Source organism: Epinephelus lanceolatus, chromosome 11 (genome assembly GCF_041903045.1).
Source record: "Epinephelus lanceolatus isolate andai-2023 chromosome 11, ASM4190304v1, whole genome shotgun sequence".
Classification (NCBI taxonomy): domain Eukaryota; kingdom Metazoa; phylum Chordata; class Actinopteri; order Perciformes; family Serranidae; genus Epinephelus; species Epinephelus lanceolatus.
In genome coordinates this window covers 8,759,354-8,865,552 of record NC_135744.1, presented here as the reverse complement: position 1 = coordinate 8,865,552, position 106,199 = coordinate 8,759,354, and the positions used below count along the sequence as shown (strand labels likewise).

Genomic DNA, 106,199 nt, shown 5'->3' with positions numbered 1-106,199 from the left:
CCACAGGGGTCTGCATGGACCCTCGTGAACTAGGGTTGATGACGAGATTTACATCACATGGACCAAAGCTTATCTCCAGGGACACACATGTGGAAACTGTGAATTGGCCTTATGTCCACATAAGTACCTTAAACATACGCCGAAAGTTACATTCAAATTGACCACTAGAGGGCGCCACAACTACAAAAAATGGGTGTGGCGTAACACAAATCAGGCCACAAATCAGAAATTGTTTGTCTAATCATTGCAAAACTCTCAGGATATGTTACATAACAATGTTTAAACACATGTGTAAAATATTTTTGAAATCGCCCAATAGGGGATGCCACCGGTTCCAAACAGTGCATTGGTCTGGCGCAACATTGGATCATAAATCAATGACAGTTTATCCAAACATCATCCTCGGTGGATATTTTTAATTAAGCTGTTGAAGCATGTCCCTGAAATGTTTTTGCAGTTGCTCAATAGGGGATGACAGTGTTGCCAAAGAAGAGCGTGGCCCAGCACAGATTTGTTTGTAAATGAATGAGCGTTTGTCTGATGGTCATAAAACCTGTTAGCTTTCTTTAATGCAGGTTTCAGAAACTGTCAAACTTTGCAGCTTTTAACCTCTAACGGTCCATGTTGGCTTGAACCCTGAAGTCGCCGGTTGCGGCTGTATTTTGTTTTTGCAGTTAGTGTAACAGTATAGTTGTGTGGACAACAGATACAATCAAAGTAAATAACTGTAAATAATAATGTTACAAAGTCTGAAGACACGGTCTCACCATCACTGGAGACATGACAGTCTGTAATGCTGACAGATGTTTAGAGCTGCACTGGGATGAGATGCAGATATTTAAAGTTATAAATGTTTGACGTACTCCTTCCTGATTATAAATCTTTTAACATGAGGAAAACTGGTGAAGAGTGGATGTGGTGTTTGGTTGCTGCCTGTCAGGAGACACATTGGATAAATACTAAAAGGTCTCAGTCAGAGGGGAGGGTTTGTCTTGTGTGATTAACATTGTTCAAGAACCATGCAAGTTTTTTCCTGCAGTGTTTACAAAATTTAAATAATGTGTTCTTTAGATTTTTGCAGGCCATTTTCACATTCAAGCTGAACAGTTTTAGATTTTTTGATGTTTTTTTGATTTCACACTGTATTTTTTTTGCAACACTGAATTTTTTGACGCTAACACTTTTTCAGATCTTCAAAACTGTATTTTGTTTCTAGTTTGATGGATTGATCAAGACTTTTTTTGCTTTGGATAAATAATGATATAAGACATCAATGAGGTTTGTTAAATATGGAGGAGAGCGGAATATAATTTGACCTGTAGCCGAACAGTTTACAGAATAACAGCCGCTCCTGGTATGTGTATCTGCAGCAGCATCAGTGTAGGCTACGTCTCCTGTCTGTTCATATTCAGTCGTATTCTCTAACATTCTCAAGGGTCCGAAGTCTTAATTAACTCCGCCCGCTGATAGAAACCAATACATGCAGGGAGCGGTAAGAAAAAAAAACATAAAAAATCTAAAACAGCAGCATGGTTTGCAAAATGGTTAGCCATGATGAAAAGTACACATGATTAGGCCTCATTCATAAATCATGAGAGGCAGTATGGTATAATTTTGCATACAAATGTAAAATGCTCCTGTTGCAGCTTTAAATATTACTGATGTGTGAAAAATGGATGTATATGACTGAAAAACAAATGATGCTCTACAGCAGGATTAGTTGTGTTTACGCTGTATTTGCAAGGCACCAACACTGCCATGGTTTCTAGATGGTTCCCTATTCTTCACATTGACTAAGAGTCACATGTTCAGTCTGTGCTTCAGTGACAAGGAGTGTTCATATTTTGCCGGTGATGTTTACATTATAGTGACATGTTAGTGGAGTTTTACCTCACCGAGTCTGATAAGGTGCACTTACAGCTTTCTGCCAGTGGCTTATTTTTGTATCCTATTGTACGCTAAGTTATTCACTGCCTTTTTCTACAGACTGCAACTCTTTCACATGGGCCTTTGTTTTAACACATTCCAAAACCAAGTATTCACTGTTTCAAATATAATAAATGAGTGATTGATTCTGTATGTTTCACTTAAAACTGATTTTTTCTTTCTACCAAAATGGATGTATTATATATTTAAATATAACTGTACTGCTCTCGTATACTTTCACTTGGCCTTTTTTTAAAAACTTAAATTAATTTTTTAGATATTTTTCAGCCAAAGCTGTGTGGATGAAATTTTGTACTTCATCCACCTTTACAAGCAGCCAACTTTGTGCTGTCTGTGCAGGTCTAGCCAGACCGCATCACCAGCTTCAGTACAGATTCTAGTGTGACCAGCGAAGAACACCATCTTGTTATATCCCCCCCTGCACTGCTGATTTACTGTCACTCTAAGCGCAAGAGGGATTTTTTTTAAAATCTAGGTGTACAAATGCAGCATATAATGCAGCATGATGCTCCTGGGGGGTTTACCACTGTATAGTTTACTGCACCGCAAGCTAGTTTAGCTGCAACAAAGAACCAGTATGTGTGAAAGTGTCAGGACTCTGGCACCGCCAAGTATGTAGGAACCTCACAAAAAGATCAACGTGACTGGGATCCAACCAGTGACTTTTCTGTCAGTCAAACCACTGTAACACCCTGCTTTGCTCTAATATGTCAAAGTGGGCAGCCTGTAGCGTCGTCACAAAAAGCTTCACACCATGCACATGTGGCTCATAAATGCTACCCAAATCCTGCAATCAATACTAACAAAGTGAAGGTTTTTAACTTTAAGATTTTTGTCAAGACTGACTAAGAGTTAAAGCTAAAAAAAAAAAGTCCAGAAATAGGCTCTGCCAGAAGAGGGGATTCCTGCAGGGCAAAAGATGCAAGGCAACACAATGAATGTTATATTCTACATATAAACTTTGTACCGAGGGGAATATATTCTGATGTAACCCCTTTGTAAACACCAAAAATTCGATTAGTGACTGTAGTTTACATGTTTGCTAGGTAACTATCAGATTATAGTTACATTTATTTTGTAATTTAATTACATGTAACTCATTTCTCCCTGACACTGGTTCTATTGCAGTGCATACAGTGACATCCAAAAGATGTTTCTTTAATTTTGGCCACCCTAAAGTTAACATCAGAGCTTTAACACTGGAAAATTTGTACACCTAGCTGAAAAAATGTAAGATGGACAGATTTTGGCTGAGGAATATTTCTTACTTACCTTTCAAAATGGTAAAATATGATTAATGTTCCTGGTAAGATTGGTTTATTATGTGTAGTGTATTTGTATAATTACTGGTTAATTATGTACACGGTGTAATGACAACAAGAAAGTAAAATAGATTGTTGGGTTTATTCCAGCACTCAATTTGTTAAAAGTATTGTTTTCTGTGTGTGTGTGTGTGTGTGTGTGTGTGTGTGTGTGTGTGTGTGTGTGTGTGTGTGTGAGTGAGTGAGTGAGTGAGTGAGTGAGTGAGTGAGTGAGTGAGAGAGAGAGAGAGAGAGAGAATGAGGATGGGTGCACACTGGAGACACTCTGTGTCCATGTTTCTTTGGATGTGTGATGTGTGAGCTGACATGTGCCCTGTAGTCTTCCTTTATATTCTGGACATATCTACTGTTTCTTATTGTATTTCAGGAGAAATCCTCAGTGCTTTTCACAGTCACTTACTGTAGACCTTTAATTTTGTGGTTCCTTCTTCCTGATTGTTACTCTAAGTCTAAAGCCACCAGTTTCTCACCTTTGCTCACAAAGCAAAATGAATCAATATGTGTGTACAGGTTTATGAGAGTTTGTGTGTGTGTGCGTGCTGCTGTCAGGGAAGTGTCAGGATGTTTAATGTCATTGTTTTCCACTTGTACGTGGTCGAAGCTTTCTCTGATAAACTGATCAAGTACCAGTCCCTGGTTACAAACATCACTGAGCTAAGATATAAATGTGTTTGTCAGCCTTGGACACGTTCACAAACTGACTGTTGGTGGGTTATGATTGGCTGGCTTACAACGAAGAGCTGGACAGCTGGGGAAGCTCTAATCCATCTCAGCTGTAACGGGTACAGTAGCTGTGTGGTGCAGGCAGCGTTTTCTTTCCTCTTGAGTGTCAGAGAATGTAGAAGACCTCTGTTTATATTGCACATTGTTCAACTGTCTCCATGCTAAAAACACGTCCACCTCCACATGAAAGTCTTTCTCATTCAGTGATCTCCATTATTATATTCAGTGTTCATATGTAATGTATCCATATTGTATTGGTGCATATAAATAAAGGATACCTACAGTTGATGTTTGATATAATATTTTAACAGTGTGGGGATTTTATTTTACATTCTGTTAAAAAAAAGAAGAAAAAAAACAATTCACTATAATCTGTTTGTGTTGCAGGTAATGATAAATATAATTATAGTGATAAAGGTCCACCACAGACACGACCACAAGGAATAAAGAGCAAACAAGCCTCATCTGTAACTGCATGTCCTCTTCAGGGTCATTGGGTGGCTGCAGCCTATCTCAGCTGACACTGTGTGAGAGGCGGGGTTCACTATGGATAGGTCGCCAGATCATCACAAGGCTGACACAGACAAACATTTATGCCAACAATCACACCTACAGTGTCTTTGGACGGTGAGAGGAAGCTGAAGACCCAGGAGAAAACCCACACTGACACGAAGAGAACACGCAAACTCCACAAAGAAGAGCCCAAGCCACCAAGCAGGCTCAAACCTGGAACCCTCTTGCTGTGAGGCAACAGTGCTCCCCACTGCACCATCATGCCACCCTCAAAAAATAATAAATCAGTGATTAAATGATGAATGCCGTGTTGACAATCTGTTTTAAAAAGATGAGTTTTGAGTTACTTGTTGAAGACAGAAATATTGGTGCAGTCATGTAAGTGGTTGGGGAGAAAGTTCAACAGGAAGGAGATAGGTATGGAAAGAGCCCTGCCACCCAAGGTCCAGTGCTGGATCAGGAGCCGGGAAGCAAAAACTGTGGCTGTGGTTTTTGTTTCTGGACATGTTGCTGCACTATGTAGAGGAATTAGAAAATGTAGGAGATGTTGGAAGGAAAATTGTTGTGAGGAGGAGTACAAAGAAGACGCAGAACTAGCACAGTTCCTGAAACCATGATGTGAGATCAGCACAGAGTCCAAAGAGAATAAAGGAAGTGAAAGTAAGAACGATCAGAGCAGAAAAAAACATATTTAACTTATACAGGTAGATTATCTTCTTTTCACACATATCTAATCTAAGTAGCTATTGAACAATGTTTTTGTTAGGGTAGGTCATCACAAGTGAGAAGCCTAATTTATCAGACTATTTTTTTGTTTTTATAATATTTTTGGGGGCATTTTAGGCTTTAATTGACAGGACAGCTAAGCGTGAAGGGGGGAGAGAGAGGGACTGTCTCGCAAACTGTCAGAGTCTGTTTGTTACTGTCCCGTTAAGTGGAAGTCTGATTGTGAAATATCATGAGATGTCACGAGATGTCACTTTTAACTACCTTGCATTGACACCTGTCCGCTTGCCGAGTACTGGACCAATAACAAATACTGTTGTTCACATCAGTCTCTTTGACCAGTTTACATGGGGAAATAGGGTCCACGTTGACAAATAAAAAAAAAGTTATCCTTTAATTATGCAATACTGTGTAATAACTGGTGCAATAATTCCTGTGCCACAGTGCTCTGGGCAACAACTGTGCAATATTCTTCAGTATACTAATTTATTCTCACCAACACCTCTTGAATGTATATTTTAACATGTAATGCACATACTGTACATGTTTCTTACTTTTATTCTATTGAAATATGTATTGTATCCAATATTGTGGCAAATATACATATTTTTATATTTCTTAAACTTAACATACCGGTTTATCTAAGTGTCTGAGAATCTGAGTGTCAATAGAAAATGAGGAGGGAAATACTGATCTGTTTTGATTTTCCTAATGATACAGTCAGCTTATAATGCATCCTATTGTTTAGGTATAGAATATTAATCTCAGGAAGTTTTCAACATGCTGTTTTTTGGAGGTACCCTGGGAATTGAGGATATTTTGAGTCGTGATGTCAATTACAGTACAAAATATATATGCTGTGTGTTTTAAAGCATCATTTTATTCATTGATATGAGTTAACTATTCATGCAAATAATTAAACTCATGTTTTTGTTGAAAAAAGGTCTGATAAGTCCATTTACTGTCATTGCCACTTTTTGATATATGAGTGCATTTAGAATTTAATCTTCAATTGCATTATATTTTTTGTTTTTGGAGTATAATTTTGTTCTGGTCCTGAAGAGATGCTGCTGGAAGCTGGCCGGAAATTCTTGGACATTGTGGACATATCTGGAGAAGATCTAGATATAACAGTGAGGGAAGGATTTGTAACAACTCAGACAGTTGGGTCTGGGTGATAGTGTGGACAGTGTTGTTAATGGAATCACTGAATGTTACAGTAGCTCCATAACACTGAGGGGACACTTGAAGTTTGCGCTGTGAAACTGTTACCTTCCAGTAGGTGGCGGTAATGTAACTATATGGATGACAACCGCCATTAAACGCCAGAGAAGACGAAGAAGAAGAGTCGCGAACACTACGCTTTTATTTTGAAGGATCTTGACCTAATTGTGACCGGTGAGACCGGAGGTACAGAAATAACCGGCGGAGAGTAGAGGCATGTTAGCGAAGCATATCCTCCCAGCTACTCTGACACAGTGACCAAGTCTTGTCAAGGTTTGTCACTCCATATCGATTTACTTTACCTCTTACGAAGTTTTAAACATACTTATTCATGACAACGTTACTTGCCTGTGTTCTGTCGTAACTTGTGAGGTTTGACCTCCTGTTAGCTATCCTCTGCAACAGGTTGATGGCTAACTAGCGTTAACGTTAGATAAGTTAGCTAAACTAATCAGCTGTATTAGGTGATATTAGCATCAGCTGCGTTTCTACGTGTAAACAGAGCTGTTGCGCGAATTAGAAATGTCGCATTGGGCGGTAACTTACATTCCCAGTGATTAAGAAACGCTGTTAGTGACGTTCTCATGAACTTTTGGCTAAAATAACGTAACGCCAGTAACTTTGTAAAGCCACAGTGATAACGTGTGTTTCTTGAGTAAGAAAAGTTAAAGAGAACATGAACTGTCATATTTGAATGTTTTTTTAAGTGACGTCATTGTGACGCTGCTGTGTATAATGGTATAAAGATGTCTGCTGTGGTTGCATCGCAGTTAGCTGGTGGAATATAAGAATGTTTCCCAGTCATGTTTAGCAAAGTTCCTATGAAACTACTTTAAATTCACCACTGTCATCATCTAATGTACAGTGAAGAAATGTTTTAATATCATTCCGTAACACACATGTATAGGGGAGACTGGGGTTGGTTGGCACCTAGTTATTCACTGGTCCTTTGGAGGTCACAGAAACATAGATCAAAATGTTTGTTTTCTTCCCCTGCACTGTTGAAACATCTGACAGTAACTTTTTTTGGTGAGGGTGAGATTTCAGTTTTGTAGTAGCAACAGTTTAAAAAAGTGGTTTGTGGACTAAAAATATTACAGAACTGTGACTGTGAGATTTTGAAAATGATCTTAAAGTCTGTGATGAGTGATGGCTAACACTGCTTGGCATCACAAAGTGGGTCAAATCTGAGCAGGATTGTAAAAGAAGATTAAAAGATTAAAGATTAAAAATTAGAATTAATTAAAATAAAATTAGTTGTTATTATTTTGAATGGTCAATGGCAAAAGTAATTATAGATTTCTATTAAGAAATTGCTTGAAATTGTTTTTTTGAAATGGGCAGATATTTAATTAAATGTTCATGTTTTTTTCAGTAACTGCAGCATTTTAACACAGCACCAACCGACCCCACAACGTGCACCTACCAACCCCCCAACATGACTTTAATCACAAATCACCTAATTATAGAAAACATTTGTGACCATAAAACAAATGTATCTTTAGCTGAGACCTTAAACTTGTATTTGCTGCTGGTTATAATATTCTAAGATAAATTATGACAGAGAAATCCTGCACAGTGAAAAGTGTGCCAACTCACCTGGTCTCCCCTACTGCACAAAGAGCTGTTTGTGGGTTTATAGCCAGATTCTAATTATGTAACATTATAGCCCGTCCTTTTCTTCTGTGGTCTCTTTAACAACCTGGATGTGCGTTTAACAGTTGATTGAGCTGTGTTTACAACCAGCCTAATCTTCCTATCTGTCCAATCCAATTTATTTCAGTACAGCAGACAACACACTTAAATTAACATCCGCAGAGTTACTTATGCAAGTGCATTGGGAATCTTTAGTGTCTCAATGTCCCTTAGTCAGTTACTAAAAGCATTTGTTAAAACAACATAAAACCCAAACAAGCAATATGCTTTATAATGCGTGTGAAAGACACTCAAGATTTCCTGCAAAGTAAATGAGAAATTTTATTTTTGGACAGGTGTTTTCACATGATGATGGCGTTCACTTTGTACCCAAGCGAGATGTCCCAGGTCCCTGGACGGGATCCAGTGCTCATAGAGAGCATCAACAAAAACATGCGTGTCCCAGAACGCCTGAGCGTTACCCCGGGGCAGCAGTGGCAGGAGGAGGGTGGAGAGGAGGCCATGAGGAGGCCACAGGAGCCTCCACCTGCTTACACCATGCACGTCCCTGATAGGCTGACATATACAGGTAGGTTCTGACTTCTCTCAGTATTTTAAAACTGGTGTGCAGAGCAAGGTTTCCTGTCCCCTTGTCCTGGACAAATAGGAGAAATTCCAGTCAAATACTATCTGTGTTTATTGAGCTTGAACAATGATAAGCAGACTTTATAAATAATTACGTCATTAATAGTAGTTTTTATTCAAAAGTAGGTTACTTTTGCTTATATATAAAATTCCAAATAAAAGTCCTGTCAATAGACTCACATACATTAAACACTATATTAGAAATTTAACAAATAAATATTACACTAGCCTATGTTCCTTGGGGCAACAGCAACACATAAACACAAAGAATTTCCTTCAGCTTTACATCATGTCCTTACATCAGACGCTCTCTGTCAACACTGAATCTGTTCTATATGCACTTCTGTAACATCAGGTAAACAAAGCATGTGCCTATCAGCTGTGTACTCAAGATCAGACTTAGTGCAGTTACATTTATGGTGCAAAGGAAATGCATCAACTATTCTGCAACCAAAACAGGAAGAGGATAGTGCTTTTGCTTTCCTCTGGAGCTATTGTTAGCTACCCCCTGTTACCGAAGAGTATCAATGTAAGTTCATTGCAGTTATCTCCAAGTAGCAGAAATAGTGGGCAGTGGAACAACCAAAAAAGCAACACTTTGCTACCTTAAAAGGTGACGATAAATGTTTTCTTTCTTTTTTAAACATTTGTTTTAATGTGTCCCCTACAGAAGCCCCTGATATGAGCCCCAGACCTCTGTTCACTCAGTCCAAACCAACCATCTGTGGCCCTCTGGGTGCTGAACCGTGCTGGGAGAGTCCTTCAGGAGAGGTCTTCTTCAGAGACGTGCTGCAGGTAGCTAGTTTTCACTCAGTCACATTTGAATATGAGTTCCTCTGTAATGATTCCAGGTAAAGTGGTTTCTGCTATGAGTGAGGAAAATGCAAAAAGAAATTGTAGGTCTTTATTCCAACAAAATGAATTGCTCTAGTAAAATGTAAATGGCTGCATTTACAGTATATAGTGCTTTCATCCTAAGCACTTTACAATTTGCCTTCCATTCACACAATCACACGCACTCTCCAATGGCAGCGAGCTATCATGCAAAGTGCTTGCTAACTCTTTGATAAGTGGACGACCTGCTCTTCCTTCTGAGCTACGGCTACCCTAAGACATTGTGCATGGTGTTTGAAAATAAAATGGCTTATTCATTCACAGATTCAAGAGAAAAAATATTGAAAACAGAAACAACAAAACAGTTGTCTTTAATTAATTTTCCCTGTACTCTGAGCTTAATGTCTCCATATAATGTGGGTCCCTCTTCTGAGAAACCTTTTGGAAAAGGACTGTTCTTACATGCACAGAATGCTGCTTGTCTCTCTGCCATTCTCCCGCCCACACTTGCTGTGAAACTAGAGGCCACATCTTATTTTCTGCTTTATATTATTAATTATAAAGAGCAGGTGTTACTTCTTTTAAATGCTACAGATATATCACAGCTGTTAAGACATTTCCCTGTCTGATGCCCCTTCCTGTATGACAGAGTCCCATACGGAGATCTTACAGTGACCAAAGCTTTGGCAGAACGCCGCCTGGCACACCGACCCAGCTCAAACAGGCACTGGCACTGCCCAGACACCCGTCCAGCTCGTAAGTACTCTAAGCTTACTTATACACTTTGTGTCAGTGGTAGACCATAGTACCAGAGATTTTTTAGTGTAGATAACATTGTTAGTGTTATAACTATACAGGAACAGAACCCTATAAATAGTCAGATTCATGGACTACATAACTGTTAGCTGTGAGTTTAAATTAAGTGAGGCTCCTGGAGTGATACAGTAACCAGAAGACCGAATCAGAATCAAAAAGCCTATTGGCTTTTAACCATTTGTATCATGTCAGTGAACCTCAGCTTTATTGCAGTTTATATGGGACAGACAGGGAAGATGAGAGAGATAGCGAGGCTGTATTTCTGGAGGACAAAGATCCAGGTCCAGACATTTAGAGCTGCTTGTTGGAAAACAGTCAAACAGAGAGGTTACAGATGCAGCGGATTTCAGAAAGTTAACAGTGTTCTCATCGGCGGGACAAACAAGGACTGTAGTAGTAGGATTAATAGATTCATTGAGACTGAAACTGACCCACTGGAAGGATAATGGTAACAGATAAAAGCAAATGAGGAATAAACAGCTCACTGAAAGTTGAGACAAAAAGATGAGTTTTTGGATTTAAAGGCCTCAACAGTGTCAGACTATCTAATAACAGCAGGGCGGTTATTTTGGGGGAAAGGGGAACGAAAGGAAAGGGCCCTGCAGCCACCTGACTACTTTTTAAATCTGGCAACGGACAGTGCTCTGATAAGGAAGAGCATGGGATAGAATATTAGGTTTTAGAAGATCAGATCAATTTCGTAAACCGTCAGAAGAACCTTTAGAGTCTGATCTGAAATGGATAAGGCGCCAATGATAGGAAGCTAAAGTTGGTGTAACATGGTTGAATTTTCTAGATTCTAGCTGCAGTATTCTGAACCAGTCAAAGATTTAAAGTACCAGCATCCAGCATGTGGCATAAAGGTCTCTGCATCAGCCAAGGATGGGAAAAATCTAATTTTAGCTATGTTTGGCAACAACTGAGTAAGGTCAGGTTCTATTTTCAGTTTTAGTGTGAATTCTGTAATAACAATAATAATAATAATAATAATAATAATAACAGTAAGTCACACTTGTGAAGCACTTTTAGGAGTCCTCAAAAACGCTTTAGAGTAAGACTAAAAAACACAGTACTTTCCATTGTGCAACTCAGTAGTATCTATCAATAGACTGTCTCTGCCTTGTCAAAGCACACGCCTTTCAAACTCCACGTCCCCAGTTTATAACACAGGCTTTTTCTTAAAAATGTGAACTGTCAATCTAAATTTGAGATGATGTTAATGACATTCAGGGAATATATTCTCAGACTTGACAAAAACTTCTCCAAAGCCACCAAAGACCTGTTTTCACAGGTTGAGTTGTACCCATTATGACAGAAACTGATATTCATGTGAAAACTAGGTAACACTTTACTTGAAGGTATCTACATAAGGGTGACATGACACTGTCATAACTATGACATGACACGGCCATGAACCTGTCATGAACATTATGTACATATCATAACGTTTATGACTGCTGTCATTAAGTGTCATTCGGTTTTTGTAATGACAAGTTAACATTGGGTGGGTTGTCATGATTATGATAACTTGACATTAATCAAAGTGACATTATCAGAAGTTGTCTTTGTCATGACAAGTTGACATTAAATTTGTTTGGGATGTCCTTATAATGACAACTTGACATCAACATAAAGATATCTTCTGGTAATGTCATCCTGGTTAATGTCAAGTTGTCATAATCAAGACAACCCAAACAATGTCAACTTGTCATGACAGAAAACGAATGACACTCAATGACAGCAGTCATAAACGTTTATGACATGTAAATAATGTTTATGACAAGTTCATGAATGTTGGCGTTGAAAGTTTGGTCAGACTCTTGGGCTTCTTTAGGGCTGCAACCTGTCATTCTTTTCAGTATCAAGACACATTGAGCAACAGAGTGAATTTTGTTGAATGGAAAAAAGCTTACAACATGTTTAACTTAGATAACAAAAAGATGTTTGGCATTGTTATGGACTAAACGCCAGTATCCCCAGATATCAAATGTTCAGATGATATCTGTTGATATCTGTTGTAGAGGTCAATTCTAAAACTGAAAGGCATCACATAAAGGGGAGAGGTTTGATGTGTGTTCACCTTCAGGTATTTGACTGTGTCTTGGTGATCTGCAGTTTGTTTTAAATGTCAGAACTCATTTTGAAATCTTAAGCAGCTACAGTGGCTGATGAGCAGCAGTTCTTTGTGCTGTATACCATCAGCTTATACCTCCCACATAGTAATTTTTGCCCCTTCTCTCCATGTCCCAAACTGTCAACCCTCCTATTCTGTTCTTCTCTCCACCTTTCCTTTTACTTCTCTCTTCCTCTTTTCTATACTGCTCCCCCACCCGTCTGATCCCTGCTATCCCTCCCTTCATTGCTCACTTATTCTCTTCCTTGTCTCTTGTTGTCAACATCATCCACTGCTCATATTGGCATGCTTTCCCTCCTCCCCACCTCACTTAACTTCTCCGCACTGGCTTTAGTCGAGGTTCAGGCCATCAACTCCAGCAATGCTCCACTCCTTCTCCTTCCACGCAGACCACTGACCATCAGGCCCAGGCTCTCCCTGACACCCCCCCCAGCCTCCTGTCTCCACACTCCATGCTGCAGACAGCCAAGCAGCTGGGCCTGAAGGCCTCACAGCGCCTACTGCAGACAGTCAGCCAGAAGTACAGGTCTGACTCATATGTCAATGAGCCCCTCACTTTTGCTGTCGAGTGTTTGCACTTTGAGTCCAAAAAGACCAAACTTTTTATTAAACGGCGTAATCTAACATCAAAATATGTAACAGGAGGCTAGCAGCTAACTGTGCTAACTCCATTAAAAGCATTAATAACGGCAACAGTATTGACAGAGCTAACACTGTTAACCTGATGGGAAACTGGAGGGTGGGTTAGTGCCACCGCTATCCCGTCAGCGGTTACTGCTCTATCTAATTGCTAGCCAGTTGGATACACACAGGGCGTCACATACACGAACATGCATGTATGGCTGGACCTCAACCACCACATAATGCTGTGAAAGTCACATAAGAACCTTTAAAATAATTAAACAGCATAAACACGACTCTTTGTCGTGTCAGTGAGAGGTGCAAAAAGGCACACGTGAATTATATATTAAAATAATTTAGCCTAACCCAAAAACTCACAGTCATGATGTCCCAGATTTATGGATCTGTGGGACATATTGTCCAACTGTTCCAGGTCATTTAACAGGCTGGGATGGCACAGATAAAAGTTTATAGTTTCAACGTTTGTCCTATTCAGAAGGAAACAAAATGTAGACTGATCACAAACTGAAATTAACTTGACGACATGAGTGAAACATTTAACACCAATTCTTGAGAAATGGGACAAATCATGTCCTACCAAACAAATACCTTAAAATTATAACTTATTAACATGCTAATTTCGTTTCTGGGATGACACATTAGTTTGAAAGGATTTATATATGTGCAATGAATATGATTTGTAAAATATTTGATCAGCTTTCATTTTTTAACTTCGAAACTCACCCTGTGCCAGAAAACGGCTTCGCCCCAGACAAGAATTCACAAATTAAAACTATTAAAAAATGTGTTAAAAGCCTTCAAAATCTGAAACTAACAGTACATACTGATAACATCAGTTTAAACATGTACTGCTATAATCATCTTTGTTTTAAAGTACATCTTTTTGTGAAAATGTTGGCCCTAAATGTGTCCCAGATTCTTGTCAACTCCATCAGATTTTTACAAAAACATAATTTAATCAGGCATAAAAGTGGTTAGCCACATCCTAAGGACCCATGTCTCACTTCCTGGTTTCCAAAAAGGTGTAAATACTGTTAAAGCACTGCTGAGCTCTCTATTTTTTTGATTAATTCATTCAATAATATTGCAATCAGTTATGTTTCATCCATACAGTAACAGTTCAACTCTGTAGCCCTCCTAAATCCAAACTAAAGAAGAATTATGGTTTAAATATAAGTATTTAGAATAGCATTAAGAGAACTCTTTGCAACTTTGAAAAATAAAATGGCTACTCCCTACGACTGCTGTGAAATTAATAAATATTTAACTTTCTATCAACTCCATAAGACATCAGCTCTGTCATATCTTACATCTGACACCCATTACGTTTCATAATCAAGAAAACCTAAATCACTGGTTGGCCTGTTACAAGGTTTATTAGTCAAGACTTTGATCTTTTAAAATATGTTTTCCCAGCCTAATTGAAGAGTAAAAACCAAAAACAGTAAGGTTTTGTCCCGATTCTCAAGAATGACTGTTGAGTAGCTCCACACTCCAAGGACACAAATGTTTTTTCCCAAGAGAAACAATTTTAAAAAGCCATTATTTAATGTTTGCGCTCTCTTTTGTCATTAAGTGAGTTCTCCCCTCCCTCCTGCTTCCATCTTTGTTTGGCTTTAACTTTTTAAGTTGTACATGTGTTCTCTTTCGTGGCTTCTTACTAGCTTCCTGTCACTTCTTCAACTCTCAGTTTCATGTTCTTACTCATACATTTCCTTGGCTAACATCTCTGAAACACTTTCTCCCTTTGAATTTTGGCAAAGATCCACAGTCACAGCTTTCACCCCTACGGTGGATTTAGAGTTCTTGCATGGGGAGATGTTTGGCTGCTGATGAATAACTTACTCAAAAATCTGTAATATTTTCTGCTGCTGTCTCTGTTAACTAACCAGCAAGTGCAAATGGAAAAAAACAACATGCACCTGCTTTGCTGTAACATGCGTTTCATGTGGCTCAGTGGTAGGGCTGAACAATGAATCAAATTCAAATGCAATTTTGAAACTGCAACAGCTGCTGTTAATTAAAATAAACAAAATCTAACCAACCAGAGGGTCAGAAACACCCAAATGCCAAGTGTGAAAATGGTCAAGGGCTTGGTTGAAGTGCAGTCTACTTGTTTACACATTACTTGTTGTAAGCAGTAGGTGATATGAGGGGGAACACCATCCCCCTGTTAGCAAAATAACCAAAATGCGTCCTCGTTAACCTGCCATCCCTCTTGAGTTTTGCTAAGTGATAATGCAGTTGGTTATGCAGGGTACGGAAGCATAGGCTATTAACTACGGGATGATTCCTTGTTGCTAAATTAGTGCTACGAGGCTGCATCTGTTAAAATAGAAATGCTCTGTCAAAATACAATAATTTATCGATGACAGGTCTGGGTTTGGATAGGATGCCGCAGCCAGGGGATTGAGAGCTATGGCAGGTGAACAAATGGGTTGCATTTTTGTCATTTCGCTGTCAACTCTCAAACTGCCTCCTGTATATCGGGCAGAAACTGCTATAGAGTGATGTTTTGCTTTTGTATGGTGAAAAATAGAGAAGGAACCTTTTAAAAAAATCTTAAACTGAATCGTAGTTGCAATATTTGTCTAAAAAAAATTGCATTTAGATTATTTTGCCATAACATTCAGCCCTATGCAGTGGTGACAACAGATGTTTGTAAGGGATAAACTCTGCGACCCTGTCTGCTATACTAACCAATATCTGCTTCACGGACTGATGCGTCTGTACTCACTGCTGGTAGCTTTTACCTCCCGCTCTCATCGTGCGCCTCATGCTTTGCTCTCAGCTAATATCGCCCCTCACTAGCTGCTAAATCTGTGCACGGTCCCAACTGGTTACATGTCATGTTGTTGGAGACCCACAGCAGACTGCAGTTTCTCTGTCTATCTTATCGAACTAAAGATTTCCCAGCCAAGAGAAGCTGCCACCAGCGAGAGTCGTGACCAAGGTCCCTGCATCAGCACTTGTGGAGCACAGCAGCAAAAGGTGACTGAAAGGAAAACTGTGTGATTATGTGTCAAAACTAACCTCACGTTTGTGCCGTAATATACTTAGCGTTTAGCGTTGGGTACAGTATGTGGGATCGTACTGTTGTGGAGCCACATGACTGAGTCACTTTGTGAAGAAACTTCTTGTCTGGTGACAACTAGTTGAAACTTTCAGCAGTACATCCACTTGTAATATCTGGATTAAAATTAATTAAGTCAAGTGAAGTAACACCTTGATAGCCAGCAAAGATAAATGATTTATTTAAGGTGACATGCAAAAAGCACTTTTTAATGGTTTTTCAACATAACTATGTCTCCCCGGGGTGTATAAAGACACTGCTCCTCCTGCCCCACCCATCAGAAAACATGTATAATAGATTTCCTCGCAATCACAGACATGGCAACAAGACACAAGCAAAGCATGCTGTTTGTTCTGTTGTTGCTGCAAGAACAAACAGAAAAGCTTTCATGTACTCCCATTGTCTGAGGATGTGAAGACTCAGTGGATTCACTTTATTTTTGACTGAAATGTCCCCACAAACTCAACGAGGGTCAGTGCACAGCAAGAAAAACTGAAGCTCAATGATGGATCGATACCAGCTGTTTGTGACTCAACTTCAAACTTGGAAGCTGTAAGTTTTTCCATTTTTATATTGTTGTACAATTTATTCTGCAGGCCAGCCTGTTGAAGTTAGCATTAGCATTTTGTGCTGCTAGCTTTGATTGTAGGCCCACAGATTGGATCCATGTTGCAGTAACAGGTAGTAATACAGAGAGAGACTGTGGGAACATTAAACCTCATTTGAAGCCAGTTAAATAGCAACAGTATGGATGGATGTAGGTAACTATTTTTCATGTTACCTTTTGTGGAACATTTTGTGGGACTTTCTAGTCTTAGTAGCTACTATTGTAGCTTTTTAGGTCCAGGGTAATATATAAAAGAATACTGTTAGCAGCTCCAGGTCTCTCCTGTCACAGTCGTGTATTCTCCATGTGTTTCAAACAACTCTGAGTCTCACTTGCCCAGGGAGCTTATATTGAATTTACAAGGATTTGATCACAACACAAATTTCACTCGAAGTCAAATGTTCTGTGTAATTACACTGAACAAAAATATAAACGCAACACTTTTGTTTTTGCTCCCATTTTTCATGAGCTGAACTCAAAGATCTAAAACATTTTCTATATATACAAAAGACCATTTCCCTCAAATATTGTTCACAAATCTGTCTAAATCTGTGTTAGTAAGTATTTCTCCTTTGCCGAGATAATCCATCCCACCTCACAGGTGTGGCATATCAAGATGCTGATTAGACAGCATGAATATTGCACAGGTGTGCCTTAGGCTGGCCACAATAAAAGGCCACTCTGAAATGTTCAGTTTTATCACACAGCACAATGCCACAGATGTCGCAAGTTTTGAGGGAGCGTGCAATTGGCATGCTGACTGCAGGAATGTCCACCAGAGCTGTTGCCTGTGAATTGAATATTCATTTCTCTACTATAAGCTGTCTCCAAAGGCGTTTCAGACAGTTTGGCAGTACATCCAATCGGCCTCACAACCACAGATCACGTGTAACCACATCAGCCCAGGACCTCCACATCCAGCATGTTCACCTCCAAGATCGTCTGAGACCAGCGACCCGGACAGCTGCTGCAACAATTGGTTTGCATAACCAAAGAATTTCTGCACAAACTGTCTGAAACCGTCTCAGGGAAGCTCATCTGCATGCTCGTCGTCCTCATCGGGGTCTCGATCTGACTGCAGTTTGTCGTCGTAACCGACTTGAGTGGGCAAATGCTCACATTCGATGGCGTCTGGCACGTTGGAGAGGTGTTCTCTTCACGGATGAATCCCGGTTTTCACTGTTCAGGGCAGATGACAGACAGCGTGTGTGGCGTCGTGTGGGTGAGCGGTTTGCTGATGTCAACGTTGTGGATCGAGTGGCCCATGGTGGCGATGGGGTTATGGTATGGGCAGGCGTATGTTATGGACAACGAACACAGGTGCATTTTATTGATGGCATTTTGAATGCACAGAGATACCGTGACGAGATCCTGAGGCCCACTGTTGTGCCATTCATCCACGACCATCACCTCATGTTGCAGCATGATAATGCACGGCCCCATGTTGCAAGGATCTGTACACAATTCCTGGAAGCTGAAAACATCCCAGTTCTTGCATGGCCAGCATACTCACCGGACATGTCACCCATTGAGCATGTTTGGGATGCTCTGGATCGGCGTATACGACAGTGTGTTCCAGTTCCTGCCAATATCCAGCAACTTCGCACAGCCATTGAAGAGGAGTGGACCAACATTCCACAGGCCACAATCAACAACCTGATCAACTCTATGCGAAGGAGATGTGTTGCACTGCGTGAGGCAAATGGTGGTCACACCAGATACTGACTGGTTTTCTGACTCCCCCAGACCCCCCCAATAAAGCAAAACTGCACATTTCAGAGTGGCTTTTTATTGTGGCCAGCCTAAGGCACACCTGTGCAATATTCATGCTGTCTAATCAGCATCTTGATATGCCACACCTGTGAGGTGGGATGGATTATCTCAGCAAAGGAGAAATGCTCACTAACACAGATTTAGACAGATTTGTGAACAATATTTGAGGGAAATGGTCTTTTGTGTGTATAGAAAATGTTTTAGATCTTTGAGTTCAGCTCATGAAAAATGGGAGCAAAAACAAAAGTGTTGCATTTATATTTTTGTTCAGTGTAGTTTCTCTCTCCATAAAACTGATTTATTATATCTTGCATTGTAGCTATTGCCACAACTACAGACTGTAACTTTTCCTGTTCCTGTAATCACCTTAAAATTGGTACTTTAATCACCACACACCACACATGCCTTTTGTTTATTCAAAGCCAAATGTATCTGCAGTTGGACTTTGTTGGCCCTGACAAAATGTTACAGTGTAAAGTAACACTGAATCTGACGTGTTTTACAGATCATCTGTTTGACCTGGTGCACTGTCCTGGAGCATGTATTTGATGAGGTGTTCATTCAGGTGGGCAAGTGTCATGGTTTAATCAAGAAGACGACACAGCGGGCAGCAGCATCAGTAAAGTCTCAGTATCCACAGGAAGAAGTGTCAGGATGAACACTGTGATCTCTGTGAGCTCCATTACCTGATAAAATGTCAGTATTAAGAAAACATTTAATCCTGTGGAGGAAATGATCCTGACAGTTTACCTCAAAGTTTAGGTTGCTACTTTCTACTACTGTGCATTATGTATACTTAATTTATAGTTCCATGTCATTGACGGAATAAAGTGCTTTATTCTCAAGGAGGGTTTTGTCTTTTTTGAATCTGAAATTGAATTGAAATGTGAGGATCTACTGTTAGAGAAATCAATCATATTCTTTCACAAAGGCTTGACTTTATTACATTGTTGAAATGAAAAACTTTTTCATGCAAGCAGAAGTGTCAAAGAGGCTAGCCCATTTAACATCCTGACTATCAAAATGTAAAAGACTTTTGCTAGTCATCCTTTTTACTACAGGTAGTAAATACTGACTGTCAGCAACACAAGACATTTCTGTGTTTCAGAAATCAGGTGTAATCAGGATAATGCATGTGGACAGCTGCTACAGAAATCACTGTACTGTTAGTTTGATCACTTTTATATGTTTATCAGGTGTATTTGCTATTTGAAATAATTACTTGACTACTGTTTCACATCTTGTATTGTTTTATATCGTATTTTCTCAGACTCGTGGACAGAAATAGTGACTTTACCTCACAGCACAGGGGAGTTGCTGGTTGACACTGAAACATACCAAAAAAAAAGACTGTTAGGATTGGAATTGATAAGAAACACTATTTGGAAGCTACAGGATGATATAAAAACCTCAAAACACAATGGACCCCCCCCCCCCCCCCCCCCCGTGAAGTTTCACTCCCTCACATTTTGTGTCAGTGGGCATGCTTAGCTTTTAGTGTAAGTGTGGTTTGTGTGTCTCTGTATATGGTATTTAATAATGGTACTGAAGTTATATCAAAACTTTGGTTATTATGGCGGAGCTTGTATGGTCGTTGTAATGGTCTCTCTTACTCATCTCTGTCTTTCTTTCATCCTGTCTGTGTCCAGGGCCATGGAGAACTGGAGCCCAGAGGAAGAGGGAGGAGCTGCAGTTGAGTTCATTATCCTCAGGAGACAGGTACACCATGAAAGGCCTGGTTGCCTCCCTCCTCTTTTTTATCCTGTCTGCCCATCCTTCTGACTGTCTTTCTGTCCTTCTGCCCATCCGTCTCTCTGACTGTGAAGGTGATGAAGATGAGTCGCCGGCTGGCGGCACTTGAGAGGCACAACGCTGACAGGAGGAATACTGAAGTTGTCCTGTTCTCGCTGCTTTTCTCCGCCTGCCTGCTCAACGTCTGGCTGTGGATCCGCAGATAACACTCAACTCACTGTCCTACACACCTGTACACTGGTTTGGCTGATCTTGTGAGGACTTAATTAATAGACTGATTGTCTTTTAATAGAATTTTAGCAGCTGTTCAAGGAATGTTTTAGCAAAGTCAGATCAGGCTTTTGTGTTAAACTGGTTGACTGTCGCCATCACCATGATATTTGGCCCAAATGGCCTCACTTAGTAAACATAACCTCACTGTAGATGACAAAATTGGGTTCTCACAAGAACAGCCATACAGGTGTACACACACATATTTACATGTAACACTTTGTAAATGTGGCCTATGCCTGCCTATCTTAAAGGGTCACGGGGGGGTGGAGCAATAGGTGGGTTACACTCGGGACAGGTCGACAGTCAATCACGGGGCTGACACATAGGAACAGTCAGTTCACACACACAGAAAACCTTCTGGCTGTGAGGCGACGGGCTATCCAGTGCACCACTGTGCTGCCCTAATATTGAGATCTTTTAAAATACAGTGTTGTGTGAAGGTAATGCTCCCACAACACAGACACTAACCTCATGTCTGTGTATCACTCCCACTTGATGACAGTCATGTATTCAGACACATTGTAGTGACTGTCAGAGCTAATGACACATTGAAATACACTCCTCACACAGATACACAATTTGAAAGGTAAATGTAATCTTGACTACAGTCTGTTGTTTTTGTTACTGTTGTATAAACAGTGTGATGTAGGAGTGATAACACAGTTTACAGTGTTGATGTTACTGTTGTCCTCAGTAACAGTCCACACTGATTTAATTGTCCAAATCCAAAAGTACATGAAAATCAGTGACTATTTCAGTACCTGGAGATAATGTTTGGAGACTGGTGTGTTTTTCTGTCTGCAGTGCACGTTTGATTGGTTGAGGTGACGTCTTGTGTGAAGCTTTTGGCCCAAACACTCAAGATACAGTTTTTATGCAGTTAGACATAATGTTTTCAGGTTGTTTGTCCGTCCCATTCTCATGAACAAGATATCTCAGGAACGCCTCCAGGGATATTGTTCATATGTAGCACAAGCGTTCACTTGGACTCAACGATAAACTGATTAGAAATTGGCAAGGAAACTAAAAGAGGGAAGAGTCATTAGGTCACTCTGTAGGACATGAATACAATGGCACATCAGTGTCAATCTCTTTTTCCCCAGACAGCAGGTAGTATTGTGCATGTTTTTGATTATCAAAGACTAAGCAACCTTAAAGCTGTCAATGATATTTAATAATACTCAGTAGGGCAAACATTGGTCAGCTCTCTCCATAATGTTTCCTGCTTTTGTCAACAGGTGGTGTTATTTGCCAACAGTTTGTACGAACCTTTATCACATACCTGTAACATTACTTTTTTTTGTCAGTGAACAAAGTTAGCATGTGCACTTTGTGTAGCTAAATGCAAAATTTGAATGTTGTCACCATGACATAATGACCCTTCCTTCTTTTAAAATGTCTGTGTAATTTGGTGGTCAAAGGTCACTGTGACTTCATTGAACACGTTTTTGGCCATAACTTAAGAATTCATTCACTAATTATGACAAAACTTCACACAAATGTCTAACAGGATAAAATGATGAAGTGATAACATTTTATATCCAAAAGGTCAAAGGTCAACTTCACTGTGACATCATAATGTTCTGCAAAAACACTTTTCTGTCCAATAGTCAGCGCCATACCTCAGGACGAGAGGGGGACATTTGGTCAGATACTGAATTTGTGACTCAAATGTTGGGTGTCCACCTTGAAACTGTTCTGATTGTATAGATTTGGGAAATACCAAATGTATTTTATGAGTCTGGACAGACATGGTTGAAACTGCAACTTGACGGGTTGGTGAAGGCATGCTACCGTGAGGTGGTAATTTTTGTTCACTTGCTCTTCAGTTTACAATTATTCATCATGTACATCACTTGCTAAGTTTGTGTAGTTATTTTTCTCAAAGCGGTGCCATTATTGCTGTTTATTTAATAAAAGTAGATTTTATATTTAAATTGAATTCAGTGATTGTGGTGTGGGTTTTTTTTATGGTTGCATTAACTTGATGCAGAAACAGTTCAGATTTCAGTGCAGACAGGACATAATGTTTTAAATGGGTAGTTCTCTTGTGCCAGAGGATTGTTTGTCCTGTTGTGACAGTGTTCTCACTGGATGAAGAAAGGAGAGGTCTCTAAAATAAAGCAGTGAAGGTTGAAAGGACAGCCTGATAGTTAATGGTGGAACACAGGAAGTCAGAGGTGTGATCCACTTTGGCTGTCATGTTGCCTGTTTGCTGCTTGAGCCTGAGTGCTTGACACTGAGTACCAGTGAGCCCCTGCTCCAGTTGCCTGAAGCGCTGCCATAGAGGCACACAATGACTGATAAAGGCACAAAATATTCTGTGTGTGCTAATACTCATACTACCATACTATATAGTGTTAGTGTGTCCCAATACATAGCATGTCAAATGCAGCCAAAAACGTCAGGATGTCCTACTACATCTGGTCCGATTGTACAGTATGCAAGCGAGCTTGCTTTTCAGGCTGTTCTGACCCACAATCCTTTGCTGCAAAAGCTACGCCACATTGACTGTCAGAAGTCCTAATGATGGATGACAACACTTTAAGGTGACTGATGACCATTCGATTAGTAAAAATATGAATATTAATTGTTTAATTGAATAAATGAATTCTAAATATAACCAACAACAAAATGGCATAAGTAATTAGTAATAAAAAACAATGACAGAGAAATGTATAGCCTATGTAACTTTACTAGCAGTATCCTCCTGGGACCCAGAAGAAAAAAAGTTTTGATAACAAGATTTGTTTTATGTAATTTAAGTATTAGACTTGAAAGAAACATTTTGCATCAAAAAAAAAAAATCAAAAATATTATTTATTTATTTTTTATCACATGTCCTCTGTAGAGGACATTGGGACTTAGTCGGGTCTTAAATTTCCAGAGTTAGTCAATGAGTTTCAACTGAGTTACAATGGGGGTATTTTATGCCTTATCTCTAAATATATGAGCTACAAAGGACTTTTACTCCCCTGGAATTATTATGTGGCTGTCTTCAATGCTTAACACTATGATGGATAGCTGTAGCAAGGTAGAGTGTATTCTTAATAGCTATACCAGTGGGCCTGACATTGCAGTCAGGGTGCAGGATTAGTACCCTGTACCACTGGGTTTAAGGGCCTGGTGGTCCAACTGCACTCACCCCTCACTATCTATGATCTATGATAAGAAGTGATGGGGAGCCCCATAGTTTGACCCATTGTGTGTGTGGTGGCCTAGGAAGGGTAAAGAACAGTGGAGTGAAGCTTTATAGATACTATTGTATGTGTGAATCCACTCTCAGCAAGAATTGTCATTGTTTAAAGGAAATAAAGCATGACATTTCTCGAAATCCTCCTTTTAGGTAGTATCCTACCATAGATGCATGGGAATGTACGTTCACCTAAGGTGTTCTTATTTTCCAATAAACCTCCAAATTCTTGCATACACATTACTTCAGAGTCTCACTCCAAGCCAAATTTCTGCTTTCACACTGACTAACCTTTAAAATGTATTAGAAATTATGAGAAAAAAAAACGTCATTCCCTTTAATGGCCTTCTGCCTGCTGAATCATGTAAATTGGTTAAAAAACAGGGGGTACTAAGTCCCAATGTCCTCTACAGAGGACATTGAATAAAAGGTGTATTTTGAAAAGGTTAAAATTACTCTGGATTTCTGAAATCTCTCTAAATTAAAGTTAAGACCCCTATATTCAGGAAACTAATTAAATATTAACAAAATAATCATAACTTTTGCCAGAAAATGATCAATTACCACTCTGGCAGCAAAAAAACGAGAAAAATGTAATGGCAGCCATTTTGAAAAGGGTGTATCTTTGCCCTGTTAACCCCACCCACATAATGTCTACATCATTAGAAAGCCCTGGATGTCCTCTTCAGAACACAGTTTGACCCAAATGGATAGCATAAAGAATATTTGAGTTACACTAGTTAGACTAATGTCCTCCACAGAGGACAAAAATGAATTGTCTTGAATTGAATTGTTGGAATCTAAAAGGTATGCAGTTATTACTAATTGCAAAATAGCATCAGAGTTCTGCGTTGATCTCTGTCTCTAAAAAGCTCAGTTACACTGTATTTTGTTTTATTTCCATGGTAACAGATATATGAGTAAGAGGGTCAAAGTTTAAGGCATAATGTTATGAGGAAGTAGCTTGTCCCGATTGTGTTCATTCTGCATCCAACAGCAGTTTTTAAGGGCAGCTGCAGTATCTACTAAAAGTAAAAAGAAAAAGTATGAGATTCAGTTTTTTTCGTCCTTATTCCACAAAAGACAATATTCCTAATATGCTGTTTACACAGCTAATGAAACTCAACATTCCACTAACATCCCTGTTTACATACAGCCGTGCATACGCCAATGAATTTGTTTATCACATCAAAATATGGCAAAGTGGAAAAACTGGAGCTTGTGCCAGCACTGAAAGTTTCCCGTCAGTGGCAGACTTGTTGGACTATGCAAACAAAGCCTCCTTGGTGAAACTGCAGTGCTGTGATATTTGCATATATTCAAAAACCTGTTTCCATGTTGAAACCATGTTTCAAAGTAGGTGTGTTTCCTCTTTTGATCAGAAATGTTGGCTTTTCTTTTGGGCATACATCTTTACTTCACAGCCTTGTTGGCAGGTTGGGTTGAGTACAACGTATCCATGACAATGCAGAGGCTGTGTGTCGCAAACTGTGAAAGTGTTGCATACATATCCAAAGAATGCTCCTATAACTGGACTATTACCGTCATATCTGATCTGATTGTTCAGAAAATAATACATTTGGAATATCTTAACAGACTATGCATGACTAGTATAAAATTCAGAATAATGTCATATTCTGAATATTAGTAGAATATTAGCGTGCATGTAAACCAACCCATTGTATACTCAGCACAAATTTCTTTCCTTTCTCCCAATAGTGTATCCCCTACAGTGTGTGTAATGTGGGGACTAATGTACACTGAGCAGTAGGTGGGTTCATGTAGATGTAACTAAACACCAGGAACAACCTTTAAGTCTCAGCATTAATTTATTTAACAAAAGAATTACATGAATACTAACTTAACTCATTTGACTGGTTATTTGGGAGTTTGTCAGAAAAGATATACAGAAAGAAAACTAAATGACTTCATACCGTAATATAAGAAACTGTATGAGATGAATGTTGTAAGAACAGATGATTAATCAGAGAATTGCTTTTACATGAACTGTGATTGTACAGCAATGACAACATGAAACAGCATATACATGAACAGACTGGAAACACATTGCTTTAAACAAGAATCACTACAATAGACACTGTCATTTTTACAGCTAGTAAACATTGCAAACTGCATCAATTTTATATTTTCAGGTCAGTCCTCTCGAACAGTTTGAATTGAACTTCCTTTGCCAGGCATTTGTCACATTACGGGAAAACGGTTTATATATCCACGAAGTGCAGTAATGACAGGTCATGGTTAGCTTTACATGCTAACAGACAACAATGCTTTTAATGACTGAAGTACCAGTACGGAAACATGTGATGACAAGTGCCTGGTAAAGACAAATAAGACACACTGTGGCAGGTACAGAGGTGCTTGTTCACATGATTTGTCTTTTTTTGAAGCACTGACTGCATAGGAGTGGAGAAACAGCTTCAAAGTTGTATTTCTGTACACAGAGAGCAGTTACTCCAGTTTGTGTGTGCATGGTGGACTGAAGGCTGAGGGGGGCTTTGGTGCAGGCCAGAGGCAGGACCGAGGTCTGTGGGGAGTCTCAGGTGGGATGATGTAGACATGAATCTGTCAGCTACAAAAAGTACCTGTCTAAAACTTTGAGGTGGTTTCAAAAAACTAATCTGACAAGAGACATCATCACTACTGCACAGTAAATGGACCTCCTGATTGAATGTCATGTAGCAGCTCATTTAAGTACCAGTACTAACACATTTCCTTACCTACAAGAATGTTTGCTATGCCTTGTAGAAAATCACTGTAGTAGAGGTGAAACTATTAAATGATTCATGTAGGAATAGATCTTAAATTCCCAACTTTATGCAAGACTGTGTTGGATAAAATGACACAGAACTCAACTAATTCCAACTGCTCATCCTTTTGCTATTTGGCATTTCATCTTCCGCAACCAACTAAAAAAACATCTTTCTATCTTGAAATGTTCTGGTCTGATTAGTAAAGGCTACTCCTCGAAATATCAGTCACATGAGAACCTTCTGTGAAATGTGTGTTTGATGGCTGGAAATGCCAGCAGCTGAAATGTTGATTACTTTTTGCAGCTAAATTTGAGTATTTTTATTTACTTAAAATGGAATATGAATATGTTACTGGGCTCATGAGATCCATTCAAATGCAACTTAAAAACCAGTGACTAGCGTCAGTCTATCATCAGAAATCTGCAGCGATCCCACCTGAGGCCGTAGGCTGAAGATGAACATGCTTTTAACTACACATTCACGTGCACATTACAGCTGCCTCATGAATCCTCCGTCCAATCGGAGCACTGGTTGTGCAAGTCCTCAGAAAGTAACACAAAGTGTAAGATGCAATACCCACAGTGTGAGAAACTCGCCATTGTCACGATGTGCTTAATTTAGGGGCCTTACACACCATCTATGCTGTCGCTTTTTCTGCTGTGATGTCAGAATTATAAATAAAGTAACCTCCTAAAGTGTCGTTAGGCGCTAACTGCTGATTCCACTGCTTTTCGACAACTGCCAATCACAGCATAACAGGAAGGGACTTGCCAAGAAAAGCAGTGGGATCTATGATAACGTGTCAGTGGCCGTTGACATTGTCGCCAATTTATTGTTTACATCATACAAATATGAAAGTTCTCTACTGTCTGAGTTCTCTGGTGGCATCCTCCAGGAACATGTGTAGTACACAAGCAAGTATGTGATCAACTGCGTTCATGACACAGCTGGGTTTTATCCGCAAACGTGGTTAAAAAGCAAGTATATCTCTAGCCTTACAGTTCCCACAGGGTCCATTGTCTTTGAGATTTCAGCTCAGCCCACCAAAACACGCAACAACAGGCAGATAGATAATTTACAGTACCAGCATTAAGGACACTTAATAATGTGCTGGTGATGGAAAAAATGAGTGAACATATTTATTAACACTGGCATTGTGCTTTTTCACATAACCATGAATGACATGTTTACATTGACCAGGAACTCTCTCCTTAGGGATCCACCAATACTAACATGGGATTTGACAGGAAAACGAAAAGTGTACCAAAATATGTCGGCAGCTATAATCAGGTTTCAGTCAGAATACAGAGTGCTGCCTGTTCTGTATCAGAAAGCAAAGCAACTGGATTTTCAAATAATTTCACACACATAAGGGTCGTACATTTCTGTAGTGGAGAAAAATAACACCATTCATTTGGAAGTTGAGAAGTGGTCAAAGTCCTTATTCCTCTATAAAATGTCAGGTACATGTAGTTACAAAATATCAGTGCATTCCTTATTTAGTTCCTCTGATGAAACACAGTCCTTTAGTGACGTAAAACTAAAGACTCTCTGCAATAACGTTGGTTAGCTGACCGGTCTTTGGTCCAACATTTTTGGTTTGCAGTGGACATCTTCAATCTAACTCTATTAATAACCTTGCTGGAAATGTAATATTTAAACACATAAGTCAAAAAAATATTTGATTTTTGCAAAAAACTCAGGTTATTCTGGACATGTGGCTTGATTTAAAAGTAAAGTTTTTTTTGTCTTGCTGCAACAGGTTGAACCAGCAACACCTGTCTCCACCATAAACACTCTCATGCACACTCCATTGAAACAATCAAATTTCTGAAAAGGCATGACATGCCAATATCTTGAAATGATTGGAGAGATTAAAAATATGGGCAATAACCTTACCCCACTTGAAGATTATTACAGCTCATTTTAAGCCTGAATATGTGGTGTCTTTTTAAGACTGAGCTTTTCTCAAATTCACACACTGATATTGTTCACAGGGATGAGTAGCAATCTATTCTGTCACCTTTGGTCAAAAGCAAGAGATGTCGATCTGAGAGGCTACCTCTGTATTCTAATGGGAGACATTCACAGTCAATACCAACACTTCACTATGCATAGAAATGCAAAATTGTGCTAGCCTTATTAACTCACCAAAATGATACTTAACAGGTCAGCGGAAGAGCAGACTTAGTCGATTGTTGCATAAATTTCACATCCAAACGGACAACTTCCAATTAAACCTAAAGTCACCTAAATGAGGCCTGCAATATTTTCTATGGCTTGTTTTGATCTAATATCGAGTCAGATGGATAGTAGGTATGGTGACACAAATGTCTGCAATTTTAAATATGTGTGTATGTCAATCTAATGACATGATGTGCATCATACGAAAAGATAAAGCCCCTCCATCTTCAAGCACAGGAGATGAAATGCTGAATGAGTGACTTTAAGACCTCTGCTATCAGAGAGTGACCCCAACCAGTGGGGTCGTCCAGGCAGCTAACATAAACTGTCAGACTCTCGCTCCCTTCTTGTCTCTGAGGCCCAACACCAGATTGATACAGCATGTCGCCACCATGTCTCTAAAACTCAAAAGAATGCCTTTCAAAACACGAATATGGCCCAATGGTAGTCTAGCGCAACCTGCACAGGTGTACTAGTCCAGGGAGGTTTCAGACAGAGCTTGTGAACTGTGTGTTCTCACCGAGCCATGTAGCACTTTGACTTCAGGTGGCCAAGGCTTCAAGAAGAAAGTTTGATCATCTGATCATCTTTCTGAAATTGTTGAACCCTTTTCTGCGACCTAAATTGAACATATTTTAATTTTTTTCATCCGTTCATATCTGTCTGAAGTTGTCATTTAAAGCAGATGTTGCTGTTATATTTACTGCCAATTAGGCTTGGGTGTTTAGAAATCCCTCCGGGATGATTTTCAATACTGTCAAAAATAGAGATGCTCCTCTCTCTATGAAACTCATACAGAGATGCTGTATTACTGATGTAATGTATGTAGTGCACATCATGCGCCACCAGAGGTCAGTCTCTAGGGATAACTCAGGTCCCCAGGAAGAATGCTGGGCTTTGTAGCCAATTTTCAGTGCAATTGCACTGAACTCATGAAGTCCTGCAGCACAAAAAGACTTTTTCCCAGACTTACATGGCTAAATAGATGCCTGTAAATCAGTGGATACATTTTTTAAGCATCACAATCCTCACAAAATGACTCGTTTCACTATCAGAATTTGATCTGTTTGGTCTGATAATGTTTGGAAAGTTTAGAACAGCCACGCGATTAAATCATTTTATCCCCATTGAAGGGAATGACAACATATTTTTTACATCTATCTGGAATGGGATGGGGGAGACGAAAAAGGGAAAGCTCATTGGATTTTGCAGTTTTACTCTGCCTGAAGTCAAAATGCCACAAACAGTGCAAACACTAGACGTTCAAAATCCCAGTACTAGTCACCATGTGATGATTGCGCCAGTACAAAACAGGGCTACTCAGAGGCCTGTCGCTTTGCACCACAACAAGTCTGCTCTCAAAAAGGCAACATCCCAACTCAATAACTCAACAGCTCTGGAAATGTAACACAGCTCAATGGCTCAGCTCTCCTCTCACACAGGCCATTACAGTACATACATACACTATGTCAATAGTTAAGATTGTTTTATAGTTTACATACTTTCTGATTACCCAAGTGCCATGTCTAACTACAGTTTAGAAAAAAACATTTCACATAAATACAATACCTAATGTCAGATATCTTAAAGTAATATAAGAAACACACTTAAAAAGTAAGTAGTGCAATAAATGCAACAAAAAGGTAGCCAATACATTTGGTCCAACCAGCCTCCACCAACACTGCGGGAGAGATAACATGTCTGTATCACGAGTCAAAGTAACAAGCTGCTCCTCTCACAGCTGAACTCTTGTAGCAAGGCCAGTTCTGGTCCTCATTAATGCTTGCATGTTGGAAAGGAAAAATGCACATGCTAAGCTCTGCAAATGTTCCCAAATGTGCTGAAATGCTGTTGGTACTGCAGTTTGATGCCGCCACTAAACCCCCCCCAGGTCAAAAAATAGTGCATTTAAACAAAAAGCCTGAGTCACTGACCACAGTGAGTCATAACACAGTGACAAAAAAAACAAAAAAGAAATCCTTCACCTTAAAGTCAAAAATACATGTGTGTATGTATGGATGTGTATGTTCTCTCTGCTGAATTTTAATTCAAGGGAGATTTTGGCTTTCAGGTTTGCTCACTTTTCTATCATTAATGTCAACTGAAGGACTGAATTAAAAAGAAACAAGTTCTGTCTCACACCTCAATCAATAAACTTCCCTTCAGCTTCAAGCATCAGTCCCCAAAGCTTGCAACTTCCAAAGTTGCATCAGTAAAATACATTTGAGGCAATGAACTTTTCTATTTTTAAGTTCCAGTCACCACTTCATATTAACACATGCATCTAGGAGAACTGCAAAAGCTGAGATGAGACAAGAAGGGGCGGGGCTCTTCTGCTTTTTGCTTCTGATGTCTGGTTTTTCCTATGATGAAGGATGAATGAATGAAGGACATTTGGGAAAAGTCCAGTCAGGCTGGGAGTGTTTGAATAAATGCACATGTAAACATGAGAGCATGAAAATGTCTAATTGGTGTGGGTCAGTCAAACACAGATCAGAGAGAGAAGGTGATTTAATCACTCTCGTGCTCCAAAAAGAAATGTTTTTATATATTTCACTCCCCACACCAAGAGATCTACATCAAACATTTTCTCGAAATGAATATTGGGGGTTGTATCATGATGGCTCTCCCTATATATAAATATGTATATCTTTCTGGACCCTCACGCATATAATTGTACAAAACAAACAGACAAACAAGAATTAATGTATATAAATACAACAGGTGTGTCTTCTTTCCCTTATTGGGATTTGATCTAACTTTTTAAGAGGGATGTTTAATTTCTGTACATTGCCTCTCACTTATTACAATCTATTTTTGAATGCGATGTAGATAAATGGGTTGATGAATTTGATATAATTGTATAAATGTTTGATATATATTGATGTATGGCTTTTTATTACTGTTTTTCTCTGTGTGGGCAATTTGGATGCCATCAGAGAGGTTGTCACCCAGGTGTGCAGTATGTATAAATATGGGTCTGGTTTCTACTTTTCAAACATTCTGACCTGACGAAGATCCAAATAGGATCAAAATGTTGTGTATTACATTTTTGCTGCATAGAGTAAGTTTGCAGGCATTGCTTGTTCTTCGTTTATGCTGTTTCTGACAGCCTTGCACCAGCGTGATGTGCGTATAATTACTCTCCCTCAGCTCAGTGACACACAGACAGCAGCTGCAGGTTTGGAGGACGAGCTGGAGTGATTAACACGTCTGTTGCTCTGTTTATCTGATGGAGCTGCCCCCCCCTCTGATCATTTGTTTAGATGATATTTTTTTCCAGAGGTCACAGGGTCAGATGAGGATCTCCACCATGTCGTTGTCCACTTCCTGTTGGGTGGGCGGGGCTGGGGGAGGGGGCTGTTGCTGTGGGTGGGACTGGACGGGGAGCCTTCGCTCCAGGGTGCTGCTGTGAAACACTGGCACATCTGCACAGAGACAAACAAAGAACATCAGAAAATGCCCAAATTTGAAGAAAAAATGATGAGTCAGCATTTCTGATGAGCCACCCTGTCTGTTTTGTAAATTTAGTTTAACCTGTGACTGTTATACAGCACAGTGAAGAGGATCCTTGGCGATGTGTCAGGCCTGGACCACATGACCTAAAATTTCTATCACATTAAAATGTTTTTTTCTTTTTAAACATTGTTACCTTAATGTTGAAACATGTTGTGTGTGCTTCATTCTGATATATTTGCCCAGATTTATTACAGCATTACCAATTAAACATTCTGGACCTCTGGCGTCGGTGTGTGTAAAATTTGAAAGAAATGCTCGTAAACTGGCCAAGATGTCATAAAAGATTGTTTTTTATCACATCCAACACTGATTGTCACCCATGTGCCAGTGTTTGGCCCAATAATGACAAAAAGTCATTCTGTATTTCTAATATTTTTGAGTCAATTCCTGGAAATGATAAAAAACGTTAATGGCTTAACTGGATCCCAAGACGCACTGAGGACACATTGGGTGCATTCACACCCGACTTAAAGCTGTCCACTGTTGATCACTTGAGACATATGTTAATAGTCAGTGGAAACAAGGCCTGACAGACGATGTGTACTGACCTGCTATGCGGTCGGGGATGTAGACTGGGCTGGGGCTGGACAGGCGAGCGGGCAGCGTCATGCTCTGCAGGGCTGGAGTGCTGGGCTTGCTGGTGTCCTGACTCTGGCCCTTCTCGGTCTGTGTGCAGCTGTCCCTGCTGCCTGTCTTTGAGTGGCCTGCAGTCATCGGGGTGGAAGGAAGCACTGGTGATGGGGATGATGAGATCGACTCTGTCCTGAGAGACTCTGTGCGAAACTCGGAACCCAGCAGAACCCCTGAGGGAACATGAGAAGAGAGCAATGAACACAGCAGCACCGTAGTTACAAGTGACTGTACATCCCCAGTTCTCACAGAACTGTTCGGCTGCTGCTCTTATATGAGGTAATAGTCTGTGAGGACTGCTGGTTCTTACCCAGGCTGCCTTTCCAGCTGGTGTCCTTGCGTTCTTCGGTGATGGGCGAGCTGCTGAGGCCCAGGCTGTGAGAGAGCAGTCCTGAACCACTGGAGCCTGTGTTGGAGATTGACATCAGGGACTTGGAGGGCCTCATGGCAGACGGTGCGTCAGACTTGACGGGCTCTTTCCTGGAGCGCTGGTGAAGCACTTTGATCATAGCATCTTTCTCTATGATTTGGGCATGAAGATTCTTTATCCTGAATTAGGCAAAAAAACATTAGACAGAGCCAGCATGGAGAACAGAGAACAGTTACTGCTGGACAAGGAGACCATGAGAGCTACGTGACTGCTTTTATATCATATATTCATTTGGTTTGGACTACAGGAAAGAAATGACACATTGTCACCTTTTAGTTCTGGTCTCCTTCATGTTCATGCTGGCCTTTTACAAATATGAGTCAACATGAAGTCATATGGACTGACAGGTTACTCATTTCTCAAATGTTTTTTTGTGATCCTGCCTCATCAGAACTTCACAGGCATAGGAGGAGAGATCAAAGTAAAGAGATCAATTGGATTGTGTTAACTGGCTAACTTGTGTCAAGACGGTCTTCCAGGTTCGCTTTTTTAATGAGGAATACAGACTACCACTGTCTATTGTTGAGAGAGAAAGTTATTTCCTCACATGCAGGTACAGAACATATATGCTGTTTGGTTGGCTGTTGGCTGTAGTCTTTGCTGTGCGTTCATGTGCAACTTTCTGGCCGAAACACAGGCAACATCAGGGGACGCAGCAGGGCTGTTTGTCACCTCTAGTTCTCTGAAGTCAGTTTGGTGTGTCTGGGCCTTTATGTGTTTATCTATCTTCTTTGGTGTCAAAAAGGGCTCACGAAGACATAATGGATAATGAGCATTATACATTCAGACTGCAAATCTCAGCAGGCAGGTAGAACCAGCGTGACAAAGAGGCATCTAGTGCTGTAATATTACTGTGTGATCACTAAAATTAGAATCCAGTTTACTGTAAAGGAGGCTTTTACATATGAGGAATTTGTACTTTTTATGTAAAGTGCCAACTTACACAACATACCTCTTTAAACCTTTCAAGGTAAAATGAATATTTACAGGGCTGTTATTTAGACTCCATGCATTTATATTTACAAGCCCTGGTCTCAGGAAGGCTGCATGTACAGTACAGGCCAAAAGTTTGGACACACCTTCTCATTCAATGCGTTTTCTTTATTTTCATGACTATTTACATTGTAGATTCTCACTGAAGGCATCAAAACTATGAATGAACACATGTGGAGTTATGTACTTAACAAAAAAAGGTGAAATAACTGAAAACATGTTTTATATTTAGTTTCTTCAAAATAGCCACCCTTTGCTCTGATTACTGCTTTGCACACTCTTGGCATTCTCTCCATGAGCTTCAAGAGGTAGTCACCTGAAATGGTTTCCACTTCACAGGTGTGCCTTATCAGGGTTAATTAGTGGAATTTCTTGCTTTATCAATGGGGTTGGGACCATCAGTTGTGTTGTGCAGAAGTCAGGTTAATACACAGCCGACAGCCCTATTGGACAACTGTTCAAATTCATATTATGGCAAGAACCAATCAGCTAACTAAAGAAAAACGAGTGGCCATCATTACTTTAAGAAATGAAGGTCAGTCAGTCCGGAAAATTGCAAAAACTTTAAATGTGTCCCCAAGTGGAGTCGCAAAAACCATCAAGCGCTACAACCAAACTGGCACACATGAGGACCGACCCAGGAAAGGAAGACCAAGAGTCACCTCTGCTTCTGAGGATAAGTTCATCCGAGTCACCAGCCTCAGAAATCGCAAGTTAACAGCAGCTCAGATCAGAGACCAGATGAATGCCACACAGAGTTCTAGCAGCAGACCCATCTCTAGAACAACTGTTAAGAGGAGACTGCGCGAATCAGGCCTTCATGGTCAAATAGCTGCTAGGAAACCACTGCTAAGGAGAGGCAACAAGCAGAAGAGATTGTTTGGGCCAAGAAACACAAGGAATGGACATTAGACCAGTGGAAATCTGTGCTTTGGTCTGATGAGTCCAAATTTGAGATCTTTGGTTCCAACCGCCGTGTCTTTGTGAGACGCAGAAAAGGTGAACGGATGGATTCCACATGCCTGGTTCCCACAGTGAAGCATGGAGGAGGAGGTGTGATGGTGTGGGGGTGTTTTGCTGGTGACACTGTTGGGGATTTATTCAAAATTGAAGGCACACTGAACCAGCATGGCTACCACAGCATCCTGCAGCGACATGCCATCCCATCCGGTTTGCGTTTAGTTGGACGATCATTTATTTTTCAACAGGACAATGACCCCAAACACACCTCCAGGCTGTGTAAGGGCTATTTGACCAAGAAGGAGAGTGATGGAGTGCTGCGGCAGATGACCTGGCCTCCACAGTCACCGGACCTGAACCCAATCGAGATGGTTTGGGGTGAGCTGGACCGCAGAGTGAAGGCAAAGGGGCCAACAAGTGCTAAACACCTCTGGGAACTCCTTCAAGACTGTTGGAAAACCATTTCAGGTGACTACCTCTTGAAGCTCATGGAGAGAATGCCAAGAGTGTGCAAAGCAGTAATCAGAGCAAAGGGTGGCTATTTTGAAGAAACTAGAATATAAAACATGTTTTCAGTTATTTCACCTTTTTTTGTTAAGTACATAACTCCACATGTGTTCATTCATAGTTTTGATGCCTTCAGTGAGAATCTACAATGTAAATAGTCATGAAAATAAAGAAAACCCATTGAATGAGAAGGTGTGTCCAAACTTTTGGCCTGTACTGTATGTGGGGAGTGCCTTACCTGCTTTCCATGTCCAGACAGCGCCGATTGGCCATGAGGATCTCCTCTTCTTCCTTCTGGATTCGAGCCTCTACCGACGTGTCATAGCTGCTGCTGGGAGAATGGCTTATTACTACTGCAGATGTGTCCCTGCAAAACAAGACAGAACCTGGAGTTCAAAAGTGGTTCACCCACAGCACTTAACACGAACTTGCTGACCTGTTCTAAACACTTGTCTCACTGTGGGATACTATATCCGTACACCAGGGCATTTACAGTGCATGCAAAATATAATTAAAAAATACAATAATGACAAAATAAATATGATAAAATATAAAAGCCTTTCAATGCAGGAACACACAAGTTATTGCTGCTGAATGCTGAAACTACTAAAACACAAACTGGAAAGACCATTTAAAGACAGCAGTACCACCACAGCAGAGTTGATGAACAAATGCAATGAGCTGCAGTTCATTTAATGACCACTAGGTGGTAGACACTTCATTGTAAGTTTGTAGGAAACATCAGACCCCTGTGGCTGCAGTTTGCTGGGCTTGAACTCAGTTTAGGCTTCATTTCATTGCTCAAACCTGAATTTGAATTTTTAATCGATTAAGGTTCCCTCAGAAACTAAATGTCTTCGACTTTGTGAATCTTCAGCAACCATAACAACAAAAATCAGAATAAGTTGCTGATGTTCTAGTTATTAATAAACATATGACAGACATGAGAGTCAACGGCACAGAGTATGAAATCAATAACTGTAATGCACGAGTACCTCTGAGTGGCGACAGAGGCAGCAGCGTCCAGGGCAAACTGCCTCATCACGCTCTCCTCCAAGTACTTCTGCTCCCATTTGGTCATATCGGCCTCCAGAGCCAGAATCCGCTCCTCCTTCTCCCTCAGGTGCTCCATCAGTGCTGTGGCGTTGTACTCTGATGGGACTGCCCCACTGTTCTGAGTTCCTCCCTGACGCTGGGAGGGATGAAGGAGACAAGAAGAAGGGGGGAAAGAATGAGGGGGCCAGAACACAGAAGAGGGACTCTGTCATTTGTGGATTTAAAATTAATACGGCACTAGCTTCCAAATGTAGTCATTTTGTGTTAGGGCAGCATTAGATTTAAGCAGTTACTAGTGGATTACCAAAACAGACTGAGGGGAATTCTGTATACAGTTCATAAATACATAAATTCACTGCCAAATAAATCAATAAATAGTATTAGCATGGGCAGGGGCATCAGCCACAGTGATGGTCTCTTTATCTGTTGATAGTCTATATGATGGTCAGTCAGCACAGGCCTGACTGAAGTGTTACCTGCTGCATACGTAGCGACTCCAGCTCTCTCTCCAGTCTGGTACGGAGTCGATGCTCGAGTTGTTCTCTCTTCTCACAGGCAGCTTGGAGCTGAGCCAGGGCCTGCTGCATCCTCTCCACCTTCTCCACGTACACCTGCTTCTTCTTCAACTGCACAGAGAGAAAGAGAGATGGCAAGATTTACACCATCATAACTCTGCTATGCTAATTCACCTTCACACAGGACCAAATAGCCAACTCCACATATCAAACACATCAGGGACATGGTCTTATATCTCAGGAATTAGAAAATGATGCATTCACCCCTGTTGTCAGTGAAGTTATTATAAGGTTCAAGTTATTTCAAGACTGGGAAATCTCAAAAACGTCCTAAGTCATAGTGGTTCAGCAGGAACAGCTATCACATAACCAGTATACTTGTTCCTTTGATGACCAAATCTGGACAAAAGCATGTTTCCGTGCAGCAAATATCCACAGACAGTCTATTCAAGGAGCTCCAAAAAACATCACATTCTTTTTATTAATAATCCTTTAAGGCCCAGACACACCAAACAAACATCAGAGAACTAGTGGTGACAAAGGCCGACTGTTGGGTCACCTCAAATCACCTGTGTCTTGGCCAAAAAGTTGCACTTGAACAAACCACAAGGACTACGGGCAATGGCCAACACATACGTCCTGTGCCTGCATGACAGGAAATGACTCTCCATAGCACCAGGTGGTGGGAGTCCAAAGAACAAAGGATTTACAGTGGGCTGGCGAACAATTACACCAACAATTATGAATCATTTCTGCTAAAGAGCTCAATGGCTTAAAAAATAGCCTTTCCTAAAATAATCTCCCCTTCTTGACTTGAGTCATTTGTTTACTTTCCTCACTTCCATTTCTCCTCTCATGTGCTGAGCTGAACTGTCAGTCAGAGTGACTTCTCTCAGTGACAGGTTACTCTGGCTCTGCTGCTGATTTAGTAGGCTGAATCAGCTGACTAGAGCTGACTAGTACCAACAGTGTGGGACACAACGCAAAAAATGAAGCGACAGATGCTCACCGTTAGCTTGACATTGACTGACTGTCAACTGCCTGCTTGGTCTGTAAGGGCCATCAGAGGTTTGGTTTAAGAGATATTACTGATGTAACAGAAATCTACTACAATATTGAGTTTTCCTTTATTAAAAAAATCTTTTCAGCTGAAACATAAAATGAACATATACTTAAAGGCTCAGTATGATCTGGAGAAAGATTATGATGATGATGATTGATTGGTTGTTGAGTCTCATTCCCATGTCATCAAATACCGATGCTTTGGGTTGGTAGTCGGATCGAACTGCCAACCCAAAGCATGAGTATTTGACGACCTGAGAATGAGACTCTACAATCAACTATCTCTTTTACACATCTGTCACACTTGCAGACATGAGCGGATATTTGCTTATTACAGATAGATTGCACTGCTGTACATGTTGACACATATCAAAAAAGAAATACGAACACATTTATGCATTCATATGACTGACTTTTTTTATTTATCTTTTAGTTTTATTTGGTTTTATTAGATACTAATGAGTAACTCAATTTACTGTGAAGTTAACTGTCTTTTATATTTACTGGTACTGTCATTTTTTATGTGAGAGCCATGTTAAACTGTAAAATAATCTGCCTCATTACATGCTATCTGTAAGATTATACATATATATAAACTCTAATAAGCAAATGTTGGTAATCATTAATCTATATATAGTTACCTGGTACACTTTTTTGAATGACTGTGGTGGAAAGATCTGCCCTGATGACACGTTTTTGAAGATCCATCAGCACAGTATCATTAAACTGTTGAGTGTCCAAACAAACACAAACCTGCTGGACAGATTACAGATGACACTCCTCTCGTGCTCACAGCACTTAATCCAGGTTTTGTGTCCCTAAAGTCTCTCCTATCACTCTGAACTGCAGCCTTACCTCAGCAGACTGATTTAGAGTGACTGAGCGACTATCTGCAAAAGCAGGAAAAGAAAGAAAAAGGGTGGAGAGAATATAGGAGAGGAGGACAGAGCTGAGAGGAGCTGAGAGAAGGCAGGCGAAGGGCCCAGACTCTGAAGGCTCTTTCAGTTTTTTTTTCAGGAGAAAAGCTTGCAGCTCTTTTGTTCTGACAACAAGCAGGCGTTGTGTGTCAGAGGCCAGCTTTGGCTCGGGCTCTGGCCTGTTTCCTGTCCTGTGCGGGACCTCCGTTATACCACTCACTTTTACTTTGACCTCCAAATAAAGTGGTTTAGATAACTGTGATTAATTGCTGGTTTGTTTATAACCTGTTTGTAACCTCATGTGTCATGGAGTGACAAATATATTTGGAGATTTTTAGTTTTTATCAAGGTGTGGCAGTTGTGTAAAACTGTATGTTTAAGATGTTTAAAGTATGTTTTTTTTCTCTCTTCTGTGCATCACAGGACTGAATGTTTTATGTCTCCAGCCAAAGTGTTCACAGCGTGTGTCAACTGCACCAGTATCACAGATTTCTAGTGCATTTGATGAATAAGCCAGACGTCAATACGTGAAAGTCATGAGAAGACAAATTTACCAAACACTCTACGTTAGATGTTGAGATTGAGAGCAGTCAGTTTATTTCATTCTGCAGCTGTTCCCATCCACAGCCACCAGGGGACACGACAGCATGCAGCACATCCGCTAAGTCAAACAGACACTGGTGTCAGATAGCAGGCCGACACCAGGCCAGAACACTGAGAGATTTTCCTCTAAAGTAAAACATCGGTAACCAGGAGACACAAGCTACTCGCCAAGAATCAAAACAAACAATAAAGTGACCTGATTTTCAGCTTTTCTTCACACAGAGCAGGCGAGTGTGCTTCAGTCTTTAAAACCAAAGAATTAGATGACAAAGCAGCCTTACAGAGCACCAAGTATCCACAGGTATAAACAAGCTAGATTTAAGGCTTTTAAAGATATTTTTAATACCATTTAAATGAAATTTAAGAGCGACCTTAGTATGAATGAAATAAATTCTTTTCAAGTAAACACATTGATGTCAGTTAAACATGAACAAAAAGGTAAAATGACACTAACTGCTATTAGCACAAAGAAAATAAACTAATGAGCAGGCTGGCTAACGATGCAGACATACTGCATGATCTAAATGCATAGAGGGGTGAAAATAAGGGCTTTGTGCACATATAGGTGTTGTGTCAAAGTCTGTCAAAAATACTTCAGTAAATGTGTATTTAAGATATTTTAAGACATTTTAAGCACCCACAGCCAACCTGGAGCAGTTGGTGTTAACATGCACATGCTACTTTTGCTCTCAGCTTGGAATTACTGTTTACCTGGATCTCACGTGTGGTCACGCACCTGTTTACGTTCCACAGTCTGCAGCCAACCAAAGGTTTCATTAACTTTCGGCTATTTCATTTTACCAAGGAGCTCACCAGGTCCAAGCAAGTCTGATGGGAGTTTTATTGCAGGTCACTACTGAGTTTTAATCATCTCACTACAGAAATCTTTCTGTCAGGAGTTAAGGTGCCAACTATGAACCACAATGTCCTCAGTTAGAGTTCAAACGATTCATTTTCTTAGAGGGGCTCTATGCTAAATTCAGAGTGTATGAGTTGTCTGCACACGGTTCTTAACATGGAAGTGGCTGAACCAGCTGCTAGCAGCTAATGGTGCTAACTCCATAACCAGCACCAAACAACAACAACAACAGTGCTGACAGAGCTAATGGTGTTAACCTGGGGGAAACCAGCCACTCCAAGTTGCAGTGGCCAGGTTGTGTGGCGAGTGTGTTGTAAGCTCTCACCGCTGTCTGTCTCTCCTCTGAGAAAGGCAGTAAAACACCATGCACCACAGACGACAGAAAAATGCAAGAGACTCTCACTCTGAACTGAAATGAAAGGAGTGCCCATAACTTCAGTAAATAACATAAATAAACAGCCTCACACTGCATTTTACTGCCGTTAATGGTGTGTGGTGTTTCACTGCGGACGGGGCTTAACCCATTCCTCTTACACACAAGAGAACTGTGCAGAGTGGAGAAGAGATGGAGAGTTGGAGAGTGACCAAAGGCTGCACTAGTTGCGTTACTGTGCATGAAAGCTTTGCGAGTCAAATCATAAAACAAAGGAATGGATCAGGCTCTATATAGCCCAATATAGCTGATCGTGAAGCAATAATAAAAGCCTTGATATGCTCTGATAGCAATATCTTAGATCATATCAGGACAACAAACCACAGAGAAGCTTAGATTACAACATACACAGAGGTAGTGTGACTTTATTCTCTGCTTTGGACGCCATTTGTCCACTACATCTTTACATGGCACATAGTGATTTGCTGCTGTGTTAATGCTCTAGAACCTTTAATTTTATCTCAATAAAATAGTTATTATTGTTATTGTTATTATGGATTTATAGTCGATACAAGGAGTCCCGCCATAGATACCTGCAGCAGAAGTTCTGATCTATATTTTACTCCCTTCAATCTCTACCAGCATCAGAAACTACTAGCAGAAAACAACCAATCCAGTGTTTGCCATCTCCATCGCCATATTAGCCCTGACAAGTATTTATACTTATATTTTTCAGGAAGTGTGTCAGCTACAGTGTAGCCTGAAGTGCAGCTACATGTGTATGCTCCATAGTTACGCCATAACACAATTCTATCAATCAACTTTTACGGTCCTTGTGACAGCCTTCCTCTAACAGCTTCACAGCTGAGACTCTTTCTGCCATCTATGAAAGAAGAATCTGTCGTCTTTATTCTAAAACTTCAGATACAGTCAGTAACATATGACTGGCCTGAGATGTCGATGCTGCTGTTCACTGTTAAGATTCTGTGTCTTGTTTAATTAAAATATCATGGCGGGAATCGCTTTGTGAAATGTTTCATGTACTGACTCATCACATTCAGGGAAGCTGTTTGCTGCTTGGTTGTCCCACCTCAGCTCCACCTGGGCTTCTATATTTAAATCAGGATTTCTGGTTCTAATAATGCCAATAAGCAACAAACCCAAATCCAACAAACAGGATCAAAACCAGTATGACTGATAGGTGAAGCTCTTACCTCCTCCTCCAGCTTAACCACTTTAGCCTGGGCGTTGTTGAGTGCCTGGTCTCTGATCTCGATGTGTCTCCTCTGGTCCTCTGTGGTGGAGCGCAGCGCGTTCAGCTCCATCTCCAGCTTCTCCTTTTCACGAAGTGTCTCTTTGTCTTTAACACATTCACAAACACAATGTCTTAACTGCATGCACACAATAGATCACTCAGATTACATTTCAATCCCTGTACAGTTTAAAATGTTTCAGAAATCGATTTGAGAACTTTCTGATGTTTTGTGTTTTTTCAGAAATATTCAGTAAGATGGATGATAAAGTTGTCCAGACTGACACCGTGCCTAAGGAATGCTGGGGGTGGCATGTTAAATGTCCCAGGCTGTGTGTGAGTGTGTGTGTGTGTGGTACTCACTCTGTGTAAGCAGCTGGGAGATGGTTTTGCGGTTGTCTTCTGATCCCTCACACTCTTTAGCAGCAAGCTGCTTATTGGCCGTCTCCATGCGCTCTTTAAAACAACATCACACAACACACAAATGCTCAGAGTGGACAAACACACAAAAATAAAGATTGTTCTCTCAAAGCACATCTGTGTGAGTTTCCAGTAACGTTTCTTCATTACTTGCCATGATAATATTAAAATTACTTGCATATAAAAGGTATAGAAAATTTCAGCGTACTGTGATTTTGTTGTAAGCTTTAATCTCATTCGGTAGTTTTACATGTAGATAATGTGTCCGTTTGTAACCATAAAACTATTTTACATTAACAAACCTCCACTGCATGTGAGGGATTTTATTTTGAAGGTGCAGTCGTGATGTTGTTTGGAGCTGGAAGGTGTTCAAGATTCAAGATGTTTATTGTCACTCCAGTTATACAAGTACAATCGTGTTAAATACTTTTGCTGGGAGGCTCCACTCAAGAAAAATGTTAAATAGTAAATATAAAAGACTTTAAAACAAACACACACACGCACGCACGCACGCACGCACGCACGCACGCACGCACGCACGCACGCACACACACACACACACACACACACTTATTTATTTATTTATTTATTTATTTATTTATTTTTGTTCTCTGACTCCTTTCTGCCCATCTCACTCACACATGGATGGTTGCTCAGTAAATCACAAAAAAGTGTGTAGTGTGTAGGATTTAGGAGCATCTATTCACAGAAATGAAATCTAACTAGGTTTAACTAGGTTTTAATTAGTGTATAATCACGTAAAACTAAGAATCTTATGTTTTTGTTACCCGAAAAAGAGTCACTTATGTCTACATTCAAAGCGGGTCCTCTTCCAAGGAGTCCACCCTGTTGATCTACAGTAGCCCGGAACGCACAAACCAAACATTGACTCTAGATACGGCCATTCACCTTTTCGCATCAGCCACAGTAGTTCTCCTACACACTTGGGACACTAGAGAAGTTTTAGTTGGTTGCAATCTTCAACCCCACCACTAGGTGTCACTATAATCTGCACACCAGACCTTTAAACAATAGTTTTGAAGTCATTACTCAGAGCTGAGATGCAGGACAAGTTCAGCTATGAGCAAGAGTGCTTAGTTTGAAGTTATCTGATTTACTGAATACTTGTTCTCATTAACTGAGTAAAAATACAAAAAAAAACAACAAAAAGTTTGACCTTTGTGTGTTAAGGTCACAAATTATTATCTGACTTTTGTTTTCGTAAAGGAGCTATATGTAAGAAATCTAAAGCAAATAGTCATAAAATCCTCCGAATATGTCACAGAGACTAAGGAATAATTTTTTTTATGGTCCGCAAATCATGTTTATGTTTTGAATTTGTGTTTTGGCCTGTTGCGCCACCCACCGCCGTCTACCAGTCACACAGTCAGTAGAGTCTCAGCATCAGTTACAGTTACGACTGAGCTACAGTAGCACAGCAAGCAGCATTAGCAGTGTCCCAGTACATAGCATTAGCAGCCGGCTCCTCATGAGCTGTATCCCGGCAGCAGCGTTAGCAGCAGAGAAGCCGGACTTGCTCGAATGGCGACACAGCCCTGCCACGGCAGCCGCCCGTGGGCAAACAAATCAGTCTCCAGCGTGCCGCTGTCCAGCAACCTCGAATCTGTAGGGGAGGGGGGGCAGATACGACTTGCGGCAGTATTTTGAATTTGAGTGCAGTAACCGTTTTGGCCACATTCTTACATACAGCGCCTTTAATGAAATGATGATTAAAATAAAAGCTGGAGCCCTGATTAAAATAAAAATGAAACTTGTTTAAGATGCTCTTGATGTTCTGGTTTTGCTTTTTATTTTGCATATTCTATCAAATCCATGACTTATGTGAGATCATTGATCCCAAACATTGGTCGGTTCATTGTGGAGGATGTGACAGCTGCAGCAAAAGTACACATGAAAGCAGCTCTACTCTATACATCTACTCATCTATACATCTTCAGAGTTCTTTGCTTTTTTTCAAAATCTCCAAAATACAACTACAGTGAATATTTGTTGACCATTGACCCCCCAAAGCAAACCCCTAATGTTGCAGTTACAATTTACATCCAATTTACAAACATGGATGCTTCACACACATCTTCTCTCTGGCAGCACAGAAGATCTATACAATCAACACAGTTTCAAGATGAACACCAAAGATTAGTGTCACCGATTCAGTATCTGACCAAATGTCTCCACTTCCTGTCCTGAGATATGACTTTAAGTAATGGCCAGAAAATTGTTTTTGCAGAACATTATGATGTCACAGTGAAGGTGACCCTTGACCTTTGGATATAAATTGTCATAATTTCACCATTATATCTTATTAGACATTTATGTAAAATTTTGTCATAATTTGCATGAGAATTCCCGAATCATGGCCAAAAACATGTTTTGTGAGGTCACACTGATTTTTGACCTTCGACCAACAAATTCTAATCAGTCCATCTCTGACTCAGTGTGGATGTTTGTGCCAAATTTGAAGAAATTCTTCTCAGGTGTTCTCGAGATATCACACTCAAAAGAGTGGGACATATGTCAGTGTCTATGGATAGAGAGACGGACAGACAGCCTCAAAACATAATGCCTTTAAGCTTGAGTATCACCGGTGCAGAGGCATAAAAACGACAGGTTCTGAGCTTTATCTTGATGCATAATTTGTGGGGGAAGCTGCCACACTGGGCTTTTGTCTCGCTACTCCATCACTACACATGACGCCTCCTAATGTTCTCTCAGCCCACTGCGCGCTGACTCAGCGGGGCCATGAGAATATAGCCATCACTTTTCAATAATGTGCAGTAAATGAAACGGCTAGTTAGTGAAATCAGAGTCCTATGTTGCAAACAGAGTGGGTACTTTTATCTTGTGGCCATCACAATGATATGAATCAGTTTAAAAAAACATAATGCAACCTGGGACCCATTAGACTAAGCGAACAGCTTACCTGGCTTGGAACAATAAACTCTGGACTGTCTGATTGAGGTGTGAATACACTATGATGCACTAGTACTGTTTTGTTTTGCTTCATGTATGCTCGTTTGTCTATGTGTAGGTTTTTGTTTTTGTTTTCTCTCAACGTGATCTCTTTATTTTGGCTGTTGTTAGTCTCCAGTATCCTTTTATCTATTAATTTATTTATTTTTCTGCACATAACTGCAACTTGAGATGACAACGTATGTTACTGTCTTGTGTATTCATGGATAATCTCAATAAATAAAGTTTTTAAAAAAAAAAACATAATGCACAAACATGTCATTTTTTCCTAAATAATAATGAGCAACTATGGGTAGAATAAAATAATACATTGCATTTTTGTGCTTTCTTATATAAGGTATTTGGATTCTGGTGCAGCTTTTTTTCTCCTGTAAGTGTCACACAGATTAGTTTGCTGTGTAGATACAGCTACTTGAACTCATTCTGTCATCAGTCTGTCCCACAAATACAGCACAAGCAGCACATGTAGCCTACAACTGCAGGACATAGCTAAAAAGATACTGAGAAAGAAAGGAATGGGATAGTGAGTGTTATGAATGTTTCACAAGAAAATAAACCTTTCACTTTTGATAAAATAGCCTAAATCAACTATTTTTAATAAAATATGCATGTGCATTTAAACTCAGTGAAACTATGGTATTTTTCTATCATCATCTGTTATAACAATGGCATGCCAACAAACCTCCCAATAAGCTTTTTAGTGGTGACTGCAGTGGATTTTTTTTCTTATATTGGCACACTGAACCCATCACCCCTCTCCCCAATACATTTTTTCAATTTCTGCTAAAAACAAAGCATACCGGAGGCTGGTTCCACTGCAATCTGCAGTCAGTTGCAGACGGACTGTAATACCTAAAGTAATTACATAGTTATTGCACCTCCATGCTCTCTCACCTCGGAGGTCCCTGTTGAAGTCATGCAGCCGGCGCACCTCCAGCTCCAGTTTGTTCCTCATGGTTTTCTCTAGGGCCTCCCTCTTGGAGGAGGACTTGGCGAGGTTTTCATAAGCCTCTGACACCAGCTGGATCTCTGTTTCCAACTGCCCACAGACACACAGGGAATAAAGTCAAACACAGTGGAGACAGGGACAGCAAAGTAGATGCATTAAATTTTTATCCAAATGTTGTATAAAAAAAATTTCACTGCTGGATATCCATATTCACACCTAACTACTGACTTCGGTCAAAACTGGTTTCATCTTAACACTATTTACAGCCTCAGCTTCAAAAAGGTCAGCTCTTTCCTGGTCACCCTGCCAAGTCACTATGTTTGGGCTTAAAAGACTAAGAATTAAAAGTCAAACAGAAAACAACTAAAGCACAAAAAAAAGATCACAAGCAACAAAATTTGTTGTCCAAACAAAATTGTTAAGTGAATTATTGTTAATTCAATTCAACTTAACTTAAACTGTTACCCCACCTTTCTTTTGCACACTGCTTTGCACTGCAAAATATGTCATCAACATCTCCATGATGAGCAACCCACGTGCAAAAACACCAACAGAGTCAAAGTGAATTTACATGATAGTTGTAGTGCTGAAATATCGGACACAGATGGCATGTCTCTCATGCAGCTCTTTTTTCCACTCTACTTCGTAAAATCAAAAATGTGTCAACAGCGTTATTTCAAAATTTGTCATAGTTTGTAAGAACATGTGTTATTGGCCTTTAGGTAGCGTACATGTATTAGCTTCACATTTAGCAGTTGCTTTTGTTCTGCTGAAGTCTCAAATTAGCCTCAGCTGAACTTTAGAATGCAATGACAGCAATTAAATCCCCTTGCTGTGTACATATGGGCGATGAGCATTCTTTTCAGATAGTCCTGATCAAATTTTAACCTATCCTTTAATGCTGTTCTGTAGAAAAGCTGTAACTAACATTTTTTTTTTTTATTTTCAGTTAATCTGTTAGTTGTTTGGTCTATTAAATGTCAGAAAATAATGAAAAATGTCTATGAGTGTTTTCAAAAGTCTGGGATGAGATCCGCAAAAGTCTTATAAAAAGGTTTATCCACAACCCAAAGATATTCAGTTTACTGTCACAGTCACAGAAGAGTAACACAATCATTTAAGAAGCTGCAATAAGAGAATTTAGATTTTTTTCCTGTTAAAAAATGTATTCGAACGGATTCATCAATTATCAGATTAGTTGTTGACTGACTTAATGGTTGACAACTAAGCCATTAATTGTTGGAGCTATGCTTCTCTTCTGCAGTGAATGTTACCTTGTGCAACTTTGTGACCTTCTCGCGGCAGGCCTCCATTTCTTGCCTCAGCATCCTATTCTCCTCCGTCAGCATATCCACCATCTGGTGGGCGCGTGCCATCATAGCAAAGGACTCCCCCTGTACGTGGGAGTAGGAGTGCGGGTGGGGCAAATGTCCTGCCTGGACTGGCAGCTGGGGCTGGGGAGGTCCCTGGAACTGCTGTTGCTGCTGCTGCTGTTGCTGTTGTTGTTGTTGTTGTTGTTGTTGTTGCTGCTGTTGCTGTTGTTGCTGTTGTTGCTGTTGATACTGATGGTGCTGCTGCTGCATCCTTGGGGTGGAGCCATAGGGGTCATGAGGGAAACCATAACCTCTTTGTGGTGTTGGGTGCATGGGCCCCAATGGGAAGGGCTCACCTGCTTGGTGGGAGCCAGGACCCTGTGGACTACGGGGCCCTGTGCCAGGGTAGGGCTCTCCCTGGCTCTGGGGGTGCTGGTGAGGGAAGGAGGGATGGGAGGAGTGGGAAGCACTGAGCACGCTGCTTAGGGTGGAAGACTGGGTGCGGGACAAGGAGCCCACGGAGGTGACGGAGGAGGTGGGACTGTGCTGATGAAGGGGCCTCTGGAAGTGAGCTGAACCCTCCTTACTGGACCTGAGGAGAGATCAACGGCGTGATTACACAATTCTCAACCTCAGCAGGTGTCTCATGTCGATGTACAGAATCCTGAATATGTTCCAAGTGTTACAGGCTGACCATTTGGTTTTTATTCATTTAACTCTAAGAGGGAACAGCTGGCTAAAATGAACCACGGATGCTTTTTCTCTGTTTACTGATAGAGAGACAAGTGTTTGGTGTGTCTTTGGCCATAAAATGCCCCATATTGACAATCCTTAATAATCTAGGCACTCTGCAGAGTGCAGATTGCTGACTCCTGTGAGGGAGTGGATGTGGCACAGCAGAGGACAGAGTGATATAGCTATTGAGAGAGGACAGACACATTGTGGGGAAGAGTGGCATGACTTAGAAGCAAGTGTTTGAGCCAAATCTAAACTAAAAGCCGAGCAAGTTTAAATCCATTTTGATTTACATCTGTTTTAAGTCATAGCAAGCTTTTAGCGGAGTGAAGAATTCCTGAGCTGCATCACACTCTACAACAACGAAGACTACTAAGAAGAATTAACCCCTCTCTGCTCTCCCCACTTAAAGAACACAGAACTGCCCTCTATTTTGGACATTAACTTTTCTCTCAGCCTGGACTCTCCCCTGTTCAGCAACTACTCCTGTCTCATCAAATTGAGACCCAACTCCCCATATGCACATACGCTCTCACACATGGACCCTTCAGTTTCAGCACCTTTCTTTAGGACATTTGGACCACTGACACTTGTATAGGAGACTCTGATATAACTAAGAACTATGTCAGAATAATTAATGGGAAATTGTAACTCTTTGTTCAGATTAAATGTTTTTCTTTTGAAATGTGAATGGACTTAAGTGTACACAGACATGGTTTTGAGATTTTGTTAAGATTAGATTGATTTCTTTTGTCTGAATTTTTGTTTAAAATTGTTTTGAAGAGAATGAAATACGATCTGCTTTAAACTACATTTCACCTCCTTATCATCACTCTAATGAGGTTATCCCTTAAATGTTCTTAACACCCTTTATTTACTTTGAAGTGTGTTAGGCCTTAAGTGCACCCGAGTTATTAATGCCATACTTAACTGTGTGTCTGGTGCCCAAATTTATTAATGATTGTACCTTCAGGCTTTACATTAATAAGTAAATGGATAAAAGCAAGGCTAAAGATCATTGCAGCAGGCAATCAAGCAGCTTAATTTAGACCTTGGCATAGTGCAATGACTGCTAGAGAAGCAAACAAAGACCTGGTATGAAATTATAACTTGATCTCTTCAGTTGCCATGTGTACAAGTACCTCTGAGACCACCTATGCCTACTATCAAATAAATGTAAACCTGATGTTCATATTTGGCCTGGCTGTGAAAGTTGTAACAACATAACTTGTACATAACTAAATAGAAGCAAGCATGACATGGATTTTTCAAAGCCTATCTGTGAATTACATATTCAACTGGGTTGCTACTGATGACTCTTTTCATCATCAATTAATAATTTCGTCAATAAAATGTCCTTTATACACAGTCTACTTTCATGATGTCTATGATAAGGATGACAGCATCAGTGCCCACTTGGATGCTCCTTTGGTAATAAAATGACATCTGCAGTGCCCTACCAGTGGAAAAACGTGATAATGTGCCCTCTAGTGGAAAACGTGATGATGTGCCCCCTAGGATGGCCTTCCAGTGGAAAAATGTGATAATGTGCCCCCTAGTGGAGAAAACGTGATAATGTGCCCTCTAGTGGAAAACATGATGATGTGCACCCTAGGGTGCCCTTCCAGTTGAGAAACCGTGATAACGTGCCCTCTAGGGTGCCCCTCCAGTTGAGAAACCGTGATAGCGTGCCCTCTAAGACGTTCCCTTCAAGTAGAGAAAACGTGATAATGTACCCTCCAGTGGAGAAAATGTAATAATGTGACCTACAGTGGAGAAAACATTACAATGTGCCCTCTAGTGGAGAAAATGTCATTATGTGTCCTTTAGGGGGTCCTTACAGTGGGGAAAACGTGATAATGTGAACTATAGTGGAGTAAACAGAAAAAAGAAGTTCACCTCCTGGGGCTGCCGAGGTGCCCTTGAGCAAGGCACCAAACCCCCCAACCGCTCGGGGCGCCTCACCAAGGGCAGCCCCCACACTCTGACATCTCTCCACTTTGTGCATGTATAGGTCCTGTTTGTGCATGCATGTGTTGAATTTCTCCTCAGGGGATTAATAAAGTAAATAAACGTAAACTTAAAAACTTAAACTTAAACATTATAATGTGCCCTCTAGTGGACAAAACTTGATCATGCGCCCTCTCAAGTACACCTTAAAGTGGAAAAATGTGATAATGTGTCCTCTAAGATGCCCTTACAGTAAAGAAAATGTGACAGTGTGCTTTCTAGAGGAGAAAACAGGATAAGGTACCCTATAAGGTGCCACTTTGAGTGGAGAAAACATGATGCAGTGCCATGTAGGCTACCCTAGATGCTAGAAAACTTTGGGTGTGCTAGTGTCTCACCTAGTCTCTATATACAGACTCTACATTCAGTGAATGTAGAGTCTGTAGGCAAACCCCGGAGATCTTGCCTCCGGAAGAAGAGCTGAAGAGCCCTGGTTTCCGGTGCTAGGCTGTTTGTAGTCCGCATGATATTGACCAATAAGGTCTGAGCCAGCTGCAGTTGTTGCCAGGTTAAACGTTCCGTGCGGTGAACTAACGAGGCGGAACATAATTGGTGTCACTGAAAAATCTGAATCCATCGCAATGGTTCAGCATATTTACTTATATATAAAGGGAAGTCAGAAACGGAAATTCGCCTCCTCAAACCGGAATGCCAAAAGATCGGGGGTCTGCCCCCAGAGGCTGTATCGCCATCTGCCGGAAGTCAGACGCCAAATACAGCCGATGGGTTCCGAGAATGGTGTCTCACCGTATACAGTTTGTGCCCTTTCTAATTTTTTTCACCCCTGCCAACGTCTGCCATTGTCAATGTTTTTGACAGTGTCATAGAGGCGGTTATTCACTTGTTTTAGTATTGAGGTCCTGCTTAGTGGTAGTGTTGTACTGGACTGCATTACATTGAGAGGTGTTTCTCATATTCTGCCTGACTCATACATGAGTGGTGGCAAATGGGAAGGAAAAAAATTAGGAATACCACTAAGTAGAATGAAGTCCGGTACAACACCACTATGATTAGACATGAAGGAATGTATGATTTGGTTACTGTCATAGTTTGGTATTTTGAGAGGCCTCGTAGTCCTTGTAAGAAGGCTCTTAGTGTCTGGGGGTTAAGATAACATGAGGACCTTGATGGTGTTCCCAAGCCCAATGGTAAACAGTCTGGACACACACTGTTTTTCCTCTTCCCTGGTGGTGTGATTATCCGTGATTCTGTATGAGGTGGGACATACTGTATAAAGCTGAGCAAATGTTTTTGGTATATCTGTGTCTATCCATATGAGCTGTACCAAGATATCAGAAATATCTGATTTGTGTTATAGTAAACTTATATGTTCAAGTAAGGACAACTGAGGTCAATCAAGTTTGTTCTATTTCATCTAAGTGAAGACTGACCTGAAGTACAAGTTCTCCATCAACCACAGAAGCAGCTGATCAGGAATGTCCACAGATGGTCTTGGAATATGAACCATATGACCTCCTGCCCATGCCTTAAATCCATCTAATATACACACCTAAACTGCTGCAGCAACAGATGCACAACTAAATATTACAGCTGGGTATCAAACCTCAGTACTTTGCATTCCATATTAAAATGTACACAGGGGGACATGTCCACTGCACTTTTTCATAAGGAAGTATTCAATGGACCCCTCCACTCTTTACAGTGCAAAAACTAACATTATATTAAAAAAGGGAGAAACTTAATGCACCAGTCCCCCACCCACAATTTAATCACTTTTGCATATTTTGCTGTTACGACCATCCATTATATGAAAGGGACAAAAAAAAATTATTAAATAATAAAACAAAAAAAAAAAGTATTTTATTCTATCTCAATGCCCCCCACCACCTTTGAAATTTCTGCCACTGTACAGAAAGCAGTGATACACTGATTTTTACACTGTAAAATGTCGAGCTCACTACATATCTTGATCACTATACTTTCATAGCCACAATTATAGCATCCTCATCAAAATGCTTCAGGGGAAAAAAAGCTAATATCACTTTTTTTTTTTTTTTTTTTTTTTTTTTACAATCTGAGATATCACTAAAGTATTGTTCCAAACAATGGCTGTCTCTCAGGAGAGACACAAGAGAGACGTCCACCAGTGAGTGTTTAAAACAGTGAAAGAGATTTCATGCTACTGTGGTTAATTTCTGACAATGTGTTAAATGAATGCAATTTAACATAAATGACCTTTATATCAGTCTGATTCATCTTGCGTGCTTATTGAGCGGAACCTGTTTTTGAGTAAGGTGGGAAAACACCAGCTGTCAACTGGCTTTTTTGCGGAGCAAACATTCCTGCCTTTAGCCCTCAAAGGAACGTCATCAAAGCCAAGTATATCATGTCCTGACTTGTCCTGCGCTGATGATTTAAATTCTACAGTATTCATGGCTGTTTGAATCTGGTTCCTCTGAGGTAAACAGACTCGTGTGAAACAGGCCCGACGGGATTCCTCCTCACCAGTTGGAAAAACGCTATTGGGAAACCATGAAAAGTTCTCACATATCATCTTTTTAAATGTGTGTTTTTATTCTTTTCAACTTGCTTATCAAGAAAATTAAAAGCATTCTGTTTCTCACATTTTGTCCTCGTCATTGTTAGAGCTGCATGATAATGAGGAAAATATGTGATATGAGATAACGCTGTTGAATATTGCGATATCATTGTTAGTTGCCATAAAGAAACAGATATTAAAGTGTACTCAGTTCTTGACTCAGACTTGCACAGTACATGTGCGTGTATATTTACATTTACTTTACTTGGGTCTTGAGGAGCTGCAGTGTTTATTGATGGACAAAATGAAACCTACACTATTCAATTAATACCAATCGACAACTTCTCTGTTAATTTCTACTTTGTTCTGATCGCCAACACCTATCTGCTCTGAGCTCCCCCAACGTCTCTCTCATGCTCTGTCACACACTCGCTACACACTGAGCTATTCCCCAAAGGACTTTTATAACACCAGTTATTATTCTCAACCCAGTCGGATGTTTTTCTCAGGGGCGCAATGAATAAGCAGAGGGACATCTCAGAGAGTAGAGCAGTCATACCAACGTCGCTCGCTCAGTTTCTCAGGTACTGGCCAGATTGGGCAGATAACTGATTGAGTTTACCGACTCAACGTAACTTTTCACCGGCCCCAGGCCATCGGGCAATCCTTATTGTTGGGCCCTGCCTAAAGGTGGGGGCTCTCTGATTGGCCAAAGAGTAAAAAGTATGGCATGTATCAGACAAAATAGCACTTACAGACAGAATGCCACGTAGTTCCAGTATTTAAAGTGCATATCACAGTCTTTCGCAATGTGTTTAACATGCAAGATAACATTACAGGAATGATTAAAAAACAATACATTGCGCATCCCCATGGAAACAAACCCTGTGGCAGCTTTTACATCTCACTGAACATGGAACTTCACATGAACCTGTATGTGTGTGTGTGGATCCATATCAATCTGACACTGTTTGGGAATCATTTGAGTTCATAAGTTGGAGAAGTCAAAATAGAGCTGTGTGATAATCACGGGAAGGCAATAATGAATGTGTGTCTTTGTGGATAATCTCAAGCTCAGCGCTTTTCTCATTTTTCCACATAATTTGTGTGGTCATTTACTTGCTGTAGTTGCTGTGGAAACCTCTCAGATGACTTGGTATGGAGACACAAACTAAATAACAAAAGATTGAATATTTATGCCACTAAAAAGGCTTTTTAACATTTAAAATTTCTGTAAAAAATGTGTTTAAAAATTGCTAATTTATTAATGATCTCCCCTGAGATCGTTCCGCTTATGAAGGCCAGAGGTCCAAATGGCTCTCCTGCAGTTGGCATTGATTCTAAGTGTTGCTCAAGCACAGTTTATTCTCTCTTGTATTGCTCATTGTTTCTCGCTTCATGATGATGTAAAACTATTCAACAGTTACGCTTACTGTAAGTAACCACCCAAACAAACGTGTGACTCACTTAGCAATGGAATGTAAAACAAATACAAAGAGTCTTATGGACAAACAGACAGTGTCTGCATACAGCACAGTTATGAAATACTATAAACAGCATGTAATACTGTATTGAGCACAGCTCTTTGAATGCCTGCATGCAAGTGAACAAACTGTTTAAACTCTTTTTAGCAACCGTGAATTATTCTGAGAGTTTTTTCCAGCTAAATTTATCTGTGATATTCATTTGCACATCAGCAAATACACACTGATTTTAAGATTTAATTTAACATCTGTTTCTGTGGTTTTGGTCTCGACACATCTCTGCATGATGCACAGACAGACATACCTTGTTGTATTCATCTTAATTATCATGGCTCAGCTCCTGTATCATAGTTTGACAGAGCTCTGAAGATGATGTGACAGTGCAGTGTCCTGGTTGTGTGTGTTCAACACGTATGGGTGACGGGCAGGTTACTGTAATTTTTAACATTCTTTTTAGCAGCTACAATCATGTATTATAAGGATGTAGGAATATTTGTACAACAACACCTAACTAAATTTTTTGCTAAACCGCAAAATGCTGGGCCAGCACTATGTACAGGAGAGTCTGTCAGTAAGTGAGTGAGTGAGTGAGTGAGTGAGTGAGTGATGAAATTACATCATTGGTCAGAGAGAGTGAAGACATGAGTGTTTTGTGTTTCTCCATTGGCTATTGCTCTTTTGAAATTATTAGGCACTGACAGTCTTGTTTTAAGTTCTGGGGGGGGGGGCTTTTGTTTCCAGCTGTTCTGTTTCTGACTGCTGTTTATTCATCCCGAATCTATCCCACACTACGATAGCCACCGATGGCTGCCAGTCAGCGGGGACAGATGTGCACCTCCTCAGAAATGTAACTACACATCATGGCAATGCAGAACTCCTGTTTATTTTAGTGAACTGAAAACCATTTCCCTCAGTGGAAACAAAGATTCAATTTACTTTTATTTGACACAAATTGTTAAGCTAATAAAACCCACACAAAATAGCATCTGATGTCCTGTATGTGACTTATCCTGGCTTCATGTGAGTAGTGGAAAAGTCTACTAGCTGCTAGGCTAATTTATGCAATGGGAGAGGTCATAGGTTCATGCTAATAATGTTGGCATGTTGTATGAGTGGGGAAAACTTGTCTGGTATAAGACAATCGTTTTATTGTTGGTGATCTCGTGAGAGACAAATTTTGTGCTTTTGTTTAATATTGTCACTGTAGAATGCCCCAGAAATGAGTCCTAAAATCCGGAAATGAGTTAGCATTTTTGCACTTCTGGTTCCCTTGTCTCAAGGTCAATGGATTTTTTTGAATGGGTTTTTGGTTAGATGCCTGAAATAAGGTCTGTAGTTAACTCAAGCTTAAGAGACTTTCACGCTTTTCTACAACATAAAATTTGTCAGTAAATAGCACAGTCGTGAATTTGTTAAAAGTGTCAAATAAAAGACAGTTGCTGACAAGCGGCTAAATGAGACTTCCGAACGTCATCAGGCTGAACATGGCTTTACAGCATCCTTCTGGTAGGGATGTTAAATCACGTGACTGCAGTGTAGTTCATTTATAAGCTAACATTAGTTTTTTATGTCTGGCGATTGCATTTTGGCTTCAAAAATTAAAAAAGAAGTGTTTGTGAAAATTGTCTTGCGGGAAAAAAAACATTTAAGTATCATAAGCTTTTGTTCGCCACAGTTTATTTTCTGCAATAATCCAAAATCCAGTGGAAAAATCCCATAGGCTTTATGATGAGGGAACCAGAGCAGGCTAACTTTCATGACTACAGAAAAATGTCATCCCTGGAGCACTCTAGTAAGCTATGTTTTGTATGTATCTTAGGTGTATTAGTTGAATTAATCAAACTTTACTGCACTTCACAAAAACTCAACACAGCTACATGGAAACTGCACTGCCAGCTAGTCATTTTGGAGGTGTGATTGCAAAGCGACACAGACATACTACCACACAAATATAAATTGTGGTACAGATGCTGACAATGGCGTTGGCTGCTTGTACAGGCCACAGTGTAGGCTCTTTGTAGAGCCTATGTATGACTTCAGCCTTTACATCACCGACCGGAACTGAACAGAGGAGGGTTATGGTAAATTGAGCAAAAAAGAGCTGATCAGTGGGTACAGGTTCAAAAGAAGCAGGTCTCATCTGCTGTGCAAGTGTGTCTAAGTGTATTGTACTTCATTTTAAGATGTATTTACATGAATGTTTTGGCTGGACTGTGAATGTTGCCAGTTCCTGTTTCAAATTAAAAGCCATTGTTTCATACACGGTCTAGCCACGGTCTTTGTATATTCTAAAAATGTATTACTCAAGTATCTTAAAGTGTGTACATGTTTGTTGGTAAAGGGCTGTGAGTGCAGGTGTTCTTTACCTGAAGGAGCCATATTCAGGTGGGGGCTGGTATCGGACGTGGAGCACCTCCCGTGAGTGCTCCCTCCCTCTCTGCTCCTGGTAGAAGTGGCCTGCAGGTTCCTGCTGCTTGGTAGGCGAGCCCATTCCTTTGAAGGGGTAGTCTGGAGGCGGGCCGCGATGCTGCGGCTTGTAGTAGTCGCCCGGTGGCCCAGGTGGGGGCAGCTGGGGGGACAGGGGGGCGCTGGTGACAGGAGCGTGGGCCTTCACGCCGCTGGTGGCCAGAGAGAGTTGCATGAGTCGTTCGCTGAGAGACCGAACGTGTCCTTGTTTCAGATCCTTCAGCCCATCGTCCTGGTGCACCCTCCCAGTGCCGCTCACTCGCTGCACCGTGGGGCGACCCTCAGTGCGCACCTTGGCGTTAGTCACACCAGTGACGTAGAAGGCAGTGCCCACCGAGGCGGGTAGAGGAGGCTGCTGGGGTTGATTGTTCTGCTGCTGAGGCTGAGGAGGAGGACCATGGCCACGGAAATATTGTGACTGCACTTTGGCTTCTTCGTACGTAGGGAGGTCCTCAGGGTTCGGGCACTGCCCTTGGCTGCTCCCACCACCTCCGCTGCTGCCTCCTCCTCCACCTCCAGTCCCTAAACCTCCTCCCCCTCCACTGCTCCCACCCCCTCCTCCCACTCTGCTGGAGCCCAGCTTCTCCAGGCCGTTGTCTGTCTGCAGCTCCTGTCCCTGGGGCTCCTGACGGGCAATGTGGGGAGTCATGGAGTGGTCATCAGAGGGGCCTACCTGTCCCTGTCCCGAGTAACCTCCTCCACCTCCTGCCCCTGGTCCCCCTCCTCCTTGTTGTTGCTGTTGTTGTTGTTGCTGTTGTTGCAGCACGTAATTCCGGTTCATCTGCTCCTGCAGGAGGCGCTGCAGGACGGTGCTGCCACCACCTCCTACACTGTTGCTGCTGTTGGACGACTCCTCAGCTGCTGCCCTCATCTCTGCCTCACGCTGGCTACGCACCTCATGGAAGGACAAGCTCCGCCCACGGTCAATACTCCCTGAGAGAAGGAGGAGAAAGTGGAAAGAGGAAGAGGAAGCAGTGGGACAAAGAGCTGAGAATTAGAGTTTTATAATGGTGAAGGATGTGAAGTAAAGAGAAACAATCCATGAGAGTGACTAAAAAAACACAAAGAGTGAGTTTATCACAAAATTACAGGGGACAAAGACAGGACAAAAGGGACAGAAAGCATTAAGGTCAAAGATGCACATGGACCATCCACCACCATCCCTGACCCCTTATAGAACGAGACTGGAGGAAGAACCATTTCTCAAAAACTTGAGGAGACAAACCATCAGCAAAACCCTGAAGCCTCAAACCCAAACAACACACCAACAACACAAAAATCAACCATTTAAACCAAAGAACGAAGACTGTGACTGCTGTGTGACAACCTAACATGGATCCTGATAAGATTTACTGACATTTTCAACTTAACTATTGTTTGCTTGGCCATTGGGAGACTGAAAAGAAAAGGTCTCAATGCAGCTACACAAAGTAGCAGAAAACAGATCAGCATTGTTTGAACTACAATAACTGTGGTCTGATGACTAAACAATGGCTACAGTATCTGTGGATTGTACTAATGGAAAATGCTTACAGGGCAAAGACCTTTTTGGTTGGTAAAGAACAAGAGTAGAAACTTCACATTACATGATGTTACATAAACTTTTAAGTGTCACAGGATCAAAAGGAAAACTTCAAGCACTAGCCTGAAGCATCTCAACAATGTGACTTCTGTAAAATCTGCACTTAACTCACTACTTCACCACTAATGCTCCAAGTAATGTTTTTTTTTAGATAATTAACAATTTTCATGTGATCTATAAAATGGCAAGAACCAGTGAAAAATGCAGATCAAAATCTCAACATAAAATCCTCAAACCAACCAACAGCCCCAAAACAAAAACATTCAGTTTACAATGATATAAAGCAGAGAAAGTAGCAAGTCCTTCATGTTTTCAGCCAAAATATGACTGTATGGCACCACTTCAGTCACAAAACACTGCTTTCTCTCAAGCTTTATGGGCTTACTTGAACTAAGTGATTACGTGCGTCTGAACCCCAGAATCAAAGTGCTGAGGATCACCCACAATCACAGTGAAAATAACCATTTTTACTGAAAATGTATGAAATTGCAATCCACTGGCTATGACACAGATAGAGGATTATACACATTTGCATGGAAACAAAACCCAGTGATTTGGAAACTCTCAGAGCTGATCCCAAGAAATTTGAGTGGAAATGCTCATACAGTGTTAAAGACAGAAGAAATGTGTTCTCAGTTGCACATCCAGTGTTGTCAAAGTTGAAACCACCTGGAATGTATTTGCTGTAAAGTTGAGTCATAATCTGAGTCAAACTTCTCTTCTAAAGGAGCCTGCTTATAATGTCTTTTTTCCAGTCCTTGGAAACAAGTAAAAAAAAAAAAAAATGCAGGGCTGTCACCTTCTGGTTGGTTGGTCGATTGATTGGTTGATATGCTACTGTCCAACCAAATTCTCATTGGTCAGACATTCGCTGATGTTGATTTAATGAGGCTGTGTCCACAAAAATGTTACTTTTCCTAGCTGGAAATAGCATTTGTTGTTCAGCATTACGGATTTTAATGATAACTAGATAATTGACCCCAAGATGGCACCTATTCAGTCCAATGGAGCTGCTCATCTGGTGCATACGCCAAAAAAGTTTACTAGCTTCCAGGTTTACTTATGCAGTATGAGGCCCACTGAATATGCGCAGTAGGGATGCACGATATTAAATCCGATATTGTCCGATTACCAATGACATGCTGATATCATTGTGCATCCCTAATGCACAGTAGTGTTTCTCCTGCTGGCCCTGCACACTAGCTCCCACCCAGCTCTAGACTTTACATTGTGAAGACGTCATTGATTTTTAAATCACTTTTTCTGCTTGAGGAAACTTTTACAAATATATAACAACCACTGCTCAAAAATTCAGAATAGAAAGATTCATAATTGACCTTGTTTGCAGTTTGAGGTGTTCATCTTTTATAATGGGCTGCAGGGGATTTTTTTGCTGCAATACCAAAAAAAAAAAGGCTGTAAGGCTGGGCAGCTTTCCTGGGGGTCTGTTCAGCACTTGCATTTGTCCTCTGTAATGGTTGGTCTTTGTGGTATTTGTCCAACCCCTTATCCACTGTGATTGGACGGTTGGTGACATTGATGAGCGCAGCATTTAACCCAAAGTGCACTGTGGCCATTTAGTTAACCTCGAGGTAACATGCAGATTTTTCGACCAGTGGATTGTTTGAAAAGTAGGTAGAATTTCAGTCGACCAAGATTTTCTTTGTTGATTACAGCCCTAGCAATTTGACTTATTTGTATGCATTTAACATGTTTTCACATTGATCTGTCTGTTGTCTCTTTCTTTTTTTGGGGTGGGTTTCTTCTGACAACACTGAATGTTACCAACTACATTGTTTTACACATTTTTCCACAGAGTAAAGAAAGAAGTTATTACATCTAGCGTTTTCTGTTATTCTTCTCATTCTCAAGCTGGAAGATGATTTTTTCCGAAACATCTGTAAGTGAATAAAACCATGTAAGACAAAAGGAAAAATGTTAGCTTTGGTGGGATGTCAGCAAATGTTCAATTCACTTCAAGCTGAAGAAGTGGAAAAAAGGTACTGATGGAGTAATATTGGGCCGGGTAGTGGAAATCAGAAGCACAAAAGCTCATTTTAAACTTATATGACTTTCACAAAAATCCTATTACAAAAACCCAGAAAACTAAACTAAAAACCCAAGATTACAAACAGTTCCTTCAGCCATCAGTAAACTTTGATCATTATAAAGTAACAAAAGTTAACTTTTTGTCTTGTGATTGTGACGAACTTTCAACTATGCAAGTGTGTTCAGCTGGCTGGACTATTGTGGTCTTTCTTCACATAGCTGTTGCTCAGCTGCTCAGATATTTCTATAGATAGTTCTGCAGTTTCAAGGCATTCAGATCAAGTCAATCAATTGAATAGAAATTAAATCTTATTTGTTCCTCTACTTTCTAAATATATTTTAATAATCTCTAGCCTTCCTGTTATATGACCAAATGGCTCAACATCAATACCTTACTATAGTACAAGTATCACTATGCAAATGGATGTTTAAGGGCATTTCTACATCCATTTATGGCTAACTGTGGGTGTAGAAATGATGATCCTGCACATGTGCCCAATGCCACAATTTATTTAACAGAATCAGGTGTACACACAATTTTATAAATCTGACAAAAAGAATGCAAATGCATATTTCTGTCTTTGTGCATACACACAGTTTAAGTTGTGAATCAACAGTTTTATACATCTGGCTCCTGATGTTTATGGTTTTTCCACTACCCAGCCCTGTAGACTGTAGATGTATACTCTCTCCAACATACTTCAACTGCCATTTCCTGCAGTTCATCCCCAAAATCTTCTCTCTTTGACTCGCTCTCTGCACAGACAGCTAGCAGCAGGGTGACAGGACAACAGAGAAGAATAGCAAAAACAACAGAATATAAAGAAAGCTGAGACAGGATGAGATGGCATGACTTCATTCTTTGCAGTAATTTCCTCTGTGTAATCTATTTAGTGAATCCAGAATGCTGGTGGCAAAGTCTGACATTGATACCAGTTCAGGCTCCATGCATCCAGTATAGAAACTGGTCTGGGATGTGTCTAGCCTATCTTGGCACAAAGACTGTTGTAAAAGATGAAAAAAAGCGTTCCAACAACTGCTGTGGTTTATGTGCTGTATCCTAAAATACTATGAAGCCTGCCAGAGGTCATGTGGTAGGAAAAGAATCAACAAAGCAAATAAATTTAGAACAAATTTAGAGTGCACATACCGATTTACCAAGCGCATAGTATAATAAATTGTAAGGGGAAAAAATATTTGGGTTGTGCTGAGTCAAGTTGAGCTCATGTGAATGTTAAGACTTCTGAAGTGGACCTCAGTCTTTCAAAATAAAATGTAAGGGAGGTTAGATAGTATGCTGGTAAGGTGATGTCATTTGTTATTTATATCCAGTGAATGAAAGCATAAATTAGTCATTGGTGTCAGACAACTAGAATACTTGAACATCTGTCGTCTCCAATCAGAGTAGAGTATAAATCAGAACCTCAGTACATCTACATGCACATTTAATTGGACTACTCTCCTAGTCCAAGTATACCAGCACAGGAAAGGAATCAATTTATTTACCGAAGTAGGTCCGACACTGCTACGAAAGGTGGCAATATGCCTCCTTTCAGCTTGTTAGTATTGGACCTTGAGCCAGTTGAACTATTACATCACAGACCAAACAATTGACCAACAAGTTCACTATGGTTAGCTAGCAACAAACTGGTACCATGGTGGACAGGTTTACAGCTCTGTACATTCTGTACGTGTTGTACACTTTTTTCGCAGCCATTTAATGCTATTCAACTTCCGCGTTAAACAAAATGATAAAAAACCTCTGCCAATAATTTAGCTCCCAAAACCTCCCAAAGAATAAAGTCTGTAGGAATTCTAATCAGGAGAAGTTTCAGCTGGTTGCAATCTGAAATCGTCACCGCTCAATGCCAGTAAATCTCCCTAAATCTTACAAACTGTTCCTTTAAACTGTGTGTACAGGTAAGTGATCTGTGTGCACTGTTTATAAATTGTTTCACACAGACTGCTAAACTGAGCGGCTGGTTTGTTTTTTGTGCCCTTGGTTTAACAATGCATCTGCATGGATTTTTAAATATTCTCCGCCATATGACTTGTCCTAACACAACTTCTGCCCTTCCTCTCTTCTCCCCTCCTCTCGTCTGTCCCTCTATTTACTTGCTTACCTCCCCTCTTCCTCCCTAACATATCTATCTCTGACTCCCCTCTTTACTTCCTGCCTGTCTTCCTCCTTATCTTTTTCCCTTATCCGACTTACTTTCGCAAATCTCACAAGCTTCCCCCCTCTCATACCTACCTGTATGGCTGCTCTCACTGCGCTCCCCCAGCAGCTTCAGTGGCAACAGCTGCTCATGTTGTGATGCTGTGGACGGCCCACCGGCAGGCCAGGGTGGGACTTGGTGAGGGTAAGCAGGAAGATGAGGAGGATGATGTTGTTGTGGGTGGAGGTGGGCCAGTTTTAGGCAGTTGTAGCCTGGTGGTGGCAGGTGGCTCAACTCCAGAATCTGGCCTCCCTGCAGGCTCAGCAGGTCCTCAAGGCACTCCAAGGTGTAAAGGCACTGGTTGGTGTCAGCAGGAGCCAAACACTCTGCAGAGGAAATAAGTGTGGTTTTATTCATCTTAGATAAATAACTGCATGCAATGACCGACTGAAATCGAAACACACACTAAGTAGCCTGCAGAAGTCTAACAAGTCAGCTTCCACTGCTGAACATTCAACTTTAAATTCAGACACTGATGGAAGGACGAGCTGTGCTCAGTGTCTCTACCTGTTGTCCTCACAATGCTGTCAGTCTGACACACTAAAAACCAAAGATAGAGGGAAGGTGCGTCCTCTCTCAATATTTCTGTTAAAATCAGAGAGCCACGCTTCCAAAATACAGTTGGGGTAGAGGAGAAATCTGAATACTGACTAACTGACTATGAATAAAATATGCGTTTATAGTAACCAGATTAGTGCAGTGCATGTAAACACACTGACTGTGATCTGAAGGAAGCTCAGCACGCATTAGCTTTCAACTGGTGTCACTTCAGGCTGCACAATGGAGCTGCGAAGTCGGAAGAGCTGCCGTTCCAGGAACATTTTCCCCCCTCAAACTTTTCTTTTAATGATACCTAAACTTAATGTTACTCAACACTGAAACACACAAGTCCCCTGGATAATTCTACAGCTTTATGTTATGGCCACCTGCTGTTAGCAAGACATGTAACACAGTTTGAAGGTCTGTGATTGCATGTTTGCTTCTAAACAGAGCAGTGGGAGAGGATTACAACTCTTCTGCTCTTGACAAATCACACCACCGCACCTCTTTATCCATTGGTCACTGCCTCTTTCTCTTTTTTTTAGTCATTTGTTTCTCTTTCCCTCTTCTGCTTTTTCTCATCTCGTGTCCATCTGTTTTTGATTTCCATGCTATTTTGTACCCTGTGACCACATTCGTAACATAATAACCATTAACACATATCATAAAAAAGTGACGATAACCCAAAATGGTTCCTCGTGGTACGTCTTCCATCACAAAGGGTTCATGGGTGTCACTGGTACATTCATGTATGTCTTACATACGGTCACTGTCCAAGACAATCTATTTGACATATTGCAAAACCCAAGTGTAGAAGTTGGGGTGACATGAAACATCCTGACATCAATATGACAACAGAACTAATCCACGTCCTCTTCTAAAGGAAAAAAATACTAACTTCCAGATGTATTACCTTCTCTGCATCCCCTCCCCCATTGACCCCCCTGTGTCTCCACACTCCCCTTCATATAAACAGTTTACTCAGCAACCAACGTCTCAAGGTTCCTGTATCTATACATTTGTCATGATATACTATGCTGACACCCACAGTGTGTGTTTGTGAATGTAAACCTGCATTTCTGCCTGGGTGTACTTATGCATGAAGAGGTCACAGTGTGGAGACACACTGAGAAGACTTTCAACAGCGATTTGAAGAAATCCATATTCATGCCGCCATCACTGCTTTCTTTGGGAGTATGTACAACATGCTGTATCTGACTAGTTTTATACATACTGAAATGTGATGTTGAACTAGAAATCACTTCCTACTTTGGAGGGTTGTACAGTTGGAACGCAGTACACATTTTTTATTATATTTATACCAGACACTGGGGCGCTGTCCTGCACCGAGATGTAGGACGTACTGCTTCTGACAATGTGACCAAATTCAAGCACAATTTATATTGCAAAGTTTACACTCAGAATGTGCCGCTACAAAAAGGACAGTCCAACAACCTCACTGACATACTCAGTGTCGGGATGCCACAGTCCAAAGCCTGTTATACTGCCAGGTGCTGTTTAAGGCACCGTTATTCCATCTTGTCGTTCTGTACAAAATGTACAAACATGGGGGGCTATTGTTAGGCTAGTAAACCAGCAGCAGAGGTAGAGGGGTCATATTGAGAGTCATACTGACCCCTGGCAAAAAAGCACAGCTGGTGATCTTCTTTACAGCAGTATTGCAAAATCTCTGTTTAAAAGGGGCTCATGATTGCTATCTCTGCTCTAAACCCTTAAACTGAATCTGTTACAGAGGAGATGAGGCTTGTTCAGATCACTATGGCATGAACTTAAGATGCAGGGAATAACAATAACATACACCTTTTCTTGCTTCATGCAATTAAACCTTGAACAGGTAAACAATTCATAAAGACTGTTTCACACTTAAATGATGTAAATTTTTAAATATTCATATTTATGAGATATATAACAGTGCATCACTATCTTTACTCCATGGCTGTAGCTTAAATTTGAGATGGGCTCTTGGGAGAAACATTTAGTTTACTGTTAAGCAGCCACAGCCTTTCTACTCGTAGTAATACTCTGAAGTCATGTATGAAAAAAATCAATTTCTCCAGTTCTGTTTTAATGGAGCCATCCCTACGACACAGCAGGGTGCCAACACAGGGCGGTCTGTCGAAACAATGTTGAGTCACACTGCAAAAAAGTTGAAACATGCTCCACTTTTGCTGCAATGTGACATGCATTGCACAGCATTACTTTGTAACATGAACACTGTATTTCTACTGTTAACCTTGTGACCGTCAAGATGAAAGATAAAATCAGTTGTCGCTGTGATAACTTTCCAGAGTTATACAATCCTGTCTGAGTATTATAAGGAACATCCAAGATCAAGTTTTTTGGCCCTGACTGGAGAACACGGGTTAGGGTTAAGGGCAACCAATATTTCTATATACATAAATGTTGATTTAACATTAGGCTATTGGGTAAATTGAAATTACAGCTGTAGACTACTGAATTCAGCTTGTCTTATTTTGCATGAGATGCTTGATTCAGATGTCACGGTGGTGCAGTGGTAGCATAATCATCTCAGCAAAAGGATTACCGCTTTGAACCTGGGGTTGGGGGTTTGAACCAAGAGGTCGGGGTTCTCTGGCTTCCTCCCACAGTCCAAAGACATGCAGGTTAGATTAATTGTTGACTTGACACTCTTGACAATGTCAGCTAGGATAGGCTCCAGCCTTCTGTGACCCCCAACAGGATAAGCAGTTACGGAAATGAATGAATGTAATGTGTGATTGTAATTCAAGACAAAAAAAGATACAAAACACACAATAAACAAAATTAAAGATGAATATGACTGATAACTTTTTTATGTTTCAAATTTTCTTTAGATCCCACAATAATATCTGTATCGTGAACTCTTTTGGCCGAGGTAATCACATAGTGTAGATCTGATATTGTGCCAGTCCCAATCCAAATAGTGAAGGTCCTGTTTCCAGCAGGGATAGATATACATTAAAGGGTACCTATATCGCTCTGTGAAGTGATGGACCAACGAGGCAAAGCTGGAGTTACAGGTCTGCTTTCACTGCACTGACAGGATTGTTTTTGATGCTGCTGCTACAGACCTGGATGAAGTCTCTGACATCTTATATCAGTTTTCCTTCTACATGTACAAAAACAATAAACCCTGGTTTACAGCTAAACTCAAGCAGCTTGGTCCAGCCAAGGAGAAGGCCTACAGAAGTGGGAACAGGATCCTGTACAGCCGGGCCAGAAACACACTGACAAAGGAGATCAGAGCAGCAAATACCCCTTTCACACTGAGGGCTCAACCAGGGTTGAACCAGCATTGATTTTGAGTTTAAAAGGGATCTACACTGGTCTCATATATGATCTCTGTAATCCAACCAACGGAAGAACATTAATCCTGTGGAAGTATACTTCTAAAGGATGGACTTTGGTGGGCATGAAGGCTGAACTCTGTAACTCTAAACTCTGACACTTCGAACTGGCATGCAACGTATGCCGCCCTTACACCAAATGACTTTTCAAGCAATTTTACTGTTAGAGAAAAAAATTCAGTGTCAAAATAAAATCATGAAAGTTTTACCTCAGTTGGTGGGCGCTCCTGTGATCTCAATCGTTTGGTGTAAGGTGGTCGGAACACTCATTCCAGCCTGTCTTAATCAGTTCTGCTCATCTTAGAGTTTGGACAAAACCTATTTAATATCGTCACAAGTTTTTAGTCTTGGCTCATGTAAATACTGAAGTTAAATGACATGAACTTTGCTAACAACCAATGGGTGCTCTCTCTTCAGCACCAAACAAGTAGCAAACCGGGTGGACTGTAAACATGGAGGGGACTCTGGGGAGGTGCAAGAACGTGAACAAGTCTTGGTGCTCTTGGACTGTAGAAAAAGAAGAAACTGGTGAAGTGACCAAGAGTCCGTGTTTATTTCAGTGTGTATCTGATCCACCACAGTGCTCTACCTTTAGTGAGAAAGCTTAATTTTTCAGGTAGTCACCCTCTCATTCTCATGCTCTTTTCCCATTCAAATGGTGCTGCTAACCAACTGAGACTGGTGGTGAGTTGAGGTAACAAAAACCAAAATGAAAAGTTTTTACACAAATATAGTTTCTTTATGGATTAAAGTGATGCCGAAAATAACAAGAATACTATCAACATATGATACCTTTTATCTTGTGTTTTTGCAGATACATAAGGAATTATTAACATGTTATAATATTACACCAACATCCCTTTAAGAAATATAACAGGAGCAAGATGGGAAATAATTTTCAAAGGAATCTAGTTGTAGTTTTGCAAATAGTGACCCTGCAAGATCCCCAGTTTTTCTTACATGTATGACTAAGTACTCACATTGTTGCTAGATGTGAAAGGGTGTCAGACTTAAGTCTTAAAGTCTTTTCAAAGTCTTCTTGTGTATGGTAAGCATTATTCAGAATCTAATATGTAAAACCAATGTATGGCAGCCTTTACTTGCAAGTACACACATGCTTTTCCACACTGCCACATTCTTTGGTCATCACTCATTTAATCTTTGGCTTATTATTCGGTTGTTCTTGTTCCTGTTCAAAACTTTGTAGATTTTCATTCTTGTCTTTTAACAGACACTCAAACTGAGAACATATTGCTGACTGCTCATGAAAAAGATTCAATTTATGAATTAGAAAATAGACAAAGAAGGAATGGGAGAGGAAATACCCCAGTAACAACAGATACAACAAGATGAAGTGAATGTACTGAAATCAAGCAGGATTTTAGAGCGTCATAACTATGAACACTTGAATTGAGTTCAAGGTGTTAATGTCTTTGTGTTTTTTGCTGGAAAAGAACAGTTCTGCAGGAAAGCACAATGTTCTGTCTTAAGTGAAAGCTGAAGTTGAAATGCATTATGCATATTGTTTTTATCTCCTCTTCACAGACCAAACCACTTAATTTAGGGCTTTTTCATTTCCTTCCCATGAACACCTTAGATAAATAACATCCTAGATAACCCCAAACTAAATAACGCCTCCCACCTTGATTTCCTCTTCACAGCATAAACCTGATTTCTGCTCTTATCCTGATGTTCTCTTTTAGAATCACAAGTGAAAAACTGGCTCAGAAGTTTTTATAAATGCTCCTACCTGTGTGTTTTCCTCAAAAAAAATTGTGTCTTCTCCCAAAATAAACTCCTGAGTAAAAAACTAGGAAGTACTCCAATGTTTGTCTGTTACTGTGTTTCTCACCGAACATCTACCTGCTTTGTACAGATTTGAGGCGGCGCACCTCTCTTTCCATTTTCCCACACCCCCCTCCCCTTTCCCTCATTCCAACAGGTGAGGCCGGGAGGTAGAGACAGGTGGATCTGGCAACCGTTCAGCCCTGAGCCACTCCCTCATACCTGCGTTCTAGTGTAACTGCTTTACCAGCATTTACTCTGCCAACCGTCAATGGTATAAATACTCCAGACTGTTACTTCCCCTTTCACTGATTGTGACTTTAAACAACAACAGGGTGCACTCTTAGGTAATCTTTTCCTCCGTCTTCTTCTTCTCTGTGATTATAAAAAGATATGTTGGAGGCAGAATATGAGTTTCCCCTCAGCTTTTTTACACTGTAGAGAATTTCCTTAAGCATTTCCTTGTGTTTTTTTCATCTTGGATGGAGGGCATTCAACAGTTCAACAAAAGGAGGTATCAGCACTCTTGTGTTGACTCACAACTTTTTAGTCTCTTCATGTCTCCTGTGCTGTGATCTGCCGCAGTACACAGTGTCTAGACATGTGTTTGAGACAGTCACCAAACCTTAACATGATGACACAGACAGCTGATTCAGACATGACAGGAAAACATGGGACAAGTCACATGACCTGCAGCTCCTATGGATACTGTCATCTAGGCACATACAGTAGTCAAAGCTACTGCAGTGTTTTTCATGTAACAGGCACAATTCTCTCTGTATGTCAGTGGGACAGTGACAGAGGAAAATGGCCCTGGATCAGCTTCAATTCATGTTGGAGGTTTGCCCAATCTGTACAAGGCTTCTGTAACCTGTTTATACACTTCACCTCTGCATCTTTTTCTTCATTGTATTCACAAACCAAAGCACACCCGCTAAACTGCAGAACTGCATTTCTTTTTTCCCAAGCTGCCTCAAGTTCTTTGTATTGGTCTTACAACTCCAGCGCCAGTCAGGCTATATCAGAATTTATTTATAGTTAAAATTTATAGCTCATCTCACTGACATTGTAAACACCATCTTCACATGCAACCAGTGTTCAGTTTGTATTAGCAATATGCTCCATTACTTGCTTAAATTAGACTAGTATTACCACCTCGAGGTTGTATGCCTCTGCCAGACTCAAATGTCACAATGACAGGGAACAATGCTTCAAATATGGATGTTGCTACAAAGAGGCTACATATTCTAAAACGTGGGTGCTTCACACAAATTCCCCCCCAGCAGCATAGAGGTGGGCACCCAAGATCAGTGTCACCAATTCAGTATCTGACCAAATGTCTCCCCTTCTGTTTTTGAGTTAAGGCACCATTGAATAAGGGCCAGGAAAGTGTTTTTGCAGAACATTATGATGTCACAGTGAAGTTTACCTTTGACCTTTTGAATGTAAAATGTCATCACTTTATCACTACATCCTCTTAAACTTTTGTGTGAAGTTTTACCATAATCAGCATATGAGTTCTTTAGTTATGGCCAAAAATGTATTCTGTAAAACTACAGTGACCTTGACCAGTGGTTCCCAGATGACACTGGTTGTAGATATTATTAAGACCAGATAGTTGTCACCTTCAGTTGAGATAAGCATGGAGGAAGAGAAACCTTTGATTTGAATAGTCAGTCTTTTAATTTTTACTCACATTGGGCTCACTTCTGCAGTGAATAAAATAGTGAAAATAAACTATTCCCTATTGTTAAAGCCCCACCCCCTGGAACTTCCTCAAGGACCCCTGGTTGAGAACCAGTGACCTTCGACCACCAAATTCTTATCAGTTCGTCCTTGAGTCCAGGGGATGTTTGTGCCTAAAGGTGTTCCTGAAATATCACATACACGAGAATAGGACGGAGGTCACAGTGACCTTTGGCCTTCCACCAAAATCTAGTCAGTTCAGGGTTTCTCCACACATTCATTTATTTGTGGTGGCCCACTACTGTTGTGCCCCCCCAAACACATACAGTTCAATTCTGTGGGAAACGCTGCAGTTCATCATTGAGTCCAACTGGACGTTTGGTGCAAATTTCAGGAAATTCCCTCAAGGCGTTCTTAAGATACTACATTCATAAGAATGGGATGTAGGCTACATACATTAGAACAAACAGAAAACCTGAAAACAATGCCTCCAGCCATGGCTGACACTGGTGCAGAGGCATAAAAATATCCCTTCTATTCTCTAATCCCACTAATTCTTACATGATTAGTCCAGAGTCACAGGCATATTTTCAGTGCTTGCACTGTTTGGGATATGGAGACTAAATTGGTATTTCTGGCAACAAACCACATTTGGAAAACCGACATTATTCTATTAACCGTGGTGAAAAAATGTCAACAAGATGCTATGATATAGACATAATAATCAGGAATATTAAATTGAGGTTAAATCAAAATGTTCTTTTAAGGCTCTAGGGGTCTGGTAACGTGATAATGATGTGATAATAACCATGTACAGAAATACACAAGAAGTGTTAAGTAGGAACATTCTCAGAGTGCAGTAACAAATGACGTCAAGATGAGTGCAGAGTCTTCATTATTGACGTAGTGACGAAGTGACAGAAACAAGTAGAAACACAGATATGAGTCAAACTGGGTGGTGTAATTACAAAATTACACAGATAGGAACCCAATCTCAGGTATTTGGACTGACCGATAAAAGAGGCAGAAATCAGGTTCAACTAGAAAGCTCCCGAAATTCAACACAATGGGAAGGATGAAGATCTTGTCCCGCCACATATTTAGTTAATGATGCTGCTCTGACAATAAAAAACATTCTTCTCCAGGGAAAGTTCAGTTGCTTTCTACTTTCTCTTTCAGGAAACACCCAGCTTCATATTCAGGTCCTGGGTGCTGCCCAGTACAGTTTAATACTTCTTTACCGAGCAGCTTTGGCTTAGCTGATTAGAAGCCGCACTAACGGTCAATGCTGAGGGAATTACCTGTAGATTCAAACCAGCAACCTTTGTGTCAACAAAGTATGGCTATAATTTTCTGAACAATATTCACTTATCTTCTTTTACATCTTTATTGTCCATCTTGCTTATTCATGCTTTTCAGTGTGCAAAATTCAATGGTCTAATAGCCTGACATTGCTTGACCAAATTTCAAATGCAATTGAGCCCTGAACCTCTCAGTTCACTTATGATTTCCAAGGGGCATTTTTAACACCCATAGACCAAAATGCCTCTGGACACAACTGGATACACCTACAACCTATCAAAGTAACAAAACGTGACGTAGCGCTGAGTGACAGACAAAAGTAAACAGACTACAGCGTGCAGAGACAGCTGTGATGCTGGACTACTGATATGTCTGCAAACGAGTGTCAAAGTTTTTGCCATCAGAATCTGCAAATAGCACATCTACGATGCTGCTCTTTACTAAGCTAAGTTTATGCTTTACATATCATAATGTACAAATGAGTCATGACTGTCACTGTACAGTGGCAGTATTTGAAGTTATGTTATACATTATGTACTCTGATTGTAGCTGACTGGATTAAACTCTCTCCGGGGGTCTGTCTGACAGGATGAACAGTGACCCTGACCTTTTTGGTTAATTTTACCCTTTTTACACACAACAGAGCAGCTAAAAGTCCCTTATTTATGCCACATTTGCATTTTTACACAGAACCAAACAATGGCGGCATCATGCCACTCCAGTGTGTCATTTTAGATAGCATCCCAGCCTCATGGAATCAAAAGAGGCATGATGGGTATGACATGTTACACAACAGTGATGACATCTGGTGTGACATATAGCACACACGTCAGCAGCACTTACAACACAATAACAATCATTTACCGTTGCTGTTGGCGGGTGATCTCATCCTCTGCTCAGATGGTGAGGAGCTCCCGGACCCCATTGTTTTCCCAATTTGCGGACATTTTCAGACGCTGTTCTTCTTAGCTGCTAGCTGCTACTAGCTCCCTTTTAAATCTCCCGTGGTGGGTCACGTGCATAACACATAATCAAAACATCACGCCCATGCCGCCCATGATCACATCCTGCTGGCTGTCCCATTTATACAGGCATCATTTCATTTCGTTCCTTGCTCAGAGGCAAGACAACTCTGTCCTCCTATTCCACGATCATACCTTACATACAAAACAGACAAAATATTTCTGCCTTGAACAAGCAGTGTAAAAGGGGCTTTTGATTCCAAGGGACACTGAAAAATTCTTAACACTCCAATAACATCTCAATTTGATCGCACATGACAGAAAAGCTCAAACCTGCTACCTGTCAAATCACTTAGTATCAAAAACTGATCTGAAAAGATGGAAATGCTTAAAATTACCAGATTGAAAAACTCTAATAACTCATTCCCACCAAAAAACCAATAGACTACACCTTTTATATACCAGTAAAAAGGAGGAAACACTATTAAACATTAAGTCTAAACTCTTTTATTAACTAATGGCTTTTATCATGCCTGATTTTAGGGGGAGCTGCGGTCCCCACAGCACCCCACTTCCTGTGTCCATCTTGTGTTAGTTCAGAACACACACATTAGGAGGTATGTTGTGAAAGTCATAACAGCCTTCACTGGCTGTTCTTCAGAGGGATTATGGAAACCTGAATGTTGTTGCTGCTGCCAGCCTTCCCACACATGAATGTGACTTTACCTTCCACAACTTTCCATGAATTAATCAGAGCAACTTTAAGACTTTGCTTCCTAATGGTCCTTTAAATTGGGGAAAACTAACTAGAAAGAAAACCACCACAAGCGACTGGACTATTTTTCAAAAGGTTAGTACAATCATGTGATATTTCCTGGCTTTTCAACTAAATGCAGTGCACATCCCTGAATGCTATGATATTCAAAAGTCCCATCAGTCCCATTCTGTCCACTGTGAGATTTAGTTAAGTCAGCAAGGCAGACAAAAAATAAAATGGGCAGAGCAGATGACAGGAAGTTATAGAAACAGAGAGGGGGAAGCAAGAAAACAAGAGGGGGAGAGGCGGGGGCTGGAGGAAAGTGGTAAAAGTAGAGTGAGGAGTGTTTATATCACAGAGAAGCACAGCAGTGAGAGGAATTTCTAGGCTCTGAGTCAAACCCAGTGGGCCCTTTGGTCTCTAATCTGCAGGGTTTTCATTCACACTAAAATATTTCCTACATGGAAATACAGGGAGACTCTTTAGGGGCCAATGAAGAAGCGCAGAACACTGTCAAAGACTAAGGGACAAATGCTGTAAAATTTACAGAGACTTGTAGCAACCGCCCTCTAAAATGTGGCATTATATCCTTCATGAGAATAAATGCAACTATGACTTAATCACTTTTAGAAAACCTTTTTGAAATCCCATCACTATAAGATACTTTCCAATGTCTGGATCACAATTCTATTATTACAGTTTTTTTATTCTTTAATGTGTGGGTAGCATAGGACTTCCACCAGGCCCTAACTTGCTGTGCCCAAAACAGACAAAAAAGAAACCCGCCAATTTACTTTCTTATGGTAGAACCACAAATATCAAGGAAAAATGACCAAATCAACAAAATCAAGAAGGCAAAACACTCTTCTGAAATGCTCCTGGTGTGTCACAGCAATGGCGGCTGGAATGTGGCACAGTTACGCCCGCTGGAATCGTTTCTTACAGTCAGGATTGTGGCGAAGATTAAAAAATAAATTGTGATTTATTAATCTCATATCGCGCCTAACTTTAGTGGATCATAACAGATGCTCCAGTTCAAAATGAGACCAAACTTTTTCATGGATGTCAGTTTTTGAGCCAGGATGAAGGCCGACATCATCTGCAGCAGACTAGGTAAAACTTATTGTTTTAAGCCGTGGAGTGAGGGATTATCAAACAATAAATAAAACAGGTTTGTCAACAAATGTGAATACCCGCATCCACACAAGATCTTTCAGCACACAGTTATAAATGTGCATACAAAATATTAGGCTTGTTGGTTCAGTAGTTTGTGAAATTAGCTGCGGACAGATAGAGATTCCTAATAAAATGCATGCTTTGCAATATTTATTTAAATAAAAACTCATAAAGTCTGCAGCCTGTGTGCTCTAATAAGATATCATAGTAGTAATCACTTGCACAGCCAATAATGGTCAGTCAGTAGTAATGCTAGCAGATTAGCTCTTTAGCATTAGTGCTAAAAACCTATGGTAAAATTTAGTAAATAGTCAGCAGTGTACCATGTATGCCAACTGTAGTCTCACGTGACCAGCCTCCCTTACTTCAGAATGGGAATCTCGGAATGTCCCCAGCGCTTTGGAAAGCAGAGCTAAATGGTAAACAAACATGGCACCACACCGGTAAGGTAAGACAACACGTTTACATGTCGTTTTCTATATGTTCTCTGACATTCATCCTAACGATATGAGGCGGTCTTTGTGGAAAAAAAGCTTGTTTAGTGGACTAACTTTGCACTTGAAGGTATGCCCGTTCACTTACGTTTTAACAGGTCTGACGCTACTATGCGCCCCTGCTGTATCTAGGCTAATGGCTAATATGCTAACTATTATTTTTATGTCACTAGTCACTTGAAACAAATTTAGGACGATAGGAGACAGGTTGAAATAAACTGAAATTTCCCTTTAAAACTGCACCCTAACTTTGGCAGCATGGAGCTGGAGGAAAATCAACTTGAACCTGAACTTTTAAAGGCTGAATCCGGAATTTCTTCCCCACAGTAACCATGGTGCTTATTGAGAAAATACCTGCCTTAACTGACGTTCCCACGTACAATCTGTCTTGTGTTATGTGTATTATATGTCTTTCTGTTTAATAAGTTATAAAGACAGGGTCCAAAAGAGAGAACTCCATGTATTCTCACCTTATGTTACATGAAAACATGTTATGTCATTTCTCTTATAAGCATCATGACCAGGACAGGCCAGTAAATAAACATTGTTAGTGTAGCTATCAGACAGCAAACTACCAGGAAAATTCCCCTTATTATTAATGAAATATATCATAGGCGTTCCTCATTGTCACACAATCTCTATCACTTGGTGTCGTGATTTCAGGCCAGTAAAGTCTCTTTTGGTCACTGAATATAAACCAGGGGTGTACTGGAGAGTATATGCAGGTATACCCACCTCTTTTTCTGGCTGTTTACACAGGGCTCCCAAACATTTTATGGACAAAATTTTAAAACTTTTCCATGACTTTTCAATGACCCAAAATATATTTTTGCTTCACTTGCTCCACATTTTTAAACATGTAAGATTCAATCTTTATTTAGACATAACTACAGCTAGCTGGCATACATGAAGGAATCACATATTAGAGCTATGGTACGCCAAAAGCTACAGAAAATAAATTTGCTGTTATGTTATATTACATGGATGGTTATCCACAGAAGATTACAGTGACAATTTCAGTACGCATCAAAATTCCAAGACTTTTCCAAAACTTTCAATGATTTTTTACTAAATCCATGACTTTTTCAGGTTTTCAATGACTGTGGGAACCCTGTTTACAGTATCAGCTACAAAGCCATTGGAAGATATGGGAGAGTATACCCACTTCCTCTTCAGTAACGTACCCATCTACGTGGTAGCACACCCACCTCATCGACTACCACTACACCACTGTCTGAATTTCACAAATCAACCTCTACACACCAGTCTGAATACCACACTAAATTCATATCTATATTTTCCTTTCTTTTGTCATGTTGAAACTTTTGGTGCCTTCAATTATCAAATTGTGTATTTTTTTTCACCAAAAATCACAGTACAAAGAATATTTCTCCAAATTTAAATGTCATATGTGCAATTAACTAACACAGAGACATGGAATTTCTGTCTCTCCTAACCAGTGGTATTGATTACTTTGTCTTCGGGTCGAAGGTCACCTGATGTGGTAAACTGGATGTTTCACTAACCAACTCATCAACATGTTGCAGTATAGACCAAACCTTTGTAACCAGCCTGTCAGATAAAATCGTGTTACTGTGAACCATGTGAACACAGTGATAGAAATCTCCAGTTAAGTAGATTACAGTGAGCACATGAACATTCTCAGGGAAACCTTGTGTTTGCAACACCAGTGACAACTTAAATGATTTTCCATGTCCCTAAGGACCCCCCCTGGAACCACTTCAAGTAGGCTACCTCATGTGGGGCACCCACACTGGAAAATCCAAACTTGAAGCTGAAAAAGCAGCTAATAGAAACATCATAGACAGGGATGATAGGATACACCCAGCTACACTTCACACTATCCAGGCTTCAGTTACCGGCATTTGAAGAAAATACTTAAGTCATTAACTCACAGCACCCTTCACAGAGTGGAGTGGGCTGTGGAAGCAGTGTGACTGACATGAAGGTTAGGTAGTTGCAGAAGCGCAGTCGTTTTCTGAAGCAACTTTTTCTTCTGGTTGCCTTCATGGTACAAAAGAAAAATGACATCCTACTGGAACACACAGTTTTCTCTGTGACATCTCTTTTTATTGCCCTTCAAAGTTTTCACTTAAGGCACGCGCGTGGGCCGGTGTACTGTCGGTAACCTTTTAACTTCCTAACTGAGCTAACGTTATATGCTCGTAAACACACAGTTTTACCTTTCTATGGAGCTTCTTCCGTTTACTTTCCCGGTCCTTCAACTCAGCGAAACATCCCTCTGTGTGTTATTTTTCCCCTTTCCTGCGAGAGTGAAGCGGCTCCTCTGGCTGCACAAAATCTGCCTCTACAACAACACTCGCTGCCGCCGGTCAATGGAGGCTCTCGCGGTGAGTTTTATTCCTTGCTCCGGGAAAAGGAGCTTGTTAGCGGCCACAAAGTCTTCGTCCTTCCCCGTAACTTTCATGTTTAACCGTATTAAAAAAGAAGCGGTACAGGAGAAGTGGCAGGAAGCTCACCCTGCCTGGGCTGCAGTATGAGAGGAATGTCCTGCCTCCCCCCTCCTCTTCGTCGCCCTTCTCCAGCTAATGGAAACTGGACGAAAAAGTTTTGGAGCAGAGTAATCCCTCCTCCTCCTGCCTTCTTCTCTAGTCTGTTTTTAAACCGAATAAATCTAATTATTGTAAAACAGATGCGTAGAAGCCCAGCACATTGAAGTAACAAGCATAAGACAAGGATGGGTTTAAGCACAACGTAGTCTAAACTACAGACATAAAGCCTCAATGTGAAATAACGTAATGCGTTTTATGGTCAGATTTCAGTAGGCTATAGCTCATTTCTACACAAAAAAGCTAATTGTGGACGCTAACGTTTAACGTGTTTTAACGTGCTCTTTCTAACAGTAAATCCCAGAGATGTGACAAATCTGGCGTGAGTCGGTTTGTACAGTTTAGGAGGTGACTGTGTCGGTTTTTAGGTCTGTCTCAGTCATGAAGAAGAAAAGATGAAAAAGGAATATGAAGGAGGAGTAAAACAGAAAAATGACAAAGGGGCTTTTGTAAGTTTGAGCACAGACTGTCGGCCCCTCTGCTGCCTTTGTGTGCTATCGGAAATGTCGGAATTTTGAGTAACATCGCATGTGCCAATTGATTGATGATTGTTTTAGAGCAGTGATACTCAATAGGAGTGGGCCAAATATGGCTCCTAATGGGGTGCCAGGTGACCCACTGACCATTTTTTAAATTCACAATGAAAAGAAATTGACTATTAGACTTTGAATGTAAATAAGACACAATAGTGTACAAAAAGCTTCTTAATTTAAAAAATAAATCCCACTGGAGGATCCGGCAGACCCCAGGTCCAGGCTACCCCGAATGTTCTCAATTCCTAGAAACACCTTGGATTTGCCTCTCAGCAAAGATTAGTGAGAACAGCAAACACTGAAAGGCTGAAAGCAGGCAATTCATTCATTATACAGTATATACTGATTATATTATTAATATTTGTTTAGTAACAGGTCTCGTGTCGTTTTGCACAAGTGGCCTATCGGCATAGATAAGTTGAGTGTCTTGCTCTAGAACCACACCATGGTCAAAAGTATGTGGATGCTTGGAAGTTAGCTTGAACTAAGAGAAATCTTAATGCTACAGTCAGGCCTGTGTCTTGACATCTTGCAATACATTTCCCATCATCTCTGGAGCAACACAGAAAAAGAAAGCTGTAAGTTTATTAGGGGTGTCATGGCAGAGCTGCCGCATTGTTGTACAGCTACTTATATTTATCAAAGCAGATAGAAAGACATTCATGTTGTTTTGTGGTATCTTCTCATTAAATGATGTGAGAAGTCCCAGTAACTGAGGGAGCATGTCAAAACACACCATTCTGAGCTAATTATGTTACACACCACAATCAGTTAAAGCAGTCTTAGGTCTCAGTGCAGAGGGATGTCACACAGCCAGCAACAGCACAGAGCCCAACTGTGGTCTCCACCACTAAGAAAGTGACAAAATAAAAATCTGTGTGCACCTAAAGTACCTGGACAAAGCAAGCGCTCTGTCAGCACAAAACATGGCCTGCCCATGACCCAATCCGGGATTCCACGATGGAGCCAGGTCTCTGCAAAGACATGGGCACAACAGTCTCTGATCTCCCATTGATGGGCCTGCCCGAGTCCTATTTCATCCACTTCACTTTCTTGTGACTGGATATCAGCCAGGCTGCTTAGTGGATCCATTCTTGCCAAGCCTCCCGTTTTTCCCAGGAGACTCCCATTTCCTCCTCACAATTCTCCCATATATCTCCCAATTTAAGCTCTTCGATTCTAAAAGTGTACTGTTTACTTCCTGTTGGTGCTTCCCCCTCCCTCCCTCCTTCTTTGACCCTCCAGGGCCAAAGAGGGATGCCCATCGTGCCCACATGCTAGTCGGGCAAGCTGGTGGTTGACATCTCGTCTCTGTGCTGAACACACTGTGCATGTATAAGTGAAATGGGACGCTCTAGTTGGGGTTTGAAGGGTTTTGTGGTGGACCAAGTCTAGCCCCTGTGCTTACTTCTCCAGTGTTGATGAGTGTATTGCTATCATAGGCCGTACACTCTCCAGTAACAAAGGGGAAAAAACAACAAATTAGGGCTGGCCAACATGGAGAAAATGAAATATCACAACATTTATGACTGAATTTGAATTTACATCATGACATCTTTGAGGAACAATCATCAGTGGATGTAATGACTATAGGTAAAGGAAAATAAGAGAACTGCTAGAACAGTCGGGTAAGTTCAGAAAATTACATCATATTACTAGAATGCAGCCTACAGTATAAACTAGTAAACACTTACATACAATATCCAAAATCTAAGATAGTGTAGTTTCATATTACAATATCGATTTCATATTGATAGGCCTATATTGCCCAGCCCTACAACAAATGAGAAAATGTAGTGAAGGTCATGGGAGCTACTGGCTTATGGCTAAAAAGGATCTGTCATGTGTAAAACACTCAAGAGTTCATGCGAAAGTTTAATCATGTTTTTACAGTATGTTCGGAAGGCAGCTTTGCAGTGATTGTTGCTCAAACATCAGTGGACAACGACAAATTATCGCCATTATCAAAACTCTGTAGTAATTATTTCAGTTAATTGAGGATTTTCTAACAAATAAGCTCGGTCTTGCCCTTAAAGAATGTCACCATAGTAGATGCACTAACACTGGTTTATTCCCAGGCAACATTTTGTAATCTATGATAAGACAATAAATCATTAGCCTCATAGCATAACTGCCTAAGTCATATTTTAAGGTTTTTCAGAAAAGAAAAAATTCAGTGTTAGGAGAGTAGAGTTAGGCAGATATCACAATTTGGCTTCGGCAGTTATGCTATGAGGCTAACGAAATTTCAAAAAAATGTTTTCAAAACACATTTGAATTCAAACCCCTCTTAATAGACAATATTTAAAATTGTTAGTTTACTAATGCATGAACTTATTCGATGTGTATCTTCGGAGATTGACCAACATGTTCTTATCTGAACTCCTCAAATATCACCGCGTTGTCAGAGTACTTTCACTTCTACATATGACGCGCTAGGCATCCCTCTGTCTGTTGACGTTCTGGGATGGCTTGCCGATTTTATATTTTTGTCCTTTTAAAGTACACATCCATTTTCACTTGAAATGTACAGTCTGTTAGATGCATACAGTCTTTCAAAATAAACATACTTTGTCAGTAAAACACCTCATATTTATGTTTATTTCCCTGTGCAACAAAAGCACGTGGTTAGGTTTAGAAAAACCATGATGGTTTGGTTCAGCATTCACACAGTGGCTCCCAGGTGAAAGTCCAGAGTTTGTTAGACCCATCCACTTCCTTATACTCCTTACTTCCAGCTTTTTATATTACATTGTTATCGGCAGCAGCCAGTGCATTTCATAACACCATTAATGGTGGTGTTAATTAGGAGGTTCAAATGATATGTTTACCATCACCATGGGCATTGGTCAGAATGCAATGAGCCAGAAACTTCAGGAATTGAATTTTCAAACTTAGGTTTATTTTTCAGAGTTTAACTGAATTTAAATGATGAATTCAATAAAGGGTACAGAAAACATGGGTGGTGAATCTAGAAGGAAGCAAAAATAAGATTAAAACTTAAGTTATATTATAATAAGTGAAATAAGGTTACATGTCCATCTTAAAGAAATAAGGTTATTCGTAAACTAACATGGACATGGGACAAAACTAAAGAACACATAACTTAAACTCTTACCAGCACTGCCGCCCCATGCAAAGGTGAGGAAGAAAAGACTGGTGAGAGGGAGTGCAGGTCCTTTAAATAAGGAGTGATCAGGTGAACTCAATCAGCTAAACGAGGAGTGACAAAAGGTGAAAACAAAAGCCAATCAGAAATGAGGAAAGGAGGAGAAAGGAAGTGAGGTAAAGAAAGTGACGTGAATGAGGAAAGGAATGAGAAACTAAAAGAGAATAAGGATTTTTACTACAGATGGCTTTGTGCGTCTGTATCTCGCGCGGATATCCACTCAATGGGTGCGTATTATACTGCCGCGAAAGGTGCGTAAGGTATTTGATGAGTTCGGAATGAGAATGGGCTGGGCTGACATAACATGTTTGAAGAACGAATGGTTTATCAGCTGTTTCTGAATGCCTAGACATTCAAGCTCACTGACTGTTGCTGTTTCAAACTGCACACTTATCGGAAGTGAATGTGCAGGTTGTGCCCCCTTGTCTACACCTGCACTGAGCCAGAGCAGCAACGGCACAAGCCTAGAACAGCAGTAACATACCGAGCCAAGGGGCATCAGTGTGCATGGCAACACCGCAGCCAGGATGTACAGTTGACATTCTTCATCCTGCAGTACTCCCATAGAAGCAGGGCTGGGTCTTGTGGGTGGAACTTGGTGTATCTTGACCTACATTGTGGGCAGTATGGGAGTTCAAAAGTTACAACAGTGACCTTCTCATCACTGGAACACATGCTACTAGTCGTTTTTCCATAACATCGAGAGCTTTCATTGAGATCCTCAAAGATCCTCCACCTAACCCACTGCTGCCCCAACTGAGTATGTGCATGTGTGCACTGAGTAAGAGCACTTCCACCTCAAAAGCTTGATGGTCACACTGGACGTGGCCTGTAAGATTGAGGCAGCACACCAGGAGTGGCATCAGCTCCATAGGCCAAGGCTCACCTCCTCATGTTTTAGAGATGTGTGTTTTGTGATGGGGCAAGCTCTGCAGAGTCTCTTGCAAAAAGAATCCTCAATGGAACAAGGCAGACTACAAAAATGAGGAGAGGTGGAGTTTGGAGTTTGAGGCAGCAATGGAGGACTGCAGGGTGAAAAATGTTAATTACACCACCAATGGGAAGTCGAAAAATGAAGCCAACATCAAAGTGCCGGAAAAACTGCAATTCTCTGTATGGCCTCTTGAGGCTCTAGAAGCCAGTCATTCTCCATAGACCCCCTAACTTTACAGCAGAAATTTACAAATTTACATCCTGGTGCAAAAAAGCAGTTTTGGTCTCTATGGCTAATTTCTCCATTCATAACAACTGCACAGGGGGTGAATTTTTTATACAACTCACCCTTTGAGGCAGTTTATCCAGGCTTAAAGTTACACATAATTAAGGGCCATCAGTTTTGAGTGACAGGCTGTCTGCCAATAGTGTGCTTGCCTTCTCAGTCAGATCGCTCCTCCACAGCTCCAGCCTCTAGCCCAAATATGGTCACTTCTGTCTCCAAAAAAAATCAAGAGGGAGATAGCCAAAATGTTTAACTCGAGGCTTCAAAACAGGAGTCCACAAACCAAGGGGTGATGTCACTGTAGCTCCATACATTATTTTTACAGTCTATGTACTCACCCTGTGGCCTTGATGGCTTGATTTTCAATCCACACAGCCAGCATTTGGAGTGGTTGAGATAGTGAGACATTCGTTTTTTCGTTAAGTTGCGTGGCATGGCTGAAGTTATCACAAGATGTTGTCTAGTTTATAACTGTCACTATATCCTGACAGTAGTACAAGACAGAAAATCTTAAAAAAAATCATGTCTGTGTGGTTCCTCTTAGTCCTGCAGCGTGCTTCTTTCATGAAAGTGAAAGTAAGCTTTTTGTCGTCAGTCTCTCTCTTATAATCGTCTTTGCTGCTGTTGTTGGCAGGAAAATGTGTGCACAAGCAGTGATTGATTCTGCATTATACTCTTTCTGGCTCTGTGGTTGGTTTTGTTTGTTCAGGTACTTTTGCAAGTGCTGTTTGGAGCACTAGGAGGAGCCAGAGGAACATGATTTCCCCAGATTATCTGTCTCATTACTGCCAGAATATAGTGACAGTTCTCAAAAAATAACTTTTTGTCTGCTGAAAACATTACTTGCTGTGGCTATAAGTTTGTTAGTAGAGGAGATGCTGGATCATCAGCCAGAACAAATACAGACTCAGCTGATCCACATCCAGCCTCAGCCACCACTAAAAAAGACCAACCAGTACAGCCGGCTTCAGCAAACATTCTTATTTATATTAATGTTAATATTCACTTTTCTTAAGATTATATAGAAAATATGTTCTATTCAATAAATATTGTTTATTTATGCCTGAAACCATTTCAGGTGACTACCTCTTGAAGCTCATGGAGAGAATGCCAAGAGTGTGCAAAGCAGTAATCAGAGCAAAGGGTGGCTATTTTGAAGAAACTAGAATATAAAACATGTTTTCAGTTATTTCACCTTTTTTTGTTAAGTACATAACTCCACATGTGTTCATTCATAGTTTTGATGCCTTCAGTGAGAATCTACAATGTAAATAGTCATGAAAATAAAGAAAACGCATTGAATGAGAAGGTGTGTCCAAACTTTTGGCCTGTACTGTATGCTAATTAAGAGTCTCTTATAAGTTAAGCTACAGCTAGTCAGAGTGAGATGGGTCACCTATTCAGCAGCCTGATGGCCTGTGGGAGGAAGCTGTTGCTTGTGGTCCTTGCTCTGGTGCTTTGCACCTCCTGCCTGGTCGCAGAGGAGTGACGAATTCACGGCAATGCTGTACAAAGTATGTGTTTAATGCTGTGAGTTTTTATTGGGAAACCCTTGTGGGAGTTAGCAGTTACCATCACAGTGGCAACCTTTGATTGATGCTGGACAGACACAGCCAAATGAGATCAGTTACTGCAGTTTGACACTTGCAGATGGACAGGACTTTGACATTTTTAAACCTTTTCAAGCATTTCTTCAAGTCTTCTGCGCTAATTCATACTTTACACAAATATATATTTCCACCGTTTTCAAACCTTATGGAATTATTCAACTTTTAAATCCCATTCACTAAATAGACCTTCTCCCAATTTAACAATTCAGTCATAGTCCCTCAACAGCTTCTTCATTAAGAGTAAACCTTGCAATGTAGCGTCAGCTTTTCAACAAACTTGAAAATATTCCACAGCATTCATACATTACGGGTATTGTCTGAGGTTCAAAGCCAGCATTGCAGTGTACCATCAGTTTTCAACACCCAGCACTCACAGTGCAATTTCTTTAGAAATTGCACTCCTTTGTTTAGAAACCATGTTTTCATTACTCCTGTCCACCAAAGAACACTAGAGGTTTATTTTTTTATTTATTTAGAGGTTTAGTACACACTGTAACCACAATTCTCTCTAAAAAAAAACCCCAAACCAAACCAAAAAAAAAAGAAAGAAAATCTGAACAAACACGAGATATTCTTCTCAAATATTATTATGAATATTATGTCTTCATTTAAAAAAAAATAACATCAGCCAACATATCTTAACCAGATTCAGTTTACTTATAAATATCAATATCTGTATTTGCCTTAAAAAATCCAGTATCCATTGAGCTCTTCTGCGAACATATGAAGAAGAAACAATGAAACACAATTTCTCATGCATGATGAAACATTCATATCTATTATTTTCTTGAAGTCTTCAAGAGTCTTCACCCTTTTGCATTTGCAGCTCCTGGATCAGTGCTGGAAAAGAAGAGAAGAGTAATACACAGGTATAACATAACATGACATGACATAACAACGTAAAATGTTAATAGTTTATACAAGCTTTATAAACTAATGACAATAGGCAGCATACAAGTTAGAACTCACCTGTGATAATCTCCTCCTTCACTTTTTGAAGTTCTTTTTTCACGTCTTCAATAATTTCCTTCAAACACACATACATGCCATGAGACCTTGGTGTTAAAATGTTCTTACATGAAAAATCCTACATCATAATTGAAGCCAATCAGTATTTCAGCAAACGGCCTGAAAGCTCTATGTGGTAACATGACACAACAGTGACATCCTGCAAAGAAAGTTATGATTTTTTTAACTACAGCCTGTTCTGCCTTTGATTTGTTTTTCATAGATGAAAAGTTAATATTCTGCTGTGAAAAAGTCATAACACAGATCTCTACTGATATTGGATATTGTTGTGTGTTCAAATAGAGGAACCAACCTGTTTGATTTTTTCCATATCAATATCACTTCCTGCACCGTCGGAGTTCTTTTTTACCACCTTCATTCTAAGAAAGAAAAAGACCCAAGTTTACAGTCAGCCAAACACACTCTCTCAGATCAAGAGGGTCTTTTCCATATGAGAGCGGGCCAGGAGCAGCAGCATACTTTATTTCAGACAAAAACAACCAAAAGCACTTAATACATATTAGAAAAAAGTGAATATAAAAGTGAGAGAAGGGCAGAGACAGAGCAGCAGCAGTCAACAGTTAACAGTAAATGTAATTTTGCATCATCCTAACAACTGCTCATACTTTAGTAAGACCGACCACTTCCTCAAGTCTTTATAAAGACATCTTAACACGTCAGTGAAGCAGTTAGAATTTAGGCAGACCTAATGATTTATGTTCATGCTGTCAAGAAAGAAAACTAGTGAATGCAGTTGCAGGGTTCTATCATGGCAACATGTTGCATGAGACTGTCACCAAAGCACCTGAGAAACAAGTTTCAGTCTCTTTAACTGCAGCCTCAGATAAAAACCACCAAATGTCGAGTGCTAAATTTGCTGTAGCAAGTCATTTGCAAGCAGCACACCACGAATGAAAATATCGGTCATACTAGCACAGAGCTCATTTCGCAGGTTTATACTGTAATGTAGGCAGCAGCGTACAAACCAGAGAGCACTGAGAAGTAGCACCTCGAGACGGTAAAGAACATTGGTGGCAGGTGGGGACAGAGAGGGGAGTGATACCTGGACACTGGGTTAGTGGTGAAGTTAGAGGAGGGAGATGTGGAGGAGCTGGGGCTGGAGTCCTTTTGATTGTTGGTTAAGGATTTGGGCCTGTTGTAAAAACATGCAGATCCTTTAAAGTAGTTTGTGATTGGGTTTTTAAATTTGCATGAATGGCTCAGGGGAGGCTGTTATTCAGCTCCAAATATGCAACACAGTCTCCCAGAAATACATAAAATGGACAAAGCCGAAGTTGTTTTGGAAATGATAGTGGTTTTGGTTAAAATAACTATCGGACACAAGTGACATAAACGTACGTAAGGTAGGACTCCTATGTAAAGACTTTGGTGTAGTTACATTGAGTCCATAACGTCACATAACTGTTATGACTTTTGGTTTCACATGGGACATGAAAAGCAGTCTCCTGGTAGAAAGTCCACACCCTATGCACACTTTCTTGCTCTTTATACTTAGTTTGTGTGTTTATGAGACTAGGCTGAAATATGATGGTTGTCTGTGGAACATAATGTGATGTAATGATCCATCATCAGGATAGAGCAAGCATAATGGATCAAACTCACCTTGGAATGGTGGCAGATTGTTCTTTGGGCTTTCCATTGGTTTCTGATCAAATACGAATATATGTATTAGTACAGCACATTTTTTATCCTAAAATGTATTCCAAGTCTTCATACCAGAGAACATATGTTAAGATATGAAGCATACATTATTCTAAAGCTAAGTCAATGTTTTGGTTGTCGACAAAGAATAAATGTATAATATACAGTGCCGGGAAAAAGAATCTCCTCTTGGGGACAAAAAAGTGTTTTTTGAGAACTGTTCACAGTATTATGTAGTGTGACAACGAGGAGATACTAATAAATGAAAGCCCATTTACTATAGCACCCTACTATAGCACTTATTACAGTCCTGTAGGAGGGGGAAAGTGACATTACTCACCTGCTGGTCCTGAGAATTTTGATGTTGAAGAGTCAGAATCCTGCTGTAGTCAAGTACAGACATGAACCAAGGTTATCATCCACTCATATCTTAAATCTCACTGTTCATTCTACAGATATTACAGAATAATGAGAGGAAATCAGTGTTCATGAAATCACTGACAGGAGACTTACACTGGGAGGTTCCACCTTTTTCTCAGCAGGATTATCAGCAGCTTTCCTCCTATTTAAAACAGATTCATTATAGACATTCAAAAGTGCCAAACATCAGATCATCACAGACATATCTGTCTTACACAGATTGTCTCTTTAAGTAAGAACGTACCTTCTAGCAAGGATGGCACTCATTTCTCCCATGAGACAACCTCCTCCACCTCCACCAGATGAGGGTGCGGGTTTGGGGGGTGGGGCTCCTGCTCCTCCCTCATCCTGGATACACATAAACACCTCCAGTCACTATCTTCTAAATAATTTGTTCTATTGATCAGCTTACTCAGTTTGTCATTAATGTAGACATGGAAACCAAAAACCTCCGTCATTTGTGCTAAGCTGCATCTTTTTATGCAGTCTTATACTGAGCAGCTGTGCATGGTTGTGACTGCACTGGTGGTGTACACTACCTTGACTGTTTTACGTAGTTTGGCTCCTGCTAGAGCTGCGGCAAGATCATTTGCACCTCCGCCTCCACCTCCACCTCCACCTCCACCTCCACCCCCAGGTGGTGGAGGTGGAGGCGGAGGTGGAGGTCCACCCCCACCCCCAGCTGGAGGTGGCGGAGGTGCAGGTGGGCACGATCCTGAGGAAGGTGGTGGACACGGAGGTGGTGGGGGTGCCGGTGGGGCGGGTGGAGCGGGTGGAGCAGCTGGGGCAGCTGGGGCAGACACGGCAGCGGAGGCCTGCCTGGCTTTCTCTAGGCGCTCCTTCTCCTGCTGTTCCTGCCTCTGTTGCTCCAGTCTGGACAGAGATCAATAATTCAAATTTTTGTTAAAATCCCAGCAAGGCCCAGTGTGTAGGATTTAGGGAGATGTATTGGCAGAAATGGAATATAATATAACATGCATGTTTTCTTTTGTGTATAATCACCTGAAAATATAATCCTGGTTCCTCACTCGCAGAGATTGCCATGTTTCTACAGACAAGCCAAACACTGGCTCTAGATAGGGCCATCTGTGTTACCCCATCGACCACCATAGTTAGCAGCCCCTCCTGACAAGAGCGTTGGAAAAACCCTGACTTTTTTTGTTAAACTGCTTTATTCAGTGTTTTCTGGTCTAAATGTCCAGGTGCATTTGTTTTGGAAGGAGGAGACCTCTGTGGATAATTCAGCTCCCACTATAAACCTCCTTGAATATGAACACTGAGGGAATTCTAACTGGGAGAGATTTCTGTTGGTTGTAATGTGCAGTCCTCACCGCTAGATGCCACTAAATCCCCCTAAATCTTAAACACTGTTGCTTTAAAAGCTGTTTTGTGTGTATGTTGGGCTTTTTCTGTCTTTTGAACATGGTGGCTTTTTTCAAAGTATTAAACAGTTAGTTGAAGAAAATAACATCAAAACAACAATCAATGATAATGATAAAAAATAAACAGTAGCTGTAGCCTCGGTGTCATTTATAATGAACAGTACCTTTTCTGCTGTTCCAGCTCCTGGGCAGAGGGTCCATTCTGAGCCGGGCCTGAGCAAAAACATTGTTGTGTGTAATTGACAAGCGAGTTCCTCTGAATCAAGACTATTTAATGAAAACAGTAGATGCCAGCAGGGTTGGAGTCCAGAGAACACCAGACTTAACTAGAGCATCACATCCACTGTGAGAGCATTGCATTTATTATATACACTGTAGTTGGTGAAATCAAGCTGATGAAATTTCAACATGTACAAGTACTTTTGATGTGAAGAAATAATCAGATTTGATTTTAGCTCACGGTAATTTGTCACTGACTAGAAATAATTGATTACTCCTTTAATTGAGCACAGCACTCAACATAATGCTTGATGATGGATGTTTTTTCTAACCATATGTCAGTAACAGCTATATCATAACATAGCAAAAATGTATTAACACAGCAGGACTATGACAAAAATAGAAACATTTGCAAAATCCTCTGGTGACCTTTTTATGATTTCAGAGTTAGGCTGTTACTGTTAAAAAGACATAATCATGCACAGTCACAACATAAAGATCACAACATAACTAACACAGAAACACTTCACACTGCCTGACCTGAATCTAATGCACCCTCTTGCATTGTAATGTTTACCTGTGCCTGCTGGTGCACTGAGAGCCTCTAATGCATGCGTCATGGAGTTGGCAAAAAGAGTAGCGTCTTCTTTACTGCCGAAGTTCAGCCCCCACACGTGTTTAGCATCCCGCCATTGGTGGAAGCTTGGTGTGGCTTGATTATACTTTATCCCTTTGATAATGGGACAGTTGATCACCACCTGGCAGGAACAGGATGCACAGCATGGTGACTGTATTGATAATCCGAGACTTTGGAGGTCATTGCTTATAAGTTCATGAACATCTGTACAATGCAATGCAATTCAGTGCAATTCAGACAGAGAGGCCAGATGTGTTATTTCACGCTTTCTTATATCAGACTGTAAGGTGTAAGTAATATACTATATGTGGTTCCAACACATTCTCGGTCCCACCTTAACAAATATGGCTGCTTGGCCAGTAGCCCTTTGCTTCAAACTGTGATGCTCTCTAGGTACTCCTTCAGTGTTAGTCTTTGATGTTCATGCATTTTGTCTTTTTAAAATAACAAATACAAACAATGATCTCCTGGGTGAAAGTCCTGTGTTTGTTAAACCCAACCACCACCCCTCCCTGCCACCTTATGAAGACTTTCTAGCTCGTTATACTACATCATTGCTGTGGATGGGTTTACCGACCTGCAGCCCTTTGCTGCATATTGTCCCCTCCCTGCCCCCCCCTACCTGTACTATGAAAAAAATGGCACAAAATAATCCAAGTGCCTTGTGCATCAGGATCTGACACTGGTGGCCTTGTTGAAATGAGAACGGGCTGGTTATTCTCTGCATCTGCCTACAATGTGACTAAAATCCACTAGATGGTGATGATGCTGTATTGTTCAAAAACATCATTTCCAGCTGATAACAACAGAAAAAAACCATCACATCAACTTTGTTTGTGCTTGTGCGTGCTCACATGTGCCGATGTGTGTGTGTGTGTGTGTGTGTGTGTGTGTGTGTTTTTAAGTTTAAGTTTATAAGTTTATTTACTTTATTAATCCCCCTGAGGGGAAATTCAATGTTTTCACTCTTGCTTGTCAATTACACACAGGTCCAAAAGACACACACACACACACACACACACACACACACACAGGACCTATACATGCACAAAGTGGAGAGATCTCAGAGTGAGGGGGCTGCCCTTGGTGAGGCGCCCCAAGCAGTTGGGGGGGTTCGGTGCCTTGCTCAAGGGCACCTCGGCAGTGCCCAGGAGGTGAACTGGCACCTCTCCAGCCACCAGTCCACGCTCCATATTTTGGTCCGGATGGGGACTCGAACTAGCAACCTTCTGGTTCCCAACCCAAGTCCCCATGGACTGAGCTACTGCCACCCCTAATGTTACTCCTCCTTGTGTGTCTGTGTCAGTGTCTGTGTCCGTATCCGTGTCCGTGTCCGTGTCCATGTCCGTGTCTGTGTCTGTGTCTGTGTCTGAGTCTAGTAGGAAGTAAGAGGCCACAATGGGGTACTGGTCTCAGCCTGACTACAGAGCAAGATTTCAAAGTACAGGTACAAGCTGTGACTTTTCTCAGTGATGAGTTATTGTTTAAAGGTATAGTGAGCATCTGATGTCTATTGTTGACCTGCTCTCATATTTGGAAATGATGAGCTCATAGCAAGAAGGTGGTGAGACTAAACTTCTCTGCTTGAAGTCCAGTGGTTTCATAGATTATGATTCTGAGCTTGGAGTGAGCAAACTTTATGTGTTTAATGACCTTTCAGAGGTTTGATGGGCTTGATATTCAATCAGAGAGACTGTGCTATGTGTGTACAACCAGCACACTTGAAGGTGATTGTCTGTGTGTGTGTGTGTGTGTGTGTGTGTGTGTCTGTGTCTGTGTGTCTGTGTCTGTGTGTCTGTGTGTCTGTGTACACTTGTCTTGTACCTGCTGGTCGGCCTGCATTTTGCGGCCCACCACTCTGAAGGTGTTGGCTGCAGGGTTGTGATAGATCTGGACGCGGCTGAAGGAAGGACTGTCAGATCCCGCCGGCACCCAACGCTTGTTGCTGTCATCATACATCATGACTGTCGCCCTCACTTGACAGATACTGGACTCACTGTGGGGAGGAGACATGATGGGAAAATGATGATGAGATGCAGAGTACAAGATCATAGGGTGGAAGGAAGTGTGGAGCAACAATAGAAGTGTGTAGTGTGATATGTAGTGTGGTAGTACTGCAGGAATGGACAACTGGATTTAAAGAGGTAATCCATGAATATTCATATTTACCAAACATGACAACGCAGCAGGGGCCGGTATTGTTTTCACTTTGTTTTGTTTTCACTTTGTGAAAATAACACAGAGAACGGAGTGTGCCCAATGTAAGCTGAGGCCTTAGCCATGAGCTGGGTTCGAGTCCAACCTTTGGCCTTTTGCTGCATGCTGTATGGGAGCACTACTACTGTATTTCTGAACTACACATCCCCTTGATATTTCTTGCCATCTTTCCATGGTGTAGCAGGTCTGTCACTCAATGCCGCATTATCATGGGATGCATTAAGACAACATCAGTCGCGTGCATCTATGCCACATAGCCATTGCAGATTCAGGTTTTACATACAAAACTGTATTTCTCTCTGACATGTAGTGACATAGAAGTATAAAATAGCATGTAATGGAAATATTCAAGTAAAGTACAAGTGCCTCATAATTGTACTGAAGTACAGAGCCTCTGTAAATGTACTTAGTTACATTCAACCACTGTAAAAATACCTAGACAAAGATGTATTCACGTATTTTGTGCATACTTTCTTTAAAATTATCTCTCAGGTTGTATATACAGTTGGCACAGGATACTTACATGCAAGCAGGCCTGTGCTAAACTTGTATTGTAAAATGTATTTGTATTGAACAAGTTTAAATGTTTCAGGAAAAGTTAAAGAAATAGAAAACAGAGGTATGTTTGCAGCAGTACTGCAGATACTTATTTCTATGCTCTATGAAGCATCATGACAATAAGTTAATTTAGTCTACTTTGCTACTGCTATGTCTAGCCTGTGGGAAATATGAACTTCCTGCCAGAAAGATTTCATGTCATGTTTTGAGCACTTCCTGTGCTCAGCACAATGCTTCCTCATGTGGACTACATTATTTCACTTTCAGTGATATACTGTATGCTAACTTCTCAAAGTCATTAGCCCTCCAAATCTTTTTTAGGATTTCATGAAATAGCCTCTCCACAGAAAATACAGATAACAGAGCTCTGATATTTTCCTTTTATATGTGACAACTGTAAAAACTGAACACCTGCTTTGAGCTCGAGACACTCGCACACAGCAGGAAACGTAGTCAGAACTGAAGAGCTTGTTAAGAATGTGTAGTGCAGAGTTGATAGGAAGCAGTTCTGTTCTGCACAGCTTTACTTGTTCATGCATGAGACATTCAGAATGATTTGAATGAAAAAAGGAAAGCAGATTTGAGTCGATAAACATTTTCACTGTAACAGAAAGTGAACTCACCCCATATTCCAGCTACAGTCAGTGTCCAAAGTTTCACTTGCTTTTTAACAATCTGCTTCTTCTCATCAACTTGAACACTCCCTCTCTCAAGTACATGTGTCCATCAGTCTATTCAGTCAGACCTGCTGCCATTACTGCCTGCACACCTCCATCACTCGCTCTCATGACTTTGTTTAACACCAACAACTTGCGCTTCTGCCTTTGTGCTCTCATTTCCTGGGCAGGTTTTTTCTCTCTTCCTGTTCTCATTTCACTCGTTCTTTTAAATTCTTGTTTTCACACCTCGCCCATTTTCTGTTCCCCAGTCAGCTCTGATTTCTGCTTGATTTCTTCCTTTCCTTCATATAGTTTGGTTTATTTGGGGAAGAGGAATAGTTTGTAGTACAACTAGTGCCCTGCTGAACATCAGTGTGTGTGTGTGTGTGTGTATGTGTGTGTGTGTGTGTGTGTTAGGGTGAAGGACGACAAGATTCACTGCATTTGCACGCACACTGGTCATGAGTCCTCTTCACATAATTATTTAGACTACTTCAGATAAAGAGTTGGAGGCGTCACATGCAGTGGTTCAGTGTAACTTTCTGTGTGTTATTCTATTTCATAGCTGTATTGAATCTGTATTAATAACTGTATAATTTATAGCATCCATCCAACAGCGGTAGTATAGAGCAATGTAGTACCACAGGTACAGTAGTGGTAGCCTGTACTGAGTACTTAAGGAGTAGTGTAAGGGAAGAGTAGAGGGTAGGGAGTAGGAAGCTGAAGGGCAGTGAAAGCCACATTAAAATGGTCTGAGTCATAGCCTACAAAAAGATGACACTGCGTAAGTATTCAAATAGTGCCCCTCACCCAACCCCCAACCCCCAGAGAAAGACCAAAAAAACCTTATTTATCTTGTGCACACTTGTTTAAACAGTGGACAAAGAACTTGAAATAAGAAGGGCCAGTTTTTTGTCTTGCACAAAGAAAAGTGAAGCTACCTTTTTACCATTTAATTTCCATGCTGCAGCACACGGACTGGTGCTTTGCATACAGTTAGAGCGCAGCTCCGTAGGGCAACAACACACGGTACAGTCAACAGTCTCAGCAGGCATTTTAGGAAATGCTAATACTACATATCATTCTCAGGTATAAAGAGATTTATTACCAAAAGACACATTTATTTACTCTGTCTGAAGACATTTACACTTAGGACCTACATAAATAAATATTATGTCTTCAGATAATGTGATTATCTGTGAAAGCTTAAATGTTGTGAACTGCAGAGAAGACTTCCCAAATGAGCCTTGAGCGTCACTTTAACGAAGCAACACTGTTTAATTTCTCTGTTATATACCAGTTTGAATATCGTAGCTTCACATTCCAGACAAATTACAATAGTTAAGTGTGTAGCTATTTGATTTTAACATATATGAAAGATGCTGATAGCTTTCCTGTTCTTTCTTCCTCAGTAGGCCATCATCAACAGTAATGTGAATAGCACTGTTGAAATGTGGGACATATACTGGTTAATGTAGCAGTCAGGCAGGGCTGACGTGTGTTTATACTGCAGTACAGTTCGCATGATCCTCCTAATGTTCTTGGAGTGACCTCTATTGTTATTTGCATGACAGGGTTTAGTCTTCAGCTGCATTTGTATTTGCCAGCAGAGCCCAGTGAAATGAGAGGCACGCAGTTCATTTTCCTCTTTAGCATGCACTGACTGTGCAGACAATTAGACGAAGATGTGCAGTTTGCTTTGTCATTGTTCATCTGGAGAATTTCTCAACAGAAATAAAAGTTCATCATCATCATCATTTCTTTTATTCACACATCAATTAAAATCATGTACAACATACTCATTTTTGTAGTTACCTTATGTGAAATGGGACACCCTAGGAAGCTTAAAAAGCTTTTTAAGAGGGGCCCAGGCACAAAATAAATACATGTAACAATAACACCCCCCCCCCCCCCAACACCCCCCCCACCCACCAAACAAAAACAGAAAAGTACATGTTTGCATACATACACATACATATACATACAGTGGTGGAAAAAAGTTTTCGGACACCCTTAAAATTTTACACAATCTCAAATATTATCATGAAATATTTGTGGAAAAATCTTTTTTGTGTTTCAAAAGGTGTGGCTGCATTAGACAGATACAAACAAATACAAATTATATTTTTTTGTTTATTGTTTACAAGAAAAACTAACAAAACTAAATTCTTGACAGTTTCAATATGTCAGTTCTCAACATTGTCGGTATCGAAGTCAACAAATAACAGAGAATGTGTTCAAAACTGAACAAAAAATAAATAAACCATCACATCATCAAATTAATATTTAGTAGTCCTGCCATTGGCACGTAGTAGAGCTCTAATCCTGGCTGGCATGTTCCCCACGAGCCTTTCACACTGTTGAGGGGTAATCTTTTCCCACTCTTCTTGAATTACTGCTTTTAATTCTTCTAAATTCTTTGGTTTATGCTTTGAAACAGACCTTTTGATAATCCACCACAGATTTTCAATGGGGCTCATGTCCGGGGATTGAGCTAGCCACTCTAAGACCTGGATACTGTGCTCCTGCAGCCAAGTTCTACTGGCCTTGGATGTGTGGCAAGGGGCATTATCTTGTTGAAACATCCAGTTTTTACCTCGACGGAACAGTGCATGCGCAGAAGGGAGCATGTGGGTTTCGAGAATGGTACAATACTTGGTAGAGTTCAATGTGCCATCACAGACAGTGAGATGACCAACACCAGCAGCGCTCATGCATCCCCAAACCATGATACTGCCTCCACCATGCTTGACAGTAGGTACTGTACATGCTGGAGATAATGCTTCACCTGGCCTTCTGCGTACCCTCACATTAGTAGGAGGAAGATAAAGCTGGAAACTGGACTCATCTGACCACAAAATCTTCTTCCAATTCCTGGCTGTCCAGTTCTTGTGTGCCTGGGCCCAACGACGCCAGACTAACCTCTGTCTCTCATTGATCAGGGGCTTCTTGATAGCCTTGTAGGACCTTAAGCTATGATCTAAAAGTCGGCCACGTACAGTGCGGGTGGAACACTGGACACCAGTTTGGTTTGACCACTGCTGCTGAAGCTCCTGTGATGTCATTCGGCGGTTTCCTGCACATGCGGATCAGGATGCGGTCATTTCTTGCTGAAGAAACCCTTGGACGCCCAGATCTTGGTTTGTCTTCCAAGCTGTTGGTTCGTCTGTATTTCTGCAGAGTGTATCCAACTGCTGAAGGACTGCAGAAGAACGACCTTCATCACTGGTACCAAAATGACCCAATACTCAAAATTTCTTATGTATTTTTATGGAACCAATCAATTTTAAGTTTTTAATGGCTTTTTTAGGATTTATTTAGTATTTTGGCTGTGACTGTACTAAAAGAAATTGCACATGAAGACCTAAGAGTGATTCTTAATGCAATATTTCACAAATGCATGTAGTGGTGTCGCCTTCCTTTGTCGGCATGATGGTAGTTTTACTGCCAACAGTGACACGGTGAGAGTCCCGTTTCTGTCCGATGGACTGGCACTTTAATGGTCAGTTCTGGCGATACAGATGTTCCGGACACCAAAAACACAAGAATTAGTAAGCAAGCAGTAGAAAATCACTATAAAAAATACATTGTTTGCTGGTCAACCGGAGCACGTTTAGTTACTCCTGTCTCACCCTGATGACGTCATCATTAATAAGTAACATATTATTATTATTTCACGGTTTTGGACATTTTAATTAATTCATCCATCCATTTTCTACATCACCTTTTTCTGTTTAGGTTGCAGGGGCTCAGTGGCATATCTTCTTATAAGCGATATAGGTGCACCCACAGGAGGGGGGGGGGCCGGCTTAGGCCTGGGGTGCCAAATGTGCTAGGACCAGCACTGCAAGGACTGCTGCCTATTCCAACATGCACTTGGTGACAACTAGGGAACAACACAACAGGATAAAAAGTACCATGATATATGAATAACATTATTGAATGACCATTGGTGAAGCTCCTTTTAGCTTATTGAGTACTATCTGAATATACTGTGATTGCTTTAGGAGAAACAGATAATATTAGCTGTCTCAACTGCTGCTAAGAAAACCATTATTAAAAATTGGTTCATACCCATGACTGTCATGAAGAGAATCTAGTTAACTTTTTTCATGTTTTTACTTGAGAGGTCTTCTAGCAGAATTACTGAGGTTAGAGCTGACATTGTCAATAGCTGGTCTGAAGCTACTGAAATCATCCACGAGCTTAACTCAGTCCAACCTTTGGCCTTGCCTTGACCTTATTTCCTTTCTGAACAGGTACATGTACTTGCACGTGTACAGTTTAATGGTATGTGTATGTTAGCATTCATTCTTTTGTGTCTTTGTTGTGATGTGGTTGTTTGCTACAGTGGATTTGCTAATAATTACATTCTGTGTTGAGGTTGTTTTGATTATTGATTGCTGCATTGATATTAATTCCATATTTTTTACTTATTGATGTGGGCTTTTTAATTATCCGACTTTATTCTTTGTCTTTATTTCGATTTTTTCCTTGTTTGTATTACATTTATTTATAGTTATCATTATTATTGTAATATTTATTGCATTTTTTGTTTCTCGTCATTTTGTCATTTCTGCTGACCAACTCCTGTTCCCTGCACCCCCCCCCCCCCCCCCCCCCCCCCCCAGTGCTTGGTGATCTACAACTTTGCATTATCTAAATAATTGATCACAAGAAGAGAAAGTACCATGATGTATGTGCGATCATGTAAAGAACACAGTCAACAGAAGCAGTTGCTTGAATGTGTGTCTGAATGGCCTTTGTGTGCATTTTTAGAAGCTCTGTAATCCCACCAAACAATTGAAACAGAAAGAGACTCAAAAAAAGAGAAAGGGCTGATTTACCTAGCAGTTAAGGCTGTGGCTCTTCTGTACTTGCTCCTGTTACTCAGACTGTGCCCTTTGTCTGGGGCCAGGGCTTGGTCCGAGGCAAAAATTTGCATGCCAAGGGCCACTTGAATGTGAAGCTCCCCGGATTCTCACTACCTGACATGCAAAACCAGTGGGGGACCAGTTAAAATGGCGCACGCGCACAGTCTACACAGGTGTACTCCAGTCATACCCCCCTGTCACTAAAGCTTCAAACCTTCACCACTCTTCCCAGATAGTGTTATGGAAATGAGTGCTGTGATTTTGCTGGGATACTGTACCTGCAGGTTGTCCATTGATGAGGGTTGGATGTAAGGATTAGACATAGGGTAGCAGGCTGGTTTGTAAAACTGAAAGCAGTAAGAGAGCAAGGATCAGAGGTCGGGGTGAGATACAATCAACAGAAGTCAAAGAAAAAGATAATTCAGATTGATAGAATTCAAAGGATGCCGAGGTCTTTCCTTGTAAAAAAGAAACGTGGGGCGTGTGGAGCGTGGCAATGGAAAGAGCCAGAACAGCTTGAATGGAAAGAAGATAATACAGCAGGTAAGAATTTGGAGTATCTTTTGATACATTTTCAGCTGTGAAGTGTAAGCAGTAACATCAAAGTTGATTTATCCCTGATGAGCAGTACCATTTTTACGTAATTTGACCATTTTTATTTACTTATAAGGCACACAATTGTTTAATTTTATCTCTTTTTAGTGAGTGACATTGCTGTGGAGCAGATGTCCTGCAGTCGTGACATCCAACAGCCTACAACTGTGCCTCAGTCAGGAGTGTTAGGATGTGGGACAGCAGCTGGAATGAGACTATCATTACCTTTGGCAGGATCAGGAGGACCAGGAGCTGACGCCAGACCCAACTGGTCCACACTTATGTTACGTGGCTCCTTCTACCATCCCAATGCACTGGCACTGGTTAGCAGGGCGAAGGTAAGGTCAGGCTTTTCTTGTGAAGTATAGTGTCACTCCTGTATTACAACCAAGTATACTTGGCTTCCATACAATTTGCCACCTAACTTGTGGCACTTGTTGCTGTGTATGGGTAAGAATCATACATTAGGTAGCATTAGCTGGTGACTGCTGTGAGTAGGGCTGCTGACAGCCTGGAAAGAAACTTACAGTAGGAAATGGACTGGACTGGAATCCAATATTTAGTGGACTGGTGACTAGTTGAGTTAGATGAGCAGCAGTGTCAGCTTGACTGCTGTGTTTCCAGTCAGGTGAAATCAAAGGGGCTAACCATAGTAGTAAAGCCTAAGCTGATACAATATACATATATGGCTGTTTCAAGCAGCAGCGTATCTGCTCGTCACTTGAGTGCATGTAGCATTTCAAGGCTGATTTAAGAAACATTAGGTAAGAGTTAGAGAATGGTGTATCTTGTCAGAGGGCTGACAGCACAGCCTGGTACCTCCTGCAGGTTTTGACAACAAATTGTGCCTGATGCTGACCAGTGTTATCCACATTTTAATATTCAGTGGTTTTCTCTTTCTACCAGCCTCGTCCCCGGTCTTCCCCCAGTTCAGGTGACTTTGTGTGCTCAGTGTGCCACAAGATATTCCCTCTGCAGCGGATGTTGACTCGACACCTGAAGTGCCACAGCCTGGTCAAACGACATCCTTGTCGATACTGTGGCAAGGGATTCAACGACACCTTCGACCTCAAGAGGCATATGCGAACACACACAGGTTAGGAATGAACTTTGCTCACACATACACACGCACCCTATCTGCTTCCTTAGAAAATGCATGAAATCAAAGTACTAGAAATGCAATCTAAAAATATCAGTAAACCTCTGTGCTCAAAGTTCACCCCCAAACACAGCAAGAACAGTGACATCTGGTGGCTTATACCACTTATTGCATCCCGTCAAGACTGGGGCCGAAACACTACAACACCTCTCTAATTATAATGGTTTAAGTTTCACATGTGCATTAAAACAAGCTTATTATTTTTTCAGAAGTCTGCATTAAATGTATATGTTACTGTGTAGTGTGTTACAGTAAAATAATTAATGCATTATCCATTATCCTTCAGTATCATTCACCATCCCTTCTATCCTGAATCATAAAACAGGGCTTGCAATGAAAGTACTCCAACCAGAAGCCCCCCAAAATGCTAGCGCAAACCCTAAAATCTGAAATATGCTGACATGTATACAATGTTTAATGCAATATAAGCCTGTAGAGCCCCTTTTGTTATCACAGCCATAGTGTACGTTTGCCCCTGAAGGTCTTGCAGTGGCCTTTGTGTGAGATCAGTGGCTATGTGCATGTTATGTGTTTCTTTAGTACACTTGAAGACAAACTTTTCTGGGAACATGACAGAAAATTCCAGATGGATTCACATTGCAGACACTGCCACTGACATAACATGTAACAATTTGGCCACAGTTTAGCAAACTGGCCGAACACACTCCAGTCATACAAGACCTAGGTTTGTTGATAAAAATGCATGTCATTTATAGGGGGCTGTTCAAGGTATTCAGAGATGCTTTGCTTGAAAAGATTAAAAAAAAAAGTTATATTTTAAATACTGTTGGGTAATTTAATTTACTGTATGAACAGTCTGTCGTGTCCTTACAATTGGAGTTAAGTAGGCTACAGTATGTAAGTAAAGGTATTTAGTATTATTCTACCTCTGCTAGTGCTCATATCAGTCCAAAACCTACAATCAGAGATGGATTCAAGAGCCGAGGTACAAAAGACAGGCCCCCAGAAACAAATCAGCTTTAAGACCATAAAATGTTATGATGATTTTTTTTAAATGATTCAAGATCATGTCCTTTTAATATTTTTCATACATGTCTCTTTTTTGTCTTCAGATGTATATATGTATTGATTATTAGTGCTTTGCATGCTTTTAGATGCCTCTCTGACAGGTGTAGCCTTAGTTGCAAGATTTGTCACACACCTAACAGTGCCAGTCTGAATGTATAAATACATCCACACAAGCATGCACAGGAAAAATAAACCCTCTCTTTTGTCTCCCCCTGCTGCAGGTATCCGTCCCTACAAGTGTGAGCTATGTGAGAAAGCCTTCACTCAGCGTTGCTCTCTGGAGTCCCATATGAGGAAGATCCACGGCGTTCACCAACAGTATGCCTACCGCCAGAGACGCTCCAAGATCTTTGTGTGTGAGGATTGTGGTTACACTTCAAGCCGCCCTGATGAGTACTTCCTCCATGTGAGACAGTGCCATCCTGGCAGTCCTGCCCTCCGCAGATACTACCGCCGCCAGGCCCATGAGAACAGCAGCTTTGCCTCAGCAGACCGTAAACTCAACCCCTACTTGCTGTACTCATCCCCTGCATACTACATGGAGGGGTCATTCTGATCCTGGACTACACTGTGTTGTAGCTGTTTCATTAAAGATATTTTAAGATAAAATTTGTTAGTTTAAGGATTTTTTAAATGTTAATTCAACTGTGTGACACTTAGAACATCTATGTCTGTATATTTTTGTGTCTATTCATCAGTTTCTGTTTTCAGTGACAGCTTTTAATGTAAAACACTACTTTTATACCCGTTTTAAGAGTTTCTTTTATTTTTTCTTCCACTATGTTCACACTTACAATAAAAATGAAGGACAAAAAAGTGTTCTTGTTTTTCACACACCACAAAATAATCTGGGGCTGTATTCACAAAGCTTCCTCGTGCTGAGAGTTGCTCCTAGTAACGCAATTCTAAGAAAATTCTTACAACTGTGACGTTTTCTTAGAATTTCCCCTTAAAGTTCAGACTAAGTCCTTGTAAAGGTATAAGTTATTCTTCTCAGACCTTAATAGAGCTCCTAAGGTGGAAAAACTGTTAGGAGGACTTTTAAGCAGATGAGAAAATGGAGGTCGGAGAAATATTCTCCAAACCATGAATGACAGTGAGTAAATAAAATACAACAGATGAGATTGTGTAGAGATAATATGTGAAGTTGATGTCATTAGGGATACACACACATTTCCAACCTAACGGCAGAAATGAAATGATGGAAGAGAAAACTTGAAAAATGCAACAGTGCAGCTGTGATGACTTGGGTCTATCTAAAGCGTCCATCAGCAGAGTGATCTCACTAAAAATAAGAACACTTTCACAGCAGTTTATTTCATATCCACTGAGTGTCCACACCTTTCAGGCTCACAAAACCAGTCATTTCTGTTAAAAGAATACATCATACCTAGCAACAGGGTCAACCACACCTCCTCAGCAAACCGACTGTACAGTGCGTCAGTAAAGATGCTCTGTGTGCAGCCCTTCGTGAACAGATACTATACAAAGAGAGGGAGAAAAAAATGATGGAATCAATAACAAACATATAGAAAGAATCAAGATAGACAGCAGTGACACAGTGTGTGTGTGTGTGTGTGTGTGTACCTGCTGTATTCCCAGACAGTAGTAGAAGATGCTGTCTGGGCTCTAGGTCTCACCCTTGGGCCGTCTCCTTCTCTGATGAAGCCAGACAGAGCAAAGGTCAGTTACACTGACAGACATCTTCTTTTAATCATGCTAAAAGGTTGTTGACTTGGCAGATTTGGACCTGCAAGAACTGTTTCTTTAGTGAATTGTAGGTAGTAAAAATCAATCTGTATCAACACACAATTATAAAGTTCATGTATACTGATATAAAACAGTAGCTATAAGAGTAACAAGCAAACAAAGAAATGACCAATTGTGTTTTGTCTTGAACAACGCTACTCCAGTGTAATTAATTACAATTACTTATAATTGGCATGCTGTAGGACAGTGTATGTGCAAACATGCTCCACTAAATATGGCCCATAAGACACTGATGACATTGCAAAAACCAAACCATATTAAAAACTTCCACAATGTATCTGATATGGACATACTGTGCCCCCTGGAGGTGACTACACTACAGGACCTTTGACTCTTTTTTCCTGCTGCTGTCAAATCTTAGTCTGTTATACACTGCCTGGCCAAAAAAAAAGTCACCACCAAAAAAAAGGTCATACACTCTAATATTTCGTTGGACCGCCGTCTTTAACTTTGATTACGGCACGCATTCGCTGTGGCATTGTTTCGATAAGCTTCTGCAATGTCACAAGATTTATTTCCATCCAGTGTTGCATTAATTTTTCACCAAGATCTTGCATTGATGATGGTAGAGTCTGACCACTGCGCAAAGCCTTCTCCAGCACATCCCAAAGATTCTCAATGGGGTTAAGGTCTGGACTCTGTGGTGGCCAATCCATGTGTGAAAATGATGTCTCATGCTCCCTGAACCAGTCTTTCACAATTTGAGCCCGATGAATCCTGGCATTGTCATCTTGGAATATGCCCGTGCCATCAGGGAAGAAAAAATCCATTGATGGAATAACCTGGTCATTCAGTATATTCAGGTAGTCAGCTGACCTCATTCTTTGAGCACATACTGTTGCTGAACCTAGACCTGACCAACTGCAGCAACCCCAGATCATAACACTGCCCCCACAGGCTTGTACAGTAGGCACTAGGCATGATGGGTGCATCACTTCATCTGCCTCTCTTCTTACCCTGATGCGCCCATCACTCTGGAACAGGGTAAATCTGGACTCATCAGACCACATGACCTTCTTCCATTGCTCCAGAGTCCAATCTTTATGCTCCCTAGCAAATTGAAGCCTTTTTTTCCGGTTAGCCTCACTGATTAGTGGTTTTCTTAAGGCTACACAGCTGTTCAGTCCCAATCCCTTGAGTTCCCTTTGCATTGTGCGTGTGGAAATGGTCTTACTTTCACTATTAAACATAGCCCTGAGTTCTACTGTTGTTTTTCTTCGATTTGATCTCACCAAACGTTTAAGTGATCGCCGATCTCGATGATTGAGGATTTTTTTCCGGCCACATTTCTTCCTCGAAGACGATGGGTCCCCACTATCCTTCCAGTTTTTAATAATGCGTTGGACAGTTCTTAACCCAATTTTAGTAGTTTCTGCAATCTCCTTAGATGTTTTCTCTGCTTGATGCATGCCAATGATTTGACCCTTCTCAAACAGACTAACATCTTTTCCACGACCACGGGATGTGTCTTTCGACATGGTTGTTTAGGAAATGAGAAGCAACTCAGTTTAACCCAGTTGGGGTTAAATAACTTGTTGCCAGCTGAAAGATAATCGCCCATGCAGTAATTATCCAATAGGAGGCTCGTACCTATTTGCTTAGTTAAATCCAGGTGGCGACTTTTTTTTTGGCCAGGCAGTGTATGATCCCAGGCACTGCTGTGGAAACATCAGTATTACTGCGTTTTATAAGTAAAAAATATTGAATGATGTGTGTTTGCTCATAAACACACAAACTTGTAACAAAAGCTCCCATAAAAAGATAAAAAAGACTGATATTAACAATAAAATACTCAGTTATCTTTTATGCAACTTAAAGAAACGTTAACTTGAGCTTAGCAGAGGTGAAAGTACATTAACATTAACCAAGACAATGATCAGGCGTACTAGTGGGCTGATCTTTATGGTGAGGCCAAATTTCATCAAACCCACAGAAGCTTGTTGAATTCAAAGATGAAAAATGTCAATTAATTTCCTAAGACATGAAATTTGTCAAGGTAATTTTTGATTTAATGACAAACTTTATAAAAAATCACAACATGTCTCTTTTTTCTCGCTGATGTAACTAATGTTTCCCACACAGTCCTTTAATGGTGTCCAGTTTTTCACTCATTGTAACCTAAGAGGAACTTCCACAGACAGTCACAATTACTGTATATTGCGTGCCTCTCATTTCACTGGGCTCTGCTGGCAAATACAATGCAGCTGAAGACTAAACCCTGTCATGCAAATAACAATAGAGGTCACTCCAAGAACATTAGGAGGATCATACGAACTGTACTGCAGTATAAACACACGTCAGCCCTGCCTGACTGCTACATTAACCAGTATATGTCCCACATTTCAATAGTGCTATTGACATTACTGTTGATGATGGCCTACTGAGGAAGAAAGAACAGGAAGGCTATCAGCATCTTTCATTTACGTTAAAATCAAACAGCTACACACTTAACTATTCTAATTATCTGGAATGTGAAGCTATGATATTCAGACCAGTAAATAACAGAGAAATTAAACAGTGTTGCTTCTTTAAAGTGATGCTAAAGGCTAATCTAAAAATGAAATGGTCAAAAGGTAGTTTCACTTTTCTTTGTGCAAGACAAAAAGATGGCCCCTCTTATTTCAACCTCTTTGTCCACTGACTCAAGGTTTACCAGTGGACGTAGTGAGCTTTGTTGTCTTTAGACAGATGCCCAAAGAGAGAAGTACTGCATTTATTAAAAGGAGGCTGTCTTTTCAGTAAATTCAGCTGATGGTTACATTGACAGTCACACTGTTAGCCTTGGCTAATGGTGTTTAAACTTTATTTAACATATTTGCACAATTCAGAATGAGCTTTATTGAAGCATCTACAATGGCCTGGCAGCCACAAAAGTTTGTCTGTTTGTTTTGCTTCAGGTAAATGACCAGTCTGAATGTGAACACACAAGAGGCCATGCTTAACTGTTGAAGTGTTCATGGTCGGCCACACCCTTGTTGCCTCTTTCAGTTACAATGTCAAGGTCTGTGTGAGCTGATTCACTGCTGCTCTTTGTCTAGCTTTACCTATTATGTCTGTATTCTTTGGGATAAGATTAAACCCATGTCTATAAATCTGATTTCCGAGGAGATGTTAGGAGATTACATCTATTTATCACAGCTGTATTTACGGTTAAAAATGCTGACCCTTAAAGTTGAATCAAAACATATGGAAGTTTTCTGTTAAATCCATCTTGTGCTCGATCTAATGTCTGAATGATATATTCATATCATTTGAATCACTCAGATTTTCTTTGTGTTTTGGGGACAGTGGTTTCCCAGTGAGTTTAGCCTCGCACCTTAAACATGCCCCTAAATCCAACGAAACTGAGCCGATAGAAAATTCAGACTCACAAGTCAGGGAGTAGTGTTAGACTATGAATGATATCATGAAACCACGTATACTAAATGCAAGAGACATGGAATGTGTGAAATAAAATGATGTAATACAAGATGTAGGTGCATTTACATGGACCTTAATATTACACTCATAATCAAAATCAATAGCCTAATCAGGATGAAAATGAATTAGGTAATCACCTCAGTCAGAAGAGACTGGCATTTTTCAAAACCTTTAATGATCCATTCAACAGGACCACCTAATAACCATGTTAATACTTC

At 40.6% G+C, this 106,199-nt stretch overlaps 4 protein-coding genes across 14 annotated transcripts; 2 read left to right on the top strand and 2 right to left on the bottom strand.

Moving 5' to 3' along the window:
* Positions 1 to 6,599: 6,599 nt before the first annotated feature.
* Positions 6,600 to 22,581, top strand: LOC117269469 (transmembrane gamma-carboxyglutamic acid protein 3). Of its 2 annotated transcripts, XM_033646489.2 has the most exons (8): positions 6,600 to 6,728; positions 8,447 to 8,679; positions 9,406 to 9,530; positions 10,219 to 10,325; positions 12,854 to 13,045; positions 16,069 to 16,152; positions 20,264 to 20,333; positions 20,441 to 22,581. In XM_033646489.2, exons 2-8 carry the CDS (start codon positions 8,457 to 8,459, stop codon positions 20,570 to 20,572), a joined length of 933 nt encoding a protein of 310 aa, XP_033502380.1. In that variant the 5' UTR covers positions 6,600 to 6,728; positions 8,447 to 8,456; the 3' UTR covers positions 20,573 to 22,581. The 2 variants fall into 2 exon arrangements, with proteins under 2 accessions (XP_033502380.1, XP_033502387.1); XM_033646496.2 differs by lacking the exon at positions 12,854 to 13,045.
* Positions 22,582 to 25,642: 3,061 nt separating this feature from the next.
* On the bottom strand, positions 25,643 to 77,805 carry amot (angiomotin). Of its 4 annotated transcripts, none has more exons than XM_033644683.2 (15): positions 77,456 to 77,805; positions 63,217 to 63,507; positions 61,663 to 61,730; positions 60,751 to 60,811; positions 57,232 to 58,264; positions 48,098 to 48,728; positions 46,769 to 46,913; positions 42,827 to 42,919; positions 42,426 to 42,571; positions 37,359 to 37,508; positions 36,822 to 37,018; positions 36,065 to 36,193; positions 33,247 to 33,485; positions 32,855 to 33,109; positions 25,643 to 32,215 (listed from the first exon to the last, which is right to left on the bottom strand). In XM_033644683.2, exons 3-15 carry the CDS (start codon positions 61,672 to 61,674, stop codon positions 32,082 to 32,084), a joined length of 3,225 nt encoding a protein of 1,074 aa, XP_033500574.1. In that variant the 5' UTR covers positions 61,675 to 61,730; positions 63,217 to 63,507; positions 77,456 to 77,805; the 3' UTR covers positions 25,643 to 32,081. The 4 variants fall into 4 exon arrangements, with proteins under 4 accessions (XP_033500574.1, XP_078028347.1, XP_078028348.1 ...); XM_078172221.1 differs by lacking the exon at positions 77,456 to 77,805 and adding an exon at positions 68,840 to 68,937; XM_078172222.1 differs by lacking the exon at positions 61,663 to 61,730.
* Positions 77,806 to 84,280: 6,475 nt separating this feature from the next.
* Positions 84,281 to 93,288, bottom strand: LOC117265448 (vasodilator-stimulated phosphoprotein-like). 7 transcript variants are annotated; one of them, XM_078172220.1, is made up of 14 exons: positions 93,100 to 93,279; positions 91,526 to 91,697; positions 89,642 to 89,822; positions 89,010 to 89,058; positions 88,140 to 88,336; positions 88,003 to 88,088; positions 87,708 to 87,811; positions 87,557 to 87,605; positions 87,384 to 87,426; positions 87,005 to 87,047; positions 86,445 to 86,534; positions 85,695 to 85,761; positions 85,343 to 85,400; positions 84,281 to 85,213 (listed from the first exon to the last, which is right to left on the bottom strand). In XM_078172220.1, the coding sequence occupies exons 1-14, from the start codon at positions 93,102 to 93,104 to the stop codon at positions 85,170 to 85,172; spliced, it is 1,188 nt and encodes a 395-aa protein (XP_078028346.1). In that variant the 5' UTR covers positions 93,105 to 93,279; the 3' UTR covers positions 84,281 to 85,169. The 7 variants fall into 7 exon arrangements, with proteins under 7 accessions (XP_078028346.1, XP_033495852.2, XP_033495862.2 ...); XM_033639961.2 differs by having other exon boundaries at positions 88,003 to 88,082; positions 93,100 to 93,278; XM_033639971.2 differs by having other exon boundaries at positions 88,003 to 88,076; positions 93,100 to 93,278.
* Positions 93,289 to 98,452: 5,164 nt separating this feature from the next.
* Positions 98,453 to 101,347, top strand: LOC117261460 (putative transcription factor ovo-like protein 3). Its single transcript, XM_033633862.2, has 4 exons — positions 98,453 to 98,552; positions 98,712 to 98,941; positions 99,510 to 99,699; positions 101,013 to 101,347. Exons 1-4 carry the CDS (start codon positions 98,453 to 98,455, stop codon positions 101,345 to 101,347), a joined length of 855 nt encoding a protein of 284 aa, XP_033489753.1.
* The last annotated feature ends 4,852 nt before the right edge of the window (positions 101,348 to 106,199 follow it).

Bases quoted from the DNA above. Each gene is read 5' to 3' on its own strand.
- LOC117261460 (XM_033633862.2), top strand. From the start codon at position 98,453: ATGCCGAGGTCTTTCCTTGTAAAAAAGAAACGTGGGGCGTGTGGAGCG. The intron at 98,553-98,711 runs GTAAGAATTTGG...ATCTCTTTTTAG, and splicing joins GAAAGAAGATAATACAGCAG to TGAGTGACATTGCTGTGGAG. The intron at 98,942-99,509 runs GTAAGGTCAGGC...TCTTTCTACCAG, and splicing joins CACTGGTTAGCAGGGCGAAG to CCTCGTCCCCGGTCTTCCCC.
- LOC117265448 (XM_033639946.2), bottom strand. The intron at 88,337-89,009 runs GTACTGTTCATT...ATCTCTGTCCAG, and splicing joins GAGCTGGAACAGCAGAAAAG to ACTGGAGCAACAGAGGCAGG. The intron at 86,535-87,004 runs GTGAGTTTGATC...TTTTTACAACAG, and splicing joins CAATCTGCCACCATTCCAAG to GCCCAAATCCTTAACCAACA.
- LOC117269469 (XM_033646489.2), top strand. From the start codon at position 8,457: ATGATGATGGCGTTCACTTTGTACCCAAGCGAGATGTCCCAGGTCCCT. The intron at 8,680-9,405 runs GTAGGTTCTGAC...TGTCCCCTACAG, and splicing joins TGATAGGCTGACATATACAG to AAGCCCCTGATATGAGCCCC. The intron at 10,326-12,853 runs GTAAGTACTCTA...CACTGGCTTTAG, and splicing joins CCCAGACACCCGTCCAGCTC to TCGAGGTTCAGGCCATCAAC.
- amot (XM_033644683.2), bottom strand. The intron at 42,920-46,768 runs GTGAGAGAGCAT...GTTGTTTTAAAG, and splicing joins CTTCAACAGGGACCTCCGAG to AGCGCATGGAGACGGCCAAT. The intron at 37,019-37,358 runs GTAACACTTCAG...CATCCCTCCCAG, and splicing joins AGTCGCTACGTATGCAGCAG to CGTCAGGGAGGAACTCAGAA.